Source organism: Lontra canadensis, unplaced genomic scaffold (genome assembly GCF_010015895.1).
Source record: "Lontra canadensis isolate GAN:19392208 unplaced genomic scaffold, GSC_riverotter_1.0 scaffold41, whole genome shotgun sequence".
NCBI classification, from domain to species: domain Eukaryota; kingdom Metazoa; phylum Chordata; class Mammalia; order Carnivora; family Mustelidae; genus Lontra; species Lontra canadensis.
Window position 1 is genome coordinate 4,783,702 of NW_022631035.1, and position 136,130 is coordinate 4,919,831.

The following is a 136,130-nucleotide window of genomic DNA, read 5'->3' on the forward strand; positions in this document are numbered from 1 at the left end:
TGGGGTGTCTGGGGGGCTCAGTCAGTGAAGCGTCTGCCTTCAGCACAGGTCGTGTTCCCGGGGTCCTGGACTGAGCCCCGAGTCGGCGGGCTCCCTGCTCTCCCTCTCCTTCTGCTCCTGACTCATACTCTCTCTTCCGCTCTCTCCCAAATAAATAAACAAAACCTTAAGAGAAAAGGAAAGAAAAGGAAAAAGAAAAGAAGAGAAAAGGGAAAGACCAGCTTTTGTGTTTCTCAGGACAGAGGGGGGCAGCACTGATGAAGTTCTAGAACATAGGAGAGGTTCAGTGGGGTGAGGTCCGGAGCTGATGACCAAGAAAGAATTCTTGAAACGTCTTTGGTGCAAAATGGTGGTTTATTAGAGCTCCGGGACAGGACCCGTGGGCAGGAAGAGCTGCTGCCCCGGGGATGTGAGGAGTGGTCTGTTATATACTTTTAAGTTGGGGAGGGGGTTAGGGATGGTGTAAGTCTCTATGGAATTTTGGAAGCAAGGTTTCTAGGATCTTGAGGGGCTAGCTATTGTCTGGGGAAATTCATTACCAGTAATAAAACCTTTCGTGAGACCCTTTAGATGTCTCTCAGTGGGCCATATGCTTGGGAATGACTGTCATGACACTATCTTGGAGGTTTAGAGATAGTTTCCAAAGGAATTGTTAAAGTAGACTTACAGGATTCTGGCTGGGGGTAGGGGGTCGTCAGTCTAGGATCGTCCTTTGCCCTTAGCAAAGCCTTAAGGAGGGGGTAGTTGAGTCCCTAGAGGAGAGTCAGTCTGCCTGTTTTAAGAGCTTGTCAGTAGGTAAGGAAATTTAATAATTTTTCTTCTGCCTCTGTGTCCCACATCAGCACCATGTCAGACTGGCATCAAGAGACCCGTGCTGGTTCAGATCCACACCGCCTTACTCTTCGATCCAGGACTAAGCCCAAGTTACAGGGGCCCAAGACGGGGAGTCAGGTTACTGCTGGGGCCCATGGGCTCTTGAACGGTTCCTTTTTCTGCTTAGCCCAGAATCTCCCCACCCTGGGAGCTACTTCCAGGGGCCCCAAGGGACTGAAAGCCTTGAGGTGACCCCAAGCACAAGTGCTGCAAAGGTCAGGGCTGCGAGGCACGGTGGGGGCCCGCGGAGGGCAAGGGCCAGGCTCCAGGAGGAAGAAAAACACAGACCAAGGAGTTCCCTCTTTTTCTTCCTCCGTCTTTTTTTTTCTTTTTCAATTTTGTAAGTATACATTTATATATTCTTATTCTTTTTTAAAAAAGATTTTTTATTTATTTGTCAGAGAGACAGAAAACACAAGCACAAGCAAGGGGAAATGCAAGCAGAGGGAGAAGCGGGCTCCCCGCGGAGCAGAGAGCCGGATGCGGGGCGCCATCCCAGGACATGAGCCGAAGGCAGATGCTTGACCAACTGAGCCACTCAGGCTTCCCAACATTTATATATTCTTATCATTAAAGATTCCAGAAATACCTACCTGTGAATTTAAAGTAAAATATGACAGGGGCACCTGGGCAGCTCAGTCAGTTGAAAGGCTGACTCTTGATCTCACCTCAGGTCTTGATCCCAGGGCTGTGAGCACAAACCCCACACTGGGCTCCATGGTGGGCAAGGAGCCTACTTTAAAAAGGAGGAAGAAAGGGAAAGAGAAAGAGACAGAGAGGGAGGGGAGGAAGAAAGAGAGAAAGGGAGGGTTGGAGGGAGAGAAGAAGGGAGGACAGGAAGGAGGAAAAAAGAAAGAAAGAAATGACAGTCTTTCTCTAGGATCTGTCTAGAATATATGCTGCTCCAAGAATGCATGCCCCACTCCCCAGCTGCAAGGCCATAAACAAATGACTTGAATTTACTGTGTCTCAGTTACTCATCTGTACAATGGGCTGTTGGGAGGATGAAATGAATTCAGACATATACAGAAAGCATTTGGACCATGCCTGGGGTTCGTGGGGTATCTTGTACGACGTATGCAAAGGGAGCCACAGGGAATGATGGCGGACGCGGAGGAGGCATATCTCCTCAGCTCAAGTACTCACTCCATTGTCCCATTGGTTCACTTACAAAACACAAGTTCAAAGATAAAAGTATTAGACAAATAGACAACAGAGCATTAAATCTAGTACAGAGTCCTTCTGGGGCGCCTGGTTGGCTCCATTGGTAGAACGCACGACTCTTGGTCTCAGGGTTGTAAGTTCGAGTCCCATGCTGGGTGTAGAGAGGGCTTAAAAATAAAAGATAAACAAAATAAAAAGAGCCCTCTGAGCACGGGGCTCTGTGCGACTGTCCAGGTCACGTGCCCATGAAGCACCCCCTGCCTCCGGACAACAGTCACTGGGGAACTGAACCTACCAAGGAGCTTGGAAGTGGATCGTCCCCTAGCCAGGCTTGAGATGCCCAGAGGCTCACTAACACTTCCATGATAGCCTCACAAGATACCCGGAGCCCAAGAACCCAGCTAAGCCACACATGGATTCCCGAGCCACAGAAACTATGAGGTCATAGTGTGCATTGTTTTAAGTGCCTAAGTTTGGGGGAGCTTTCTAGATATTGACCCTTCATCAATTACAACCGTTGGGACTGCTTTCTCCCATTTGCTTGGCTCCTCACTTTGTGGAGGGCATCTGTGTGGCACAGAAGTCTACAGCTTTTATGCCATCAGATCTGTCCATCTTTTTGTTTCTGGCTTCTGGGTGGAGCTTCTAGGCTGAGGTGTCTTCCTGGGGAACCCTCAGCTACTCAAGGTTAGCTGCATTGCCTAATGTAACTCATCAAAGGGCTAGTTAGCGGGTATGCTGGTGTATTCGCCCCCAAAGCCGGTGCCCCGCCCACCTCCCCCCCCTCCCCCGCCACGGTCCTCCCAGGGTGACTGCAGCCTCCATGGTGAGGCAGGGAAGATGCAGCAGTGATCAGGGGTCTGTAGGATGAGCCCAGCCAGGATCTGGGAGGTAATGTGGGCTCCGGAATAATATTCAAAGTCTGTTCCCAAAGGCCAGTCAGAATGACCGAGTCTGGGATGAGACTAGGATGCCACAGAGGAGGGCTGATAAAGGATTGAGAACAGCACGTGCAAGAAGCAGACTGCTGGGGGAGAGGCAGAGAGTTCAAGGTCACCCTGGGGGAGGAGAGAGCTCCAGGAAGAGGAGCTGAAAAGCATCTCAGGGCCCAAGAGTCTGACCGCATCAGCCTCTGGACACTGGATGCCCCAGCCTTTCACCTGGGTGGCAGGCAGTTCTTAGGGTACCTGGGGTCTTGTAGTTCATGAGCACCCAAATAGAGAGAGGTCACTGGTGCCCCTTTCTGGGCATGACCTTCTGAAAGGAGGGCAGGATGGCAAGGACGAGTTATATAGGCTTTTGCAGCTTACTAACGCCAATAAGCCCTTTACGGTGAGCCTGTAGCTTTAATGCCTGTCGTATTTAGGTGGGGCAGCCAGGTGTTCTGCTGAGAAAGAAGGTAGAGGGGACAAAGATGAATCATGGCTTCCCCGGGGTTCTCTAGACCAGGTGGGGTTCCTTGGTGCAGTACCCCATATAACCACTAGGTGGCGACTCTGCACCATCAATGCTAGCGGTCAGGGTCCACGGAGATCCTTTTCAGATAAAGGCCTCAACTTCAGCCGGCCCAAGCTCTCTTCCTTCACTTTGCCTGGCTAGAGTCCCTGAGTGGGGAGGTAAACCCAGAACGTAAATGGAGAGGACATCTGAGGTCCTGGGTCAGCCAAATTCTGGACAGAGGGGATGCCTTTCTGATCCCTCTTCTCTGCTCCATTTCCCCAGCCTCTTTCCCCAACCCTTTGACCTGGACCTTTGCAGTAGCCTCTTCACTCACCTTGCTAACTTTGCCAAACTTGTCTGTCCTAAGCACAGCCAGAATGACCCTCTTGAAATACGGGTGTGGTCCATGATGCTGGAAAGAATATGGGTCTAGGGTAGAGTACCCAGCTCTGCACCTCACCAGCCGTGTGGCCTCGGGCACAGCCCTATACCTCTCTGAACCTTGACAAGAAAGTGAGCTTCATTCAATAGAGCTTCTTTATGTGATCTAAATTTCTTTGAATCTCAGCTAATAAAAAGACTTCTAATATTTTTACTCTCTTGGACAAACACAGGGACATCCTTCAAAGGTATATTATCAGAACTTTTTAAAAAGTTTTATTTATTTATGAGAAAGAGAGAGAATGAGCACAAACAGGGGCAGTGGCAGGCAGAGGGAGAAGCAGACTCCCTGCTGAGCAGGTAGCCCGATGTGGGACTGGATCCCATGACCCTGGGATCATGACCTGAGTTGAAGACAGACTCTCAACCGACTGAGCCACCCAGTCATCCCTTATCAGAACCTTCCTGAGTTTGCTAACTTATGACTTCAGGAACCTCTTGCCCTTTCTTCTGGGGGTCACGATGTCTCACCTTCTTGATCTGAATGTCGTGAGGGGGGGTCTCGGGATTGCTCAGACATGAAACAAAGCCTTTCATTCTCGTGTGTTGGGGGGGGGGCTGGTGGTGGCTGCTCCCTTCCCCAGTCTTCCTGCAAAGCAGTGCTTACAAAGGACAAAGGGTTCTCATTTTAAAACTCCGAGTGTGTGCTCTTTATACCACAAAGCCTGTTTCCTCATCTATAAAGCCTGGCTTGCCTACCCTGCAGGACTGCTGTCAAGACGAAAAACGTAACTATGTCTATGAAAGCACTTTTTCAAAGAGTAAAATACTAGATGCAATTTTCCAGTTTAAAAACTCCCCACTGCTTACAGAAAAATAAAAATGCCTCTCCAGACCTAGCAGAACCTCCCTTACACACGTCCTGCCTCCCCATCCTTGTTGTTGTTGCCCATCAGCCTCCCCAACACGTCCTGGGATGCAGCCAGAACAGGGGCCAGAAGCTCCCTGACCATAACCAGGGATCCCGCACTCCTGTGTCTTTGTTTTTCTTCTTCCCACCAGCAACTCCTTTCTTCACCCCTCCCTGTCCAGACCCTCCTGATACCTTTAGGCTAATTTTATTTAAAGGTTTTATTTATTTATGAGAGAGAAAGAGAGAGCATGACGGGGAGCCGAGGGAGAAGCAGACTCCCCGCTGATCAGGGAGCCCGGCGCGGACGTGGGGCTCGATCCCAACACCCAGAGATCATGAACTAAGCCGAAGGCAGACACTTCACTGACTGAGCCACCCAGGCGCTTCCCCCTTTAGGCGAATTTTAGAAAAAGTTTAGACTGTGTTTTCTGTAAGTGATAAAAGTAATACACGCACACAGTATGAAATGAAAAGCGCGTGTCTGTCCTGCTCGTCTCCACTACGCTCCCACGCAGGGTCACGCCACACATGGACTTCCAGACTGTGTTTGTGGATCTACCAGCAAATCCATGGGTATGTTCTTTTAAACACAGGCAAATGGAGTTATGTCAAACATGCGCCCGGCTGTCGTCTGCTTTCCACTTCATGTGTCCTGGATGTCTTTCTCATCAGCGGCACACAGAGTTGCCTAACTGTTTTTAACGGCTGTGTAACACGACCACAAACTATACCCCTGGTCTGTTCGACGCCCTTCTGCCCTCCGGCTGCACGGGTGTCTGGGGTTGCAGCCAAGGCCACGGTCAGCATCCCTGCGCCTCCGTCGCTGGGCGCTGGGCGGTGTGCTCTGTTTCCAGGGGCCAAATCCCTGACGTCAATCACCACCATGAGTCCCTCTCCTCCTGGGGGCTCCTACTGTTTTCCTTGGCGTTCCAGGACTGCCCCCTTGGCTCCGGTATCTGGAGCATTTGCCAGACTCTTAAGTCAGATTGTGACTTGCCTCCCACCCCAGCTGCATCGCTTCATCTCCGTCTGCCTCAGTGTCTTCATCCCTAACACGGAGAGGATCATAGTGGTACCGCTTCTGAGTTGTCACAAGAGTTGGGATGACACATTACAGCCCTCCGATCAGGCCGCCCTCACCCTTCTTCTTCTAGCCCCTGTGTACTTCCACCTTCCCACTGAGCCCCAGCACTTTGCACACAGGCCCTGATCTCGTTCCTCTCTGTCTCCACAGACCCCAGGGATGTGGCGGGTATACAATAATGGGTCCTTGCATGTGCCACTGGGAAGCAACCCTCCAGCATTGGCCCCTTCTACTTCTTAACCTCCCATCCCCACCCCACTCAGGAGCTCTGTTAAGGGGTCAGGGTCTTGGCTGTCCTCTGAGACCAACAGGACGGCCTGATTTTGGTCCCACAGGTCCAGCTCCTCCCCCCAGCAGAGTCTCCCTTCAGACTCTGCTCCTCCAGGCAAACATGGAAGGGGGAGATAAGAGCCTCCAGGGCTGAGAAAGGGGCATGCTGACCTTGGAGTTCCTCCCAGTTCCCCTGGCCACAGTTTTGTCTAGGCCGAAGGGGGAGTCTAGGGCCAAGTCTTCTTGCTGCTGAGGAGGAAGAAAGTCCACCTGGGTAGCCAGACTCGGGTCAAGGGGCCAGGAGGGCAGAAGGACGGAGTGGCCCAGTGCCAGCAGGGGCCAGCTGGCACACCACACCCGGCTCCCACCCAGACCACACCCAGCCCACGCCCACCCTGGAGGGAATTGGGCGGGTCCTGCCAATGCCTTTAAGAGTAGGGAGGTTCACCAATTTTGGTCCTGGCCACAGGGCTGTTAAAGGTGGGACCCCAGGGGGCTGCTGAGCTAGGGAGAGGCAGGGACCCAGGGAGATCAGGAATCAGAGGCCAGCTTCTCTGGGCTGTGAAGGAGTAGGAATTGGTTCAGAATTGATGAGAAATGAGGTCCTAGTGTGACCACAGGAGCAGTAGTAACCATAGCAGCTGCCAGAAGCTGCTAGCACAGGCCAGGTGCCCCGCCTCCACCCTTGGGCTTCTTACATGATGTGGGGGCCTATCATGACCCCAATTTACAGAGGAGGAGTGGAGGATTGGGGAGGTGGCAGGATTTGTCCAAGGCCACAAAGATAGCAGGTGGCAGGGTCAGGATCTGAGCTTAGGTCCTCTAGCTGTGGGCACCCCCCTTATAATAATAACCCCACTAGTTAACACTTGATGGTGCAACCTTTTGCAGATTCTGTTCTCTGCATCCCCACGGCCAATCACATCAGAAAGCCAGGCAGGCTTTGCAACTTTGCAAATTAAGAACGGGCTCGAAGGGGCTAGGGCCTGGGCCGCGGCCACCCTGCCTGGAGGCTGCGCACCCCCTCCTCGGAGGCTGCGCACCCCCTCCCCGGGGGCCCCGAATCTCCAGATCCTGAGGGCTTTCCTCTCCCGTTGCAGGTGTCCCCGTGAGCCAAGGTTTTGCCCCATCAGGAAGGTTGTGTGTTGCCGGGCCAGAGACAACGTCAAGTTTTCACTGGGTGGCGCTAAAGGAGAGTGCTGGGACTCCTCCGGAGAACCAGGGCACCCACGCAGGCACCCAGCGCGGGCTTCCTCCCGGGACCCGCTCTCCGGTCCCCCGCCCCCAGCAGGATGAAGAGGACTGGGATCTGAGGCTTCGCCGAGGCGGGAGCCGCAGCGTCCAGGACTTGGAGTAAATGAGAGGCTCCAAATACGTCTCAAGGAAAGGGTGAAGGGCTCGAGGAACAGGCCCACTTGGCCTTAGAATGAGGGAGCTGGCGGGAGCGGATGGGAGGTGGTCATCCATGGAGTGACTTCTCGGGGGCGTGGGGGTGACGTGATGGCAGTGCAGACCTAGATCATGCGCTTCGTCCGGGAAGGAGAGGACGGCGCCCGGAAGGGACCAGCTCCGGCGGAAAACTGGGTTCTGCCCAGGCGGGGACGCCCCCCTCCCCGAGGGGGCGGAGCACTCAGCGACCCTCGCCAGTCCCGGGCTCCGCGGCGGCCAGCTGCAGCGTCCTCAGGTCCTCCTCAGCACCGACCTGAGCTCCGGCCACGCCTCCCGGCCACGAGGCCCCGCCCCTCGGCCCGCCCGGCCGGCCCGGCTCCGCCCCCACCGCCCGCGCCCAGGTAGGGAAGAGGCGGAGCGCCGGGGGCCCCGCCCCCAGGAGCCACCGCCCAGCCGCTGACCCGCGCCGCTCGGAGCTGCGTCCAGGGGACGTGGGGCCTCAGGGAGGTGAGCGCGGGGCGAAGGGCGGAGCCGGCACGCGGCGGCCGGGCGGCAGGCGCCGTAGGGGTCCGCGGGGTCGGGCCCGAACCTAGCTTGGGGCGACCGTGCGCGGCCAGCGAGGGTGCCCGCCCTGCCGGAGCGCTCGGGCCCCACGTGGGCCGCGCCGGAGGCCAGAGGTCGGGGCTGGACTCGGACGGAGGTGCTGGACCGGGTCTGCCGGTCCCCGGGGCTCGGCTGGGACAAGACGCCGAAGGGGGTCCCTTGGCCACGGGTCACCAGATGTGGGGAGGGCACGACGACTGGGCCGAAGTTTAAGGCCGCGGAAGGAAGGGGACCGGACCGCGCGGTCCCGCCTTCTTCCCAGAAGCGCCTGGAACTCCGATCCTTCCCTCTCTTTTAAACTCCGAGGCAGAGTTTGTGCTCTCAGCCTCGCCGGGGTGGAAACAGGTGCGGGGGAGCGGAGTCACAGCGAGGCTAGGTCGAAGCTCAGAAACTGGACCCAGAAGTCCTGACTTCTGGACCGAGGGCTTTGGGGAAGGTTGGCCCCCTCTGATATTCCTCCAGGGTCTTGGGTTAGGTTACGGTTGGGAAGGGTTATGCCTGCTAGAGGCACCTCCCATCCCAGGGTAGAGGGGAAGCCGAGGTCTCACCCGAGAGGGGCTGAAGGGTTGGAGCTCCTGAGAGGGTGTCTGGGCTGGGAAGGGCTGCCAAAGACCCCACAGGGGCACTGGCAGCTGGTTCCCAAGTGGCTAGATTTGGGACCCCGTGTGGGTGACATTGGCTGGTAAAAAGATGTGCTCCTGTTCACTCTTTATGCCGGGCGGAGGGAAGAGAGGGAGTGAAGCTTGTTCCAAGCAGGGAGAGGTGTCAAGGGGGGGCCTGATTATCGGTGCCAGGAGGTATCTGACAGTGGAGACATTGCAGTTATCACAACTCAGGAGAAGGAGGGGAGTGCTGTTGTTATGGTGTCTAGTGGGTCCAGGCTAGAGATGCTGCTCAGACATCTTAACAGCGCACAGGACAGCATCCCCCCCCCCCGCCCCCCGCAAAGAATTACTCTGCTCAAAAAGTCAGGGTGGCTCAGTGGGTTAAAGCCTCTGCCTTCGGCTCAGGTCGTGATCCCAGGGTCCTGGGATCAAGTCCTTCATCGGGCTCTCTGCTCAGTGGGGAGCCTGCTTCCTCCTCTCTCTCTCTCTCTCTCTCTCTCTCTGCCTGTCTCTCTGCCTACCTGTGATCTCTGTCTGTGAAATAAATGGGTGGAATCTTTAAAAAAAAAAAATGTCAGTGCGGTGCTGAGGTTCTGAGACCCTGGTGGTGCACCTGCTTCATCAGGTTACTTCTCATCGACTTCCCCTGCTTGCCTCAGTTTCCCCGGGGGTTAGGGGAGGAACAAAATAAACTTGAATGAGATAAGAGGTGTGAGGGCAGTTATTCCCCTAGCAGTAGGCTCCCTTTGGTGCCATAAACCTTCCTCTTCCCTGCTCAAACGACAGTCTCTGCACAAAGCAGGTCTGGGTGCTATGGGACAGGAGCTGAGTTCCAGGGGCTGGGAACAGGGCCTTCTCATAGCTCAGTCCTGGAGTGCCTCACCCCTAAGGCAGCCTTCCATGCAGGGTGAGCCAGGGCAGCCCTCGAGCTCAAATATCCCTTTCGGGGAGGGGGCAGAGGGGGAGGAGAGGAGGGGGGGCTCTGTTCTCATAGATTTTCCCAAAGCTGGATTGCTAAGACAGGCATGGACTCCTGGTGCCATGTGACCTGCTGGAATTTTCCCTTCTAAACTGACACCTAACTCTTCCAGCTATGTACACCAGGAAAATAACATCCAAGGACTAACAGGCTTCTGTGGCTCCCCCAGTCTGCTTCCCTCCTACAACAAAAAAGGGCCTCTGTGGCTGTGGGAACCCTGAGTTAGGCAAGAGGCCCCACAGTGGACCCCGTGGCTGGCAGAGCGAGGCACCCCCGTTCCTGGTGTTAGCCAAGCGCCAGGCCAGGGGGACCCCAGTAGGGACGACTCTGGTTTGAGTTGGGCTCAGGAACATTGGCCCAGGTCTTGGAGGATGGGGGTGGGGGGGCTATTCTAGAGGGGTGAGATGGAGTGAAGCAGCTGTCTGTCCCCAGGAGCCCAGGCCACCCGCTGCCTTCCCTTCCTGTTTTCTGACAGTGTCCGTTGCCCCCTTCCTGTTCATTTCTGGACCCTGGCCTCCTGGCCTCCTGGCCTCCTGGCCTGGGAGCTCCGGCAGGACAAAAGGAGCAGGTGGCAGTTTCTGGTTGGTTGTTTTTGTTTTTGTTTTTGTTTGCTTTTAACTTTAAAGGGCTGGAGGGACACTCCCGTCTTTTGGTTGAACAAGAAACTAATAGTGTCCTCTGCCTTTAATGTGTCCCTCGTGGCACAAGACAGCACTTGGGACTAGTGCAGAGCTGTTAAGGAATCGAGTGGCAGAGCCTGACACTGAACCCGGGGCCGTGTTCTCGGGCCCAGCCCCCAACCCTGTGCCTACCTGCTGCTAAGCCGCTGGCTGACTCCTGTCTGGTTCGCTCCCGTGCGAGCTACGGCTGTACGTGCTGCAAAACACACACGGGAGGCCCAGGAGGGGACATCCGTTCCTCTCGGGGGAGGGATTAGTCACATCCCAAATACATCATCATGGAGGCTGCCGGGGTCTGGGTCTGGCTCTTGCTCCCTGGTGGTGCTTTTCCTGGTGGCCAGAGCTCTTACGGTGTTCCCCTTGACTTGCCCGAAACCGTGCTAGATGGGAGAGCAGATAAGAGCAGGAAGATGTCGAGGGGGTGTGTCCCTGCGTGCACCGGCCTGTTCGGGTGTCCAGGTGACTTGAACCAAGGCACCTGGCTGGCTCAGGAGGGTATGTGACTTGATTTTGGGGTCATAACTTTGAGCCCTGTATTGGGTATACAGATTACTTAAATAAATAAGAATTAAAAAAAAAAATCCTGAAACAAAAACAGGTGACTTGAATGGGCCACTGGTACTTCTCTTTGGTTGAGAATGAGTGGTGACAGGATCAACAAGGCCTCAGCCCCCGGTCCCCCCAGGGGGACGCATCTGGGGAGAGGACCGACCTCTGGTCTGCCTCCCGCTCTCCACACATCCCCTCCGGTCTGCACCACCCACTTTGGAGCAGTCTTCAGTGTTGTCCCGGCTGCCTGTGGGGATTTCCAGAGTGAGCTCACAGCGTTGCTCCATGTTTCCTACCCAGCTGGACCTGGCTGAGGGAGCACTGGTGGGGTCATCCACGCCCGCTGCTGGTGCAGGCTAACCTGTGTGCGGTGGAGAGGTTGGGGCAGTGCCTGGGCAAGGCCAGCTCACAGGATATGGGCTGGGAGGGGTTGCCCCACCTGCCCCATCCCTGGGGCAAAACAAGGGCTTTCCCCTACAGCCCATAAAGTTACTATTGCTTCCCTATGGGAGTCAGATCTGAGTGTAAAGAAAAATTCAGCCTGTCGTCTTCAGGGAGGTACGAGGACCCAGCGCTTACATTCCGTCATTGCGTAAACTTATCCAGCGACCCAGACACAAGTCATTTGTTTGCAGTTTGAAAGCTGCCAGAGGCCTGTTGTGGGGGTGGGGTGCCAGTGGTTGGAGCTAAGTGGGCAGTGCCAGTCAGGGATGCTGGCCAGGAGGCTGGGAGGACGGTAGGAGGGTGATTCCCAGCATGGGGAGCCAAGGAGTGAGGCCCAGAAGCTGGCAGCCATGGTGGCCCACTAGGTAGTGGTCAGTAGAAGGAGGGCCACTTGTGGTCCGGGCCTCAGTCTCCGCAGCTGTACTGTGGGGCAGCAGTAGCCCACCGGGACAGCTTGCTATGGGGATTCCAGGGGTGACCCATGGGAAGTCTTGGGCCCGGGGTCTGAGGCGGGAGCCGTGAGGATAAGGGCTTTGTGCCTGCTGTTAGGGGCGTGTCTCTGTGCCCTTGGCACAGGCTTATGGTGATGACAGGGGCCTTGCCCCGTGAGCTGTCGGGAGGGGTAGCTAAGAGCATGTCGAAGAGCAGCAGCGCTATAATTACTCTGCAGAAGTGGCCCAGTCTGGGGTGGGGACCCCCGCTGCACCGAGGCCGAGGGGATTGAGGGTGTGCTTGGACGTGGGAGGGGAGCCTCGGGCCAGCATGTGCTGGCTCCTTCAGCAGGGGCTTCTCCCTGTCTGCCTGCACGTGTGTCAGGTTGAGGGGTGAGGGGCTCATGGAGGTGGTGACCCGCAGCCTCCACTCCCTCTGGCTGGGCTTGTGGGGCCAGGAACAAGGTAAGCCGTTCAGAGCCTTGCTTTTCTCGGCTGCCTCCCACGTGGGGCCCTGGGACCTGAGCCAAGAGCACCATCAGGTGGTCATGCCCCTGACGTCCAGCGAGAAGAGTGTCTTCCCTCTCCAGATGGCCCTCCGCAGGTCAGGCCTCCGGGGCAGCCTGCAGAAGCCTGTGGGATGGGCCAGGAGCAGGACTTGACACCGAAATATGGCCCGAGTCTTGGCTCTCACCTTGTCAGCCACTGGTGATCATGACAGAGGGACAGACAGCGTGGGAGAATGTTTGAGAAGGCCCTTTGATAAGCCCAGGACTACCTAAACTCCGGGTGAGGTCATTTCTGCCTGGGGCACTGGGAGGAGCTCTGGAGTCTTGCAGGCCCACACCTAAACTCACCCTCAGCACCTTGCTCACCACCCCAGGCCCGTATTTTGGCCACTTCTCCTCACCAGTTCCAGGGTGGCAGGACCCCCCCCCCCCCGCGTGCCCAACAATGGGACCCGGGACAGGGGTCGTGTCTGAGCCTCAATTTCCCCACCTGTCAAATAGAGGTCTGTTACCTCCGGGGCTCTCGGCTCAGATAGAGAGACTCAGTGAGCAGCGGTCAGCCAGGAATAAAAGAAGCCACCAATTAGTGGCCCTTGATTGTGTGCCAGGCCCCGTCCATTCATCATCTGATGTCATCTCTGCTGGATCGGCGGGTTTGGAGGGACCTCAGCCCATTTCACAGCAGAGGAAACCAAGGCTCCGAAGTGGTAACTTGCCTGAGATCTCCTGGCAGGTAAGTGGCCATGCCAGGGTTCTTGAGTCCTGTCTTTGTCCCGCCCTGCCCCACAGCCCTCCTCATTCCACAGCGAGTGAATCCGTGCTGCCCCAGAGTGAGGCAGGGGGCTGCGGTGAGGCGGGATTGACAAAGCCTTACACCCCCAGCCTTAATGGCCTTCCTGGGCCCACATCCAGGTACCCTGAAGCTTGGTCGTCACAGGGGCTGGGGCCAACCTCTTCTGGGGAAGCCGCAAGCTCCGGGGCAGGGTTCTGGGAAGTCAGGTTTATTAGCTCCTTAATGACTGTTTACAAGCTGAAAATTGTTTGCCTGGCACGCTCCCTCCCAGCTGTGGGGCCAGCCTGGGCCTCCAGAAGTGAGGGGCACCCAGAGCCCCCACCTGAGTTTATCAAGATGAGGGGACCCAGGGCAGCCCAGGGCCTGACCTCTGGCTGAATGACCCTGGGCCAGGTGCTTACCTCTCTGTGAGCTATGATAAGTCAGCCTTTGTCCCTCCGCGGCGCCCGCACCCAAGGTGAGCCCCAGCTAATGGGGACAGAGCTGCCCAGATTTCAGACTCCTGGGGGGCTGCTTAGCATCCTTTAGCATAAACAGACTGGGGTCAGACGTTAAGTGGCTTGTCTAAGAGTACCCAGTGTTGAGGGCTGGACCCGAGACCCCTTTGCCTCAGCTGGACAGTGTTTGCACTGTCCAGAGCCAGACCACAAGGAGCCAGGTGGAAATTAGGTGGACCCCACCCTTGCAAGCCCAAGACAGAGCCCTGGTCTGTGTACTGAGTGTGCTCATGTCTGGAAACAGCCTGTCACCTCTAGGTGTCGGGGAGCTCCCAGCAGGAGTGAAGCGGGCCTCCCCTGCTCCCCAACCCACGTTGCAAGCCACCCTTCCCCTAACCTCCGAGCAGGGTCTAGGCCTCTGCCAGTGCTAAGGACCAGTGAAAACCCAGTTCCTAGGGGCACTTGGCAGGCTCAGTGGGTGGAGCTTGCGGCTCTGGATCTCAGATTTGTGAGTTCTAGCCCCACGCTGGGTGCACAGATTACCAAAAAAATAAACTTCAAAACAAAACAAAAAAAACAGTTTCCAGTACCTCGAGATCCTGAGAGAGGCAAATCCTCTTCGATGTTTGGAACAAAGCCTGCTGGCGTCAAGCTCAGGTCGACACGGTGTCCCTCTCCAGGAGCCAGCCTGTGCCCTGGTATCAGACCCAGAAAGGACCAGGGTCTTCTGGACCCCCAGTGCCTACCCCGACTCCTCCCCTTCATGGCAATTCTCAGGGAGCAGCAGAACTAGGACAGGTCACCCTCCCAGCGGAGGCTGGGCCGTTGGGCAGGGCCCCCGGGGACCAGCCCCAGTGCTCTCTTCCCTCTGTTGTCCCCAGGTAGCAGTTGGCCCCCAGGCTCTGGAGCTGCTGCTTCCCAGGGCTGTGGGAGGGCACCTGCATCCCTGCTCAGCTGCCATCCCCTTGTGTGCTTCCACAGGCAGCTTGTAGAGTCCAGAAAGTTCCAGAGCGCCCTCCGGGAGGGCACCTAGGAGGACAGGGTCCGGCACTGTGTCCGGCTGGGGACACCTGGTGGCATTTAATGCTGCCTGACCTGCATCCCAGCCCGGCTGGCCTCCCGTATGCGGGGCCCCCTGCAGAGGTTGGGACATTCACGTCTCTGCCCGCCCCACTGGCTCATGGTCCCGAGAAAGCCTGGCGGGTGGGACAAAGGGGTGTTGGGGTCTGCCCCACTCTAAGAACTTGGCACCCCCTCCAACTTCCATGTACTCCTACTCTGGGCCTGGAGCCCAGCACCCACTTCCCGTGTCTGTGGTTGGCCGTGCCACCCAAGCCGCAGTAACTGGGTCACAGGGAGTCCAGAACCTGGGGTCTGATGGGGCAAAGCCAGTGGGTCACCAAGCCCCTGAGCCCCTGCCCCCTCCCCCCTTCTTTATCTTCTGAACTGAGTTTGAGCAAAGGCTTTTTTTTTTTTAAGAGTTTTTTTTTAATTTATTTGACAGACAGAGGTCACAAGTAGGCAGAGAGGCAGGCAGAGAGAGAGAGGGAAGCAGGCTTCCCGCCGAGCAGAGAGCGTGACCCTGAGATCATGACCCGAGCTGAAGACAGAGGCTTTAACCCACTGAGCCACTCAGGCGCCCCTGAGCAAAGGCTTTTAAGGTTTTAAGGGAGGGTGGAGACATCGGTGCTCTCCCTGTGGGAGGGGCGCAAACCCGCAGGTGCTTTCAGTTTTCCTCTGCACCGGCGGGAAGCCTCCCAGCCCCGCAGTGCAGTCGAGTCCATGGACTTGCACCTCTGGGGAAGTGGGTGCTCGCTGGGAGGGAAGGAGAGGGACGGGGCGACCCGCTGGTTTCTCGTGACTTAGAGTTCGTAGCCTCTGACGGGGACCCCGTGTCCCCTTCCCTTTCTGCCTCTGCCTTCTCTCTTCCTAAGTCCTGTCCCCAGACCCTCAGCGTCCACTGGGCTCTTCCCTGCCTTTTGCTCCAGCCCGCTCTTGGCAGTGCAGGGAGCTGATGGGGTGAGTCAGGGCCATCAGGACGCCTGTTGGGAGACAGGGTTAGATGACAGCCTTTACATAAGCTGTCCTTTCCGGGTCTCGAGGGGAGCTGGAGCCACTTCCCCTGAGGTCAGCAGGACTCAGGGTTTTGCTGGGGGTTGCACAGTGGGCGAGGGCCAGCTTCCTCTCCTCTCTGCAGCTTTCTAAAAACGCCCTGGTTCCCAGAAGGCTGTGGGGAGGGACCAGCCGGTTTCAGTTTCTGTGTCAGGGAAGCAGCGGAGAGAGGCCACTTCCTTGCTCCTGGCTGTCACCCTATCATTCTGTGATTCATCAGGGGACAGACAGGTTCCCAGCAGCCCCGGGCCATCTTCCTTCCTTCCACTCACCCACAGCTGCAAGCCCGGGCCGGGGGCCAGTTTCCTTCCTTGGTTCAGGGGACATGTGTGCCCCCCAACCCCCACCCCAGGAGGTCCCTTTAACTTCCTGATTGAGCCTAGTAGTTAATAGTGGTCTGCCTCTTTGCTGGAGGGGATGCTTGTTACCCCTTGTCCAAGGGCCCCTTTCTTCCCTTTGTCCCCAGTTCCAGCCACACAGGCCAAGCCCCGATGTCAGTAGCCTCCTGTTTCCATCCGGAGCTGCAGCTGCTGACTCCCTGTCCCGGTTCTGGAGGTCCTCAGAGCCTGGGGATTGCCGAGACCCCATTGCCATTAGCGAGACCAGGGGAGCCTTCAGAAGCCAGCTGGTGTGCCTGGGGGGCCGGCGGGTGGGGAGGGAGAGAAGGGACTGGAGTCAGACCCCTGGGGGCAGGTGGCGAGGGGACAGTGGGGCCACACAGGCTCGAGGAGAGGGGATGCTCATCCAGCACCCTACCTGAGCCTGCCCAGGAAGAGCTCTGTGGGGAGACCTCTCCGGCCGAGGGCTTGCTCACTGTGGCTGTGTCTGTGGGGATGCGACTTAGCCAGCAATGCCCAGCCCCACCCTTTGTGGGGAAACCAGATTGTCCAGCAGCATCAGTGAGCGCTTTCTGAGTCTGCATTTCTGTCCTGTGTGCCTGATCTGGGCTGCTCTTAGCCGGGTTACAGCACTGGTTGTAGGGGGGCGGGGGAGGGGGGTACAGAAGTACCAACCCTTGGGCACCTCGGGATGATTTGAATCTGCCCCACCCGCACCCTGTGATGGAGCCCCCCGAAGTCGCTGCCCTTACCCAGGCCCTGCTACTCTGGGCTGGGGCAGAAGGCCCCACTGAGGCCAGGATCCAGGATTGGCCTCGCTGGGTGGGGCAGGCTCTCAGACGTTTCACACAAGCCCCCCACCCCTCCCTAGTCCACAGGCTGGGTGCTGCGGCAGCCCTGGGGTCTTAGAGCAGCGGATGTGACTGGGCCAGGAGGAAGCCTTGTCCCAGGATGTCACAATTTCCTCTGCAATGAGCAAGCGTTTCTGGGGCGTGGGAGATACGTGTGGGGCGGGATCCTCCCAAAGCTCCGGTACTTTTTCCATCTGGGTTCGTCCGTCCCCAAGACTTGGGTTCCGTGGCCCCCTGTACTGCCAGCCCTACCCTCTGCCCCCCACCACCCCAAGGAAGACACTGGGCTTCTGGTACACCTGCCCACCATTTCTGCACAAGTTGGGGGAAGTCTCAGGAGTAGGCCCTCCCCTTCTTGGTGGAGAGGGGCTCTAGGAAAGTGGTGTTTTGTACTAAGCTGCTGGCTTGGTGGGTGTCAAAGCTGGGCCATCACCTCGTCCGAGTCTCTTGCCTTTTTTTTTTTTTTTAAGATTTTATTTATTTATTTGACAGACAGAGATCACAAGTAGGGAGAGAGGAGGAGGAAGGAGGCTCCCTGCTAAGAAGAGAGCCCGATGGAGGGCTCGATCCCAGGACCCTGGGATCATGACCTGAGCCGAAGGCAGAGGCTTTAACCCACTGAGCCACCCAGGCGCCCCCTGAGTCCCTTGTTTAACAGAGAAGGAAACTGAGGCCAAGGAGTAAAGCTGGCTCCAGGCTAGGACTCGGCACTGACCATGAAGACGGTGAAAATAGCTCTCTTAGATACCCCACTCCGCCCCAGGGAGGTGTACCCCCAGCACTGCCTCTGCTCTCCGGGGCACAGCCACTTCTCCCTGTGGCCCCCAGAAGTCCCCTGGGGCCAGTCCGGTCTCCCCAGCGTCAGGACATTGGCACAGATGCCAGCAGCACAGTGGAGACCAGGCCGGAGGGCCCAACCAGGGTGCTATGGCTTTGGGATGGGAGGGCAGGCCGGGGAGTCTGGGCTGTGCTGAGAGAGGGGAGCGGGAGGTCCAGTGGGGGCTCATCCTGGGACTGCATCTGCTGTCCTCATCCCACAATGGTCACAGATCCCCAGCAGAGCAGAGAGTACCTGCTGGAGCCTTCCAGAGTGGGCCACTCCCTTCCTGGGCTGAGTGTAGGATGAGGGGGAGGGATAGTTTTAGTCTGGGGTCCATGTGGACTGACAGTCTGCAACGGTGCATATGCCCCCTTCCCCCCACCTTCCATCCCATTAGCCATTAGTGGAAGCCAACTTCCAGATTTGGTGCTGCTCGGGGAGGGGGACACCTATACACAGCCAGGTGTCTGCAGTATGAGGCAGGTGAGAAAGTGGTTGATTCTGCCTGATGGTGACAGGGCAGACTTCCTGGAGGAGGTGACATTTCACCTGCCCAGGGGATGAGGTGGAGCCTGCTGTGCTAGGTGCAGTGCCTCAGGTGAGGAAGTAGGGGCCAGGGGACCTGCAGGGAATGTGTGTCTGCTGCGGGTGGAGACAGGTTCTGAAGGGCACTGGATGCTTACTCTGGGAAATTGTGATCAGCAGGGAGTTCCAGAGGGAGCCTACGTGCTTGATGACCTCACCCAAGCTCAGACTCAGCAGCTCGTCCTAACCTTTCTCCCAGCCTTCCTCCACCATCTACCTCCTTCCCTCCTTGGGGCAGAACAGCGCCTGCCTGGTGCCCTCTTGCTGCCCCCGATCCCAAAGGAGACCAAACCGGAGAACTTTCCATGCAGTGGCCCCAGGGGAGGCTGTTGTCCTGGAGCTGCCCCCAGAGTAGAGGTAAAGTGGCATCTGAGGAGCCAGCTGGCCTGGCACTGAGGCCCATCTGCCCGTCATCTCTCAGGGGCCTTGTCGCCCGCTGCCAGCCTGCCCTGAGGTGTGGAGTCAGGACTCCCGGCACTTCGGGATAGAAGTAAGGATGCCCGGTCTATTGGGCAAACCCTGAAGCAGAAAGCGTCCTGGGCCCCCAGCTCTGCCTCAGATCCCCCCTCGGGCACCCCCGCACACCCAGAGTTCCTCTGTCTTATAGCTGGAACACTTTGCCACCCCCTGAAATCAGAGGGAGGGCACAGACCTGGCCCCAGCCGGTTTGCCCACGTACCCCTTTGGGTAACCCCAGGCCGCTGAGGAACAGAGTTTGCAAAGTGCTGTTGAATAAAACTAAGTTTCCTTCCAGACTGGACTATACTGGGTCACCCTGATAGGGATCTGTCCAGCCCTCAGTGTGCCCTAACTTTGGTGGCGGGGGTGGGGGGCTCCTGTTTCCTGAAAAGACCCAGCTGTTCCCCTTCCTGGCTGTGTGAGCATGGGCAAGTTACTTAACCCCTCTGAGCCTCCCTCCATTCCCATCCATGAAATGGGAGCAATGGGAGATGTCTACCTTCAAAGGTGTTTTGAGGACAAAGTGGGATAATGGATGTGAGGGGCCAAGCCTGGCCCTCCTGAGGACTGACCTGCCCGCCCCCAGCAGCCTGCGGGGTTCTGCTAAGGGAGGGTCTGCTGCAGAGCTCCTGTGTGCAAGACCTTCTGGCGAGCTTGCTGCAGTCTCTCTGAAACTCTTAACTTTATGTTGTGTGGGTTTGATCTCAGTTAGTTAAAGAGCTAATACAATAACAAAGAAACCCTTTTCTCTCTCTCTCTCTCTCTTTTTAGATTTTATTTATTTATTTGACAGAGATCACAAGTAGGCAGAGAGGCAGGCAGAGAGAGAGGAGGAGGCAGGCTCCCTGCTGAGCTGAGAGCCTGATGCAGAGCTCGATCCCAGGACCCTGGGATCATGACCTGAGCTGAAGGCAGAGGCTTTAACCCACTGAGCCACCCAGGTGCCCCCAAAGAGACACTTGTAAGTCATTTGAACGCTGCCTTCAACATCCGTCTTACTCTGTTTGAAAGGAAATCTTAATCAGAAGAAGCCAACACGTTTCTCATGAAGTTACATTGACGCACACAAAAAATAGGGACTGTCCTGATTTGGGATTCCTGGCCCAGAGTGGAGGTCCTTACTGCAGGAGAGCAGATCTCCTAATCCCTCAGCCATGAGGCCCATGGAATTACCCCATTTTATAGATGCAGAGACTGAGGTCAGGAAGATTGAAAGATGCGTCGTTCCAGCACGCCTGCTTGAACCTGCCCTTCCCTCCCTATAGGCTGTGCGCGCCAAGTGAGCAGCCCCATTTGGCCTGGAAGCCTCTTATCTTGGCATCTGTCCACCTTTACACGGAGCTGAAGCTGGACCGACCCCAGAGCATCTGCACAGAGTGAGGGAAGGACTACAACATGCTCTGAAGACCCCTGCAGCAAGACCGGGAAGCAGTGAGCTCAGTCCAAACCCAGAAGGTAGGACACTGGGTAGCTGCGTGGGCTGGACCCAAGGCACCTGCCGCTTTGCTTGCTTTTTTGTTTTTCAACCGATACGTACGGATACTACCTGTGGGCCAGTACTCTGCTGGAGGGGGTGGTGCTGCAGGGCATACGCCAGAGAGAGGAAGGTGACCAGGGTAAAGCCATGGAGAGGCTTGAAGCAGGAGTGGGAGAGCTGCTTCGGGCAGTCAGGAAGGGCTCCTTGGAGGCGGTGGCGCCCAAGCTGGAACCAGAATGATAGGAAGGAGCCACCTGCCCTGTTGTGTGATGATCTGATATGAGGATAGAAAGCTGAACACAGGCAGAGGCCGAATATTTATGGGGTACCTGCCTGAGACTTTTTCAACAGCATCTTTGAGCTGTAATTCACATTTAGTCCATTTAATCCAAATAAACTAGATCCATTTAAAGTGTATAATTCAGGGACGCCTGGGTGGCTCAGTTGTTAAGCATCTGCCTTCGGCTCAGGTCATGACTCCAGGATCCTGGGATCGAGCCCTGCATGGGGCTGCCTGCTCAGCAGGAAGCCTGCTTCTCCCTCTCCCACTCCCCCTGCTTCCGTTCCCTCTCTCGCTCTCTCTCTCTCTCTCTCTGTCAAATAAATAAATAAAATCTTAAAAAAAAATAAAAGAAAGTGTACAATTCAGCGGTTTCTGGTATATTCACAGGTCCGTGCAACCTTCCATTGCTTGAGAATGAGACCCACCCTTTAGCTGCTGTCCCCCTACCCCCGTCCTATCTCAGACTTTCATATGAATGGACTCCCAGAGCATGTGGTCTTTGGTGTCCGGCTTCTCTCACTTCACATAACATCCTTAAGGTTCAGCCGTGCTGGACCCCATGTCGGTGTTGCTCTCCTATTTCTGGCTGACTCAATCCCATTATGTGGATGGAACAGGCTTTGTCTCTCCGTTGGTCTCTGGGTTGTTTGCACCTTTTGGCTCTGATGACCATGCTGCTGTGAACATTCTAGAACAAGTTTCTGTGTCCGCACACTGCCCAGGTGTGCGTCATGCGTTCTCTCATTTGATGCTCAGGGCGCCTCTCCCGGGGGAGGTCTTTCCCTCCTTACAAAGCGAGGATGTGGGTGACTCATGGTCAAGTGCAGGTCAAGGCCAGACCACCCAGTGAGTGGCAGGATGCTTTTTTTTTTTTTTTTTTAAGATTTTATTTATTTGACAGGGAGAGAGGGAGCACAAGCAGGGGGAGCAGCAGAGGGAGAGGGAGAAGCAGGCTCTTCGCCGAGCAGGGAACCCGATGCAGGGCCCAAACCTAGGACCCTGAGATCATGACTCAAGCCAAAGGCAGACGCTCAACCAACTGAGCCACCAAAAGGCCCCATGCTTTTGACCGTGACCCCTCGGTGCCTCCTAACAGAGCTTAGCAGGTGCCAGGTAGGGAGGGGTTCAGAGTGGCCGGTGCAGGGGCGAGGAGGACACAGAGCCACTCGGGGCCCAGAGACCCCAGTGAGAAGCATGGACTTTAGGTGAGAACGGGAAATCCTGGGACAGTGTTGAGCAGAGAGAGACGTGGTGTGATTGGTGGTTTTAAAAGGTGACTTCTGTTGCTGTGTGGAGGGTGGTCATGAGGCTGGGGACGTGAGGGGCAGCAGGTGGAGGGGTCAGGAGGCTGCTGTGACCCCTCAGTGGAAAGAAGATGGTGGCTCTGGGGGGCTGCGTAGAGATGGAGGGGACGGATGGACTCAGGCCACGTGTGGCTGCTGTGTCACCTTTCTGTCACACGTTGGTCCCACAGCCCTTACCTAGAGGGCTCCCATGTGACTCTCCCCGGGTCTCCGCATAGCCGGGGTCAGCACTGTGTCGGCAGGTGGATGTGGAGTCCCTGGCCTTGTGCTGGGAGAAGGGAAACCAGGTCAGCTCCAGCAGCTTCGGGAAGTGGGGAGAGGAGAAAGCGAAGGATTTTAGCCAGAGAAAGAGCAGAGTGAGTGAGGAAGGGAGGAGGATAGCACAGGCAGAGCGGTGATTCTGGTGGAATCAGAGGGGAAGTGGGAGTGGGGGCCACGAGTGAGTATGGACAAGCCCCAGATCTGGGCAGGGGCGGGGAAGGGGGGTAAACTGCCCCCTTCTCTTGGCAGGGCCATTTCCCAGTATCCACTGAAATTCAGGCTGAACTTACTCTCCAACCCAGCAGTTCCACTTCTAGAAGTTCGTTTTGGGATAGCACTGGGACAAGTGCACGGTCTAGGCAAGGGCGTTGGTTAACACTGGACAGGAGTCCCAAATGCCAAACACACCCCAAACAGCCATCAGTCTGGTTAAATCTTGGTGCATTCCACTCAGCGAAATCTTTGCAGTCATCAAGAAAGGTAAGGTAGGGGTGCCTGGGGGGCTCTGTCGGCTGGGCATCCCACTCTTTTTTTTTTTTTTTTTAAGATTTTATTTATTTATTTGACAGAGATCACAAATAGGCAGAGAGGCAGGCAGAGAGAAGAAGGAAAGCAGGCTCCCTGCTGAGCAGAGAGCCCGATGCGGGGCTCGATCCCAGGACCGAGATCATGACCTGAGCCGAAGGCAGAGGCTTTAACCCACTGAGCCCCCAGGCGCCCCTGGGCATCCCACTCTTGATCTTCAGGTCTCCATCTCAGGGTCGTGAGCTCAGACTCCCTGTGGGCCTCCATGCTGGGTGTGGAGCCTACATAAAAAAAAAAGAGAAAAAGGTAGATCTGTCTGTATGCATTGATGTGCGGCCTACGGAAGAAAGGATACGGTGTGAGCGTGTAAAATTTTAAAGTACGTGTATCCTTCTCCGGGTGCAAAGAGGCTCTTCGTGGAAGACGGGGTTACGGGCAGACTGTGAGTTCACTTTCTGCTTTATAATTGTCAGAATCATTTTTGTGTTTTGTTTCTTCAATGAGCATATGCCATTTTATCACTGGGATTAACATTTTTCTTCCACGAAAAGATAAAAGTACAAACAGGTGACAGTTTCAGTTACCTTTGAAAAAGGAACCAGGCAGCCCAAGGGACAGGAACCAGTGTGGTGGCTTTTCCGTCTGTCTGTTAATGAGGCTGAGCTACCACTTCCTTGCTAGAAACCCAGGGACGGCTCCTCAGAGAACCACCTGCTCCCCGCACAGCCGTGGACCTCTCGTTTGCAGGTAGGGCACCGGGTTGCCCTGGAGCCTTCTTGTCCTCCACCAAGCCCTGCCCCAAGGTCAAGGAAGCTGCCCTCTGGCCCCTGGCCTATGTTGACCAGGGTGACCAGGCGGCCAAGGTCACTGTAGCTCTGTCCTTTGCCCTCAGCTCCTTTCTGGGTGTGGTTCTTGGCCTGAAGCAGAGAGACCACCAAGGGAAGGAAGTGGAAAGGTGGGGATTCCCCAGGCCCCTCCGGGCCTGGAATGCAAACAAAGGACAGAAATAGACCTATTTATCTGACCCCACCCAGTTCAGAGTCAGTCTCTGCCCAGGTGGTTTGGACCCCAGAATTAGGCATTCTGCAGGTGGTTCTCGGCCCGGGACACCCGCCCTGGCACCGGGGCCCCCAGGTCCCTTTCTATCTTGCCACCTGTCGACACACTCATACCCCCTCTCCCTGTTTTCATTCCAGTCGCCCTGCCCCCAGCCCACCATGGCCTCCGCTGACAAGAATGGCGAGAGCGTCTCCTCTGTGTCCAGCAGCCGCCTGCAGAGCCGGAAGCCGCCCAACCTGTCCATCACCATCCCACCTCCCGAGAACCCGGCGCCGGGCGAGCAGGCCAGCATGCTTCCCCAGGTAAGGGGGCAGCCTGGAGGCTCACTGGGGAGCGACAGCTGTGCCCATGCAATACCACTGGGGCGGAGGCGGCCCCTTCTGCCTGAGCCTCAGTGACATAGGCCTGCGCTCCCTCCTCCCCCGCCCCAGTGTCATATGGAATGAGCCCTGAGCACAGGAGCTGCATCTCCTAGTGGTCAGTGGACGGGGAGACCAGGAGCACAGTCCTCGAGAAAGACTCCCCGTTCTACCAGTCCCGGCGGTTTCCATTTCCTGCCCTGGGCCCCCTCCCCGAGGGGCTGGCAGACTCGGGGGTTAGGGCGTCAGCAGCTGACCCTGCAGCGCCTGGCTCCCCTGGAGAATGGAAATGAAGACGGGCTGGACCAACGCTCCATAAAGGGCTTATTGAGAGCAGCCTTGAAGCAGTGTCCTGGGGCATAAAAGGGGTCCTGTGTTGGTGCCACCCACTCACCCCGGGGGCTGTTTTGCATACAGGGAGCCAAGGGGGAGCACTGGTTAGGGAGTTGGGAAATCACGTTAGGGTTCCTTGAAGTGTGGAGAGAAGGTGACTTTACATTTGGAAGGAAAGCAGCTCAGGCGTGTACCTTAGGAGCGAGGTGTGTTCTCAGGGTTCTGGTGTAGGGGACCGTAGAAGAGCGAGCCCAGGGTCTGGGCTCCACCAAGTCTCAGCCTGTCCTCTTGCCCTGCCTCCCACAGAGGCCCAGGAACCCAGCCTACGTGAAGAGTGTCAGCCTCCAGGAGCCACGGGGACGATGGCAGGAGGGCAGCTCAGAGAAGCGCCCTGGCTTCCGCCGCCAGGCCTCCCTGTCCCAGAGCATTCGCAAGTGAGCACCCTTCCTGCCCCTAGCAGCCTTGGGGACCTCTGCTGGGCCGGCCTCTGTGTCCCCTTCTAAGAAGGAGTAGGGCAGGGCTAGAACGTGCGTATTGGCGGGGGGGGCGGGTAATGCGCAGGGGAAGGAAGCTGAAGCCCAAGGTGTCTTGTAGAAAGTCACAGTCTGGAGGCTGGGGGTTCAAGGAGCCAGGGCTGCAGGGGAGAGTCTGGCCCTCGGAAGGGACCCCAAGGCCTGCCCAGCCTGGCTTGGCCCCGGACTCTGTTTACCCCTCTCCGTCTGGTCATCGGGTACCAACCCAGGAGCCAGAGGGGGAGCCAGTCTGCTGGCACGTGCCCTGTCCCCCGGCCCCCCTGCACACACCTCCCCCGGCCCCTCCCGTGTCACCTGCCCTGCCCACCCCTCCCGTGACCCCCACCAGCGTGCACTCCCCGTCCTGCCGTGGGCGTCATGGCGGTCCCCGTGGCCACGGCTCTGTGTGCTCCCGCAGGGGCACGGCCCAGTGGTTCGGGGTCAGTGGCGACTGGGAGGCCAAGCGACAGCACTGGCAGCGCCGGAGCCTCCACCACTGCAGCGTGCGCTACGGCCGGCTCAAGCCCTCGTGCCAGCGCGACCTGGAGCTCCCCAGCCAGGAGGTGCCCTCCTTCCAGGGCGCCGAGTCGCCGAAGCCCTGCAGGATGCCCAGGGTGGGCTCCCCTGGTGGCGGTGGGGGTGGGGTGGGGAGTGGCAGGTGCCTCGGCCCCGGGACCCCCAGCTCTGCTCACTCCTGCCCTCCCTTCCAGATTGTGGACCCCCTGGCCCGCGGACGGGCATTCCGTCACCCGGACGAGGTGGATAGGCCCCATGGCCCGCACCCACCGCTGACCCCAGGGGTCCTGTCCCTCACCTCCTCCAGCAGCTGTTCCCACCTGCCCCGCCGCAAGAGGGTGTCTGTGGCCCACATGAGCTTTCAGGCCGCCGCCGCCCTCCTCAAGGTGAGGATGCCTCTCCGCCTCCGCCCGGCGCCCCCTTCCCCCGCCCTTCCCAGAGCATCCCCCCCACAGGCTGGGCTAAGGGCAGAGGGAGGGGCCCCGCAGCCCAGGAGCCCCGCCCACGTCCTCCCAGACCCAGCTCTCCAGGGTTCTGGAAGCCGGTTTCTGCCCCCACCCGAGCTGGGAAAGCAGGAAGTGACCTGTGTAGGGACCACCCGTCCCCCCAGTTCACTCAGTGCCTGTGATGTGCTGGGCGCGGGGACTGTGGGGCGGACCGAGCCAGTATCACCACTCAGCGTGATGAGAGGGGGGCCTGCGTAGGGGAGGGGCTGATGTTGGGACAGGCATTTGGGCTGGAATCCAGAAAAATAAGGGAAAGCTCCCCAGGGAAGGAAGGAAAGGAACAGTATTCTCAGCGGAGGGAAGGGCCCATGCAAAGGCCTGGAGGTGGAGGGGGCTTGGCCCATCAGGGGAGCAGCATGTGGTTTGATGGGATTTTAGTGAGGAGGGGCTTATGGGAGGAGAAGCCACCGACTGGAGTCCAAGAGGCAGACGTGGGCTGGCGGTGCTGTGCCAGGAAGCTGCAGCTGGGGAAGATGGCCCGAGTGTGGTGGGCGAGGGTACAGAACCAGTGCGCGGGAGGTAGCCGCCCTAGCCAGAGGTAAGGAGGTCAGCAGGGTGAGAATAACCGAAAATCTTGGAGAGAGCCGTGGGTTCAGGGCTACGGAAGCTTCGCTCCATGCTCTGGGCAGGGTCCCAGGTCCCATCTGGGTGCTGGGTGCTGCCCCGGGAGGAGGGGCTTCACAGTTCCTTTGGAGGGGGCGGGGGTAGTGGCCCCCGATCTGGGCCTGATGGCCGGGCCTCTGCCCTGTCACAGGGACGCTCCGTGCTGGATGCCACGGGCCAGCGGTGCCGCGTGGTCAAACGCAGCTTCGCCTACCCCAGCTTCCTGGAGGAGGACGTGGTGGATGGCGCAGACACATTTGACTCCTCATTTTTTAGTAAGGCAAGCATGGGGTGTGGGCTTTGGGCACAGGGCATGGGGTGGCCTGGGAGTGAGGAGAGGCAACCTGGCCTTGATCATGCTCTGCCGGGAGCCCCTGAGGGATCCAGAGACCCATGGGTGGGCTGGGATGGGCCACCCTGTGGGACTCCTGGGCTGCCGTCTTCCTGTGGAGGACCTGGCAGGGCGGGGGGCCAGCCTGGAGAGCCACGGTCAGGGTGGATGGGCACGAGCCTTCCCCTTCCCTCCCAAAGAGCCTGTCTAGCTTTGTCCTGTCCTTGAACTGAGGTCCTGTCTTTTTCTGTGTCCCCCGCTCCACCCCACCGCAGGAGGAAATGAGCTCCATGCCCGATGACGTGTTTGAGTCTCCCCCACTCTCGGCCAGCTACTTCCGGGGCATCCCACGCTCAGCCTCCCCAGTCTCCCCCGATGGGGTACAGACGCCTCTGTGAGTCTGGGCATCCTTCCTTCGGGGCGCAGGGAGGAGGCGCAGCTCGGGAGGGCTCCCCAGACCCCCAGTCTTTCCCCAAGCCCCCTTCTGGAACATGGGGAGGGCGGGGGCAGCAGGCTGAGAGCCACCCCCCCACCTCCACACCCCCCAGGAAGAAGGAGCACGGCCGAGGCCCGGTGGACGGGGCCAGGCGCGGCAAGCGCATCGCCTCCAGGGTGAAGCACTTTGCCTTCGACCGCAAGAGGCGGCACTACGGGCTGGGCGTGGTGGGCAGCTGGCTGAACCGGAGCTACCGCCGCAGCATCAGCAGCACCGTGCAACGCCAGCTGGAGAGCTTCGACAGCCACCGGTGAGCGGCCGGCGGGCCGGGGCTGCCTGCTGGGGTCGGGCTGGCTGAGCGTCCCGCCCTCCGGAGTCCCTCCGCGGTAGGCGGGACGAGAAGGGCGGACAACCGCGGACAACTGCCCCATCCCCCGACGGTCCCTCTCCTGTGGCACCCCGTATTCAGCAGGCGCGGGAGAGGAGAGCGGGGACAAGCCCTCAGGGTGTCCCCACGAGCACGCGTGTCGCCTGGGAAGGCTCCTTGGGCCCTTTGCTGCCTCTCCACCCTCCTGGCTCTCTTGGCCTGTGTCGTTAGTCCTGCCCCCAACAGCCATCAAGGATTCATTGAGCCCTGGAACAGCTCCAGCAGGGGGGATGGGGGTGCAGGGTGGGCCAAGGGACAGTTAGAAGCTCTGTGAGTGAGGGGACCGTCGGGGGGCAACCAGAGGTTGGGGAGGGGCAGTTCTCACCATGTGCCACGGGTGGTGACCTGATCGACATCAAACCCAAAACCAAAAAATGAGTAACGAGTGTAGCAAGTGTCCCAGGAGGACAGAGCATGAGTGGACGGACGGGCAGGGAGGGCTACAGCCAGCATGAGCAGGAGGTAGCCTGATAGAGAGAGATGTGAAGAACATCCCTGGCAAAGCAAATGCCAGGTGCAAAGGCCCTGGGGCCGCAGGGATCCTGGTTTGTTGCAGGAGCTGTAAGAGGAGAAAGTGGGTGGGCGCAGTAAGGCCCTGCAGCCAGCAGGAGGCGGTGATGTCAGACTTTACTCCAGGGGAAGCAGGAAGCCATCTAAGGGTTTAAGCTGGGAGAGAGACCTGGGGGTGATTTTCAAAGTCACCGTGGTGAAGGATGAGTTGGAGGGGAACAGAAGGGGAAGGGAGAGACCAAGTGAGAGCTGACGGGGGCTGGGCTCCGCAGGCTGAGGTTGGGATGTGGGTTTGGCTCTGCTGACCCAGGGCCTCTGTCCCCAGGCCCTACTTCACCTACTGGCTGACCTTTGTCCACATCATCATCACACTGCTGGTGATCTGCACGTACGGCATCGCACCTGTGGGCTTTGCCCAGCACGTCACCTCCCAGCTGGTGAGTCAGGCTAAGGAAGGGGTGCTCCCCTTGGAGGGTCCTGAGACCCCTGAGAGACATCAGCATCATCAGCCCTGGAGTCCTTCCCGTGGCCACAGCCTCGCCCATGTAGGAGGGTGCTCTGGGCTCAACGCAGCTTTACCTCTCAGCCCCATGCTGGGGTCCCTACCCTGGGATGGGGAAACCCCTGACCGCCCCCCCTCGCCCCTGCACCAGGTGCTCAGGAACAAAGGTGTGTATGAGAGCGTGAAGTATATCCAGCAGGAGAACTTCTGGATTGGCCCCAGCTCGGTGAGGACCCCAGAGGGATGGGCAGCTTCTCAGCAGGGAACCCTGGGGCCCTGTCGCCTGCCCAGGAGCCCCTCTCACCGGGGGACTCCAGGGGAAACTAAAGCGAGTGGCCAGCTCTGAGCCCAGGCTCACTCTTTGCCCTCCCCCAGGTTGATTTGATCCACCTGGGAGCCAAATTCTCCCCCTGCATCCGGAAGGACCAGCAGATTGAGCAGCTGGTGCTTCGGGAGCGAGATCTAGAGCGGGACTCGGGCTGCTGTGTTCAGAACGACCACTCGGGCTGCATTCAGACCCGGCGGAAGGACTGCTCGGTGGGGCCAGGCCCTCCAGCCCCTGCCAGCCCCACTCGCCCTGCACCACCTTCCCTTGCCCCTGGCATAGCGGAGGGGCCCTCAAGGACAGTGACCACATCCCCTCTCTCCTTCTGGGCCCCATACAGCCCCGTACTTGGCCCAGCACAGGGAGAGTGCTGACCTCCCCAGCCCCGCAGAAGTGAAGGAAGTAATGTTCCCAGGTCTTAGGAACGTCAGTGGAGGGTGGAGGTCTGGGAGATAGGCCTGAGCCTTGGGGACCAGGGAAAGAGCCCCTGTCCAGAGGGTCCCTTGCTCACTAATGGATATGGTGTGATCCTAGACGTAACCAACCTTCCTTCATCCTCCAGGAGACTTTAGCCACTTTTGTCAAGTGGCAGGATGATACGGGGCCCCCCATGGATAAGTCTGATCTGGGCCAGAAGCGGACATCAGGGGCAGTGTGCCACCAAGACCCCAGGTACCATCCCAGGATGGCCCAGCTGAGCTGTGAGAAGACAGGGTTGAGTGTCCTATATGCCTCCCCTGGGGATGTTAGCGGGTGGGTGTGGCAGGCTGGGGGGACGCCCACAGCTCCTCATTTTGCCCCCTCTGACCTCTGCCTCCAGAACCTGTGAGGAACCAGCCTCGAGCGGCGCCCACATCTGGCCCGATGACATCACCAAGTGGCCAGTGAGTGTCTGGGGTAGAGAATGGTCTAGGAAGGGCGGGGGGCGGGGTGCCTGCCGCCACAGGGGCCCAACCCAGTGTGGGCGTCCCCCCTCGCCCCCTGCAGATCTGCACCGAGCAGGCCAGGAGTAACCGCACCGGCTTCCTACACATGGATTGCCAGATCAAGGGCCGCCCCTGCTGCATTGGCACCAAGGGCAGGTCAGCCAGCCCCATGCCCCTCGGTCGCCCCCCACACCCCCGGGCTAGTATCCTCCCTCCCCAACTCAGGGGTCGTCCATGGTGTGAGCAGGATGAAGGGGAGCCTGCCCCAGAGCTAGGGTCCCCGCAGAGGGGCACCTCTTCCTGCCAGTGGGCAGGGGCCCTATGACGGATCCCCTTGCCTCCCTGGCCCGCAGCTGTGAGATCACCACCCGGGAGTACTGTGAGTTCATGCATGGCTATTTCCACGAAGAGGCAACACTCTGCTCCCAGGTAAGGTGGGACCTGCTGGGGCCCCAGGCGTGAGGAGGTGAGCACGGTGGCCATGTGTCCCCCCCACCGCCTGCAGATTTGTGCCCCCCACCCCCACATCGGGGCCAGCTAGGCCACAGGCACTGACTGCCCCGTGCTTTGCTTGCCCTCAGGTGCACTGCTTGGACAAGGTGTGCGGGCTGCTGCCCTTCCTCAACCCCGAGGTCCCCGATCAGTTCTACAGGCTCTGGCTGTCTCTGTTCCTCCACGCAGGGTAAAAGGCTCCTCGCTGCCCTCCCCTCCCCCCACACCCCTGCGCTGCCCGCGTGCCCCCCTCCCCCCTCCCCCGCTCTGGCCCGTGGATGAGGACTCCTGGCTGGCAGCCGGGGGCAGATAGGGGACAGCTGACGCTTGCTTTGCCCCCCTCCCCAGCGTGGTGCACTGCCTCGTGTCTGTGGTCTTCCAAATGACCATCCTGCGGGACCTGGAGAAGCTGGCCGGCTGGCACCGCATTGCCATCATCTTTATTCTCAGTGGCATCACCGGCAACCTCGCCAGTGCCATCTTCCTCCCATACCGGGCGGAGGTAGGGACAGGGGACAGGGCGGGGAGGGCCAGCTCTGCTGCTTCCGCCCTTACCCCCGGAGCCGCCGGAGGGATGCGCGGCCCCTCCTGGGCCAGACGGCAGATGGACAGCTAAGCTGTGGGCTTATTGGCTGATCCCCTAGTCCCCGGGGGCAGCGGACAGCCATGCCTTTGCGTCATGCTCAGGCATCACCTCCAGAAGACCTTCCCAGCCCCTGTCCCCCGCTTTGCTCTCTTCCTCTGCTTCATTTCTCTTCGTGACCGTGACCCTTGCCTGCCTACCCGCATGTCATGTATCTGTGGGTTGAGTTGTGTGAAATCTAGAATGTGCAACTGTTCGTGACCCACAGAAGCAGGGACAGGTTTCCCATCGGTTCAACCCCATGCCCTCGGCTTGTTCGGTGTCTGTCCATCCCGCCGTCTGCTGCCTGGTGTAGGCCTGTCCTGCTTAGAGCACGGGCCGCGCACTGGGCACACGGTCGGTCCTCGGTGTCTGCAGAAAGAGTGGGCGCAACGAGGCCGGCTCTGGTCCAGGAGCCTCAGTTGCGGGGTCCCCAGCCCTGGGAGGAGCCCACCTGTAGGAGGAGCTGGGTCCCGGTGCTCCCACCGCCTGGCTGCGCCCCGCCTTTGCGCCGGGCCCCTGGGATTGACGCCGCCCCCCCCCCCCCGCCCTGCCCCAGGTGGGCCCGGCGGGTTCGCAGTTTGGCCTCCTCGCCTGCCTCTTCGTGGAGCTCTTCCAGAGCTGGCAGCTGCTGGAGCGGCCCTGGAAGGCCTTCCTCAACCTGTCGGCCGTCGTGTTGTTCCTGTTCATCTGTGGCCTCCTGCCCTGGATCGACAACATCGCCCACATCTTCGGCTTCCTCAGCGGCCTGCTGCTGGCCTTCGCCTTCCTACCCTACATCACCTTCGGCACCAGCGACAAGTACCGAAAACGCGCCCTTATCCTAGTGTCGCTGCTGGTCTTTGCCGGCCTCTTTGCCTCTCTCGTCATCTGGCTCTACGTCTACCCCATCCACTGGCCCTGGATCGAGTACCTCACCTGCCTGCCCTTCACCAGCCGCTTCTGCGAGAAGTACGAGCTGGACCAGGTGCTGCACTGACCCCCGAGGGACAGGCTGCCTGTCTGCAGAGCGCCCCAGCCCGCGCCCCGGACACCCGCCACCGGGGGGGCCCAGCCCTCCCTCCGCCAGCCACGCCGACTCCACGGGGACAGTCACAGAGGCCAGGTCCTCCAGGGAGGGAGGCCCCCCTTCCTCAATCTGGGGAACACCCTGATCACGTGCTCCTCTGCTGCTCCCCTGCAGGCAGGACCCTTGACCCGGCATGGGCTTCTTTCCATCCCAAGGTCCTGGGCTTTGCCCATCTCCTCCCTCAGCCTCTGCTGGTGCTGGCCCCCCCGCCACACACACGCACCATTACCGTGCATGTGCCCTCACTGGGACATGGCCAGGGTTCCCACCAGGTTCCCGCCCCTGCCTCACCCCTCCCTGCCCTATGAGCCTGTGTCCCTCATTCAGCAGTGGCCCGGCGAGCCCGCCCTTCATGCTCCTGGACCAGATATGTGGGACGGGCTCTGCCGTGGTCTGGGGCGGAGGCCAAGCACAGAGACACAGCGAGGCTGGGAAGCTGAGAGCCTCTGCTTGCTGGTGGTGAAGAGAGGCTGTCCTCCTTCTGTCCTGGGCCTCCGTTGGAGTCAGTGTTCTGCCCTGTGGGCTGGCTCTGAGAAGCCAGCCCTACCCCTCTCTGCCTCACTCCTGCCCAAGTCGGGGCAGGGGCCGGGCCGCCTCAAGGACCTGCTCCCAGGGTTGCCCAAGGCTCAGTCAGGCCCTTTTTTACTGGTTTATATTATGGTTCTAATTTTTAAAAGTAACGCTAACTTTATATGGATGAAGACTCAAATGTAGTAAATGATAGTCTCTAGAAGTATCATTTTGTGAGTTGAGGGGTTCTGGCAGAGTGAAAGCTGGGACTCTGTTGATGGGGGGTCAGCCATAAGCTCAGGGGCAGGGCTTGGGCCCAAAGGGATGGTGGAAAACCTGTGGGGGTTTTGGTTGGACAGGAAATCAGGTTTGGGGTCCCATGGAAAGCCTCAGGGGGTCCCTTGAGAGGGCCGGGTCAGATCCTTGGACCCCAGGGGCATTGAGGGGCTGGCTGCCCCGGCAGAGACGGCGGCGGAGGGGAGGCACAGCCCTCGTCCGTTCACGGTACCTCACCTGTAGCCCTCACCCCACACAGGAAGCCACCTGGGAGGTTATGCAGCACAACTCTTTTTTTTTTTTTTTTAACATTTTATTTATTTATTTGACAGACAGATCACAAGTAGGCAGAGAGGCAGGCAGAGAGAGAGAGGGAAGCAGGCTCCCAGCTGAGCAGAGAGCCGGATGCGGGGCTCGATCCCAAGACCCTGAGATCATGACCCGAGCCGAAGGCAGAGGCTTAATCCACTGAGCCACCCAGGCGTCCCAGCACAACTCTTTATTAGAGGGAAGAGGATCCGGGGTGTCTGAGGCAAGGGGTGGAGGGCTCATGAGGGGAGTTGGGAGATAACCCCCACACTGCCCTGCGCCCAGCTCCTCCCTATTCCTGGGCTGAGGATGAGAAGGGGAATCCCTGAGGCTGGGGAGAAGGGTCTTCTGAGCACCAGACACCTCCCACGAGGACGAGGAGGCTGTCTGCCCAGAGGGTCCCCCATTGGTTCCTGAGAATGAGGGAGTCACCGAGGCAGTCCGGGGACACCTGCTGTCCCCAGTTCCCAACCCAGCCCCATCTCCGGCACCGTTCGGCAGGCAGCCCCGGCTGGGGAGAGAAGGGAACCCTGGGGCCGGGCAGGAGCCCCAGCCTGCCTTCCCACAGCCCCAGCACGTGGCTGCAGGCACCGTGGGGCGGCAGACGGGAGGGCAGGGCGCCAGGTTCAGCAGCCGCTGTTCCGACGCCGGGACGCATGGCCTCGCATGGAGCACTGGAGCTCCGTGAAGGCGAGCGGGCCCAGGGTGATGGCGCAGGGGCCCACGGGGCTGAAGCCGAACCCCTGGTAGAAGGGCACCAGTCTGTCCTCGCACATGAGTGCGGCCCGGCTCACCGCCGGCTGGCCGCCCAGGTGCTGCAGGTAGCGCCGCATCAGTGTGGAGCCCTTGCCCTGGCGCCGGCAAGCATGATGCACGGCCAGCACGTGCAGGTGGGCAGTGTGGCCCCCGGGCCGGTGCAGCGTCAGCGACTCCTGGGAATGAGCAGGGATGTGAGTCCGGCTCCATCTCCGCCCATCCTTGGCTCCCCAGCTACCCCCAGCGGGCCAGGAGCAAGTGTCTCCCGAGTGCCTCCGAACGGGGCTCCCTTCCCACCCGTGGAGGGCCCCCAGTGGGTACCCTACCCTCCGCCCCTTGGAGGACCCTTCATGAAGGCCTTTGAGCCCCAAAGTCCTTTGACCCGGGAGAAGACCAGAGGAAGACATTCCAGGCCCTGGGCTCTGCCTCCTGAGCAAGAGAAGCCAGGGCCCCGGGGTGGCAGCCTCCCTTCCAGAGGTTTCCCAGCAGTCGGGCATCCCAGCCCCAGCCTGCCCTCACCTGAGTGAGTCTCTCCTGGTCCCAAAGCGAGCCGATGATGAAGGCTACGAGGCAGCCCTCCTGGAACCAGCCCAGGGACAGCTCTGGACACAGGGTCAGGAAATGCTTGACCTCATCCAGATATAAGGGGCAGGTGCCCAAGACGGAGATGAAGGCTGCAGGGGGAGGCGCGGCGGGTGACTTGGTGGTAGCAAGCATCTGCTCGGCAGCCCCGGGCGGGGTCTCCCCCCATCACACCTCCCAGCCCCCCACCCCCACCCTCTCCCACAAGAAAACGGGATCCAGGGCAGTTCCCATCCCCGCCTTCTTGAACACCCACGCACACACAGAAATGCACGGCCAATCTGCTCCTCCCGGGGCCCAGCCACCGAGGACAGGGGCTCCTCCCCAAAGGGCAGCCGTGGCAGAGTGTGTCGGCGTTCAGACCCCCGGCGGGGCCCGCTCACCTTCGCGCTCGATCTCAAACACGCCTCTGGCATCATCCGCGGTGAGGCAGCGGAACTCACTGGCGGGAAGCGTGTGGCGCCGCTGGCGGCTGGGGGCCTCTGGGGTCCCAGGCTGCAGGTCCGAGGCCTCGGGCTCCGGGTCGGGTGTGCTCTGTGTGGACATCTTGGCTGCTGGTGTCTCCTGGGGATGCCCCAACTTCAGAAGTGGCCTTCGTCACCTAAAAGGGCCCTCTGGCACCTGTTACCGGAGAGGAGTGAGGGTCACGGTGCGGTCTTCAACTCCACCAGGAGCAGGCCAGGGTGCGGGTGCACCTCACCTCTTGTCTCTTTGGTAGCCAGACCTGGGTTTGGGCGAGTCCCAGCACGGATTCTGGGAGCTGTAAATGTTGGTACCCTATCCCCATCTTTCCCTCTCAGCCAGAAGTACCCACGGAGCAGCCCTTCCAAACCTCCGGATCCTGGTCTCATTGACCTCCGGGTACATCTAAGTCTCAGGAGGCGGTGGGAGGGGTGGCCACTGACCACGTCTAACGCAATGATGAGAGGCGTGGGTTGGTCCGTCTCACCTGCCCGGAAAGGGGCTTCCCCGTCCTTCGCCTGTGAAAGATGGAGTGTGTCCAGCTTCTTAGGCTGCTTCAGCCATCGGCCCTGGAGAAAAAGACCCTTAGTCAAAGTGGGTCCTCAAGGAGCCTTCATGTTTACTCAGAGGGCCTCAGACTGGACCACGCACACATGAGGGCATCGGGAGGATGGGGGGCGTCTGGGGAGGTAGGGAGGAGCAGGCCTGGAGGGCATCTGACTGTGACCCTACGGCGCCTTGGACCTCTCTCCCATGATGGTCTTGCCCTCCCTCCTCCACTTTTTCTCCCTATGCCCTGAAGCCCCAAGCAGGGTAGCTCCTGTTCCTGAAGGCTGGGAGCCCGGGGTTGGGGGAGGAGTGGGAGATGGGGGGGCCCTTACCAGGACTCTGAGCAGGGGCCCAATGCTTCCACCGCAGAGCCACTCACCCTGAAGGTCGTCAGCAGTCGAGGGAGGCAGGGAAATCTGGGGCTTCGGCCTGGCTTGGCTGCTGAGGTGTCACTGGGGAACATGGAATATTCTCTCCGATTTATAATCCCTGCCCCGCCTCTGTGTTACACCAGCAGGATGGAGCCTGCATGGCTGTGCTGCTGCCCGCCCTGTCCCCACCTGCTGAGGGTCAAACGTCAGAGTGACACATTGCACGCGGGGGATTACAGTGACTGATTGAGGGCCCGGAATCTGGGGGACGCACGCAGGGCTAAACCTCAGGGGTCCGGCTCTAATCCCTGTTCCGGCTCTGCCTGGCGGGGCCTGGGCATTCACCCTTTGTGCTCTGGAAGCTCGGACACCCCCACCTCGGAGGTCCTTCCCCCAGATCCAGACGTGAGAGTCAAGTCCTTCTGCACGTACTAGCTGGTCACCTGTAGCAAAAACCAACCCAGACAAGCAAGAGGTCCTTCTCGACTCGCGCCCTCCTCCCATCCCCCTGGTACTCTGCCTAGTCTCCCACACCTGCCATTACCCTGGGGTACTTAAGAACCCCGAGGGGGTGCGGCCGCCACTTTGGAAGACCTTGCAGTACCTGCTACATTGGGGCTCACGCCCTGGGACCCACAATTCCCCACTCGAACACCGATAGAGCTAGAAGCTTCCCCAACTGGGAACAGCCCAAATGACCATCAGCAGTAAGGGACTCGGGAATTAGTTCCCTAGTTCCTTAGGGAACTCATCCAGCTGTGAGAGCAAAGGACCCTCAGGACACATGGCGTCACCGAGACCCTCGCCAGTGCAACAGGGAAGGAAAGAAGCCCCCAGCAAGAGGGGTTCTGAGTCCCTGGAGTCTGTTTTAATCAGTGTATGGGAGGCAGCGGCTGCCCAAGGGGGGGCTTCTGGGGTGCTGGTGACATAAGATTCAGTTCTTTTTTTTTTTTTTAAGATTTTATTTATTTATTTGAGAGACAGAGAGACCTCAAGTGGGGCGAGGGGCAGAGAGAGGGGGAGAGGCAGACTCCCCGCTGAGTGGGGAGCCCAATGTGGGGCTTGATCCCAGGACCCCGAGATCATGACCTGAGCCGAAGACAGACGCCTCACCGACTGAGTCGCCCAGGGGCCCCCAACATTGAGCTCTTCAGCTGAAGGAGGAAGGTGGTGGGAACTCAGCAGGCTGCCAATTTGTGCACTTTTGTTTCTGTAAGCTCTACTTGAAGTTTACATAAATATCCCAGACATTGTTCCACCCAAATTCCCTGATTACCAATGACCTTGGCTCTGCCCCATGGCCAAGGCTGCCCCAGGGTCGTGTCAGCAGCTGGTGTGAGTTCTCCCTTGGGAGCCTTGAGCCCCAGGCGACTGCCTCCAGCTCTTCCTTCTTACCCCCTCCAGACCCTCCGACCCGCAGGCGGCCCAGGCTTCTCTGCTTTCCCTCCCGCCCACACCCCTCCCACAGCCCTGAGCCCCTCCCTGGCCAGCACCCACCCCCTCGCTCCTGCCACAGGCTTTCCCTGCTCTGCCAGGGCCCGGCTTCTACACCGGCACAGCCGGGCCAACCCTGCTCTTGACCATGATTCTGGGGTCGCCTCCGTGGCTCTGACACTGGGGTGACCCCAGGCCAGCCCAGACGCCCACCGCACCCACACTTCTGTCTGTGGGGTCCTCCCCTCCCAGGGCCGCTCTGCTGCCTGAGGCCCAGCAAAACCCACAGAGCTTACCACACCCCCCATCCCAACTGCTACCAAGCTGCTTCCCGTCTTTCCCCTTCCCGGAACCTACGACTGAGCTCTCAGGCTTGGCTCTGGGGGCTTGGTCAGGACCTGGGCTGGGCACCCCCGCCTCCAACCTCAAGGTCTAAGGTAAAGGCCTTCTCTGTCCTTCGTAGACCTGTGGCTCCACTGCGCCCCCTCACGGCCCGCCGGAGAAGAGCAGGTTACTGATGGTCGTGCTGGCCCTACTCTTCCCGGAAAACATCCCCAGACACGTGGAACCTCAGAAAGCAAGACAAGACAGTACACACTCAACATGACTAGACCGGGGGGATCCTAACCCCCGTGGGGGGCAGGGGAGGGCGAGCGAAGGTGATCTATTTTGGTCAACTGGAATAACAGGACAAGGCGCCTGGGAGGGAAAGAGATGAGGGGCGTGTGGGGTGGACGAGCACAGAGAGAAGGACGCCCTCTACAGGGAAGTTAGGAGAACCGACCCGGGGCGCGGGGCTGACTCAGTTTGTGGAGCACGTGACTCTTCATCTTCTGGCTGCAAATTCAAATCCCGCATTGGGTGCAGAGACTGCTTAAAATTAAAAAAAAAAAATTTTTTTAAGATTTTATTTATTCATTTGACAGAGAGAGACACAGCAAAAGCGGGAACACAAGCAGGGGGAGTGGGAGAGGGAGAAGCAGGCATCGCACTGAGCAGGGAGCTCCATCCCAGGACCTTGGGATCATGACCTGAGCCCAATGCAGATGTCTAACAACTGAGCTACCCAGGCGCCCCAAAAATAAAATCTTTTTTTTTTTTTTAAGATTTTGTTTATTTATTTGACAGGTAGCAATCACAAGTAGGCAGAGAGGCAGGCAAAGACAGAGAGAGGGGGAAGCAGGCTCCCTGCTGAGTAGAGAGCCCAATGCGGGGCTCAATCCCCGGGCCCTGAGATCATGACCTGAGCTGAAGGCAGAGGCTTAACCCATTGGGCCACCCAGGTGCCCCTAAAATATTTTTTTTTAAAGATTTATTTATTTATTTTAGAGCGAGGAAAGGGCACAAGCTGGGGGAGGGGCAGAGAGAAAGGGAGACGAGCAGACTCCAGCTGAGCAGGGAGCCTGGTTTTCGCTCAGGTCAACAACCTGAACCAAAATCAAGAGTCAGATGTTTTTTTTTTGGGTTTTTTTTTAATATTTTATTTATTTATTCGACAGACAGAGATCACAAGTAGGCAGAGAGGCAGGCAGAGAGAGAGGAGGAAGCAGGCTCCCCGACGAGCAGAGAGCCCGATGCGGGGATCGATCCCAGGACCCCGGGACCACGACCTGAGCCGAAGGCAGAGGCTTTAACCCACTGAGCCACCCAGGCACCCCAAGAGTCAGATGTTTAACCAAATGAGCCACCCAGGTGCCCCAAAAATACACTCCTAGAAAAAAAAATGTCAAACACCAAGATGGAGAGTGACTTCATGTGTTTCTAGTCCCAGCCCTGCTGAGTGATAACCTGCTAAAGCATTTCAGAACGCTGACTGGGTCCTGACTCCAGAGTACCCTCCCCCAGGGGCTGTCATCAAATTCATCCGGCCAGCGGAGTAGCCTCAGGAGATGGACCTACTGAATGAGGCTGCCATATTAGCAAATAAAAATGTAGGAAGCCCCGTTGAAATTCAAATTTTAGGTAAACAACCTTTTTTAAGATTTTTTTTTAAGGGGCACTTGGGTGGCTCCGTAGGTTAAGCCTCTGCCTTCAGCTCAGGTCTTGATCCCAGTGTCCTGGGATGGAGCCCAGCATCCGGCTCCCTGCTCGGCGGGGAGCCTGCTTCACCGCCCCCGCCCCGCCTGTCTCTCTGCCTGCTTGTGATCTCTCTCTGTCAAATAAATAAATAAAATCTTAAAAAAAAAAAAAGATTTTATTTTTAAGTAATCTCTGCACCCAACGTGGGGCTCAAACTCACCACCCTGAGATCAAGAGCTGCAACGCTCCGCAGACTGAGCCAAACAAGTGCCCCACAAGTAATTTTTTAAGTATAAGTCTGTCCCATGTGATATTTGGGACATACTTTTACTAAAAAATTGTTTATCCAAAATTCTGATTTCCACCTCACACTAATGCAACATTATATGTCAACCCTATTCAAATTAGAAAAGAAGTTTTTAGGGGTGCCTGGGTGGCTCAGTGGGTTAAAGCCTCTGCTTTCGGCTCAGGTCATGATCCCAGGGTCCTGATCCTGATCCCACATCGGGCTCAGCAGGGAGCCTGCTTCCCCCTCTCTCTCTCTGCCTGCCTCTCTGCCTACTTGTGATCTCTGTCTGTCAAATAAATAAATAAATGATATATTTAAAAAAGAAAAGAAGTTTTTAGGGGCATCTGCCTGGCTCAGTCAGTAGAGCATGTGACTCTTGATCTCTGGGTCATGAGTCGAGCCCCACTTTGGTGTGGAGTTTATTTTTTTTGAAAAAGTGCGCATTCTCGGAGCTGTAATTTGTTATCTTATTGGTCTTCCTTGTGGGGAAAGCGTATGCCCAGCTAGCCATGTGCACAGAGCGGGGGTTCAAACCTTGTACCCTTTTGCAATTGCAGTCTTTGGCAGAGCACTAACACGTAAAACAGACCAAGAGCCCCAACCTCCACCCCGGGCCGGATGTCCCATGAAGATGGGACAATAGGGGTCCTACCAGGGGCCCCTGGAGAGAAATGGACTGCCCTCAGAGGCACAGACTCATCTCAGAGCGTCCTGTGCCCCTGGCCCTTGAAACACCACCCCCACTGGCAGGTTCTGAGGCTCTGTCCAGACTCAGGGGGCAAAAGAAGAGTGCCATCTATCTGAGAGGCATCACAGGGGACATCAGGGGCACTTCCACGGCAGAACCACAGATGAGCTGCGTATCTGATGTACAGTCCGTGTAATCCAATGTCCCGCGTGGGGACCATTGGTTCGGGGTGCTTCATGTGAGACCCCCTACTGATACAGTTTTGCTTTTTATGCCAGTCTTCTCCTTCCAGAACCAGCTCCTTGGAGAGGGTCCTGTCATAACCACTGCTCCCCAGCTCTGCTTCTGCCCATTGGCCTCCATACCACACTTCTTCTCCCAGCACCGCTCCCCTTAGGGGTGCTACCCTCACTTCCTCCATTCTGGCCTCCCAGTCCACCAGACAGGTCCACGCACGTCTGAATGACAGCTGTGGGCTGGGTTCCAGTTCTCTCCCACAAGGCTCTTTGGTCCCAAGCGAACCACGGGCTGTGGCTTGGCTCCTGCTTCAGGGATCCAGAACATTCTATGGGTTTGGAGCCAGGTTATGCAAGGCACAAAGAGATCTCCACCCCCCACCAGAGGCCCGTGTTACCAAACTCCCCACCTGTCCCCGCACAGCCTCACCTCTGACCCAGCTGAGTCCCTATCCCACCAATAATTTGTAGCAGCAAGGATCACAGGCACGGAGGTGGCTGTCCTCATGATCAAGTAGACAATGGAGGTCTTGGTAGAGGAAGAGTGTTGAGAGGAGCTGCATGGTGCTACTGGAAATCTAAGGGATGTCTGTTCTTCAGGGCGGGGGTGGGGGGAAGGAGACATTAGCAGGAAGAAAGGTGAGACTCAAGACATGTCCCAGAATCCAAGGGATGGGGGTCAGCAGTGTCAAACACAGACGAAAAGGAGAAAAGTTCTCAGATGCTCTTAATAAGGAGGCGCCTGGTGGCCTTTAAGTCCTTCAGGAGAGAGGGGATGGGGAGGGAGGCCCGATGCAGGGGAGCCGACTCATAGTGACAGAGCAGAGGTCACAGGGCAGAGGCTGTCTGTTAAAGATACACTGACCCATTGGCGTGTCTGGGGCCTGGAGATGACTTCCCGCATCCCCCACGGTATTCCTCCCGCCCCCACTCCCCCGCCCCCAGCACCAGGATCCAGCCTGTAACAATTCGGATAACCTGCAGAGCCTGGCCCGGTGTGGCCGTGAGCACCCACCCGGGCCCAGGACCTCTCTCCTCCCCTCAATGTGACAACTGCCGGGTTCCCACGGCAGGGCCCAGGGGAGCTGACCTGGGGGAGACTGAGAGGTGGGTGCCCTGAGAGACTGGGCCCAGAGACACTCTGATGACATTTCTGAGACCCCAACTTTCCATGCAGAGCTGCGGAAAGGCCATAACAGGCAGGGAAGGCAGCTCTCCCTAACGGTGTCTGCGCGACCAGTTTTTGGTGGGCTTTTTGTTGTTGTTGTTGTTTTAAGATTTTATTTATTCATTTGGCAGAGAGAGAGAGAAACAGTGAGAGAGGGAACACAAGCAGGGGAACTGGGAGAGGGAGAAGCAGGCTCCCCACTGACCAGGGAGCCCAATGCGGGCTGGATCCCAGCACCCCAGGATCATGACTCCAGCCAAAGGTGGAGCTTAACGACTGAGCCACCCAGGCGCCCCAGTGTTTGGTGGTTTTGAGGGTGGTTTCTTTCTATCAACTCCCTCCCCGGCCCTAAGGTCTGCCCTGCACACCTGGCACTGAGCACCTTTTGCCTAATTGTATTTACCTTTTCAACCTTCATCTGTTATAAGCAGGTTCCCCAGGAAACACAAACTGGGATGGAGGACTGCGTGCAGGAGGTTTGAGGGGAGCGCTCTCAGCAGCAGCCCCTGTCGGGGTCGGGGGGGCAGGGGAAGCAGCCCTGGGCAGAGGGAGAGGGCAGCCACGATGATGCCATGATGGGGTTGCCACATGGGCCTCAGCCCCTGACTCGGGAGCTCAGGAGCCAGGAAGCCCTGCAGAGACACTCAGCCCACGGCAGGGGGCAGACCTTCTGCCCTGCATTGACCTTGGTGGAGACAGCTTCCTGAGCGGAGCGGAGGGCAGTCCTGCCAGCCAAGGGGTGGGAGCTTGGGATCATTTTCATCAAGCTCCCAAGAACTGCCCTAGCAGAGTGCTAGCACCGACTTCCAGGGGCCTTGCCAGGGACATAAATCTTGCGGCAGGGAAAAGTGTTCCCAGAACAACACTCTTGCCTTGCCCAACTTAATGTTCTGCCTCTCCTGACCCAGTACCCTTGACTGCAGTCCCACATTCTCCCAGCTCCTGTCGGCAACATTGGCTGGGACCTGCAGCCCCTTCCAGGGACAACTTTTTTCTCCCTTTCAGTGGCCCAGCGAGCTACCAACCGAGTTGAGTTGTGATTTAGACCAAGTCATTGATCTGGGACAAAGAGGGGAGCTGGAGTAAGTCCTCTGGTCGGGGGAGGGTTAGCATCTGTCTCACACGGAGGAGTTCCATCTTCAGGCAAGGAGAAAGCACTAACCTGTGCCAGGCAGGAGGGGGTCGCATAGGAGGGGGCCAAGGCTGTGAGGGTCCAGAAGGCTCAAGGAGAACCTGGCACTTGGAGATTTTTGAGTCCAGAGACCCAGATTTCCCCAGATGTCTCAGAGTCCCCCCCTCCCCTTCCCAATGAGGGTCCTCCTTGGCATAGCTGGCTCACTAAGGCTGGGAATTCAACGTCCTCTAGGGGCCTGTTGCCCTTATTAAGTAAGTCTGGAACCTGCTTCTCTAGTTTTCTCTGTTCCCTAACTTCAGGAGGTGAGTTTCACTACATGCTGCCAAGACCACCCTCTGGCTTTTTTTTTTTTTTCCCAAGAGTTTATTTATTTATTTGACAGACAGAGATCACAAGTAGGCAGAGAGGCAGGCAGAGAGAGAGGGGGAAGCAGGCTCCCTGCTGAGCAGAGAGCCCGATGCGGGGCTCCATCCTAGGACCCTGAGATCATGACCTGATCCAAATGCAGAGGTTTAACCCACTGAGCCCCTCAGGCACCCCAAGACCCTCCGGCTTTAATACTGAGCCTTCGACTGGTGACCCATCACCCACAGCTTTTCGCTGTTTTTCTCCAAGACGACGGCCCCCAGCAATAGTCATGAGGTCCCATTGTCCTTATAAGGACTGCTCTCCCATACTGCGCGGGTGCCTGACACTGTTCACTCCCCACCGCCACAGTTCCTTCCACTGGGTCACTGTCCACCAAAGTTGTAATGATTGCACCACTTTAGTGTGCTAGGGCCCAGAATACTACATCTCCCACCACAGTGGGGATCCTCATTAATAGGCAAGTGAGCCAGCTCTAGAACCCACTTTAGAGTCTGTTCCCTCCCACCACACTCAGCACCAATGCTTATGGTTGAGACTCCCCAGGAAGTAGACTTAGAGGCTCAGATCTGCACGAAGACACCTACCAGAAGTGCCATCAGGGAGCAAGGTCAGCAGAGGTGGGCAGAGGGCATTTAACCGTGAAGACCCAGTTCGGGTGGAGACCTCAGCTGATCCCAGGAGAAGCTCTGAAGCTGGGGGGCCCCTTTCGAGGGATCCTGAATGGAGGTGAGAGGGCTGGGCTTTGCTCCTCCTTAAGGACAGTCATTGGATGGGTGAGGCACCTTCTTGCAGCCTAGGGTGATCCCTGAAAAGGTACCAAAGCCTTCAGTTTCTGCAGCCAGTGCCTGGCAGCTGGGGGAAGGGTTCCTGGGATCGGAAGGTGGACTCGGGCTGCTCACACAGTGTCCACTGATGCCCATCTCCCCGACAGTCTTTATTTATTTACTTTTCATAAGATTTTTATTGACTTACTTGACAGAGAGAGAAATCACAGGTAGGCAGAGCAGCAGGCAGAGAGAGGAGGAAGCAGGCTCCCCGCTGAGCAGAGAGCCCGAGCGGGGCTCGATCCCAGGACCCTGAGATCATGACTTGAGCCGAAGGCAGAGGCTTAACCCACTGAGCCACCCAGGCACAGCCCCCCCCCCCAACCCCATGGGCTTTATAAACCTCTGGAAAACAGAGATCAGGTTGAAAGTGGGGCCATGTGCCCCTCCCCGCCCAGATCAGGTGTCTATCAACTAGGTCTTGATTCTTCTATAGAGTAGGATGGCATTTAGCTTCTTGACTTCCTGTGGATTTATTTTGAAGCCTCATTTGCATAAATAGGTTGGCTTGGGTGCATGGTTGAGCAGAGCCCCATCCTTATTTGGGGTTTGATATCTGAAAGATGACACAGGCTGTTTCCTCAGGAACCTTCCAGACTTTTCTGGAAGGAAGTTGTCAAAGGCAGGGAGGGATCGCCACCTCCTGGAGAAAGAAGGGACCTACGGCTCCCTGAGCATCTGGAGACTGGCGGGCCAACACAGAGGTCATGTGAGCCCCATAATGTGATTTTCAGTTTTATAGTAGCCACATGAAAAAGATTCAAAAGAAAGCAGGTGAACTTGATTTTAATAATATATTTCATTTAACCTAATACATATAAAGTATTGACACTTCAACAAGTAATCATTATAAAATTAAGAAGATCATTTTAGATTCTTTTTCCCCCCCCAAATAAGTCTCCAAAATTCAGCGTATATTTTACACTTACAACACATGTCAATTCAGATGAGCCACATTTTAAGAGCTCAAGGGCTACCTGTGGTTAGGGGTTGCTGCAACAGACAGCATAGATCTAGAGGCTGAAAACTGAGGAGAGAGCAAGTGTGTGTGTGTGTGTGTGTGTGTGTGTGTGCGCGCGAGCACGCGCGCGTGTGTGTGTGCACGCGCGCGTGTTTGCGCGCGTGTGTGTGTGTGTGTGTGGCATATGTGTATGTTCCTCCCTATATCTAGCAAACATGGAGAGCAGCAGACTTGAGGAAAGACAGAGGTGTTCCGGAGACTTGCTGACACATTTCGAACCGTTGGGAAAGTTTGGCCGGCTGGTTTTGTTCACTCAACAAAAATCTCTGGAGCTCGCGCTATGGGTCAGACCTGTGCTGGATGCTGGGGTACAGAGATGAAGAAGGGAATAAATACAACCACACAGGTCTTACCAGGTAAGTGGGGATAATCATCAGGGAACGGGGTGCTTGGAGGACGTCATGGATAAGAAAGCCCGATCTGGGTTTTGTGAGATGAAAAGGAATTCTTTTGGTAAAAACAGGGGTTGAAACTTCCTGGCAGATGGTGAGCAAGGGAAAAGGCACCAGGCAGTAAAAACTGGGGTCCTGAGGGACGCAGCCGGGGCTGGAGCATGGCGCATGTGTGCAGGGCACAGAACTGGAAGACAGGGTTAGAGGTAGGTGGAAGGGACCGATTCTAGAAGGGCTACCAGTGTCATTCTCTGCTGGACCAGGAGAGCCACAGAGAGATGGCAAGCCAAGAAGCTGGAGAATCCTGTTTGCATTTTCAGTGTCCCTGGGAACAAGGTGGTGGATGGATAGGTGGCGGGAGCAGGGGAAGGAGGCTACAGTCGCGGTGCACTCGAGAGATGGGGATGAACTCATACCAGCAGGTAATGTTTATCAGTCCCCGCTCACTGAACAGGCCCTACGCAAACCACCATATACTGACCACGCCAGTTACACTGCCAACAGCCCTGAGAAGTAGGTACTATTGTAACTCCTATTTCACAGAAAGAAAGCTGAGTCTCAGAGAGTGAAATATCTTGTCCAAGGTCACAGAGTGGGTCGGTGGCATCACAGGCCTCTCAAACCCAAGTCCATGGATTCTGGAATCCTACTCCTAGCCATGACACCACGGTGCCACCCTACCTCCCCGTGGAGCAGCCCCCAGGGGAGACCCTCTGGACCTGGGGGGGCGGGGAGGCTGGAAAGAGGGTAGAGGGGCCATGACCTGGGCTTTGATCGCCTGTGGAGCTTCAGATCAAGGGTTAACCCTCGGCCACTTGGTACCCAGGTAAGTGACGCTGCAATCCACTTGGAAGAGGAGTCTGGGAGAAGGCATGGGTTGAGGGGAAATGGGTTTGGGACATCTGGCTGGTCATCCAGGAGGTACCCATGAGTTGGTGCTGGCGATCTGGGACTTGGTGGTGAAGAGGGTGGATGGTGGAGTGACCGCAGCCCCCATTGTCCTTCAAGCTGGTTCAGTGGAGGTGCTGTCCTTGGCCCCAGTAGCTGAAGAAAAGAGGGAAACAGGGTGCACCTGCCAAACCTGGGCTCTCACTTATTGCTCAACTGTCTGGTGCCCCCAACACAAAGTAGTGTGCCCCATGGACTGCAACCATTCCTGAGTTGGGAGTGAGAATGGCTCAGGGCCAGCCCCTCTGGGCCCCAATCCTGACTGTACTGCAGGGTGAACTTGGGCAAATCTCACAGACCTCCCAGGGCATCCACACAAAAAGGGGTAAGGCTCCAGGGGCAAGAAGGACCCCTTTGATTCCAAAAGCCCATGATTCTTGAGCAGTTGCCAGCTGGAGCTGCAGGCATGGGCATTTCTCCAGCTAGGCTAGCGATGGGGGTGTGGGACGGGTTGCCAGGGGAGCTCCCCTCCCACTCCACCTTCCTAGCCGAAGATCCCGGTGCTGAAGGCACCCTAGAGCCTCCAAATACACACTCCAGGGTAGAAGGAGTTCTCTGGGCCCATCTGGATTCTCTCAGAGGGGGAAGCTTAGAGAGGCCAAGCAGGCTGGGGCTCCCGCATGGGCCACTGGGAAGTGCACACTTCTTAACCCAGTGGCTGTTTGAGATAGGGATAAGACAGGGCCTGCTTCCCAGAGATCAGCTCGTGGTGCTGCCAGCCCTGTTGCCTCCTGCACCCCGCCAGCCCCTTAGCAAGGGGAGTGGCCAGACCGGCTCAGTTTCTTGCAGGCATATTTGTAAATAAGCAAAATTCCCCTGAGAAGAATCTCTATCCTCCAAAGAGGGCTGGGTGTTGGGGCCATGAGAGGAGGGGTTTCTCTGCTGGGGAATGAAGGGGTTTTCTTTGTTGTTTTCATTCAGCAATTACGAAAATAAGAACTAGGCCAATGCTCCCATCCCAGCCCACCCCACTCACCAGCTTGGCCGTGCAGACTGTGGTTGGGGGCTCGGGGACTGGGGAGGAGTCAAGCCCCCACCTTTGGGGCGCCTGGGTGGCTTAGTGGGTTAAAGTCTCTGCCTTCGGCTCAGGTCATGATCTCAGGGTCCTGGGATCGAGCCCCGCATCGGGCTCTCTGCTCAGCGGGGAGCCTGCTTCCCTTCTTCTCTCTCTGCTTACTTGTGATCTCTGTCAAATACTTTGACTGGAGCGTCTTGGACCTGAGTGAGGGGCGGAATGTAAGGAAGGAATATACTGATCTTCTTCCAGAAGGCCTCTGATGCAGCTCCAGCTGGGGCGACAAAAGGGCTGAGAGATAGTGTGCGGCAGCTCCTTGGGTGTGTAGGGGGAGGATGGGAAATGGATCAGACGGAGGGACAGGAATCTCAGGCCTTTGACAACCGCTGATACGGCACATCACTGAGCACTAGGACTGTGCCAGGCGCTGTACTAGGCACTGGGGTGACACGCATACCTAGGATATGACCCACGTGCTCAAAAGGGGGTTAGTTAGTGAGGGAGAGATCAGCATTTGAAACCAAGGGATCTTACCTACAACCTAGCAGTTTCCTGGGGGAGGGCAGGCAGCAGAGCGTGCTTCACAAAAGGGGGGCTCATGCTTGCTCTCTCATGGAGGACTCATCTATGTAAAGGTGGATAATCTATGCAAAACACTTAGTACAGTACCTGGTATTAAGTTACAGCAAAATGACTGGGAGCTATTATTAGCCATTATTACAAGAAGCCGGAGAATAAACATGGCACGTCTTCCTGGAGAGCCAATTTTACTCAATGATTAGGGAAGAAGGACGTTCTTTTTATATTAAAATGAACACAGGCATAAGCTGGAGTAGAGTGCAAAACTCACTAGATTTTTGACATCGAGGATTTGGGGACCGCATTGCCCTGCCCCTTCACCCCACTTGCTCACCCCCCTCCCCCAACCCTTGCTAGACAGAGGAACTAGAAAAGCCCCTGCACTTGGAGTCAGGAAAACTGGATTCCAACTTGGCCCTGAATGTTACTATGTTGTGACCTTAGACGCTGAATTCCCGGACCCTGTTTCCTCATTGATAAAATGGGGTTACGCACACCTATATCCAGGGGCGCCTGGCTGGCTCAGTCGGTGTAGCCTCCAACTCTTAATCTTGGGGTCATGAGTTCAAGCCCCAGGTAGGGCCTAGAGTTTACTTAAAAACAAAACAGCAAAAAACAAACCAAAAAACTCCCCCAAAACAAAAAACATACACCTGTATCGACAATTGTGGTAATAAGATAATGTATGTGTATGTGTCTGGCATAGCACCCGGTCAATTAGAGGTGTTAGGTCATGGAGCTAGGGAGACAGGGGCATGGTAAGTGGAATTGAAGCTACTACATGATTGCTGTTCAGCCTGCCAGGTCTTTATGGCGGACAGAGTGGGGAACGGAGTCCTCCCAGCGGTGATTCCAGATGGCCACTCTGCACGGTGGTCTGGGATGGAAAGGCTGTGGTTTGTGAGCCAAGCTTTGCCCCGGAATTGTATCCTCATTCCCCTTCAGCTCATTTAGCCACTGTTTTTTCTATACCTTAGTATGTGAGCTTTTTAAGATCTGGATCCATTGACAACCACCCCAACCCCAGTATTACATCAATATCCTTGAAGTGCTTGGCTCGGGACCCATCATATACTCAGGCTGCCACGCGTGCTTCATGTTTGTTCTTGACACTTTTCCAGGAGTGTCGTCTGTAGCCTTGGCAGTCCGTAAACTACTCAAAGAACGGGGATCCCGCCTTTTAAAAAGAACCCAAATATCGTAATATTGAACCATCCTACCAATGTATCTTTGATGGTCTTACAGAAAAATGTGGGAAAAATGATTTTGACTGAGAAAGATTGAGGGTCATCGCCTGAGTATTCTTAATTTCCTTCTAACAACCCATTATGAATCTGTCCTCTGAGAATGTTATCTAAATCTTTTGGAACTTACTTAAGGGACACATTAGTATAATTCCTTTTTATACTTTAAAATGGCAATATGGAGCAAACCATAAGTATAACAGTTCTGCCTGTCTAGAATTTTGGTCTAGGGAGGGTTGAAATGTTCCAGCAATGGTTAAGCTTCATGGAGGGAACTACGTCAGGCACGGTTCTGTTTCCTTCGTTTCTCCCAGTTGCCGGAAGAGACGTGTTCGGTATTATCACCCCTCTTCTACCGATGAGAAAATTCAGGTGAAAAGAAGTTTACCAGCTTCCCTACCTTTATAAGATTAGTAAGTGGCAGCCGCAAGGATGCCACCGCTCCCACTCCCACCTACCTCACTATCCCACCTCTCGCCATGTATACTAAGCCTCATGGAGCTCTGAGTCCCTCTGAAACCCAAACCAGAGAGGCCACTAATGCTTATCTTTCTGATCCTTTGGGGTCATGACCTTCCAAACTTTGTGTGTAATTTCCTAATACAATACACTCCAGATAGGCTCTCTCTCTAAATCTTTTATAGCTTTGCTTACAAGCTGCCCTGGAGTTGGTTTTAGCTATTTAATATGCATATGTGTCGTCTCTCCGGCTAGGCTGTAAACACCTAGAGGACGGGGACGGTGTCCGGCTCTTCCTCACCCCTCCCAGCGCGTAGGACTGGGCTGGAGACGCCGAGGAGGCTTATTAAAGGTTGTTGACAGTCTCGGGACCATCCTCCGCCCCACCTCGGCCACTCCCCTTTCCCTCGTGCCCACTGCGCTTCCTCCTCCCGGGTCCCCTAACTTTTACCCCCTGCGGCCCCGCCCCTCCCTCGCGGGGTCCACTCTTCCCCCGCCCCCGGCAGCATCTCCAGCGTCCCCTAGCGACGAGGCAGGAGCTCCTAGCAACCGCATCTCGGTTCCCTGACGACGGCGGCACGCAGGGCCACGTCAGCGCGCCGCGGCCACGCCCCCGCGCCTGCTGGCCCCGCCTCCCCGTGCCGCGTTCGCCGCCGCCGCCACCGCCGCCGCCGCCGCCACCGCCAGCAGCGCCGCCGCCGCCGCCCGAGACTCGCGCAGAGCAGTTATGGCGGATCCCGCAGCGCCCGCGCCCGCAGCTCCGGCTCCCGTCCAGGCCCCGGACGCGCCCCCGACCCCGGACGCGGCTCCCGCCGCGGCGCCCGCCCCGGACTCGGCCTCCGGGCCGTCCTCGGACTCCGGCCCCGAAGCCGGCTCGCAGCGGCTGCTGTTCTCTCACGACCTGGTGTCGGGCCGTTACCGCGGCTCGGTGCACTTCGGGCTGGTGCGCCTCATCCACGGCGAGGACTCGGACTCGGAGGGCGAGGAGGAGGGCCGCGGGAGCTCGGGCTGCTCCGAGGCGGGGGGCGCGGGCCACGAGGAGGGCCGGGCCAGCCCGCTGCGCCGCGGCTACGTGCGCGTCCAGTGGTACCCGGAGGGCGTCAAGCAGCACGTGAAGGAGACCAAGGTGCGGCGGGACGGGCCGGGCCCGGGCGGGGACAGGGGGTCGGGGGCCGGGGTCGGGGGCCGACGCAGGGACGGAGTTGCTGCAGGAGCCCTAGGCCGGGGAGGGGAGGCGCGCGTGGCGCTGGCCGGAATGGTGCAACTGCAGTGGGCCGAGGCGGGAGGACGAGCCTCCGCGGAGGGGACGCCCCGGTGCAAAGTCATTGCACCAGCCGCGGGCCACCGGGCCCCGGGCTTCCCCACGCGAAGGGACGCCCTAGCCTTGCGGTGCCGGGGTGTCGGCCTCGAGATCCTGTACGTGGACCCACTACGGTGGGGAACTCCTTGGGCGCTGAGGCACGCTCGGCATTACACCAGTGCGGCGTTTTGCTGACCCCGAGGAGCTACACACTGCATTGTGCATCCAGAAAGGAAGGCCGGGCCGGGTCCGTGCGGGGCAGGGCTGTGGGCGTTCCAAAACAAAGATTGAGGGGGAATCTCGGGCATTATAAAAACCCAAGAAGTTCCCTAGATGGCAGAATGCGTTATTATGGGTAAAGAAACCCACCTCCCTCCCCCCCCCCCCCCCCCCTTTTTTTTTTTTACCTTGTTGTCTCGTTTTAATTGCTGCGGGGAACTTTGTGAGTAAAATCATTAACAATCAGAGCGGTGATATTAATAGTACAGGGTGGGGGAGATGGGACAGCTGTGACTGGGACCCAGGACTCCCAAGTGCAGTGGGACTTCTTGTAGGAAAAAAAAAAAAAAAAATTACTATGGAACCATGGATGGAGAAGAGCCACCCATCTGGAAACCCAAGGTTTTTTCCTGACCTGAGGCTGTCATGCAAACATCAGACTCCCTTAAAGTATTGGGGTAAGGCTGGTGAATATTGCAGTCCTATAGACAAAGGGGTTTATCATCTTAAACCTAAAACCTTGAACCGGGGTTGGTTTGGTGGCTGCTGCTTCTGTCTTGTTTTCCTGAGTGCGAATTCCTATCAGTGATTCACACTCGCAGGCACACACCCCTGTATCTCTCACCCCTTCTTCGTCTGCTTCTCCTTCGCCCCTTGAGGAAAACATTTCTAAGCAGGAATCAGGCCTGGGCTGTTGACAGGTCTGATTTCAGGGGAGGGCACTTGAGAAGTTAATCTGGGTTTCTCACACACTGGGAGACAAAGGCCACATAGGAATAGGGCTTCTTGCCATGCTACAAAGGGGGTCTGTGATAATGGCTCTTGGCAGGGGTAAGTCCCCACTCCCGAGAAGAGCCTGTGATCTACTTCCTAGTGGCAGAAATGACTTGATACCAGCAGGGTCTTTCTTTTCTTTTTCTTTTAAGATTTTTATTTATTTGACACAGAGAAGGATCACAAGCAGGCAGAGAGGCAGGCAGAGAGAGAGGGGAAGCAGGTTCCCTGCTGAGTAGAGAGCCTGATGTGGGGCACGATCCCAGGACCCTGAGACCATGACCTGAGCCGAAGGCAGAGGCTTTAACCCACTGAGCCACCCAGGCGCCCCCAGCAGGGCCTTTCTCCTTGCCAGTGTGCAGGCATCCATAGACAGAGAAATCCGCATACAGGACCCCTGGCTTTCCCTCAGAAAAATGCAAATCAGGCATTAGCTGCTCTGACTCGGGAAAGAAGATTACAAGTTCATGTGCAAAAGTATGTGGAAAATTGTACTTTTTATAGTGGAATGCTTGTTATAAATTACCACCAGTGTCATTACATCAGAAGGAGAAGATTTTTGCTCTTTATATAGTGTTTCTGCATTGTCTGGACTAACGAATGGCTGCTGATGTCTTTCTGTGGGTTTTTGAAAAATGTTTTTCCCTAACCATCTTCTCCAAAGGTTGGTGACTTTTGGAATGCAACTCATTTCCCTGTGTCATGGCCTCCCTGCCCGGGGACTCAGCAGGCCAGCCCAGCTCCACTGCTGGGAGCTGCCATGTTTATCAGTTGTTGTTCCTGTTCATCTTGACTTTGGGGGTTAACTTTATTTACGGTTATTTTCTGTCTGCCTCCTCCCACCATGTGTACTTATACCAAGTTTGACTTAAAATACTTGTCTAGGAATTAAATAGAAAATAATCGTAAGGCACCAGTGTGAACATATTTGGAAGCTGCCCTCTTGTGATTTGCTTTGAATTTGTTGAACTCTCTTGTGGCTCCACTGCCGGTGTTTTCTTTGCCACTGGAGTGTCTAGCTTCTGAGCTTAGCAAAGGCTAAGGGGCGTAGGAACTCTAGGAAGTGGTGGCGTGTAGTGTCCATGTGTGGATGACAAGACCCAGTCCTTTTAGGAATTAAGAATAAGTTTGGGGGGCGCCTGGGTAGCTCAGTGGGTTGGGCCTCTGCCTTCTGCTCAGGTCATGATCTCAGGGTCCTGGGATTGAGCCCCGTGTCGTCGTCGTCATCATCCTTTCTGCTCAGCGGGGAGCCTGCTTCCTCCTCTGTCTCTGCCTCCCTCTCTGCCTACTTGTGCTCTCTGTCTGTCAAATAAATAAATAAATCTTAAAAAAAAAAAAAAAGAGTATGTTTGGGGTGTATACCTGATAGGTAGCTGTAGGTCACCCTGAACCCTAGGCATAGATGACCCCACCTAGTGTGCTGAGTGGGACCTTGCAGTTTAGGAAGTGGTAGGAAGATTTTTTTTCTTCCCACCTCTCACCCCTTATAAATCCGAGGAGGTGACAGTGTGCGGTAAAGGAAAAGGCCATTAGACCAAGGCTGAGCATTTAGGTTCTGATTCCTACTCCATCACTAATTTGGTTATGAGATTTGAGAACCCAGTTACTGATAGTATAATGTGGTGACAATATCGAGAAACATAATTCTTTTTAAAGCTGCCACCTCTTGGATTTTTTTTTTTTTTTAACAGTACCCTTTTAATGTGGAGTGTTTAGTAGGCTGTGGACTGTCTTTGTAGTTTTCAGGTTAATTTGTTGGGCAATGAGTAAAGGCCTAATACTAGTCTCAAGTTTTTAATGAACGAATTCATAAAGAGATGAAGAGGCTGGCTAATAAGGTCTACCCCCTCCTGGCCACTTCAGTGAAAACTATGAACAGAAGTAAAATAAGTAGGGGCGCCTGGGTGGCTCAGTTGTGAAGCGTCTGCCTTTGGCTCAGGTTATGATCGCTGGGTCCTGGGATGGAGTGTGCATCAGGCTCCCTGCTCAGTTGGGAGCCTTCTTCTCCCTCTGCCTGCTGCTCCCCCTACTTGTGCTCGTCCTCTCGCTCTCTCTCTCTGTCAAATAAATACAATCTTAGAAAGAAAGAGAGAAAAAAAGTAGCTCTTCCTTGAAACTGCAGAATTTATGGTCCAGTTCCTGAGGCTTCCAGCAGCCATAGTTAAGCTTTTTTAGGACTTAAAACAAGCACGTGCCTTGTGCTCCTTCCTTTCCTCAATCTTTTGTCCCCTTCAGTGTGGCAGCTGATGTACCCATTTGCAACTTCTCCCTTTTGGCCGCAGATCTTCTATGAGACTTGCCCCTTCCCCATCAGTGGCCATCCTTGAGTAGCATTTTGGAATAAAGCCAAATGCCGCAGTCTCTTTGCCTTCTTGAGCACTGGCTAGACGTGGTGGGTCCTTCCGGTCTCCACCTGTCATGGTTGGACAGAACGGCCCCTGTTCGGAAGAGAACAGACTGTCAGTCCAGGTTCGGGGGCTTCCTGTTTATGCTTTAGTTTTCCCATCGTGTGCACTGTCTTTTGCTTCAAATTGCCACAACATCCAGAGCCACTCCTGATTTGAGGTCTAATGTCTCTAAATCAAAGCTATGTCTGGGTCATTCTGCTTTTTTAAGGCTGTGTGTGTGTGTGTGTAGCATCCCTCATGACAGGTCCCTTAGGAATGGGCTTTTTGGTTTATTTTTGGCTTCTACTCAAGCCAGCGTTTCCTTGGGGAAAACTCTTCAGCTTCGGCATCATAGCATGTGAAGGGTGCTTGCCTGGCTTGTCCAGGTGTGGGCCCATTAAAAACAATTGTTCTTAGTGATGTAATAGGAAGGAGTTATGTAAGGTTAACCAAGATGCAGGACTGAGTGCGTCTAATTGCATTTTATTCAGATGGGATCACAGCACTTGCAGACTCACACAGCTGTTGTGTGATTTTATTCTTTGTCCTTTGGTTCCCCCTTCTAACTCTGGGGACTCAGTGCCTTGAAGGCGTCTCCATCTGACTTGCCCCTTTACTCAAGGGCACTTTCACCAGATGCGGGCCGTGTGTTTGTGTCCTGTGATTGGAAGTCAGAAGCCTTGGGTACTCTTCCCAACCGTCGCCTACTCTGAATGACCTTGGCCTAGTCACTACCTCATTTCTTTCTGTGATAAAAGACAAGGTCTGTCTTTCTAGCCCCTGGAACGAGCCTGAACCAGAAGCGAAGGTGGGTGGTACCGCCGCTGGGCTGTTGGCAGCCCCCATCCCGATGGCCATCTCAGGGAGCCAGCCCCGCCCCTTCGGGACATCACTTCTGTGCATCACAGAGTGCTGTGTCTCCAGAGGCCAAAGGTGCCCCAGAGGACTTTGTTTCAGTGCTGGAGGAGTCCTACTGATCGATCACGTTGTTGCTCATGACCTGGTAGATTATAGATACGACTTCTTATTGAGCCTCTTCTAGAAACACTCGTGAACTTCCCCCCTCTGTTAGTTATACGCGTTTAAAGAAACACCTATCTTGGGGTGCCTGGGTGGCTCAGTGGGTTAAATCCTCTGCCTTCGGCTCAGGTCATGATTTCAGGGTCCTGCTCAGCGGGGAGCCTGTTTCCCCCTCTCTCTCTGACTCTCTGCCTACTTGTGATCTCTGTCAGATGAATGAATAAAATCTTAAAAAAAAAAAAAAAAGACAAAGGAAAAGGAAAAGAAACACCTGCCAAAGTCCACTAACCTCCAGGGTAGAGGGGGATGTGGAATGAATATATATGTGTATATATTTTCCAGAATTTGGAAGACATCTTTTGAAATTTCCAAAAGAATGAATGACAAGGATGGTAGAGTATTTCTTTGTGTTTTAAAATAGTAACAGTAATAAGGACAAGCATTATGTAGTGTTACTATGTGCCAGGCACTGAGTGCTTTTCGTGTATTACTCGGTGCTCCCAGCAACCCTGTGAATTAGGTGCTACTGTTACCCGTGTATCTCAGAGGAGGAGCACTTGTCCAGTGTCTCACTGCTAATAAGTGGAGGAACCTGACTACAGATTGAAGTAGATGTAGTTTGCTCTCACCTGAGAATGTTGAAGTTCAGGATTCATAGATCATTGCTGTATCAAGCACCCTGATTAAACATGAGTCACAGACCCTGTGCCTGGCATTAATCATCCGTCTTCAAACACTTGAAAGTCTTAGTAGGAGAGGTTGTAACCACAGGTAAGGAGAGAGGAAGGAGCAGGTTGTCGGGATGGGTGGACGGAGAGAGGGAAATCACACTGGGGAGCCAGCAGGGGAGACACCAGATTGACACTGGCCGTGAGCTTCTGTTCTGCACCTTTCATTCCATGGCCACGCACTCATTCTCAAAATAATTGTCAAAAAGCGCATTTTATTTCTAGAGAACCTGTGAGTGCCCCTAGATGTTGAATGAAAGCAGTCTCTATAAGCGTGATTCATTCCAGCTCTGGTTCATCCCCCCTCTCAAACCCCCCCCGCCGCACCCCGTCCAAAAGTCCGAGGAACTGGGATCTCGGTGTTGTCTCAGAAACAGTCAGTATTAGGAAATCCCGCTTTACCTCTTGCCCCCAAAGGCCTGTCCCTTCTCTTGCTGCTGTTGTCACCCTCCCGCTCGGAATGCTGAGTCATGAGACAGGTTCTGAAGGACTCTTTGGAGAGAGGCTGAGTGCCACTCGGTTCCTTCCCCTTTAGTTGCCCCGAACTTGACTGTGCTCTCCGCCTTGGTTTTGTTGTAGGACATTAAAGGCCCTTTTGCGCCCGCCCCATCCCCACTTCATTGTTATCCCTGCTTTTCTTTCTTTCTTCCTTCCTTCCTTCCTTCCTTCCTTTCTTTCTTTCTTTCCTCATTTTCCTGTTCCATCTAGAAAAATTTTGCTTTTTTACTGTTTGATCCCTGGGCCTCATGTTGTCCAGTGCAACCTCCAGGGGGCCAGGGTTTTGCGAGAGGGGCGTGGTTGTAGTGTGTGACCTGAATCACCATCACAACAGCGCTGGGCCCAGGCGCGGTTTCAGCTGCCCCTGGTGGTCCCATCCGAGTTGGCTGTGGGGTGATCTCTTTTAAGAGTCATCCTGGAGTTCTAGCAGGGAGGACTGATCTGTGCGGCTGTGCGACTGTGACTGCCGGCAGTTTTCTGTTTCCCTGCCCAGAGCTTAGCCCGCTTCTGCGTGGGGGAGGGAGGGTGTGCTGATTCAAGTGGATGCTCGAAAGAGGGAAATGTGCCTTTTCATTTACAAGATGCTCTCACTTCCAGCTACTAGGATTTGGGTGTGTTTAGCTGCAGCTCCTTCCGGGGCCCCACCTGCCCAGCGGACAGGTGCCAGGCCACAGAGGGTCGCGCTTCCCAGTGCTCGCGGCTCCGGTGAGCAGGGCACACGGTGGGAACTGCTCCTGTGTCTGACGTTTCTGCCGGCCTCGGGGGGCTGTATTAGGAACCCCCTGACGTATTATCTGTAGTTGCAGACAGGGAGGAGCAGAACGCTTTCTGGAAATTTTTGTAGTTCAGAATAAGATCGAATCATGTTAGGGGATAGCCCTCTGCACTCACATACTCCAAGGCCGTTTGCCCTCCGTTTGCTCTTCAGCTGCGCTCCGAGGCTGAGGGGTGATGGCCTGCCTTCAGTCCGGGGCTCACCGAGTTGGATGGGTCCTTTGGTCAGTTCTGCCCACAGTTGATATACTCTGTTCTTCTGAAGCAGGATTGGGAAAAGCAAGTATTCCATTTAAACATTTTGCAGGGGCACGTGGGTGGCTCAGTTAGGCATGTGCCTTAGGTTCAGGTCACGATCCCCGGGTCCTTTGGGGCTCCCTACTCGGTGGGGAGTCTGCTTTTCCCTCCCTCCCTCCCCCTGCTTTCACGCTTATGCTCGCTTGCACACCCTCAAATAAATAAAATCTCTCTCTTTTTTTTTAAAGATTGCATTTATTTATTTGACAGAGATCCAGCGAGAGAGGGAACGCAACAGGGGCAGTGGGTGTGGGAGGAGCCGGCTTCCCTCAGAGCAGGGAGCCCAATGAGGGCTCTATCCCAGGACCGTGGGATCACAACCTGAGCCGAAGGCAGACGCTTAATGACTGAGCCACCGGAGCGCCCCTAAGTAAAATCTTTTTAAAAAATAAAATAAGCATTAAGGCAAACGATACACTCCCTGTCCAGAAGTATTCAGCTTGGCGGTATGTACTGGAATGAATGGCCTTTGGGGTCAAAGCTGGTTGACTGGTCGAGGCTTTGTATATTCCGAGACTGACACATTAGATTTTTTGTAGTTGGATCAAAGGAATAAGACTAGATCACTTTTGGCTTAAATCAGTAACAAAGCTGTATCTGGTGAAGATTTCATTCTAGCTATGGCAATTTAAAAAAATGAAAGCCTCCAGCTAGCAGGAGAGATTTCCTACAGTCTTAAAAAGAGCGTTCTTCATTTGCATCCTGCGAGAGAGAGAGCAAGAGCGAGCCTTGCCCGCTCCGCAGCTCTGATGAGGCCCGTCCCCCTTGCTTGACTTTTGATCCTTTTTTGCGGGAGCTGCTGCTGTGGTGATGGTAGGTGACGCCGTTGTGACTGGCATGTTCGCAGGACGACTTGCTGGCCCTCGTAGGTGCAGGTGGGAAGAAGCAGACACACGCTTCCGTGTCTTGCGTGGCTTCCGGAAGCGTCGGGAGCAGACGTACTCGTACTCTGCTGACATCATCCCCTTATTTGTCTGCTCTGCCTGTTTAATTACTTAAGGGAGCTTAGGGCCCTGAAGGTTGATGATATCCTCAAGCCCAGGAAGAAAGACCGACTCGCCCTACACGCAGCTTGCTTTGGGGACACTCCAGTCCTCTGCTGGTCGCCAGGGGTGTCTGCCCCATTTCCTCACGACCCACGAGCCCCTTAGCATCTCCCTGGCCACTCTCCCCACTGGTGCCAGGGGCTCTCCTGAAGGTCACAGAGGACTGGTGGATTCCCGGTTACTGCTTTACCCACCTTTCCCTTGTCCTTGTCCTTTGTTGATTGTGGTCAGTCCTGACCTCGTACCAGAGACTTCCTTCCGCTGGGTTCCTTACACAGACTCTTCTGAATTTTCCTCCTTAGCCTTTTGTCTCTTTCCTCTTCTCTCCGTGAGACTTCTTCCCGCATCATGTTCTCGCTCCCCTCACCGCCTTGCTGTCTTGTCTTCAGCGCTCTGGTTCACCCGCGTGGCTGCCGCCAGTCCGCTGGCTTCCACCCGCACCGCATCCCCGCCCATGGCCTGACGGCTCCTTCCTGTCCTCTCCCAACTGAGGACCTTCTGGCTGCGAAGTCTGATGAGTGTAACTGTCCTTCCCACCCCCAGATGTGTGGCATTTAAAAAATTCCTTTTTCCAACTTTGGATCATGAAAAATCTTCACACATACAGAGAAGTTGAAAGACTGGGCCAGTGACTGCTGATTACCAACCGTCGTGAGTCAGCGGTTAGCGTTCTGTCATCTGTGCTTTTCCCGTACGTGTGAGCGTGTGTAAATAACATCTCCCGAGCCGTTTACAAAGTTAGAAGCAGGCACGATGGCAGGCGCTTCTAAGTACTTAAGCTTGCATCTTCTGAAATTCAGAATATTTGGGATAGTTTTAAATGTACATTCTTGGGGGGTGCCTGGGTGGCTCAGTGGGTTAAGGCCTCTGCCTTCAGCTCGGGTCATGATCCCAGGGTCCTGGGATCGAGCCCCGCATCGGGCTCTCTGCTCAGTGGGGAGCCTGCTTCCTCCTCTCTCTCTCTCTCTCTCTCTCTCTGCCTACTTGTGATCTGTCAAATAAATAAATAAATCTTTAAATAAATGTACGTTCTTGGGCCCCCATGCTGATGTAAGCGTGTGGTTCAGCGGTGGTAACATACTCATGACGGGCAGCCATCCCCGTCCCCTGTCTCCAGACTGCTTGTTGTCTTGTAAAACTGAACCTTGATGCCCGCTGAACAGTAGTGCCCTGACTCCCCCCACACCAGCCGCTGGCCACCACCATTCTCCTTTCTGACGTGAGATATTACTTCATTTAATGTAACAGCCTTAGGGTTCATCCATGCGATAGTGTAGGTCAGAATGTCCCTCGTTTTAAAGGCCAAAAGCTATATGTACAGTTTCTGGCATATCCTTCCGTCTGGACGCTTGGGGAGCTCTCCCGTCTCAGCTGTCGTGTACGACCCAGCTTGTGAACATGGTGTACAAGATCTCTTCGAGATCCTACTTTCAGTTCTCTTGGGCATATCCCCAGAAGTGGAATTGCTGGATCATATGGTAAATGTATTCTTACTTTTATTTGAAAAACTGCGATTCTCTTTTCCACAGCAGCTGCACCCTGTGCCCGTCCCCGCCAGCAGTGCGCAAGGATCCCGCTTTCTCCACATTCTGGCCAACGTTTGTTATTTCCTGATTTTTTCGTGGTAGTCATCCTAATGGGTGTGAGGTCGTATCTCACCGTGGTCTTGATTTGTGTTTCCTTAATGACTAGTGACGTTGGGCACCTTTTCTTGTGCTTCTTCGTAGTTTAAATACCTGCTTTGGAGAAATATTTAAGTCCTGGGGCGCCTGGGTGGCTCAGTCATTAAGCCTCTGCCTTCGGCTCAGGTCATGAACCCGGGGTCCTGGGATGGAGCACCGCGTCGGGCTCCCTGCTTGGCGGGAAGCTTGCTTCTCCCTCTCCCACTGCCCGTGCTTGTGTTCCCTCTCTCGCTGCCTCTCTCTCTCTCTCTGTCAAATAAATAAATAAAGTCTTTAAAAAAAAAAAAGAAAGAAGAAATGTTGAAGTCCTTCGCCCATTTCTGAGTCAGGTTGTTCTGGGAGGTTGTTGCTGAGCTGTAGGCGCGGTCTCTGTGCTGGACGTCAATCCCGGATCAGACATACGCTTTGCGGGTGTTCTCTCCCGTTCTGGGGGTTTCTATGAGTCCGGTTGGTCTCTTCCTTTGTTGCCTGTGCCTTTGGCTCCCGGCTCCCGGCTCCCGTTCTGTTTTGTCATCAGATCTTTGTTCAGAAAGCCTCTCACATCCTCTGCATTTCCGTCCTGCAGCTCGGGCTCGCTCTCCGACGGCCTCGTGCCTGGGCTGACCTCTCCCGGTCTCGCTGCCTCTGGGCCCTCCTTTAGCCCAGCGCGTGGCGCCACAGGCTGACCTTCCAGAAGACCGCTTGGACTGTGTCTGGACCCAGCCTCCTGACGTGCCTTAGCTTGTCACTCCAGGCTCCTCGCCCACATTGCGTGCTCGGTCTCCTGCCCCTCGGGTAGCCTGCATCTCATGCGCTCCCCCCGCCCACGTGCGCTCTTCTCTGCCTCTCACGCCCCATGGCACTTACATGACACACACGAGTTCTCTCTCCTTGGCTTGGAAGCTTCTTGAGAAACCAAGTGTGTCCTTCCGTTCGGTGAAAGCTTATATTCTGAATGGCTCATGTGTAGTTTCATGGGAGGTGTTGGAGTTAACTCGCCTCCAAAGAGTGTTCTGCGCCTTTTCCCAGGCATTTTGTGGTGGGTGCAGAGCCATGTGGGCACCTGGCCGGCTGACACTTCCCCTTAGGGTTCTAGGTAAGTTGACCGTGTCATTTATTGTCCAAGCTGGGTTCTTCTGAGAGCACTGTGAGTAACTGCTCCAGGACTGAGACATGTGGGTGTCCAGACACTAGGAAGGCAGATTTATCAACAGTAGTTGACTGTTCCATCAACTTCCATCGTGAAGCTCTCCAGGTAGAGTAGGAGCCCAGTAGGCAAGGGTAAAGCTGGTCAGAGCCAGTGTCAGCTGTGGCCGAAATGTAGCTGTGTCTGGGGCTAAAACCTAGCAGAAATTGAGCCGCAGGCTCTCCAGGAGCCTGGGCTGGGAGGAGAGCTAAGGCTGTGTCTCATGAAGCCGGTGAAAAGGCCCCCTGGTTGGTGCCATTCTGGGTTTCCTTCCAGTCCTCAGAGCAAGCTCTGAATGATCTGGAAGAAAAACACCAGTCCGGCGTTTAGGAGCCTTCCGAGTTTGTGTCCATAGGAGCTTTAAGACCTTGGTGGAAGCACTCGGTCTCTCTGAGCCTCAGTTTCTCAGATTCTGAAATGGGGGTCATGCCCATCGCTCGAGGCTATCACAGGGAGCAGCTCTGACCACGCAGGTGGAAGCGCTGGCCAGACCCGCGTTCGTTCACACGTGTGAGCTCGGGAGTGGAGATGCCGGCGTTTTCGCGCGAGGCCCCTCTGCTGGAGACGGGGCCGCCCCAGCTGCACGGTAATGGGGCACACGCTCGTGGCTTCGTGCTCTGCTGGCCTCCGCGCTCGGGGGTGGGGGGGGGGGGGCGTCCTGCCCACCCAGCCTGGAGTTGGCGTGCATGTGCCCGGCCCGCTTCTCTGAAGGAGTCGGGCACCATTGACTCAACACTGCTCAGCAGGGGTGGCAGGAGGGTGGGGAGAGCCCGGAGACGTGGAATCCAGACCAGAACTTCGAAAGGCTGATGTGTGTGGCGCCATCTGGGGCTCTTGCCAAAAGAGCTGGGGTGGGCCCGAGGTTCTGCATGTCTTACGAGCTCCAGGGGAGGCCAGTTTGCTGGCTGGGACTGACTGTAGGTCCTTCAAAAACCCCACTGATGTCAGTAGGTTCTGTTTGTGTGTGCCCCCCCCCAGTTTTATTGGGTGTAACTGGTTTGAGGTTTTTGTCTCCCCTCTGCCTTCGTCTTCTGGTAGCAGTGTTAATGCCAGAAATGATCAAAAGAGGGGGCGACAGGAGGAAAGGGACATTAAGTGCCCCTAATAACCGGGTAGTGCTTTCAGATCATAGTGTTCCTGTTAGAAAGACCTGCTTCCCCCCGCCCCCCATGGCCTGCGGACCGGCATTAGTACGCAGTCGCTGCTGACACTTCCATGGGCTTTCATGTCTTCTAGGAGGAAAATACGGGAGTTGATATGAGTGTAGTGCAGCCGGTCCAAGAGGAAAATGATGGAAATTCGCTATTTTTTATCCATCCACCATCAGCGGATTCCTGCTGTGTGCCAGGCGGTGTAACACATGCTTTACATTATCATCTTATGTTGTCCCTAGAGTGGCCTGTGTCCCCATTGAAGAGGGGGAGAGCCTGCAACCTGGAGAATGCCTGTAACCCGCCCAGAGCCACACAGCCGGCCGGCGAGGGCCAGAGCCTGTGGTCTGTGCTGCCCAAACGCACGCTCGCTCCCCCGGCTGCACCGCTGCCCCAGGCCCCCGGCGGGGCGCTGTGGGCCTCCAGAGAGCACCCTCGATCTGGGCCAGCATTCTTTCTGGAAAGGGCCAGAAAGTGAATAGTGGAGGCTTAGCAGGCTGTACTGTCTCCTTCACAGCCAGTCAGCTCTGCCGTTGTAGTGTGGAAATACTCAGAGACAACAAGTGAACGAACGGGTGTTTCCAGTAAAATCTTACTTCAAACAGGCAGCAGGCTGGGTCTGGCCTGCAGGCCATAGTTTACCGATCTCCGCTCTAGAAGAGTCCTGCTCAGTGCTAATAGGAGGTGAGCCACATCTGTAATTTCAGACTTGACAGGAGCCACATTTGAAAAAGGAAAAACAGGGCCCCTGGGTGGCTCAGTGGGTTAGGCCTCTGCCTTCGGCTCAGGTCATGATCTCAGAGTCCTGGGATCAAGCCCCACATCAGGCTCTCTGCTCAGCGGAGAGCCTGCTTCCCTTCCTCTCTCTCTCTGCCTACATGTGATCTCTGTCAAATAAATAAATAAAATATTTTTTAAAAAGAAAAGGGAAAAGGAAAAACAGGTGAAGTTACATTTACTAAGTTGGACTTGACCCATTACATCCAAGATGTAAGATGCCATATATGCGTGTCATCACTATAAAAGTTATTGTTGTGTTTTACGGATTTTATTTATTTAGTTTTATTTATTTATTTTTAAAGTAGGCCCCATGCCCAGTGTGGGGCTTGAACTTATCACCCCGAGATCAGGAGTTGCACATTCTCCCGACTGAGGCAGCCAGGCACCCCTAAAAATTGTGAATTGAATATTTTACAGTCTTCTTTCTGTAGTGGCTCATGTGTTAGCTAACGCTGCTTCAGAAACTTCGTCTGGTGGGAGAGAAAACCCCTCCCCAGTGCCTCACTCAGCTTTGTTTTCTTCAGAGCAGCGTTATTCGAGATCTGATTGCTTCCTGTCCTTGTTTGAGGTCTCCCTGACCAGAAGGTAAGAGGGCAGGACGAACTGTTCGCTGCTCTCCATGCCTGAACAGAGCCGGGCCCAGAGCTGGTGCCCGGGGCTCCCTGTTTGATGAGCTAATGGGGTCTTCATGAGGCAGAAAGTGCTGAGTCCTGTCTGGGAAGCACAGACCACGTTTCTGAGGGGGTTAGTGGGAGAGCATTAGGAAAAGTTTCTATGCAGGTAGCTTTTGAGCTAGGCCTGGAAAGGGAGAAGAATTTGGAGCAGCGGTGGCGGGACGGAAGGGTGTCCTGAGCAGGAGGAACAGCATGATCGAAGCCAGATGCGGGAGGTTTGCATGACATTTGGGAGAAATAGTTCCCTGAGGCCTTAGAGCTCCCTTACACTTAGCACGTAATTGAAGGTCCTGGTGAGCTTTTATTATGTGTATCAGTATTTACAGGTAAGAAATTGAAACAAAACTTAAAACCCAAGAACAAGGGGCGCCTGGGTGGCTCAGTTGGTTAAGCGACTGCCTTTGGCTCACATGATCCCAGGGTCCTGGGATCGAGTCGCACATCAGGCTCCCTGCTCAGGGGGGAGTCTGCTTCTCCCGCTGACCTCTCTACTCTCACGCTCTCTCTCTTTCATTGTCTCTTTCTACCTCTCAAATAAATAAATAAAATATAAAAAAAAAAAAACCCCGAGAACAAGCAGGTGGGTGCCCTAGCTCTCAGAGCAACGACCTCATTACCCCAAGGAGCCTCTGGGAAGATCCAGGGGAGACTCTGGAGAGGATGAGAGCAGGAAAGGCAGATTCCAGCCAGTAGGACTGTGGAAAGGTTTGGCTTTGAACCTCCTGACAGGGCATGAGGAAAAGGCGGGCGAGAGAGGGGTTGGCCGGTCTGGATCTGTGCCTACGAGAAGCATTTCACCAGGGGCGCTTTTCAGCCCTCCCTGGGAGAGCCCTGTGCAGTAGGTGTTACTATTTAGTGTGTCTTACAGATGAGGCTGCCCAAGGTCACGTCCTAAGGGAAGAGTGTGGGTGAAACCCAGGCAGCCGCCCCCACGGCCGTGTGGTCTGCTGCCCCTCCGAGGGACTTCGCATCACGCTGGTTCTGTGGTGTAAAGGAGTTTGGGTTTGTGTTGTTGTTATTCCCCGTACTGAGGAGCCACTTTGAACTTGGACCTGGTAGCAGTTCATACGCTGGAGGGGGTGGGGGCGCTGGAAAGCTGGGGCCGGGTAGGAGGCTTTTTCAGGGCAGGTGAGTTGTATTTTTTTTTTTTTTTTTAAAGATTTTTTTTTTTTTTAATTTATTTATTTGACAGAGAGAGATCACAAGTAGACAGAGAGGCAGGCAGAGAGAGAGAGGGAAGCAGGCTCCCTGCTGAGCAGAGAGCCCGATGCGGGACTCGATCCCAGGACCCCGAGATCATGACCTGAGCCGAAGGCAGCGGCTTAACCCACTGAGCCACCCAGGCGCCCCGTGAGTTGTATTTTTGAGCATGTAATTTACGTGACAGCGGGTGCGCGCGCGCGCACACACACACACACACACACACACGGCGCAAGAGTGTTGAAAGTGCTCTGTTTTCATACAAAATGGCCCCTGCGTGGGGCGCCTGGGTGACTCAGTTGGTTAAGCGCCTGCCTTTGGCTCAGGTCACGATCCCAGGGTTCTGAGATCGAGTCCCGTGTCAGGCTCCCTGATCAGCGGCGAGTCTGCTTCTCCCTCTGCCTCTGTGATCTCGCTTTCGCTCGCTCTCAAATAAATAGTCTTAAATAAAAGAAAAAAGCGGCCCCTGCCTGTGAACTGACAGCTCCACCAGGATTCAGTGGACAAAGCAGCGACGAGTTCCAGTCGGGGGACGACAGCGTGTTGGACTTCGTGATGGCTTTGGGGGCCTTTTTAAGGATAATTTTGATGATGGTCCATTTGACCCTGGGACCAGACGCCCAAGTGGAGCTGGGACCGTTGAATCAGAGCAGTGCCGGCGCTTCCTCGAGTTCGAGCAGTAGGCGTGGAGGCTGGTCGTGGATGGTTTCTCAGATGGGGTGGCAGGCACAAGCCTTGAGGGCCATCTGGGGGGGTGCAGGGAAAGCAGGTGTAACATTGACGGGGCAGGAGCCGTGGGTGTCTGCAGACCCGGAGTGCTCGGACGATCGGGTGGGTGTGAGAGCCTGTATGTTTGTTTGTTTGTTGTTTTGGTTTTTTAAGATTTTATTTATTTGACAGAGATCACAAGTAGGCAGAGAGGCAGGTGGGGGGGGGGGGAGCAGGCTCCCTGCTGAGCAGAGAGCCCGATGCAGGGCTCGATCCCAGGACCCTGGGATCATGACCTGAACTGAAGGCAGAGGCTTTAACCCACTGAGCCACCCAGGCGCCCCTGGTATGTTTGTTTTTGATGGTGGTAAAATAGAACACAATTCACCATTTCGAAGTGTGCAGTTCAGTGGCACGAAGTGCTTTCACACTCTTAAACGCGACCATCCCCACCATCCGTCTCCAGAACTTTTTCATCTTTCCTAACTGACGCTCTGTCCCCATTAAACAATAACCTTTTAGGCAAGTAACCGATGTTCACTGCAGGCATGGGGTCTCCCGACGTCCCAGGAGTGGGGGCGGGAAGCTGGGCAGAGACTGAGGCTTCTGGAGTGCGCTCCCGGGTGACAGTCCGGCCCGTTGCACTGTGGACTGGGACGTGTGAGCGAGATTCAGTTTTGGAAGTTCAGAGTCTTACATGGCCGGCAGCATCCATGGGAAGAGAGAGGCCTACCTTAGAAACGTGTGTGCAGTCTGTCCCCTATCTTTCTTTTATTCTTATTGTCGTCCTATTTCATGCCCTCATCATTCCATTTTTAAAATAAACACTTCTGAGATTTACAGAAAAGTTGCAAAGATCCTAGTATACCCTTCGCCAGCTTCCTCTAATGTTTTTTATTTAATAGATGTTTTATTTGAGAGAGAGAGCGCGCACAAGCAGAGGAGAAGGGGAAGAGGGAGAAGCAGGCTCCCCGGTAAGCTGGGAGCCCGATGCGGGACTTGATCCCAGGACCCTGAGATCATGACCTGAGCCGAAGGTGGACGCTTAACTGAGTGGGCCACCCAGGTGCCCCAGCTTCCTCTAATGTTAGCATCTTATGCAACACGGTATGTTTGTCAAAAGTGAGAAATTAACATTGGTTTTACTCGATAAACTCTACTGCACACTTTCATTTAGATTAGTTTTCCTCTGAAGTCCTTTTTCTGTTTCAGTCTCCAATTCACGATGCTACATTGCATTTCGCATAATTGCCTTTCAGTGTCGGGAGAAACCCTTCTAATTGAGCTCTCACTTGATGTAATCCTCAGTTCATCCTCTGCCCTATGAGTTATCTTTCTGAAGAGTTTTATTAACAGCTTTTGATGCCAGAGAGTAGAGGTCAAGCAAGGTGCTCTCTAACATGAGGCAGTCTGGAAGTGACCCGTCACCACGGGCAGGTCCGAGTAAAGGGACGGCGGCTGGCAGCCAGAGCAGCAGGTGGACGGGTGAATGCGGGGAGTGGAGGGCATGGGAGCGTGGGCGTGTAGGTCAGGGAAGTAGGGAAAGTCTGCAGGCTCGGGGGGCCTCTTCAGTCCCAGATGATCTCACACTGAGGAGAAGGGATGGGATTATTTTTTTATTTGTCTTAGCTTTATAGTTTTGTTTTGTTTTCCTGATTGCAACTTCATCAGATCTGTTGCTGTGCGGGTGATCCTTCCTTGACAACCTTTGCAGGTGTTCTAGGAAACAACTACTTCTTTATTTTATTTTATTTTTTTAAAAGATGTTATTTATTTATTTGACAGATCACAAGTAGGCAGAGAGAGAGAGGAGGAAGTAGTCTCCCTGCTGAGCAGGGAGCCCGATGTGGGGCTTGATCCCAGGACCCTGGTATCATGACCTGAGCCGAAGGCAGAGGCTTTAACTCACTGAGCCACCCAGGCTCCCCTATGACCGGACTTGAGCTACCAGATATTTTCCCTCACTTCAATGTTATGCTGAATCTCAAACCTAAAGAATTGTTCTCAGATTATATTTTATTTTTTATTTATTTTTAAAGATTTTGTTTATTTGACAGAGAGATCACAAGTAGGCAGAGAGGCAGGCAGAGAGAGAGGAGGAAGCAGGCTCCCTGCTGAGCAGAGCCCGATGTGGGACTCGATCCCAGGACCCTGAGATCATGACCTGAGCCGAAGGCAGAGGCTTAACCCACTGAGCCACCCAGGCGCCCCTCGGGTTGTGTTTTGAGAACAGATGACACCAGGGGCGTGTGCGTGGCTCTGTCGGTGGAGCGTCCAACCCTTGGTTTCAGCCCAGGTTGTGAAATTGAGCCCCTGCGTTGGGCCCCAGGCTCAGCAGGGAGTCTGCTTCAGATTCTCTTCCTCTCTCATGCACGCTCTCTCTCTCTCTCTCTCTCAAATGAAGAAGTAAATCTTTAAGGAGAGCGAGAAAATACCAATAACCAGAACTTGTTTAGGGGGCACGTGGGAGGCTCCGTCAGTGATGCGTCTGCCTTCGGCTCAGGTCATGATCCCAGGATCCTGGGATCGAGCCCCACATCGGGCTCCCTGCTCAGTGCAGAGCCTGCTTCTCCCTCCCTCTGCTGCTCCCCCTGCTTGTTCTCTCTCTCTATCTCTGTCAAATAAATAAAATCTTAAAAAAAAAAAAAAAAAAGAATGCCTATTTTCCCAGCGTGATGGTGAGGGTTTTGGTGACAGAGGCAGGAGTCCCAAGTCATTGGCAGCATCTGGAGGGCTAGAACTCAGGTCATTCGGCTAGGCGTTTTTCTCACGGTACTCCGCTCTTGCAAAAAATAAGCCCTTCTTGTGGCCAGGGGGTGTCTGTGAGCTCCGCAGGACCTCCGGCCAGTCTCTCATCCTTTAGCTCAGGCCTGCATTTGTTCCCCGAACAGAGAGCTGGGCTGGGGCCTGGTAAGTAAGCCGGGGGGCAGGGGTGGCACAGACATGGCTGACAGTGGTAGAGGTCAGGCTCTAGAGGGCCTCTGTGTCTCTTTCATGTGGTTCCACTGAGGCATTTCTGATGACATAGCTCATAGCGGGACAATGACGTGTCCTGTACGGCGATACCTGAGGTATGTTGGGGTCTCCATCCTTTCCATCTCTCCTATAGACCCCTGCACCTCAAGCTCTCCTCTCCTGTGCTGGTGACATCAGGAGTTTCCGGTTATCAGGTGCCCAGTGAAGGCGGGGTCTCCAGGAGCCTCTGGAGATGATGGGCGTTGGCCATATACTGGGTTTGAGGGTGTGTCTGGGCCCACGGTGCTGGAACTAGGAGGGTTTGGTTTGACTCCTTTATAGACTGGGACCTGAGGCCCCAGGAGGCTGAATGGTTCGGGTTAAGGCTGGTGGAAGCCGCAGATGGACAGAGACACTCAGACTTGAGCAAAGAAAAGTTCGCAGGAGGACAACCATCTGATTTCTAGGAGTAGAAGTAGAGGGTGTTAACGGTGCTGCTTTTAGTTTTCTGGTGACTTAGTTACAGTTGAGACTGGTCCTGGTACTTGACTTAAAAAGTAAAATCTGTAACACAGAGGATCTAGAGGATTTACACACACCAGGAGTCAGGAGACATGCTCCAGAGCTTTCTGCTCAAGAGAGGAACCAGCCAGAGTCCCTTCGGCTTGCCTTTAAAAAACAACAAAAAAACAACACCAGCATTTGGGGGATATAATTTATATACCGTAAAATTCACCCTTTTAGATTAAACAGTGCAAATGCCTTTTAGCATATTCAGAGGTCTGTGCCCCACTATGCAAACTTAGAGCAGTTTCAGCATCTCCAGCCGGGAAGGACAGCCTCTAGCCCCTAGCCGTTGCGCTGAATTCCCCCCACTTTCCAGGCCCTGGAAACCACGTTCTGTGTTGGTGTATTTGGGGTTTTGTCTTTGTGGGTTTGCTGATTCTATATATGTCATAGGAAAACATGTAATATGTGACCTCTTGGGGTCTGGGCCCCCTCGCTGAGCATGTTTCCTGGTTTCCTTCGGGTTATGGCTCAGTCCCTGCTTCTCATGGCCGCTGCGGTGTGGATCGGCCCTTCCTGCTGATTGTGCATCGGCTGCTGGGCACTTGGGCTGTTTCCCCTTTGGGGCTATTTTGAATGACGTTGCCGCGAGCATTTTTGTACGGGTTTGGGGGGGTGTGTAAGTTTCCGGTTCTCCTGGGTGCGATGCCGGGGACTGGAATTGCCGGGTTGTGCGGTGTCTCGCTGTTGGACCTGGACTGCAGTGCGGGAGGCTTCCAGTGGCTCCTCTCCGGCAGCGAGGCCGAGTCTCCTGGAGCCTTCGAGATGATGGGCGTTGGCCGTATACTGGGCCTGAGGGTATGTCTGGGCCCACGGTGCTGGGACTAGGAGGGTTTGGTTTGACTCCTTTGTAGTCTGGGACCTGAGGCCCCAAGAAGGGGGGCGGGTGTGGTGTGGGTGGGACCACATTGGGGCGTGGTGGGCTTTTCCTTGATGACCCGTGACCTTGAGGGGCTTCTCACGTACCTAGTAGCCGTTTGTAAATCTGCTCTGGAGAAATGTCTTTTCCAGAAAATCATCTGCCCACTTTTTAATTGACTTACTTTTTGGCTTGTCTAGTAGGTGGTGCCTTTGGGTCTGCTCTCTGTCCGGAGTCGGGCAGGTGGGCTGCTTGCCATGGGAGGTGCGTCTGTGTCACTGGGGTCTTTGCCAGGCGTCTCGCATTACATTGGGATCTAACTTTCGTTCCTATTTAAATATACTCCAGAGGATTTGATACCCTTTTAAACTGAAAGGGCTCTTAATTCTAGGGGCGCCTGGGTGGCTCAGTGGGTTAAGCCTCTGCCTTCGGCTCGGGTCATGGTCTCAGGGTCCTGGGATCGAGCCCTGTATCGGGCTCTCTGCTCAGCGGGGAGCCTGCTTCCCCCTCTCTCTCTGCCTGCCTCTCTGCCTACTTGTGATCTCTCTCTCTGTCAAATAAATAAAATCTTAAAAAAAAAAAAGGAAGGGCTGTTAATTCTAAAACTTTCTAGAACTAAGTTTCATTGTTTTACATCTGTGGCTCCTCTACCCCTGGGAATAAGAAAGGGGCTGCTCAGCAGGGCTTCGTCGCAGTGGGGCAAGCTCTCCGGTGTTCACCGGTCTCGGGAATCCTGCACCGGCTGCCAGCCATAGCTGGTCTGCAAGCAGATCCTGGACCGTCTCGCCTCCTCCTAACCTCCGCTAGCACGGATTGCAGTCCTTTTCGTGCAGCAGCTGACGGCGTGCCCCTTGCTTGACATGAACGCACCTTGGTAACCGCGTTGTGTCTGTGGCCGTGTGGCAGGTCCGAGACAACGGCTGTGCTGAGCCGTGTGAGAGGGTGCTGTGCGGGTGACACGTGGCGCCTGGTAACAGAGGCCAGTGGCTGGCCAAGTGCATCTCCGCTCCCAGCGCTTGGTAGACCCTCCGTCCTTGAGCGGGGCGGCTGTCTGCCGAGGGGCACACATGCTATTTATGTTCGGTGACTTTCTCAGTGATTGTTTCTAGTTTGGCATTTAAGAATCTAATTTTGTAAGCGTGTGAAGTGTCGATTCCCCAGGCCTGTCGTATGACACTGACAGTCTCCTCCACCCAGATCCCAGCAGTCTATGCAGTTGAAAGTTTCTTTGACGTTTGCCATAGAAAGCCACATGTCTGCCCGGATGGGAGGCCCCTGCAGGCGACTGGGGGGTTTCTGACGGAGTTGAGCTTTCTTTTCCCTCCCCATCATTTTGCATTTTAGAGCAGCGGGACCAGGAGAGCCCCTCCGAAATGAACTGGTCTCTGAGTTAAATAGGTGAATGTCAGAACTAAGGATTTCTAATTGTTTAAGTTACTTTTTATTTATTTATTTATTTATTTATTTAATTTTTTTTTTTTTGAGAGAGAGACAGTGTGCCAGAGCGGGACAGTGGGGGGCCGGGAGGAGGGGAACAGGGAGAGGGAGAGAGGATCTCAAGCAGACTCTGCGTTGAGCAAGGAGCCCATCATGGGACTTGCTCTCTCGCCCCGGAGATCATGACCGGAGCCGAAATCAAGAGTCAGGTGCTCAACCGACTGAGCCCCCCAGACACCCTGGATTTCTAATTTTTGAATTTGTGATTTCTTGTTTTTGTAACCTTACCATTTTTCCATCTTCAAATATGTCCCATGGTTGTAGGTAAGTATTTTGCAGAATTAAGGTTAAAGATCTATGGTTGGCATCCTTCAGGTGAAAATGGTAGATTGAACACATTCATTTATTTCCACTTCCTCCAGAAATCCTTCTAAAATGATGTAAATGAATTTTTAAATTTCTTTACTTAAGTAATCTCCATACCCATCGTGGGCCTCGAACTCACAACTCAACTGAGCCAGCCAGGCAGCCCAGTAAATGAATTTTTTTAATGTGTAAACCTGTGAGGATGGAGAATGGGAGGGAAAACGGTAGACAAAGATTTCGAGTTTTAGAAGATGGAAGGGGGGACAAAGAGTGCACAGAGCAGAGGAAGCTAAGAAGTTGGTGTTCTTTGTAGTGACAAAGGAGCAGCCCTGCAGAAGGTCTTAGGGACGGAGGAACCTGGTGGTGGCCCAGGCACAAGTGAGATGCGGGCCCAAAGACAGAGGGAGGAGTTGGAAGGTCAGCCTCTGTGCCTGTGCGAGCCCTGCCCCAGGGAGCAGAGGTGTGTGCTCTGGGGACGGTGAGCCGGAGACGGCGCTGGAGTGAGAGCTCAGACAGAGCAAAGGGCAGTGTCACGCTGAGATGAAACGGCGACTCAGGAAAGTCTGTGCACTGGAAGGGGAAGTCTCAGCTGAGTTCCCTGCCTGCTCCCTGAGTGCTGCAACCAGGCATGAGGCGTGGGATTGGAGGATTCCTTTCTGGAAAAAAATGAACAGTGTGGGAGACAGAACTGCCGTTGGTAGGGTTTGGCAGTCCCTTAGAACAGAAGCTAGGTAACGTGATCCGTACCAATCCAAAGCCTTGTTTGTATTTGCAAAGCTTCCGTCATCTTATTATTGATACAACTTTTTTTATTTTCACTTTTTATCTTGAGATAATTAGAGATTCATAGGAAGTCGCAAAGAGAGATCCCCTGCACCTCGCATCCAGTTTGCCCCGTGGTTACAGCTTACACAACCACGGCATCGGAGTCAGGAAATTGACTTTGGTGCACACACGATGCGTGTGCAGTTCTCTGCCATTCTGTCACCTGCCACAGCAGTCAGGATACAGGACAGTTGGGGGGAGCTGGGGGGCCCAGTCGGCTAAGCGTCTGCCTTCAGCTCAGGTCTTGATCCCGGGGTCCTGGAATCGGGCCTTCCCTCGGGCACCCTGCTCAGCGGGGGAGCCTAGTTCTCCATCTCCTCCCTGCTCATTCTCTCTCTCTCTCTCTCATAAATAAATACTATATTTTTTTAAAAAGATACAGAACTGTTCCCTCACCATAAAGATCTGTTGACTCATTTCAAATAGGAGTGGACAGCCAGGGGTCACTGAGTGGATTAAAAACCCTCCCAACATGAAGGGTAGAGGATAGACCAAGCAGAGAGAAAGGTAGACCAGAAGAAACCCTCAGAACACCATGAACATCTTCCCAGAAATAAGGGCTGGCATTTTGTTAATGAAATAAAACAGAATGCTATAAAACTCAGAACAAGGAAGAGTTCTTGGTATTAAAACACAATGTTAGGAGAGAGAAAAGCATTGACCAAAGACTCACAGGAAATAGAATGGAAGTTATCTGCCGTCTACAAGGTCTGTAAACAAAGGAAAAATGAAGGACAGAAATGTAGCAAAGAAATCAGGAATGTTTCCAGAATTGATGATCACAAGGTTCCAGGATGGTGAATGGAAAAAGTTCCAGTTGGCACATTGTGTTATTCCAGAATACTGGGGATGAAGCTTCCACAGAGAGAAAACAGGTCACATACAAAAGATTGGCAATGAAGAAACATCCCGATTTTTCAACATCATGGGAAGCTGGAAGGCGGTGGAGAGGATTTCTAATCTCACATGGTAGCTGGAGCTCATGTAGAACTGCTCCCGCTGGCTCACTCAGTAACGCCATAGCAAATACAATAAAGACTGCAGATCTGGAACTAAGCTTAGAAGAAAGAAAAGTGGTAGCAAGAAACCAGAATCAACAAGGAAATTTAAAACCAGAGCGGTTGGGGCATCTCTGGGGGCCGTTCATTGGCCCTTAAAACAGACCGTCACAATCATCGAGGTTTGGATTTTAATGATCGTGTATAGAATTGAAATAGAAATCCCCTCAAAGGGCTGTTCCCTGGTAGGAGGAATAAAAGGAATTCAAGATCTCCCCTGTGGGACTGAGAAGTTCATTCGTTCATTCATTCATTCATTTTTAATTTTTCAAAGTTTTATTTCTTTAATTGCTATATGCATTGTGGGGCTCGAATTCATGACCCCCGACTTCAAGAGTCACATGCTCTTCAACCAAGCCAGCCGGGAGCCCAGCAAGAAGGTTTAGCATCGCCTCACACTCTGAGGTGTTGGGGGAGGTCTCCCATGAGGAGTTGAAACATCCAGGTTTGAATTCTGTGTGTATAATTCCCGTGTCTGAGGAGCCCCCGTGCTCGCACGGGCCTGTCACTAGACTGTTGATGCTGTTGGAGCTCCTTGCAGAAGGAGGAGGAAAACTTGAGCTGAGTGACCGTTCATCCTGCCACCTCCGCAGGTGATGAGCTCATGCCAGGAACCTACTAAATATACAGAAATTATAAGCAGGGGTCAGCTGCCACAACAACAGGATTTCCAACATTTTAAAACTCCAGGTAACAGGAGACGTTACGATACAGATGTTTAAAGTGCGTGAAGGGCTGAAGGAAAGCATAAGAGAATACATTTAAAAGGGCTTTTTTTTTTTAAAGAACCCCCAAAACCTCCAGAATGAAAAATCGTAATTGAGTTTAAAACCCAGTGGAAGTAGACACACCCCGAGAGAGATTCACGTGAACTGGGAAAGCGATCTGAAGAAATGAAGTGAATTTCAGCTGAGAGACAGGAAGAGGGCAGCGCACAAGGAAGAGAAGTAACCAGTGGGAGCACAGGAAGAGACCTGTGTCTAATGGGAGTTCCTCTGGGGAAAAAGAGCATCTGAAAAGCAGTTTGGAGGGAAAAATACAGATTACTCCCAGGGCTCAACAGTGAGGTCCAGCAGAGGTCTAAAAGTAGCAGCTTAGAGGCCAGACCGGAATGAAATAACCTCTTTAGCTTGCTAAGGAAAATACGTTGTTAACTTAGTTTTCAGTAACCCCCTTTTATTCAATAGTGCAAACCAAATAAAGGCGTTTTCACAGAAAGAAAAAAATGGAGTTTATTCCCTAGCAGACCTTTGCTGTGCTTCAGGAAGAGGGAAACTAAACCCAGGAGAGCGGAGGGGGACAAAAAAGAAAGGTGTGGGGCACCTGGGTGGCTCAGTGGGTTAAAGCCTCTGCCTTGAGCTCAGGTCATGATCTCAGGGTCCTGGGATCAAGCCCCGTATGGGGCTCCCTGCTTAGCAGGGAGCCTGCTTCCTCTTCTCTCCTGCCTGCCTTTCTGCTTACTTGTGATCTGTCAAATAAATAAAATCTTTAAAAAAAAAAAAAAAAAAGGTGTACCAGGACATCATCGGGGGAATGCGTGGGTGGATCTAAATAAGCGTGAACTTGGGAAACAGCATTAATGAACACATCCTGAAATCTTTGACCTGTTCGGAAAGAGTAGGAGGGGTGCTCTGAGTCAAGTAGAGGTATTAAGATATTAAGGGTAACCATTAAAAAAGTAGAAATAGGCCTGCAAGCTTTCAAACCAATAGAGGCAAAATACTCAGAATTATAAAAACTAGGTCATTCCTCTAGAAAAAAGTCAGCAAAGAAAAAATACGGTAGGTAGAAGGCCCTAAAGGTAATAGAAATAAATCCACATGGTCACCGTGAGTATAAACAGAGTAAACATGTCAGTTAGGACAGGTGGGAGGACAGTAGAGCGAAGCCCTCAACTTTCTGAGGGCATTCTGAGTCGAGGCAGGTTACCCAGCAAGGAGTTTTTTTTTTCAGTCAAAAGAGGACTGGGGGGGAAAAAGTGCTTCCCGTGGACCCTTTCTCCAGAAGCTGGTGGGAGGTGTGCTTCCCCCAAACAAGGGGTTTTTCTGCGATCTGGGAAACGAGATCCCTTGTTTCCTTGCTGCAAAGGGAAGTCCGTGTTGGCGAGGCAGGGTGGAACTCCGCAGGAGGACGGTTTCCAAGAGAGGCGAAAGCCAGAAAACACCTGACAGATTCCTTGAGCGTGTTTGGAGAAGTTAGGGATAGGTTTTTGGCAGAATCACCCACAGACGCGCGGGTTGTGTGTGTTGGCAGAGTGCGCCTTGGGTCCGCTCTGCTCTGTGCCCTCTGCTGGCGTGTCTGTGTGGTTTCTGTCAGAGCAGCGGAACCGTCCACGGACAGGGCTCGGGGTCTGGGGCTGTCGGAGGGGGTGGGGAACGGTCTGTAGGTAAGGTCTGCCGTTAACGAGGTAGGAGTTAGAGACGCAGGCGTACTGTTCATAGATGTGGCCAAATATTCTTCCCGTTGAAGTAGAAAGTGGTTGCCTCGGGCACACTGTTGGAACAGTAAAAACTGCTCTTCTGTGTTACGCCTTTGGTACGCTGCTGTTGTTGCTTTTAGGAATTTACTGGTTTAAACCAACACTGTTCAGTAGCAATACAGTACAAGCCAGGGCGCCTGGGGGGCGCTTGATTTCCGCTCCCAGGGCTCAACAGTGAGGTCCAGCACTTGATTTCCGCTCAGGTCATGATCTCAGCGTCGTGAGATCGAGTCCCACATCCGGCTCTGTGTTGGGCGTGGAGCCTGCTTGGGACTCTCTCCCCCTCCCTCTGCTCCTTCCCCCTTCTCTAAAAAAAAGGAGGACGAGAAATACAGTATAAGCCTACATTTGTCATTTGAGATTGTTTTCAGTGGCCACATCAGAAAAAGCAGAAAAGGAGCAAGTGTAATTAATCTCGATGTTTTGTTGAAGCTCGTGTAGATCCAGGATGTCATCTCCGCACGAACAGGATGGAACCTACTCCCCAGGGGGTTTGCGTTCCTCGTACTCTGTCTCTGACTCCGGTCTGTGCCCTAGCACACCTTCTCCCATGCTGTGTCCCGTGTCAGGTGCTCCGTCGCCAGAGGTGGCCAGTGGCTTGCCCGTGGGACAGTGCAGGTCTGACCCAGGAACGGTGCGGGACCCCATCCGGGGGGTAGCTCCTGAGCCCGGGGTCCGTCTTCGGCACGACCATCCCCTCCTTCAGTTTCTCCACAGACATTTGGAGTCGTCATGCGTCGTGGAAGCTCTAGACTCGAAGACAGAAACAGTCCTGGGCTTCTCTTGCCTGTCCTAGAATGTATTTCCCTCTTTCCTCATAGATCCTGTTTCTAGGGCCGCTCTGAATCTTAAAATTCTGTACGTTCCGTGAGCATAATACTCAAAACTGGGCTTAAAATGTTGTTGACGGGCTGCAGGCCTCCGTGCGGCGAGGCCGTCTCGCCCTTCCAGGGGCTCCTCTTTTCCTGTGGCTCCGGCCTGTTGAGCGCGAGTGCTGCTTCTCAGGTCGTGGCCACCTGTGTCGTGGTTCTTCCAGTGCAGACACCCGTCAGGCCAGTCGCGGTAGACCAGAAGGCCGCTGGTGTTGGGGGTGGGGAGCTGAGCCACTGGGCCAGGCTCATGAGTACGGGGAGGGAGCCCTTCAGCACTGCCCACCACCAAGAGAAGGCGGCGGGGGTCCCAGGAAATGGACTCAGGCTTGCTGTTTGGGAAGCCCAACCTTCCAGAACTAGCGGGGTTTCCGAGCAGAGCCTCCGTTGTGCGGGGCTCTGGGCTCTCGTCCCTTCGCACAGGCTGTGCTGCGGGCGGGCTGCCCCAGTGGCTCCCCTCTCGGGCCTGAATCTTGAGATTCTCCCTCCACCACTGCTCCTTGGGTGGACCCTGTCATCCCCGTGGGCGTTCCTGGCGCCGTGCTGGGGGTGCGGTGGGGAGCCCCGCCTGCCCTCGTGGGGTTCCCGTTCTGCCGAGGCGGACGTATGGTGGCAGATGCAGGGACTGGCGAGTGCCGTGGAGAGCGGGGCCGGGGGTGTGGACAGCGTAGGGAGCGAGCAGGAGCCCGTCCGGACGGCGGCCAGAGGAGGCCGTTCTGAGTAGGTGGCGTCCGAGCAGAGACGAGTGCAGCCGTCTGGGTTAACATGAACGCCGCGATCGTTGCCCGTGGCAGCTTCGAGGGCCCCCAGCCTGGCACTTGTCACGGTGTAACTGCTTGTGGCGCTACCTGTGCTCCCCGCGCTTCTCCTGGCTCTGCCCGTGCCGAGTCTCTCCTGCTTCCCGGTGTTCCACCGGCACCAGACCCCGCGTCCAGCAGCCCCGTAGCGGCTCGGTTGTCTGCATAAGTGGCTGAGGGGACAGGTGATCCTGTCGGTCATCGGGAGCCGGACTTCTCCACAGCGCAGGCTCTGGCCCTCCCCGCCCCCCCCACCCCTGCGAGAGGAGAGACAGGACTGGAGCTTCGGCCCGAGGAAAGTGGGTCAACATGAGACGCCCCCATCGCACCTCTCCCTGTGTAGCTCGCCAACAGCTTCTGTACGCTGTCTGCTGTTTGGGGACAACTCAGACTCCTAACCACTGAAATAAACTAAGGAATGGCTGGGAAAGCCCGGGCAGGGGGCGCGAGAGGGAAATCGTTTTTGATTACTTACTACCTGCCACCCGTGTCCTGTGCCTCCCGTGGCTTACTCCACATGGGACCTTAGAGCCACTGCCACAGGCCTGCCTCTGCCCTCACGTGGCTTCGTTGGCCGGTGCAGGGCCGTAGCCGGGCCCTTCGATGCCTTCGTCTACCTGTTCCTGTCTTCCTCCACTTAGAACTGGTGGTCCTTGAGAAGGTCTGGGTACAGCCTGCTAGAGAGCAAAGGATTCTTCTGAGGCCAGCCTGGCCTTGCCTTCTGGTTCTTCTTCAGACTCCCCGTCCCTCAAGCAGCCTGTTGGCCAGCTGCCAGGACCCGGGGACTGAGGGAAACAGGCAGCCCAGGTAGGGGAGTAGGAGAGATGAGATGTTTGTTCCATAGAAGCTGTAACGCATACCCGGGAAGGTCTCTAGCCCATGCAGACCCTTGGGCATGGCAGCGGGGCACTTGTAGCTGTGACTCTTCCTGTTTCCCGGTAGAGGGTCGAAGGGCGTGTTAGAAAGACGTCTACAGTTCCAGCAGGTGTTTCCCCCTGGCGCCTTCTTCCAGTGCGGGCTGGTGAGTCCTTCCCCCTCTCCCAGCCATGCCAATTGACGATGAATTCTGCCCAGAACCCAGCTGCTAAGTATTTGTGCTCAGAGGCAGGCTACCTGCTTCTCTCCTAATTCTGCTAACATGGGGAGCTGAGGAAAGGAAGGCTCAGTTGTCGTGGTTGGCACTGCCTTGACGAGGCCATGTCTGCTGACTCCCAGCAGCGGGGTCTGCCTGTCTGTGGGGCCGTCTGTGGCCGTGGCATCGACGGTGTGCATCAGTTCGGACGGCGGTCCATAGTTCAGGACCATCGCTACCGATGCAAGAGCCAGCTTGCTTTCCCGCCCAGGGTCCTGTGTGTCTTCCTCCTTGGCTCGCTGTGCCTTTACGAAGCTCCTGCTTTCCTGGGTGCATGGGGATGTTTGTAACACCCCACCCCAGTGTGTCTCAGAAAGTTGTCGTTTTAGAATTGAGGAAAGCGGAGAGCCATCAGTGTTTGGCGCAGTCCTTCTGGGAAGGACTGAGAAGCCTGCCTGCCCCTCCTGCCAGCTTACCTGCTGTGGGGTGGTTCGGCTGTGTGTCTGGGGAGAGAGACGGGTGGGGAAGGGGGAGTCCGTGTGGTCTTCTGGGCTCTGCACTCACAGGGACGATAAAAAACAAAACTCCGTGGGAAGATCGGCCACCCTGAGCCCCACCCGCTCCACCCCTACTTCGTGAGAACCTGGCCCCTCAGCGAAAAAGCAGCCTTGGATCAGGGCCCTGATGTGTTATTTTTACCGCCTCTCCTACTGTATTTGCATTTTTTAAAATAGCAGTGCTGAGTGGATCCCTTTCAGTCGGAGTCTGCTTCAGAAGGTGGGATGCATTTTGCAGAGTGTGGCTGTTCTCGGTGTTCGGGAGCGTGGCCCGAAGGGGATGCAGGTGTCGTGGGTGGAGGTAAAGGTGGATGTCACAGGCCGCTGTGGAAGTGAGGTGTCGGCTCTTTGCTGACTGCAGATTACATCATCTTGAGGATGACGTCATGTTCCTGTGGGCTCGCAGAAGGGAAGGCGAAGCAAGGGAGCAGGGGCACCTGTAAGCTGAGGTCCTGGTGGCCGTCTTGGAGGATTTGCACGGGACAGTGACACGCCCTTCACGCCAGGGCCGTTCTTTCTCAGATTTGGGGCTCTTACATGTGGACAGAGCCACGTTTTCTGTACCAGCTCGTGCCATCCGGAAGTGTGGCCTAAAAATCTGGTTATCTTGGCTGCCTTCCTGCCTGAAAGTCTTTTAAGGAGGCAAAACTGTGTCCCCCAGGTGTCCGAGGGCGCGTTGGCAGAATCTGCTTTCACCGCCGTCATAGCCGCTGGCCTGGGTCAGGTCCCTTGTGTCTGGTCCATGGGGATCTCATGCTAATCGCTGTCACAGAGCCTAGGGCTTTGTTCTTGGCATCTGTCTGGTAACCGGCCTGGACCACCTGAGCAGAGGTCGCTCACGCTTTCATGACCTGGTAACTGAGTCTGTTCAAGGCCTGAACCACGGGTGTGTAGGGGAAAGCCAGGGGGAGGAGCCGCCCCCAGGCAGAACTCGCTTTGTTAATTGTTTTAATCTCCTCGTTCTTGCATCCTCAGATTTATATGTTTCAAATACTGTTTTAATTAAAAACAAACGTCCTAAGTCGTTGGGGTTCTGTTTTGTCGTAGGAGAAAGGGAAACTTACTGGTTGGAGCAGATCTGTTTCAACCACTGATTATCAGACTTACCAAGGGAATGTTAAGTACATTTCTGGCTTCACTCAGAGATTTATCCAGTAGGTTTTGGGTTTAAAAAAAAGAAAAATTTAAGTTGTGTGTGTGTGTGTGTGTGTGTGTGTGTGTGTGTGTTTATTTGGATGAGGGGAGAGGCAGAGGGAAAGGACAGAATCCCAAGCAGTCTCCATGCCCAGCACGGCCCAGCTCAGTGCTCCAGCTCACATCCCCAAGATCGTGACCTGAGCCAAAATCAAGAATTGGACGCTTAACCGACTAAGCCCCCCAGGGCGCCCTAGAGTCTGTTTTACAGAGCACTGAGGAGTTACCTCCCTTAGAACTTAGTCCTCCTCCCACAAGACCTGCTGAGGCCACCTCTGTCTTTGCTCATAATCTTTTGCTATTTCAACACAGCTAAATTAAAAAATCTAGACTTCTTCCACTATTTTTATGGGGCCATTTGTTGGTTTCCACCAGTGGCCCTTCAAAGACCAGCACGGTGGAGTGCAGTCAACCAGAACACCACCTTGCACCTGCTGATGGTAAGGCCCGGCATCTATAAGTGGGTGTCCTGTAGTGCAAATAAATTGTGATCTCTTGCTCTCAGGGACCACATCCTCCTTCCAGTCTGTGATGATATGAATTCTAGCTGAGAGGTCCTTCCTCCATGAAACCTAGAGGGGTCCAGAGGAGGGAAGGAAGTTTCATGCCTAGTTGTACAGAAAAGATCACTGGGAGGCCTAGGTTCTGTGTGCTGGTGTCTGCCCGCTAGTTACCCTTCCCTGACCCCCCAGGGACACCCTGGAACAGCGTGGGGTGGGGAGGCTCTTCTGTCCGGGGGGTGGGACAGCTCTGTGACTGTCCCTGCACATTTCCTGAAGTGGGGTGAGGCCCTTCCCCCTGAGGCGGCAGTGGGCAGTGAGTGAGATCTGTGAAGCACCTAGACACGCCTCCCCTCCCCCCACCCCCCACCCCCGCCGTGCCCTGTCCCCGCCCCCCCCAACACCCGGTCCCCAGGCCTGAGATGACCTGCCTGCTGGACCCGTGTGCTCGGTCCCAGCTGTTTTCCTGCTGCGCGCTGTAGCCTGCGAGGCACAACGTGGCGGTGTTAGCGCGGTGCCTGCGGACCCAGCTGAGAGCACGCCGTCCCACACTCTGATTCACGCTCGGTGGGATCTCTTCATCGCCGTGGGTGGGTGTGTCCACACGCATTAAAAGGCGGGGAGAATTTTGACCATGGGAACAGGAACATGGTTATTCGCATACTGTAAGATTTCCTGTCGGTTTTCTTGAAATAGCTCCCCTGGCGTACCTAAGATCCCTTCGATTTATAAAAGATTTTTTAGTAATGGCATCTAAATCAAGATGCACCCTTATGGTAATTTTTGTCTCGTTTCAGTCTTGGTAAACACCATGTGATTGCTTTTTCCAGCTGAGCCATAAGTTTCTCAGAGGAGAAACTGTCAGGAGCCTGATTCTGGCTGTGCCCTGGTGCGCCCGGCACGGGCTTCCTCAGACACCGGGTGGACTGGGGACATCTTTCCGTTCAGCCTGCCTCCTCGGGGATCCGGGGGGATGCACACTCCAGACAGGCCACCCGTGTGGCCCCTCGGTGGTGGTGGCCGGGCCCCTGGAGATGGCGCCGGGGACGCTGTCACCAGACCTTGTCCAGCCCAGGGCTGCCTTCCCGGTGAGGCGTCTCAGGCCCAGGGAGACAAGAGCGTGTCCTCAGGGCATGGGCTGGGGCACGCTCCCTCGCTGTGACAGTAAGGTGGCTCTGCAATTCTCCTGTCCGTTCACGCGCATTTGCAGTCCCAGCCCGGTGAACCATCGCATCCCGACCCGAGTTGCTGTGGGTGAGCTCTGGGTAATTGGTATCAGAGGGGTGGGCAGTCAGTGTTCTTCCGATTAACGACCAAACCCCAGGAGCCCTTCCGTCTGTGCCACAGTTGCCAGGCCATTGGTGCCCAGGGGATGTGCAGTAAGTAGCCCAGGATGTGTTTTCGTGTCATCTGCCTTGAGATGGTGACCTTGAGCAGGTGTTGGAGAAACAAGCGGGGCTGCTCTGAACTCAGGGAGGTTGTGTTTCTCCCGCGTGGGGTTCCTTGTAGTTGAGGGTGGGCCTGGCCTGCAGCTAAAGGACTCAGAGACCGTCCCTTTGAGCTACTTCTCCCTTGTTGCGTTTTCAGAGGACACTTAGAATAGCCAGGGTTGGAGTCTTTTCGGAATGACCTCCTAGGGACTGGACGGGGACAGAGCCCTCCCTTCCTCTATCCTGATAACCTCTCTGTTAAGACCCTCTGTTACGTACCAGGGACCGTGCAGATGGGCAACCCGAGACCGGAGACTTTGTTTCCGTATGGATTCCCAGGCTGCAGGGCTGGGGTGGGGCCTGAGAGTCTGCATTGCAGGGAGCTCTGGGAAGATGGTGGGGCTGCCGTCAGGCCACCCTGTGAGCGTGGGCACGGCTCTCATCGCTCCAGGGCTGTGCCCACGGGCCATGCCGTGGGCTGTGTGTGCCCAGTGAGGAAGGACAAGCTAGCAGAACCAGACCTGTGGAGTGATAGGGCCAGGGTGGCCTTGGGCAGCTCCGCCACCTCTGAGAGCCCCCGGTCCCCTGTGTGGAGTGAGAGCACAGGTAGTGGGGCCCCGGCGGAGGCTGCGAGGTGTGGAGGGGGCAGAGCACGGCGGCTCCTCCCCGTCCCGTGCGAGCACCGTGAAGGTCTGTCATGGCTCCCTGAGCTCGCCTGACGCCAGGGCATGGAAGGGAAGGTTGAAGGTCTAGAAGGCGGTGAGGCCCTGCGTCCTCTCTGCGCCTGGACAGTTGGCGGGCTGCCTGCTTCCTCCCAGGCATGCCTGGCAGCCCCAGGACGGTGGCCTGGCCCCGAGAACAGAGCGCAAGTCATGTTTACTGTTTACTTTTCTACCTTCTAGTCATACTTCTTGAGGAGGGAGCTTTCCTCCTACAGCTTCCCATTTGTACCCTCCCTTTCAATCCAGGAGGCGCCAGGCTGTTTTGTCTTTTTGAGTCAGGTCGAAAAGCCTGGGGCCAAGACGAGGGGGACAGTGCCCTTCTCCAGGCCGCTCTGGCCGCTGAATGCACAAACCACCTCTCGAACATCGCGGCATCTGCAGAGACCCAGTTCTGCTGCCCGGGAGCCAGCTGACCTGCCGCCAGCCGCAGCACCCCGGGCCTGCCCCCTCACTTAGCCTCAGTGGGACTCCGGCCCCTTGTTCTGTTCCCTGGGGCAGGCTGTGCCCCCAGGATGTCCCAGCAAGGGGCAGGCTGCGCCCCCAGGATGTCCCAGCAAGGGGCAGGCTGCAGCTGCGTTTTCCAGGCACTGATGCGGTCATGCTGTGTTGCCCAGCCCCACCGCAGCTTCTGGCCTAGGATGTATGATCAGAGAGGGGGGTCGCTGGGGACCGTGCTGCCCCTGGGCCGGAGAGTACAGAGGCCTGGCCAGTGTTCACTGAAGCCGAGGAGGTGGTGGACATCGCTTGCCCTTAGTTCCTGTGCAGCCTGGCCCTTCCCACCCTCCCCCATCGACCATCCAGAAGCAGGAACTTTTGTCTCCCCACCCAGCTAAGCAGTACACATACTTGTGTATAAATGTTTTCACGTATTTTCATTTTGTCCCCCCACTTAAATGTATATTCCTTAAATACAAGGCACATTCCTACAGATTTTTTATTCTTGTTTTCATTTGAATCTATAGGAAACACTAAAAAATTATGGAATTAATTGAGACCTGAGTCTGTGGTTTTAGCAGAACTTCTGGTGAATGGTTTCTGTAGCACATGATTGACAGAATTTTCTAGTTCAGGGCATTGACCTTTGTCTTTCTTCCATACTGCCCAGACATTTCCAGCTGTCCTCTCTCCTCCCCAGGCATGTGAGGCTCTCTGGTCATTTGTGTTTTGCTGGTAAAACCTTCTATGCTCAGGTGGGCAGCTCGCTGATTGTTGTCAGGCGTTGTCAGGGGCTGGCCACATGACAGTCAACTGCTCTGAGAAAGTCCTTACCCGGGCATACACAATGAATCCCCGACCAGTCATACCCCCTGACCCAGTGTGAACTGGGAACTCAGGCTTAAGAAGGAGCCAGAAGAGGAGCCTGGCTTTACCTACAGTGCCACTTCCTGCCCCCTCCAGCTTTCCTGTTCTGGAAGCCCCCACACTGACATCTGGAAATGATGTGGAAAGAGTCCAAGGTGGCCCACCCCCACGGTGTCTATGTGTGAACATATAGATCCTGGGATTTTTGTCTGTTTGCTAATATTTGGCTCCAGACCTACTTTTGATGGGAAGAGGAGTTTCTCTCCCCTTGATGTAGCTGGCCAAAACCCTAGCCTGAGAACTGGCCGAGCTGGTCACGGGGACTGGGCAGAGAGGAAGGTGGGGTGGGACTCTCAGACTTCTCGAAAGTGAGCGGCCGTAGAATGTACGTTTTACATCATGACCGAGGACACGCGCGTCAGCTGGATGCAGCTGGAAAGGTTTTCTCTGAACGGTACCATGCCACTTTGTCAAGTCATAGATACTTCCCTTTCTCCCCCTCCCCGGTAGTGGCCATGAACCCCTAAATTGATTTCATAACCCACTAATGAGTCACAGTCACAGTTTGAAAGACACTGCTCGAGGGAGCGTTCCATTCTAGGACTTCCAAAGCTTCTCCAGAATTCCTCACTGCCGGCATATTTCAGGCGGACCTGAGTAGCCTCTCTGCCCACCCGGTTGCATTGGCACTGGAGGGGAAAGGGTTAAGGTCTCTGTACCAGGTCCGTGTAAATTCTTTAAAGGCAGTGTGTGCTCCTTGTTTTGTATTTGCATGTTCCTCGCTAGCCCTCAACCTGCAGGAAGCGCTAGAGAAATTAATTGACCTCAATTCTAGGTTTCATCGAAGTTCGTATGCAGTGGTTTCCTCTCTCCTCATCCCCACGCACGGAGCCGGGCTGCGGGGCTTCTCAGCCGAAGGAGCTCCTGTATATGCAGCCAGACCCCCGCCTTCTTCTTCTTCTTTTTTTTTTTTTTTTTAAGATTTTATTTATTTATTTAACAGATCACAAGTAAGCAGGGAGGCAGGCAGAGATGGGGGGCGAAGCAGGCTCCCCGCTGAGCAGAGATCCCGATGCAGGGTTTGATCCCAGGACCCTGAGATCATGACCAGAGCTAAAGGCAGAGGCTTAACCCACTGAGCCCCCCAGGTGCCCCAGACCCCCACCTTCTACTGCAGGGCTGCCGGGCTGCCCCTCCCAGTGCGGCGCTCACCACGGACCCACGGGCAGCACAGAAGAGTCTGTGACCTCCGCTGAAGGGACGTGGGTCTGGTTAGGAGGCCCCGGGGTCCCCAATACAAGTGGAAGCACCATTGACCTGTTTCACCGTTCTCCGGCTTGCCCTGGACTCAGAGCCCACTCAGGCTGTCCAGTGGGCGGGAGGGACGGTCTCGTGCAGCTTGCTCCTACCCCGTGGACATAGTCAGCCCTCGGAAATTTCCAGTGCTGGTCTGATCTCATACTCCTTTCAGGACTCTGTTCTCGGGGTCCTGGCCTAGGTAAACAGCCTCCTTCCTCCGTGTGTCTGTGGGGCCACTTTCCCCCTCCCCAGGCCAAGCAGCAGGGCGGCTGGTTTTTCTTCTCCCGAGAAAGATCTGGTCTCCTCTCCTCGCTGAGCACTGTGAGGCTTCGGAGAGGTCTCCCCGAGGCCTCTCAGGCCTGGCTCAGTCCGGCCAAGTTTAGTAAAGCCTCACTCTGAATACAAAGCCAAACCGGGGCCGCTCTAGGCTGTCCCCAGTTTTCCACTCACTCACCAGGGGTGCAGGGTAGGGCCAGCCCTCAGCTGGCCTTACGACAGCGGAGACTTCATGACGTCCCCCTGGGTGCTCGGCACGATGAGCCTTTTGAGGTTTTGAGTTTGAAGCTGTTCCCGGTTGTAAGTTGAGGGTGTGGCGTTGAGAACATCACTAACTCTCAGGAACGACCTGCTTGGTTTTTCGCCAGTGGGACGGAAGGAGAACACGGACATCTCCCGTCTGGCCTTCCCCGGAGTCCCCCGGGCGATGGCAGTGGTCGGGGCGTGCATTCTAGCCTTGACACAAAGGCTTAGGCACCATTAGCCCCCTCTTTGCCTTTTGTTGGGGACTTCTGCCCCTTCCCCTCTCACACGGAGCCCAGTGCTGGTGCCACTGACCAGGAATGAAGTCAGCTTTTCTCCGCAGAGGGGGTGCTTGGCCTCCGCTGAGGAGGCCAACCCGTAGGGCCTCCCCAGGCCTATGAACGTGATGTTCAGATCCATTTGAAAAGTGCTTCTTGTATCCGCTTCCTCTCATTTTCAACCTATCGATCAGCCTCAGCTGCATTTTTCTATTCATGGAATGTCTCTGCACAGCGAATTTGGGTTCCTCTAGGTCAGCGAGCAGCGGTGTTACGAGGGGCGGCCTGGACCAAGGGTTGCAGGACCTGCTCTTGTTCCTGCTGTGTTGTCAGTGCTGGGCCTTGAGATGGTGGCTGAGGGGAGCAGCGTGCACCTGGGGTGAGGGCAGGGAGAGGGGAGTGGCCCTCCTGGTCCTCCTGGAGCTGGCCTGGGGGTGCAGTGGAACCGCCCGGCCCCGCTGCCAGGTCGCCTTTTCCCTGTGCCTTTATTGCTTCCCAACGGTGTGAGGCGCCTCATGAGCTCTGCCTTCCGAACACGTCTAGGGTGATCCTTTTCCCCGCCACTCTGGTCCTCGCACCACCATTCTGGGGGCAGCCTCAGGGCTTTTGGCCTCAAGGCTGCTGATGTTTTGGGCTGGATGGTTCTTTGTCGTGGCACCAGGGGCAGGGTGGGGGGCCGTCCTGTGCCCTGTTGGAGGCTTAGCGGCATCCATACCTGCCACCTCCCAGAAACCCCCTTCCCCAGTGGCTGACAGCCACAAACGTGTCCAGACATTCCAAATGCTGTCTGGGAGGCAAGGTTGCCCGCCCCAAGAACCGCCGGGCTCATTGGTCTCCCTACCCCTCCCTACAGCGTGTTCACCCAACAGCCAGAGGATCTTTTTAATACCCTTGTCCTGCGTGCTCTCTACTCTGAGCCTGCCAGGGGCTTCCATCTCCATGAGGATGGAACCTCAAGTCCTTCCTGCCCTCCGTTCCAGCCTCACCTCTGCTGCCCTCCTCGCTGGCACCAGCCTCACCTCTGCTGCCCTCCTCTCCGGTCGTCCAGCACGCCAGGCACACGGGTCTTTAAGACAGCCCTCTCTCTGCTTGGAAAGCTCACTCCCCTCTTGTACCCAGATCTCTGGTCAGATGTCACCTTGGAGTGGCCTTTCCTCACCAGCTGTGTAAAATAGCTCACCCTTGCTTCCTCCCGTTCTGTCTCTCACCCCGGCCCTCACGTTGCCTTGTTTTTCTCAATGGCACTTACCACCACCTGACCTGTGCGTGTGTGTGTCCCGCACGTGTGTGTGTGTGTGTGTGTGTGTGTGTGCATACGTGCGTCGTGTGCGTCCCCTCTGCCGCACTAGAACGCAAGCTTTATGAGGGCAGGCACACAGGAGGTGCCAGTCATCATTGTTCAGAGGAGTCACCTCCTCCAGAGCTGTGCCAGCGCCCCTGTCCCTGGGGGCAGAGGTGTTGTCTGACACTTGCTTCCAGAACAGGCAGGAGCAGCAAAGGATGTCCTGCAGTTTTATCCCCAAATTGTCTGAGGTAACCCATGCCCCCATTGAAGATTTTATTTATTTGTTTGACAGAGAGAGACACGGCGAGAGAGGGGACGCATGCGAGGGGAGTGGAGGAGGGAGAAGCAGGCTCCCCGCTGAGCAGGGAGCCCGATGCGGGACTCGATCCCAGGACGCTGAGATCATGACCTGAGCCGAAGACAGGAGCTTAGGGACTAAGCCCCCCAGGCACCCCCACGCATGCCCCCTTTAAAAGCCAGCCATGGTTTCTTCGCACTGAGAGACACGGGAACGCTTTGTTTTGGTATCTTGTTTGTTTCTATTCAGAATCCTTGGACAGCTACACTCTGCCTCCAGAAATGTTGATGGTCACCGCCTCAGAGGTGGTTCATTGTTGTAGAGCCAGTAATGACCCCTGAAACCTACCCATCCGCCACCTCAGATCCCACCCTGGTAACCGTTTTTTTTGTTTTCGTTTGTTTTGTTTTGTTTTTTAACTGCCATCGGGGTGCACGTAACAGAAACACATGGCTTTGAAGTCATTCACTTCGTTTATTTTATTTATTTTTTAATTATTTTTATTAACATGTAATGTATTATTAGCCCCAGGGGTACAGGTCTGTGGATCGTCAGGTTTACACACTTCACAGCACTCACCATAGCATATACCCTCCGCCAGTGTCCATCACCCAGCCATCCCATCCCTACCCCACCTCCCCCCAGCAACCCTCAGTTTGTTTTGTGAGATTTAGAGTCTCTTATGGTTTGTCTCCCTCCCGATCCCATCTTGTTTCATTTTTTCCTTCCCTATCCCCCCATCCCCCTCCCTGCCCTGCCTCTCAAATTCCTCATATCAGAGAGATATGATAATTGTCTTTCTCTGATTGACTTATTTCGCTCAGCATAATACCCTCTAGTTCCATTCACTTCATTATAAATGGCAGGATTTGGGGGTTTTGATGGCTGCATAGTATTCCATTGTATATATATTCCACATCTTCCTTATCCATTCATCTGTTGATGGACATCTGGGCTCTTTCCATAGGTTGGCTATTGTGCACATTGCTGCTGTAAACATTCGGGTGCACATGTCCCTTCGGATCACTATGTTTGTATCTTTAGGGTAAATACTCAGTAGTGTGATTGCTGGGTTGTAGGGTAGCTCTATTTTCAACATTTTTTTTTTTTGAAGATTTTATATATTTATTTATTTGACAGAGAGAAGGAGAGAGATCACAAGTAGGCACAGAGGCAGGTAGAGAGAGAGGGAAGCAGGCTCCCCGCTGAGCAGAGAGCCCGATGTGGGGCTTGATCCCAGGACCCTGAGATCATGACCTGAGCTGAAGGCAGAGGCTTAACCTCCTGAGCCACCCAGGTGCCCCTGTTTTCAACTTTTAAAGGAACCTCCACACTGCTTTCCAGAGTGGTTGCACCAGCTTGCATTCCCACCAACAGTGCAGGAGGGTTCCCCTTTCTCCGCATCCTCGCCAGCATCTGTCGTTTCCTGACGTGTTAATTTTAGCCATTCTGACTGGTGTGAGGTGGGATCTCATTGTGGTTTTCATTTGTATTTCCCTGATGCCCAGTGACGTGGAGCACTTTTTCATGTGTCTGTTGGCCATCTGGATGTCTTCTTTGCAGAAATGTCTGTTCATGTCTTCTGCCCATTTCTTGATTGCACTATCTGTTCGTTGGGTGTTGAGTTAGATAAGTTCTTTAAAGATTTTGGATACCAGCCCTCCATCTGATATATCATTTGCGAATACCTTCTTCCATTCTGTCAGTTGTCTTTTGGTTTTGTTGACTGTTTCCTTTGCTGTGCGAAAGCTTCCGAACTTGATGAAGTCCTAATAGTTCATGTTTGCCCTTGCTTCCCTTGCCTTTGGTGATGGGACGCACATGGCTTTGTATGCGGACTAGGCGAGCTCCAGAGTATGGCGTGCTCCGCAAGCAGGCACAGCGCCCTCTAGGGGTAGCCTCCAGCCTCTGACACCTGCCGTCTGGGTGCCTGATGTCTTCCTCTTCAGCCCCAGAAAGGAATAGGGCGTTGAATGGCTTTATAATCAGGAGAAGAGTCACTGTTTGTTACAGGAATTCCCGCCAGGAATAGGTTTTACTCTGCTCTTATCTCTGCAGCTTGGAGATGGATGAGCTTGTCGTGTGGTTAAGAGAATGGCTTCTGCAGCCAGTCAGAGTTAAGTCAAGGTCCACATGTGGAGCTATGTGACCAAAGTTCCTCATTTTCTCTCCATGTCAGTTCACTCATCTGTAAAATGGGGATGACAGTAATAGTATGTACTTCACAGCACTATGGATAAAACACACCAAGTGCAAGTAGACTGCTTGAGACATAGTAAGCACCAGATGCTGTAGGCAGAGGACACCGAGCTCCCAAGCCCCCAGGAGCACAGCGGTGCCCTCCGAGTGGGGACATGGGGAGCCTTTGTGATATGGTAGCACATGGTGGGAGCAAGGAGAGGAAGGGGGCGTTTGGAAGGAACTGTGCAGTGGAGAGGCACACAGATGGGAGAGGACTGGCTTGTTTGAATGAAGGTAGTGCCCTGTGTGGGTGGGACATAGGGAGTTGGGAAGGAAAGTGTTGAAAGAGAAGGGAGAGCCTTGCACGTTGTCCAGAGCCCTTCTAGACGCTCTTGTCATTTTCTGGAATTCCCAGGGGAATTCGTCAGAAGAATGGCCACCGCGCACGCCCCTCTTTCCTCCTTGTTGCTTCACTCTGCTCCTCTCTCATCACTGTCAGGGCTTTGGAGAAATGTCCCTCCTTGTCACAGAAGGTTGTTAGAAGAGCCTGGAGACCAGGCCTCACCCTGGAGTGGACTTTGGCAAAAGGCCAGGTACAGGTGCAGAGGGCCACGTCCGGAGGACGGTGTTTGCTAACCAGGCCCCCTCACCCTGCCTCTGGCCTTGTGGTGATGCCAGCCTTCACTCCTGCCTTGTTCCTGCACCAGCCTCCAAGCGGGAGGGAGCCTCAGTTTCCCCTGTGCACTCAGGAGCAGTGTCCCATGGCCAGGGTGCCGTGAGGCTGGGCAGTGTGCTGTCTGTTCAGGATCCGTGCCTGTGCCGCTCCCTTCCCTGCAGCTCTGCCAGGGACCCACGCAGACCCCCAGGTGGGGACACGATCTACAGGCTCAACTTGGGGGCTTTTCTCAGGGATGCCTGAGCAGACGAGGCAGCCTGTGCCTGAGGCCACAGCTCCCAGCGAGGATGGCACCCCCATGCCCTGCACAGCAGTCCTTCTCCCACTGGATTTCCTGGCACTGCAACTTTGGTTTCTATGACAACTTGGAAAGACTTGCAATTGTGGCTTTTTAAAGTCTAAACTGGGAGCAGAGGTTTGAGGTAGGTTGGGATAATACCATGAAAATACCAGGTCCCAGACCAGAGCTATGGGCACAGAGGGTCACGGGACAGGAAGTTCTTTGAGTCAGAAAGGTGGCACCATCACCCCAGCAGAGCCTTAGCAGAGTTCCGTGTGCCCCCGCCCCCGACTCCTGGGAGCTTTGCGCAGAATGCAGACGAGCCTGAACTCAGAGGGTCTCCCCGCCTGTGGCTTGGGGGCCAGTGGCGTCAGGAGGAGTGGTCACATGTGGCATTTGCTGAGCGCTTACTGTGTGCCCGGTGCCCCGGGCCCATCTGTGCTTTCGTTGCCTTGTTAAGCCCTGACCCGCCGTGAGATGGCTGCCCCCACCCCACTCTGCACAGGTGGGTGCAAGTGATCTGCCTGAGGTTTTGGAGTGGGCGCATCTCCGTGTCTGGCTCAGGGACCCTGGAGTTTAACACCTGGGCTTGCTCTTGTCTGGCTCGTGGGCTGTATTCCCACGTAGGAAAAACCTCTATCACCTGTTGATGGTGGAGCCCATTGCTTCCCCCGTTACTTTTTGTTTTGTTTTTTTTTTGTTTTTTAAGTTTTATTTAAGTCGCCTCTACACCCAGCATGGGGCTTGAGCTCATGACCCCGAGACCCCGAGACCAAGAGTCCCACACTCTTCTGACTGAGCCCACCAGGCGCCCCTCCCTTTTAGTTTTTGAAAGTTCTATCCTGATAGCAGGGTTGTCTTAGCCATCATCCCCACAGTTTTGGGGACCTTGAGCCAGGGTCTTCTTTTTAATGTCTCCATTCTCGTTCCATGGCGGTCACCTTTCCATACCCCAGGCCTTGGAGTGGGGGCCGTGATCTTAGAGGTCTTGGGTTGGGCGTTGTTTGAGAGAACAGCTCTTGCTTCCCTGTGGTTTGGGGTGTTGGAGGTGCCAGTCCCGAGAAGATGGGCAGTCGCAGAGCCTCACCCACGGCTCCATGGAGAACTCTGGAGCAGCGCCCGGGTTAGTGGAGCCAGTAAGGGAGACACGCTGGCCTGGGAGGGCCGTCTTCCGCCTGCGCCGTTGGAGGGTGCCCCTGGGCCTGGCAGAGGGAGGGGAGGGCTCTTGAGGCCCAGCTGTCCTCGGAGGCCGCTGCTACGGGGTGTTTGCAGCTGGAGGGGGTCAGGTGCTCGCCATGCACGTGGCCGGGCTTCGGAGCCTGCCGTCCTGAGTTAGCCCAGGCCCGCGGGCCTCCGCAGCGCACGAGATACGGATGGGGCTGTGGCTGGCCAGAGGATAGCCCAGATTAGAAGGTCGTGTCGGGTGATAGCACGCCTCGGGGTGACCTGCTCAGCCCCGTGTCACACTTGCCCTCCGCCCCCTCTGCTCAGCGCTCAGCAGCAGGGGCCGGGCAGGCGCTTGGAGAAAGGAGAAAAAGGATTTCACTCCTAGCAGAGTGCTTTGCCTTTTGAGGGGCTGCTGAACCCTTCATGAGAGCGAGGCCCTTCTGCCACCTGCCGCTTCGCACCGCTTCTCCGTACGGTCGCAGTGACCGTCCGTCACCATCGTGCTTGCCTCTGCGGTAGGCGGGGGGAGGTGGCGTCTGAGGGTCGGCCTCTGGGGCTGGGTACGATCAGAGCGGGCTGTGGCACGTGCCAAAGCCGCCCCCGGGATCTGTGTGGCCAGCTGGACGCATGTGAACATGTGGGTGAGAAGTTGGGAGAAGGATGCAGCTTCTGCGGACGTCAGAGGCCATTGTGTCACACTGTGCTCTCCTCCTCAGCTGAAGCTCGAGGACCGCTCCGTGGTGCCCCGGGACGTGGTCCGGCATATGCGATCCACCGTGAGTCTTGGTGCGGGGGTGGCCTGGGAATGGTCTGGGCTGGGTCTGCCCTGGTGGCGGGGACCGTGCACTTCCTCGTGCCTAGATGCCTTCTCCTCCCCAGGACAGTCAGTGCGGCACCGTGATCGACGTCAGTATCGACTGTGCAGTCAAGCTGATTGGCACCAACTGCATCATCTACCCTGTCAACAGCAAGGACCTCCAGCACATCTGGGTGAGAGTCCCCCCCTGACAGCCCCCCTCCCGCGGCCCCCGCAACCCTGCCGCACCCACCCGGCACTCAGGCAGGGGGCAGCCCGCTTGTGTGTGCCTGGTGCAGTGCCTCGGGCTGCTGGGGCGTGAGGTCAGGCACATCCCTGTGCCTCCAGCGTGGCCGGCTGCTGTTGGTCTCATTACCTCGCTTCCTCTCCTCTCTGTTGCTTCCTTTTTGAAAAACAAATTTCTTCATTCATTTCTTTTTTAAGTGATTTCAGACTCAGGAGAAGCTGTGAGTTCCTGTGCTCCCTGAGTCCTCGGGCTCCTTGGCTGTGAGCCTTTCCCTCCATTTGCCCCATCATGACCTTCCTTCTCCCGTCCCCACGTTTCCTTCTCGCTGCCTGCTCTTCTCTCTGAAGCCTTGGGAAGCCGGCTACGGATAGAATGCCCCGTGGCCCCGGCCCCCAGTTTAGGAAGTCAGCACTGGGGCGCGGCTATCCCGTCCCCAGACTCCGTGCAGCTGTCCCCCGCCCCCCGTACCCTTTCTCCCCCTCTGACCCAGGATTCCATTCAGGAGCACATGCTGCTTGTAGCTGTCAGCTCTTGATTCCTCATCTGGAACCACTCCCCAGTCTCGCTTTGTCCACCTTCTGGCACCTTACGCTGGCCAACCCTGAGCGCGGAGCTCTGTGCCGTCGCCTCCTGACCAGTATCAGGCACCTGTATCCTCGGCAGGGCCGCCCAGTGACCCCTGAGCTCTGCCTGGCCCCACGTGTCCAGTGGCCACAGCCGGGGAGGGGGTTTTGACTCTGATCCTAGCCGTGTCTGCCGCACCTCCCCACGAAGTCCCCTCTCACGCCTTTGGGAGTGATTCTGCTTTGTGGCGAGGTGCTCTGAGATGGCGGCAATAACCTGTCGCTTGTGAAACCCCAGTCTGCTGGCCCTGGCCTCTGTGAGCCTCCCCTGCCCCCGCCTCTGACGGCCTCTGACAGTCTCTGGAGGGGCTGTATGAAGCCCGTGTTCTTCCTCATGTGGAGAAGTCGGCATTCTGTGCAGAACGGCTGTGCCTTCAGCCTCATTTGTGGATTTATTCATTTGTTTTTACATCTGGGTGGACTCAGATTCCTGTTTTGTCCAATCGGTTGTAATTCGTGACTACCACTGTTTGTTTTGTTGCTTAAATTATCCCAGATTGGGCCAGTAAGAGCCCCTTCGAGCTGACATTGGTGTCCTTTATACCCTATCTCTCTTTTTTTTTCTTTCCTTTTTAAGCACTTTCTGACTTTCTACCTTTCCTGATCCACCTCTGGATCACTTGTCCAAAGAGCCTTGGTTCCTTTCAGAGGAGAATGGTATTCTGGTATTGTCTCATTGCCACGAGTCAGCTGCCCACCGAGGCCTCCTCCACCCTGGGAAGGGGAGCTGGGCTGTGGCCCAGAACTCCAGGTGGGGAGCCAGCCCCTTAGGCCATGGCCGACTGGCCCAGGTGGGAAGCCCTCTGGATCCCTCCTCCCGTGTCTCAGGGTACAGAGAGGGACAGGTGTGCTGCACACCAGTGCCACCTGCCACCTCTCACGCCCTGTTCCCTCCATCTGCAGCCTTTCATGTATGGGGACTACATCGCCTATGACTGCTGGTTGGGGAAGGTCTATGACTTAAAGAACCAGATCATTCTGAAGCTATCCAACGGTGCCAGGTACGCAGCTCACCACATGGGGCCGCGCTGGGCAGGGGCCGCCCGGGGACAAGGAGCCAAGTGTGTTTTCTCTCGGGGCCCATGAGGACATGTGCTGCAAGCGCTTGGGGAGCGCTTGGGGCCTGACCATGGACTGGTCTCCTGTTGCCCTGGCCTCATTTAGAGTGTCTGCTAGGGGCTGATGCTTTATTTTAGACACTCTTTAATGGTAGCGAGCTCTCCCTTATGGGTTAGGGTCTGGTTTGTTTTGAGGGAGTTACGTGTACAAGTGTGGGGGCCGAGCTGTGGATAGGGGTAAATCACGCCATCGCAGGGCCTGCCAGCATATCAGTGCCTCCGGGTAACTCCTTGTGATGCTGGTCAGCACCGCTGTGTGTCCTGCGGCCATGCCTCCCCTGGGGCTCTGTCATTGTGCCCCATGAACCGAACCCCTGTTCGCCATTTCAGGTGCTCCATGAACACAGAAGATGGTGCCAAGCTCTACGATGTCTGCCCCCACGTCAGCGACTCTGTACGTGTGCCCCGCCCATGCAGGCTTCTTGGGGGGCAGGCTTAGGGGGACGGGCTTGGGGGGCAGCCCCCTGGGCTGCACGGGAAGGAGGACTGCTTAGCAGCCAGCTTGGAGGTAGCCCAGGCTAAGCAGGTGCTGCCTCTGGGCCGAGTGGTTTCCGACAAAAGGGGTGTGTGCACACCAGAATGTCCAGAAGTCTGGGTGTGGGCAGGAGGCGTTGGAACTTTTCTTTGCGTTTTGTTAACTCGAGCTCATTCTTTAAAAAAACATCTACGGTAGTAGAGTCTGTACACTTGTTACACTGGGATATTCTAGAACAGTCATGTGTGACCTTGCTTTATAATTAAGTATGGTAGTGTGGGGGTTACAAGAGCAAACAGGTTTGGGGACTGCTGCCTTCGAGAGTCCTCGAAGTGTCACCCGACCGACAACGTGGACATGGCCTTGAGAGTGTGTTACAATGAGTCAGATGTGCCTTCTCATAAGCTTGCCGGCTGACTTATGTGCACTTTGGTTTGAGAGCTGCTGCTCTGGAGCCCAAGGGTCTGTTCCAGCTTGGGGAGGGGGAGAGCGTGCAGGGGTGAGGCAAGGGAAGGGGTGGATGTGGAGAGCTCCGGCCCTCGAGGAGGTCCCACTTACAAGGACTTTTCCTCTGGCCCCAAACCCTGCAGGGTCTCTTCTTTGATGACTCCTACGGCTTCTACCCGGGCCAGGTGCTCATTGGCCCTGCCAAGATCTTCTCCAGCGTCCAGTGGCTGTCGGGGGTCAAGCCTGTGCTCAGCACCAAGAGCAAATTCCGAGTGGTGGTGGAAGAGGTAGGGGCTGGGGTGGGGCCACCTTCTCAGCCTCCGTGCCCCAGAGCTGAGCTGCAGCCCGCTCCCTCCTTGTCTGCTCCGAGGGCTGAGCCCTACTCCTTAGCCCTTTGATCGGAAGGGCTCTAAGTAGAGGGAAGCCAGGGTGTGCCCATGGGGTGACTGCTGGGCACGTGACCCCCAGCTGGCGGACCTCTCCAGAGCAAGGTGGCGAGTGGCAGATCTGCTGGGCCCTGACGTGGTGGAGGTCCCTGGGGTGAGGCTGTGGTGGTTACCAGTGGAGCCTGCTCTGGGGGTGTCCTGCTTGGGGCGCTGTACTCTGAAGACCCGCTTCCTGCTCTGGAGGTCAGGTGGGCTCTGGGCAGCTGCTTGACTGAGAGCTGTTCAGCTGCTGGCTAAGGCCCTTTCCCACCCACCGTCCCCAGGTGCAGGTTGTAGAGCTGAAAGTCACATGGATTACCAAGAGTTTCTGTCCAGGGGGCACGGACAGCGTCAGCCCCCCGCCCTCTGTCATTACTCAGGAAAACCTAGGCAGGTGAGTGGCCCCAGCGTGCCCACTCCAGCAACCCCAGTGGCATGCCCGAGCAGGTCTCTGGGCCAGAGTCGTAGGGGAGTCGAGGTTGAGGGTGGTGTGTGGGGCGCTGACCTCAGCCGTGGCCCAGTCCCCACTTCTCTCTCTCCCAGGGTGAAGCGTCTCGGATGCTTTGACCATGCTCAGCGGCAGCTGGGGGAGCGCTGTCTGTATGTCTTCCCAGCCAAGGTAGAGCCGGCCAAGATTGCCTGTGAATGTCCAGAAAAACACTGCGCCCAGGGGGAGGGCTCTATGGCCAAGAAGGTATGTCCTTGGGGTTGGGCTCGGTGGGCATTTGAGGAACTGGCCTTGAGCTATTTCCACAGCCAGGAAGGACAGTCTGTGCTTTAGGCCTTGGGGGGCAGCCCTGATCACCCTTGCAGGCCACCTAGGTGTGTATAGCTGCCCCCCCCCGCCCCGAGCCGCCTGGGTGTCCCCCATGCCCGGGGTGGGGCCGTGCCGGCCCTGCGGCTCCACAGCGCTCGTCCTCCCTGCTCTGCCCTCCCAGGTGAAGCGCCTGTTGAAGAAGCAGGTCGTGAGGATCATGTCCTGCCCCCCGGACGCGCAGTGCCCCAGAGACCATTCCATGGAGGACCCAGGAAAGAAAGGAGGGGCCAGAGCCAAGAGCGAAGCAGGGTCCATCAGCCCCGAGGAGACGCCCGATGGGTCCGCCAGCCCGGTGGAGGTGCAGGACGACGGCTCGGAGGAGGCGCCGGATGCCGGTGAGCCGCTGGCCCCCTTCCTGCTGAAGGGGGGCGGGGACGACAGGCTGCACTCGGCAGAGCAGGACGCGGATGATGAGGCTGCTGACGACACGGACGACACCAGCTCGGTGACCTCCTCGGCCAGCTCCACCACCTCCTCCCAGAGCGGCAGCGGCACGAGCAGGAAGAAGAGCATCCCCTTGTCGATCAAGAACTTAAAGCGAAAACACAAGCGGAAGAAGAATAAAATCACTCGTGACTTCAAGCCAGGGGACAGGTAAACCCGGAGGGCACCCTCTCCTGGCCGAGGGTCCAGCCTGAGGCCGTCCCTTTGGCACCTCTACGCACACACGTGCACGCGCGCGCGCGCACACACACACACACACACACACACACGGGCTGCGAGCCCTCAGCAGGCCTGGGTGGAAAGGAGACATCTGGGAGTGGGGGTGGCAGGTAGCGTAGTGGCCCTGGCCCGGAGTCTGGCCTCTGGGACCACGTTGGCTGAGCTCTCCCAAGAGAGACCTTTCTCAGAGGAGGGGGCGGGCACGGGAGGTGTAGGTGAGCACCTAGGGACCTGTTCGTCTTCCTCCCTGCCTGTTGCGTGTGGCCCGGCTGGCTGGTGCGCCGCGCCCGCAGGGTGGCCGTGGAGGTGGTGACCACCATGACCTCGGCAGACGTCATGTGGCAGGACGGCTCCGTCGAGTGCAACATCCGCTCCAACGACCTCTTTCCTGTGCACCACCTGGACAACAACGAGTTCTGCCCCGGAGACTTCGTGGTGGATAAACGAGGTAGTGCCGGCTCTAGAGGGCCACCTGGCCAAGGGCCTGGGCCGGGCTTAGGAAGGAAGGGCTGGAGGTCTCAGGGGCAGGGAGGAGACTCTCTCAGAAGGTGACTCACCTTTTCAAGGACAGGGACAGCCTTTTCCGGCCTCCCCCAGCCTAGCCAGGGAGCAACGGGGCTCTGTGCCCTGCCGTGGTTGGGAGCTCAGGGGTGGTAGGTGGCACCACTGCAGCTCCTGAGACGTTCTCTGTTCGGGTTCCCCAGTCCAGAGCTGTCCGGACCCCGCCGTCTACGGTGTGGTGCAGTCTGGGGACCACGTGGGCCGTACCTGCATGGTGAAGTGGTTCAAGCTGCGGCCAAGTGGGGATGACGTGGAGGTGAGTGTGTGCAGCTCCCCTGCTGCTTCGGGGTGCGCTGGGTGTGCGGCCCCTGCGCTCGTGACAACCCATCCTGTCCTCCAGCTGATCGGAGAAGAGGAGGACGTGAGCGTCTACGACATTGCCGACCACCCTGACTTCCGGTTCCGCACCACCGACATCGTCATCCGCATTGGCAATACCGAGGACGGAGCTCCTCACAAGGAGGATGAGGTAGGGCTTCCCGCCAGTTCGGGGTGGGAAGTTTGGAGTTGGGGGGGGCTGTCTCTCTACATCCCGTCCAGCATCTGCAGTCCCTGGAGGTGCCACCAGGTGGCCCCAGGAGACCAGATCTGGAAGTCCTCTGGGCTCCCGGTCTGCCTCCAGTGTCTTGCCCAGAAGGGCCACTACCTGACGGCCTCCCCAGGGTTTCTCCTGCCAGTCAGGGTCAGGGTCAGATTTCATGTAGCTGCTCCCTGAGCCCCGGTGGCTCCAGCTTCCGGTCCTGAGTGCTGTAGGGGCGCGGGAGCGGCTGGAGGAGGGGGCGTCCATGGCCTCACCATGGGCCTTGGTGAGGGGGTAGGAACATTGCCTGGGGCCAAGCAGAGGAAGAGTAGAAACGAAAGTCCCATGGCAGGAACCCCATCCTGAGAGTATCAGGAAGTCTGGTGAGAGCAGATGCTACGGGTAGGAAAGGCGTTAACAGGGCTCTGTGCCCGTGACTGCCCACGTTGGAACCAGTGGGTCCCACGCTTGAGCTGCTCAGCACGTGTGGCCTCTGGCTGGCACCCACGTCCCTTCCCTTCTCATTGCCTCACCCTTGTCGCCCATTGCCAGAGCTCCCGTTTGGAGGTGCTCTGGCCCTCCCTGCCCCCTCAGAGAGCTCCTCCCTTGACCCTGTCCCATTTGCTCTGCAGCCGTCGGTTGGCCAAGTGGCCCGTGTGGACGTCAGCAGCAAGGTGGAGGTGGTGTGGGCCGACAACTCAAAGACTATCATCCTGCCCCAGGTGAGCCCCGGCCCGGACCCACATCAGTTGGCTCGCAGCTGTGGCAGCTGTGCTGGAAGCCCTGGCCTGTCCCCTGTCCCTTCTCAAGGAACAGGAGGACAGGCTCACAGATCTTCCTGGTGAGGGTCTCTTCTTTTGGGTGTGTGGGTCTCAGGGAGAGCCTGAGAGGAAGGGGGCATCACATGCCGCGTGCTGGGGTGGGGGCGGGAGGCAGGAGAGCAGGGGGGCCGCCCACAGCTGGCCCAAGTCTTGCCCCACCTGGAAGGCTCCCCAGGTTGCCGGGTGCGCAGATTGTCAAGCCTTCTGGGTTTGCTGTATTCCCTCTCCCCATGCTAAGAAGTATAGCTAGCTTGCTCTAGGACAGAGCCTTTCCTACCAACATTTCTAGGAAAACTTCCCCAGATCAGGACGAGAAAGGAACAGAGGTAGCGTCCCAGTCCCAGCTCAGCTGTTCTCTGTACTGTTTCTTTGCCCCTTTGAACTGATCCTCCCTTCCCAGCCCCCCTTTCTTGGCCCCTTTATGGGGTGTGGGAGGGAGTGGCTCACCCCTTGGTCTGGGCGGCTGTTCCAGGAACACGAGAACAGGATGTGACACAGTCCAGCTCTGCTGAACCTCCCACTGCTAGTGCATGTTAGTAGCCACAGAGGGGGCTGCCCCGAATCCTCTGGGGGCGGGGTTGGATTTGCCACCGAGGGCTAATGGTGGCCAGTATACACAGGGGCAGAGGAGCCCAGAACAGCCCTTGGCTGTGGGCTGGGGCTTCAAGCCCTGCAGGCGGGTGTGGGGCAGGCAGAGGCCCCTCCCAGAGACCCAGGGACACGGAGAGGCCCAACAGCAAGAGTCCAGAGCAGGAAGTGGGGAAAGGCTGGAGGAGGCCCACTGAGGCCTCAGTGTACCCCGGCACTGCCAGCTCTGAGGGTCGGGGTCTGCCCCGGAGCCCGGCAGAGCCTCTCTGAGCTGCCTGTGCCCCTCTGCCCCCAGCACTTGTACAACATCGAGTCTGAGATCGAGGAGTCAGACTATGACTCAGTGGAAGGCAGCAGCAGCGGGGCGTCGTCGGATGAGTGGGAAGACGACAGCGACAGCTGGGAGACTGACAACGGGCTGGTGGAGGACGAGCACCCCAAGATCGAGGAGCCCCCCATCCCACCCGCTGAGCAGCCGGCAGCCCCCGAGGAGGACAAGGGGGTGGTGATCAGCGAAGAGGCTGCTACAGCCGCCATTCAGGGGGCTGTGGCCATGGCTGCCCCCGTGGCGGGGCTGATGGAGAAGGCTGGCAAGGACGGGCCCCCAAAGAGCTTCCGGGAGTTGAAAGAGGCCATCAAGATCCTGGAGAGCCTCAAGAACATGACCGTGGAGCAGCTTCTGACAGGCTCCCCCACCTCCCCCACAGTGGAGCCTGAGAAACCCACTCGGGAGAAGAAGTTTCTAGATGACATCAAGAAACTGCAGGAAAATCTCAAGAAGACGCTGGACAATGTGGCCATTGCAGAGGAGGAGAAGATGGAGGCAATGCCGGACACAGAGCGCAAGGAGGACAAACCTGAAGGGCAGTCACCTGTGAAGGCCGAGTGGCCCAGCGAGACTCCGGTGCTCTGTCAGCAGTGCGGCGGCAAGCCGGGTGTCACATTCACCAGTGCTAAGGGCGAGGTCTTCTCAGTGCTGGAGTTCGCGCCCTGTGAGTTCACCTTCTCTGTGCCAGTCCCCTCCCTGCTCCCACCTGCCTCCTGAGGGGAGAAAACCATTTCCCTGGTGTGGTCAGTGGTGCGGATGCCAGGCTAGTGGGTGCGAAGCCTGTGGGCTTATATTCGCCTGTCTGGGGAGCATACCCAGCAGCTGCTCCCTCCGGGCCCATGCGTCCCAGGGGCGGCAGCCAGGTAGAGCGCTCAGGGCTTGCCATTACGGACTGACCCCTCTTTGTTCCCCTTCTAGCAAATCACTCTTTTAAGAAAATTGAGTTCCAGCCTCCAGAAGCCAAGAAGTTCTTCAGCACGGTACGGAAGGAGATGGCCCTGCTGGCTACCTCGCTGCCTGACGGCATCATGGTCAAGACCTTTGAGGATAGAATGGCAAGTAGCCTGGAGTGGGCTCGGTGCAGGCAGGTGTGGGCCTGCTTGCGTGGGCGCTTGGTGCTGCGGAGGCAGCCTGCTCTGGGCACCTGGAGCCCCGGGACTGAGCAGCCCGAGAGGCCGCCCACACCCCTTACAGGGCTGGGAGCCTGGCTCAGTTGGGGCGGGGGCAGGGGGGAGGACTCCCAGGCCCGTGTCTAGACCACATGGTGTGTTCTTTTCTCCCTCCTTTTAAAAGTTAGTTTTAAAGTACACAGTTATTACCTGAGTGCTGTTCTTTTGAAATACTAGAACATCACAGAAAAAGCTAACATTGCCTTTGACCAGTCCTCACCCAGCCCCTAGGTGTCATGACTTCAGGAGTTTTGTGGGTCTCCCTGCAGAAGACCTTCTTTTATATGTTCAGGTTGTCCTGTGTCACCAGAAACATCGTTTTGTGATTTATCTCACATGAACGGTCCGGCACCGTATGCGTCGTCTGCAGTTTGCTTTTCTTGCTCAGTGGGCTCGTTTTTGAGACCTACTGATGTCGGTGCCTCGTGACCTGGTTCCTTCTCTTTTGGCTACAGGCTAGTACTCCCCGACGTGGCCATGTCCCACTGCCTTCTCCGCTCCTCTCTCTGTGGCCCAGGCACAGGCAAGCCCGGCCCGTCACCTCATTCAGTCAACACCTCCACCGGGCCCCTGCTGGGCGCTGCGCGTTGTGCAAGACACTGAACTTGAGTCTGACCCCAGCTGCAGCCCAGCCGTGGTCAGAGGGGCCACAGAATGGAAGACAGGCGCTGCTTGGCCCTGCCTGCAGCAGGCTGGAGGCCCCAGGGTGGGACTGCTCAGGGTTCTTTTTTCTTTTTTCCCTTCATTTTAGGGTTTTTTTGTTGTTGTTGTTTTGTTTTTTTAGTATTTTATTTGACAGAGAGGGAACACAAGCAGGGTGAGTGGGAGAGGAAGAAGCAGGTTTCTCGCCAAGCAGGGAGCCCAACGTGGGGCTCTATCCCAGGACTCTGGGATCATGACCTGAGCTGAAGGCAGACGCTTAATGACTGAGCCACCCAGGCGCCCCTCTTGATTTTATTTAAATTCACCTAACGGCGCCTGGGTGGCTCAGTGGGGTAAAACCTCTGCCTTTGGCTTAGGTCATGATCCCGGGGTCCTGGGATTGAGCCCCACATTGGGCTCTCTGCTCAGAGGGGAGCCTGCTTCCTCCTCTCTCTGCCTGCCTCTCTGCATACTTGTGATCTCTCTCTGTCAAATAAATAAATAAAATCTTTTAAAAATAAAGTAAATGAATGAATGAGTAAATTCAGTTAACATAAGCTACACTATGAGTTTCAGAGGTGGAGGTCAGTAACTCATCAGTTGCATGTAAGCCAGTGCTCATCCATCACGGGCCCTCCTGAATGCCGGGCACCCAGGCCCCCTATTCCCCCACACCCCCACCCTGGCTGCTCAGGGTTCTTAATGACACTTTCGCTTTTTCTTGAGTTTTAGTAAAACTTTTGAAAATGCCAGCCAAAATTCCAAACTGGAATTTTGAAAATTCCAGTCTCAGCTCTGCTGAGAGAAGGGAATGGCATTTTTTCCAAGTCTCACTCGGAGGGACAGGGAAGTAGTGCGTTATCTTGAGGCCCGCAGGGTGACACCGATAAAAACATACATGAGAGGATTCTGTCCTTCCAGTCGGTCCTCCGCCTTCACTGTCTGTACGTCCTGCAGTGTCACATGCCTTGCTACTTGCAGTTGGTACCACCCCCCACACCTGACACAGATATCAAACATCTGTGGGGAATCTCCCCGATTACTTAATGACCTGAGTTTCTTTGGTGGTCTGCCAGCATTGCCACAGGAGTTCCAGATCCCCTTGTCCCTCTGGTTCCCTAAAAGCAAGTGAAGCCTTGCCACCCTGGAATGTTCTTTCATCTTCTAACTAGTTGTAATTGTTGCTGGCCTGCGTGGGGGCGGGGCTCAGGGCAGGTGTTTGAAGGAGTCAGATTTAAAGTAATGACTTATGATGAAAAACACCTGGCGAAGTAAAAACAAGTTGGGATAATTCCATTAATACCACAGAGTGGAAAGATGCTGTGTAGGCCCACACAGGAATGTTTCCCTTTAGCTTCTCCGTAGCTGGTGGTGTCTGGAGTCCCTGGGTGCTGTTCCCTCCCCCCCCACGCACACACCCCTGCCCCCTGATCCAAGCAGGCACCATGTGCAGAAGCGCCCCCCAACCTCAGCCTTCCCTCCCTATAGGACCTCTTCTCGGCCCTAATTAAGGGCCCCACTCGCACCCCCTACGAGGATGGCCTCTACTTGTTCGACATCCAGCTCCCCAACATCTACCCAGCCGTGCCCCCCCACTTCTGCTACCTCTCCCAGTGCAGTGGCCGCCTGAACCCCAACCTGTATGACAACGGGAAGGTGTGCGTCAGCCTCCTGGGCACCTGGATCGGAAAGGTGAGTCTGGCGCCAGCCAGCCAGGGCGGAAGGACAGCGGGTCGGGGGTGGGTGTCTGGGGCAGAGGTGATCGTGCTTGTGTGTGTTTCAGGGGACAGAGAGGTGGACGAGCAAGTCCAGCCTTCTCCAGGTGCTCATCTCCATCCAAGGTACAGTGCGCAGGATGGGGGTGGTGGTGGGGAAACTGCTGGAGGGTCCAATGACTCTGGCCTTTATGTCCCCCACATCCCGCCTGTAGCTCTGGCCGCCCTCAGGGGATCGTCAGGCCAGCTCTCATGGGCTCCCCACTCCCACAGGTCTGATCCTGGTGAATGAACCGTACTACAATGAAGCGGGCTTCGACAGTGACCGGGGCCTGCAGGAGGGGTACGAGAACAGTCGTTGCTACAACGAAATGGCGCTCATCCGCGTGGTGCAGTCCATGACCCAGCTGGTGCGGCGGCCCCCGGAGGTGTTCGAGCAGGAGATCCGGCAGCACTTCCGCGCTGGCGGCTGGAGGCTGGTGAGCCGCATCGAGTCCTGGCTGGAGACCCACGCCCTGCTGGAGAGCGCCCAGGCGCTGCCCAACGGCATCCCCAAGGACAGCCGCTCCCCGGAGCCGCCGGCCGTGGCCGAGCTCTCCGACTATGGCCGAGAAGAACCTGAGGACGGAGGGCTGGGCCCCGGAGAGGCCTCCCAGGGCTCAGACTCGGAGGGCGGCGCCCAGGGCCTGGCCTCAGCTAGCAGGGACCGCACAGACCAGACTTCGGAGGCAGCTCCTGACGCCCCGGTGCCACCCAGCGTCAAACCAAAGAAGCGGAGGAAGAGCTACCGGAGCTTCTTGCCCGAGAAGAGCGGCTACCCCGACATCGGCTTCCCGCTATTCCCGCTTTCCAAGGGTTTCATCAAGAGCATCCGGGGTGTCCTGACGCAGTTCCGGGCCGCTCTGCTGGAGGCGGGCATGCCTGAGAGCACAGAGGACAAGTAGCCGCCCGCCTCGAGCAAGGAACGTCTCGTGGGGAGAGGTCAGCTGCTGCCGCTCACTCCCTCCCCTGGAATCGCCCGTCTTCCCAACTTTTCCTTTGTCCCCAGTGCAGAAGCCCCTCGTTGCCCTCTCCCCAAGGTGAGTTTGATGCTGAAGTGCAAGAAGTTTCTTGAGATGCTGCCGTTTCTTTCCCGAAGCAATCTTTCAACAGGCCGGCCCCCAGTGGCAAAGAGGATCTGAAACCTGTTGCTGATTTTCCACTCGCCACCCAGGCAGAGGGTCCCGGCACTAGCTCCCTTGCCGTCCCCTTCTCAGGTCTGAGGTGGGGTCTTCCTAGGGCCTGACACAAGGGCTCCGTGGGGGTCCACGTGTCGGGCAGCGCAGCAGCAGGACGAGTGGCTGTGCCTTGCATGAAGTGTGGGTTGCGCCAGAAGTGCCCCGCCCCCGCCCCTGTCAACCCCCCCGTGCCCCTGTAGCTTCCCTGTTCCCAGGCCCCCCTGCTGCCACCGCCACCAGCCCTTCCTTGTCCCCCTAGCTGGGGAGCTGTAGCTGCTGTCACCGACTCCTGGCTCTGCTCTGGACCATTTAGACCCCAGGATAACTCTCAGGCCTGTTGAACTTGCTCTCTAAGAGAGGTTGGGACCAGGCTGGGTTCAGGGGGATACCCAGGAAAAGCGGCGCCCCTCACATGTGACACGGAATGAGGACCGGGGAGCTGCTGGAAAAACAGCGGTAGGTGCCTTGCTCTGGCATTCTGGCCTCCGCCGCACCCTAGGGCCCCAGGAGGCGGAGCAGCAGCGCAGACGAGGGCGGGGCGGGGCGGGGCCTCTCCCGCACACTCTGCCCCCCCACTGTCAAATGCTAACCCTGGGAGGCGGCCTGTAGTTCACTGAACACAGAAGGAAGGAGCCAGCCGCTTCCAAACTGCAGGCTCATCCGAGGGGAGGGGGGCGGCCAGCGGGGGTTCTCCTCCCTTGCAGACAGGCCCAGAGGTTTACAGGTTTTCTAAGCTTTTGATAATGTGAAGCTCCAGGTTAAGAGGTTGCTGTTGAGCACATCACAGCTGTGTAATTTTTGGTGTATGTATGTAATATTTAAGGTTGGAAGAAAGTCTCAAAAGCAAAGATATTAACTCTTATTAGAAAAAAAAGACAAAAAAAAAAAAAAAAAAAGAAGCCAAAGCATGATGCGTCTTGTCCGCCTTAAGCTGGCTCCGCGCCCGCGCTGTGCCCTAACCGCCCGGCGCGTGAGGACGGAGCCGCGCCACGGGCCGCGGCATTTGGAGCCCCAAGTCGGTATCTTGTTTGAGAAACATCCAGAGTAACTGGTGGGGCTGTGCTTCCCAGTGCGTTGTTCATGTGGAGATGTGAATGCCTACTGCTTAAGATGTCTGTATAAAGTGCTGTGTGATTAAACTTTTTTTTTACTTGCATTTTTTTTTTTTGTTTGGCTCATTACAATGTACAAAAAAAGACTAGGTGGCGCCATTAAACCTGCCTCTGCCATTCATCTGGGCTCTGTCGCCTTTCTTCCCCTCTGGGGCACCCCATACATCCCTCCCCAGGGGTTGGCAAGACCCGTGACCAGGAAGGTTCACGCCACCAACACCTTCTACCTTGCCCGGTCTGCGCGTGCGCCTTCCGCCTTGGCAGTCGTGGGTGTCCCGGGGCCTGGGAGACCGGGGTCTCGTTCACTGGGTCAGTGCTCTTGTCTGTGGGGACGGCCTGTGTTCCATCTTTCCAGCGCTGGTTTCCAGCATTATCTGCCAGCAGCGGCTGGGGTCCCTGGGGACTTGCGGGCGCTGGGGGAGCCCACATCGAAGCACCTGGCCTGGCCTTTAAGCCAAAATGGTTTCCAGTTTGGGGACCTGGTATCGGCCCCTCCCTCCTTTCTCCTTTTAACTTCCACCCTCCCCCCACCCAGCCCCGCCAAGGACCTGGCAGGGTCAGGTAGAGGAGGCTGGGGGAGCCCTAGAGCCCTCACTGGAGGGCCAACAGACTCCTTTCAGGAGGGAACAGCTGTCTCTATTGTGGTTTTGTTGCTCATTTCCCTAATGCCCCTGAAATCAGACCTTTTCCCCCTTCACTGAGGCCAGCTGGCTGTGCGGCCCCAGGTAAGTCATCCTGGCTCTGAGTTTGTCTTCCACATGGGGTAGGCCGTTGGTTGAGCTCCCCGGCTTCTTCCAGGCCACAGATGGCTTAATCATTGGGGCAGGACCCCAACCCCTGCTAAAACAGATGACAATGACAACAACAACAAACGGAGGCAGCCCTGGTCCCATGCCCACCGCCAGAAATGACACCAGGAGTTAGTGCCACGCATTGGCCGATCCACTGCCCACCACTGGGCATTGCTAATGGAAAGTTGTAGAGCGAGACCCCACTCCCTCCCCAACGCCTAGGATAAGACCAGTACGCTGGGAATGTCACTTTATTTGGATCTGATTCATGGGGTTGGGCTCCCAGAAACAAAATGGGAGTGGCCTCCACAGGCAGGGAGGGCCAGCCAGCCAGGCTTCTGGCCCAGAGCCTCATTCTGGCCCTTGGTAGGCAGAGCCTTTCCTTCCAAAGCACAGCCTCCACCTTCCCACCGTCTTCAGGGGTCCTCCTTCCCACCACACGAGCTGTGGACAGGTCCTCCAGGCCTGGGAGAAGGTGCAGCGCTCTGAGCTCCGAGTTGACCAGGAGGCTAAGGCACAGCGAGGCCCACAGTCAGAAATGCTCTCTTTGAAGGGCTCCCTGCTGTGGCTTCTGGCTGGGTGGGGCCTTCACGCAGCCACTGACCATCCAGATATAGTCTGGGTGCACCTGGCCCTGCACCGCCTCACTGACCATCAACTCGCCATCCACGGCAAACATACCCTTCCCGTCCTTGGGCTCCAGGCGGAAGGCAACCACAGGCGCGTACACCAAGTAGGGGCAGTCATAGTCCATGTGCCTCCCCTTCTCCATGGCCAGGAAGAGGCGCAGCAGCATGGCCCGAGACACACCCGCCCGCACGTAGAACAGGTGCATGGTGCCGGCTGGACACCGGCCCATGGGGGCCGCGAACATCTCACTGCTCAGGTGGGTGTGCAGCAGCACCAGCACCAGCACGAAGTCCTGCTCCGGGACCACAGTCCAGTGCGGGGGCACTGGCTCCTGCAGGGGTACAAGGTGGGCATCCGTGGGACCCTGCTGGTTCTGCTGCTCCACAGCAGCGGGGGCGGGCCCCTGGGAGACCACCCGTTCCGCGGGGAGGTAGGCTAGCGTGCCCTTGTAGACACGCAGGGCCGCCAGGCGCAGGAAGGTGCCCAGGGTGAAGCGCATCTCCCCTAGACGCCGAAACCTCTCGCTCTCCAGATCCACGTCAGCAATGAAGCCCCACGCCAGGCTCAGCACAGAGAAAAGCCGAAGCCCCGAGGCCGTCTGCAGCGACAGCAGGTTCATGGGTGCCAGCAGCCGGCGGCACAGCAGCAGCGTGCAGTTGGTCAAGAGGTCCTCATTTGTCACCTGTTCATAGCTGCAGGGGAGAGAGGTCAGAGGGAGCCGGGCAGGAGGCCTCACCTGCCCTCCCCTTCCTCTGCCTGGGGACTTGAGGCATGCAGAGGAACACTGGGTCCCTAGATGAAGAAGGTGGAGGCAGCCAGCTGGAGTCACCCGGAGAGGACCCCAGAACCGACGGTGAAGGGTACGCCAGTACCTGGTGACTTAGAAAACCTGGCAGGAGAGTGGCGCTGAGGGGAAACAGAGGCCCACTCTGACCCTGGGCTCTCACCCGGCATAATGGTTCAGAGAAGCCGCCAGGGCATTGCCGGAGCCAGCAGGGAGGCTACACAGGGGCTTGTGGATGGCGGTCTCCCAGTCCGGCCGCTCCATGAGCCCGTTCACCACCTGTTGGAACATGGGGAGGGGGTGTGAGGGGCGGGGGGCCAGCCTGGGTAGTGCGGCCCCCCACCACCCACACCCAGCCCCAACGGGGGGGGGGGGGGGGCTCACCTCATGCATCAGCCCATCCCCAGACATGACCACCAGCGCGTCCCAGCGCCCCAGCTCCTCAACCCGCACCAGCTCCCGGGCGTGGTTCCGATGCTCTGCGGAGAGACAGGGTGGCCACGGGGCATCTGAGGGGCCCTGGCAGGGGATGCTCCCCGCAACCCCTCGGGGAGGCACTCACCAGTGAGCATCAGCGTGAAGGAGACATCGGCCTGAGCCAGCAGGGGCTGCACGTGGCTGCGGAAGAGCTGCAGCGCCTTGCCCTTGCCCCCGCGCGGGTTTAACAGGACCAGCACGCGGCAGGGCCGGGGCAGGCTCCAGGCGCCGCACGCTGGAAAAACAAGCCCCAAAAAGGCCACGTCCCCAAACGGCCGCTAGGGGGCCGCGGATCACAACGGGGGTACCCGGGGGGAAACGTGGGGCCTGAAATCCCCGGGTAAGCGAGCCAACCGAGCCGGGCAGGAGGCTGCGGCCTCCAGTGGGGAGCTCTGGGAGGGAGCACCGTGCCCTTGACGTCCCAGTCCCTGGCTGGGGCCGGGCCCGCTTCTGGCCTCCTAGGGAAAAGTGTTTCTACTGTCCCAGCCCCTCTTTTGCCCAGCTGACTCCGGCCATTCTTCCTGGCAAGGGAGGAAGGGGACCCCCCCTCACCACCCAGACCTTCCCCACCCGGACCCCACAAACCTGGATTCATAACCTCGACCCGCGGCTCCCGCTGCCAGGGCGGCCCCGGCGCTGTCGGGGAGCTGCCCGTGGCGGCGGCTCCTGCCTTCAGCTCCTTATCGGTGCTGCCCAGGAGGGCGTCACGGTGCCGGCTCAGGGGCTCGCCCTCCCCGCCCGGAGCCGGGGCCGTGGAAGCATCCGCGTCATCCCCTGCGGCTGCGGGATCTGAGGGAGAGGAGACGGCGCTGGCGGAGTCCGGAGCAGCCCCCTGAGCTGGGGAGCGCCCAGCTAGATCCTCGGACCACGCTCGGGGAGCCGCGCGCTCCCGCATCGCCTAGTCCTCCGAGGGGTCCCGAGAGCCGAGGTCTGGTGCCACCAAGGGCGCTCCCGTCCTAGAACTGAGCCCCCACCCTCAGGGCCGAGAGGTCTCTTCCTGGGGGCTCTCCTCTCAGGAGCGTCGGGTTCCGGCCCGACGATGAGTCAGAGCCCCGTGGCTCTCTCGGTCGCACTAGCTCCTCACCCGGCCCGGGACTGCCAGGGGGAAGGGGGGTGCAGTGGCGTAAAAATGCCAGAAGTGGAGCGGACATCGCGGGGCACAAAGTTCGGCGCAAAGCGATCGCCGCCCCGAGCCGGCCGGGTGGCTGGGGCCACCACCCCGAGCTCCAGAGCGGCGGGGGTCCCAAAGCCTGGCAGCGCCGCCGGGACGCGCCCTTCGCTCGTGGGAGCAGCGCCGGGGTCGCGCGGGGCCTGAGCCCGAGCCCCGCCGCCGGTCGCCGCCTCCCTCAGCGGAGCGCCGAGTGGGCGCCCAGGAGCCACGAGCGGCGAGAAGGCAGGGCGGGCGGCCCTACCCAGTCGGTCCGGTTTGCCGGGGAGGCGGCACCTCCGTTCCTACAGCGGCCTAGGGCGGAACTCGGCTCGCCCCGGGCTCGGCCCCACGTCTGAGCGACAGCCGGGGCGCCGGACGGATGCTGGCTGCGCGGCCTCTCCGCCTCTGGCCTCAAACTTTCAGCTCAACTTCGCCGCCAGGCGCCGCGGTGCGGGGAGGGCGCTGTGCCTCGGCCCCGGCCTGGCCACACCCCGCGCTCCCCGCGCTCGCGAGGGTGGAACCCGCGCCTGGCGCGGCCTGGGCCCGCCCGCCCCCGGCATCACCGCGCCGCCTCCCGCACGCTCAGCGCCCGCGGCTCGGCCACGCGCAGACGCTCGGCGGGGTCCCGGGACGCGGCCACGCGCGCCCGCCGCTCGGACTGGGCGACCCGCGAGGAGGAGGCGGCGCCGCCGCGGGGCGGGAGTCGGCGAGGCGCGGGGCCCTGGGTCCGGCCGCGAGCGGCGCGCCGCGAGCTCAGAGGCCGGGGCGCCCAGAGTCGGAGCAGCACGCTCGGGGCGGACCCCAGGCTGCAGCCCGGCGCCGCGACCTCCCGCCTCGGGGCCTTCCCCCTTGGCGCGCCCCAGCCCCAGTCCGCCGGAACCGGAGGCCGGGACCCGCCTGGGTACCCCTCCTCTGCGCCGCGGCGTCTCTCCTGCCGCGCCCGTTCTCCCCTGGAGGGTTATTTTTGGCTTCGTGGAGCCGCAGCTTGGCCGCGCAGCCACCGAGCCCGAGGCAGCCAGGCGCCCCCTCCCCGCCCTACTCCGGGAAGGCAGGTGACCCGCCGGGGGACTGCGGTCCGGAGGAGGGGGCCTTGTCAAGAACCTTAAAAGTTGGGTCTTTTCCCCAGAGGAAACCACTGAGGCTCACCTGGGCGAGAGAAGCTGCCCCGCAGCGGGCGACCCAGGCCCACGCCCCTCACCCGCCAGAGGGGAGCCTGGCGGTGTAAACAAGGTGTAGAGGGTCCCTGGCGGGTTCGAGAGCCACACCACCCGGGAGCGGCCCCCGCCGCTTCCACTGGCTCAGCGGGAGGAGGCAGGCGCCCCGGAGTCTTCACCCCGACGCAGACAAACGGGGACGCGTGTGTGTGTGTGTATGTGTGTGTGTGTGTGTGTGATATATGTGTCATGGGCAAGTGTCTGACCTGAACGTGTCCGCGACCAACTCGAGTTAAGGCCCTGGGGGGTTGTTCGCGGAGACCGGGAGGAGGGAGTTGCCCAAGCCGACTGGGTGACCTGACCAGGTGCGGCCCAAGCGAGAAAAGGCCGAACCGCCTGCAGGGGCGGGGGTGGTCCGGGCCCAGACCGCCGCGTGCTCGTGCGCGCACACCTGCCGCCACCAGCCCCCACACACCTCGCCCTTCCCAACGCCCCTGAAAATCCACAAGAGGCAGGCCCCGCGGCGCGGGGACTCGGGCACGCCTCCGCGGGGTCTATTCCGGGGGGCGCGGGCAGTGCGGCGCGGTTACCCAGCACCTGGGGGGCGGAGTCCGAGGTCCCCCGACAGCGGGGGTGGCGGCGCGGGCTGGGACGCGCGGGCGCGGGACCCGGGGCTCGGCGCGCGTCACAGTGGTGCGCGCTTCCTTCTGGCGCGGCCCCGGGGCGGCCCAGGCTGGGTCCTGAGCGTCCCGAGCGCGTTCCGGAAAGGTGACTCAGCGACGCGCTCCAGGGTCGAGAAACTCCGCAAAACTAAGAACGAGGTGGGAAGGAGCTGGGGCGTCATCACCCTCTCGCAGCGCCGCGGCCGCGGTCTCGAACCTCCGGGCCCCCAGCCCCCACTCCCCAGGAATCCGGCACGGGGAGGGGATTTGCAGTGCGGCAGCCGCAGTGCCGTGGTCACGCGATGCGGGGACTCGAGCGGCTGCGGGCGGAGGAGGCTCCGTGCGGGAGCGGGAGGGCGGGATCCAGCCCACCCTCCCCTCCTCCTCCCCTCCCCTTTTCCTCTCCAGTGAAGGCTGCGGTCGAAGCCTGGATTAGGCGCCTGGAAAACGCGGGACGCGGGTGGTGCTCCCCGAGAGCTCAGCCTTGGAGGGAGGTAGCTGCGGAGGAGGCCAGGGCAGCCTCCCCTGTCCCCCACTCGGGAGAGCACTTCAATCAGGCCCGAAGAGCCGCCGCTTTAAACCTTGGAGTCTGGTGGGAAACTGAGGCACAGGGAAAGGAAGACCTGGCCGTGCAGGAGTGCGTGGTGAGAAATCTCGCCTGCTCCAGGGTCCCTCTCTTTCTTCCAGCGCCCCAGGCTGGAGCCGCTGGAGGCGCAGGGCCCGGCGGGGGCGGGATTGACCAGAAAGCCTGGGGGCGAGGGGAGGGGGGGCAGCCTGCTGGCTTCTTTATCCCGCCTCCGGGGGCCCAGTGGGAGGGAGGTGAAGGGCAAAGCCCTCTGGCCCCGGTTCCAGTGAGCACAATGGTTCCTCTGTGCTCCTTGCCGCCTCTTCCCCTGCCCCCCTCACCTCCACGGTCACTGCTCTGCCCCCCCTCCTCATTCTTGTCATTGGCCTCCTGGTCCCCAGGCTCTGTCTCTCCAGGCACGCACTGACCTCCAGCCTCTCTCTCTAAAGAACCGTATCTGTCTCCAGCAAGTCACCCATCAGTATGGGAGGCCCAAGAGAGGGGATTGGGCAAGAACAGGACGTTTGTGGCCCTTTGACAGTTGGGGGAACCGAAACCCTGGGGAGGTGAAGGGTCTTGCCCAATCTGCCAACCAGTTCCCGGCGGACCCGGGAGGCCTGCCCCTCTGCCTGGGAGATTGAGCCCACCCCAGCTTCTCACTGATGTTTCAGTAGCCCTTGACCCGGTAGGTGGCTTGCCACAGAGCTGCCCCAATGGTCGGGCTGTGCAGGGTCTCCCAGTGAAAGAGGAAACATCTTGAAGCCCTCTCCAGGCTTCCTCCCCCAAGTCCTGCTTAAGCATCAGCCCCCATGCCTAGCAGGTCCTTCACCCGCTGGTCTGGCCTTAGGCCTGAACCGGACCTGATTGCCACTGGGTAGATCCGCCTGAAGGTAATACCTGTCTCACAGGTCGAAAAGCCCACCTTTCCGTCTCTCCCAGCCACCCCCTTCCTCCCCATGGACAGCCCCCTCCCCAGGGAGACACGCCTGAGAGCCCCTTTTCTTCTTCAGAGCTAAAAGCAATAATTGACTGTGCCTGGCACCAGCTCTCTGGAAATGTGGAGCCAAGGCCGCCAGATGGCAAGTGACTGGCTTTTATTAGGATAGGATTCCCACCATCCCACCGGTCCCCGAAGCAGTCTCCACCCCCCCCCCCCCCCGCCGGAGGTTTCAGCTCCCAAGCTGAATTCTAGAGCCTCCAGGCCTCTCTTGACCTTGACTCCTTTCTCCCTGGGAGGCTGTAAGAGCAGGGAAGGAAGGTGACCGGCCTGCCAACTGCTCTGCAGACTCGTGTTCTCCGACAGCCCCGGGTGAGGCTTTCCATTCTGAGAGTTTCCTAGATGCTGGTGACCCTACCAGGCATCTGGGGGGGGGGGTGTGCCGCAGGTGGCGATCCGGGAGGGCAGACTGGTCACGCAGGATTCTTGGCTGCTCGCAGGGAGTGTTCGGAGTTTCTGTTTCTGCTGTGGCTCATTGATTCTGGGCGTGTGGTGTGGTCCGCTTTGCTCTGCCTTCAGGGTTCCTCCTGGGTTTCCTTGTCCTCCTGGGTTTCCTTGCTGCAGCTTATCTGGGCTCTGCCTTCCTCCCTCACCTGCAGGCCTGCCCATTCTAGCTGCTGATTCTAGCTTAGCCTCCGGAGCCCCCTCCAGGGGGCACCCCTCAGGCCACCAGCAGTCCACTCCTTTCCGATGCCTGCCCAGCCGCTGAAGGCCATTCTGTTAGTTTCTCGGCGTCGTTTTAACAAAGTGCCACAAACTCAGTGGCTTCCCAGAAACCTACGGTCTCACCGACCTGGAGGCCCAAGTCTAGGACCAGTATGGTGGCAGGGTCTGGGGCTGTGGGGGAGGATGTGGCCCAGGCGTCTGTCCCCGCCCTGATGGTTGGCCGGCAAACTTTGCTGTTCCTTGGCTAGACCCTGCACCACCCCATCTCTGCCTTCATCCTTCATCAGCCCGTGGCCTTCTCCCTGTGGAAGATCTGGCTGAATCTGTCCCTTAGGGTCTGCATGATCTTCTGTGGGACTGGTATTTTGCAAATGCAAATTGCTCTAGGAGGAAAAACCAAGGAGTCATTAGGACTCTAGTGTGAATTAATGTATTACATTTTTTTTTAATGTTTCACGTTTTCAATTTAAAAGAATGAGCTGATATGAGGTGTCCTGAAAAAGGGGACATGCTCATGCGGGTGTTGGAGGAGAGGGGTGTCTAGAAGGCACACCTACCCTCCTCCCTGCGTTGTCAGGGTGCAGTCTGTTGGGGGGGGGCTGTTTATGTCTGCACCCGCTGCCACACTTCCTTGCACGCCCAGGCTTGCACACTGCTCCCTCGACTTTCAGATCTCGCCTTGCACCTTGACTTATGGTGTCTTTGGCTCTCTGAGAAGATGGGTTTGTTCCCCAGCTCTTGGAAGAACAAAACTGAGTTGTGTGTTAGGGTATTAGGTTCCCATTGATGCCCAGAGTTATTATCTTACCACTCCAGAGGTCACAAGTTTCAGATGGACCAGCGGGGCTGCACTGCCTCAACTTGCTCAGCCTCTGGAGACCACCTGGGTTGTTTGGCTCAGGACCCTTCCTTCGTTCCAAAGCCAGCAGCACGGGACTTCAGATCTGACTTTTACTTCCGCCGTTGTCTCTCTGATTTTCTTACCTCTCTCTTCCTCTTAGGAACCCTTGATTGCACGGCCCCACCCAGATAATCCAGGATAATCTCACCCTTCTAGAGCTTTAATGTAGGGCTTCCTAAACCTCCTCAAAGTCCCCTTTGCCATATAAGGTCACCTATTCACTGGGGCCAGGGGTTATGACCTGGACATTTGAGGGGCTGTTACTCTGCCAGCCACGGATGGGGAGATGAAGGCTGGAAACTGTGTCCTTTCTTGGCTACAGAACTTTATTATATTTTATTTAAGATTTTATTTATTTGAGACAGAGAGCATACAATCGGGGGCAGGGCAGAGGGAGAGGGAGAAGCAGTCTCCCCGCTGAGCAGGGCCTCCATCCACCCAGGCACCTGGGCCACAGAACTTTCTGACCTTCCCCACCTCCCAAGTGGTAAAAGGCCAAGTGAACACAAACCAGGAGCTTGCTTTCCCCCAAATTAGCACCTGTCATGTGGAGGTGAAAATATTTTTGCTGGCATCAACACGTGATTCTGTCGACTTTGTGGGTAGCGGTCCCTACGGAAAAAAAAAAACAACAACAAAAAAAACTGGTTTCCATTTTTGAAAATTACCCAAGAGAGAGAAATTGGCATCTTGGCTAAACATAGTAATCCAGGATTCCAAAACCCCAACTTTTCACCTGAGGAAGGGTTGGGAGGCGGACCAATCCATCCTCTTTGGGCCTGGCAGAATTCCCCACTCGGCTTTGCAGGAAGGGTTTGCCCCAGGGCGCGGGCCCCCTGGGTGCCCAAAGGAAATGTGTGGCCCTCTCAGCTCGCATCATGTGATCTGGCAGTCCCAGACCAGCCAGCCGCATGGAAAATCATGGCTAGGAACATTCCACAGGCTGTCGCTGACATCAGCTCCGGTCTGGGCCTAAAGCAGCCTCTGGCCTGATGTCCAGTGCCCAACCCCACATCCTGGATACTTGCAAGGGGGAGAGTGTCCCTTTCTGAGGCTGCAGCCAGCCCTCCACCCCACCCAGCTATGCCCCCTTGCTCATTTGTCCTGGTTTAGAGACTGGGGGCATCCGAGGGAAGAGGAACCATGTCGAACCACCTTAGGCAAGTCGCCCAAAGGAAAACTTATGGGAGTCAGGATGAGGGCCCTGGCACTTCGGTGTGGGGGAGCAGGCACGTGGAGCAGGCAGCTTCCAGGCCAAGGGGATGGGTGTGCCCACAGTTTTCCGGGGGCTTTTTGTTGTGCAATGTTTTCCACTTTCACATCTCTCAACCAGCGAGATGTGTCCTTGGGTTGTTCCCAAAGCAAACAGGCAGTGGGCTGGACACACTCCCAAGCTGGACATCTCGTTTGCGCTGGGGGTCCGGGGCTGTTTCTCCTACCTGGGGGTGGACCGCGTCTGCCAGGGGAAGGTGAAGTGCCTTCTTACCCAGACCCTAGAGAAAGCACACACGGCCTCTGGGAACGGCCACCGGAGGCGCCCCACTGACCCCTGGTGGCCACCTGGGGGATGCGTCCCTGTCCTCTTTCATCGAAACCTGAAGCCGCTCAGGCTTCCTCCTCCCTAGATGGATGCCCTTTGCGTTGGGTGGGAGGGTGGGAAAGTAGCTTAGGGGGCAAAAGAAGGGCACAGATGCCCTACTTCGTCCAGCTGCACAAAGACGCGGGTGCTGGAGGGGGCCTTGCTCACCCCTGCTGCTCATTATCCACATCCTAAAAATAGAAATTCCCCTTTCCTGGAGGCTTGCCTGTTGAAGGTCAAACCCTTCGATTTTTTACCAGACACAACCCTGGTTATCTAAGCAACGGACAGCTGGGGCGGAGGAGGGGAGCTGGGGGCGAGGGGACAGGGACACTGTAACCTAATTGCGCACGTGTACCCCTAAGTCTCCGGGCATCAAGGGGAGTGATTCGCGCATCCGACAGGAGAGCCCATAACCAAAGCAGAGTTCCTGGTTGTCTCTGCTCACCGCCCTGAGGTCCTGGCCACGGCCACATGACCAGCATCTTGAAAATGAGTTAAGATGTCATTTCTCCTTCAAGGCATCCTCAGATAGTCCCAGCAGCCTTCGCCAGAACTCACTTTCGAAATGGAATGGGGAACCACGTGATCACCTGTCAAAGCTCACAGACTAATTAATTAAGTGACATTGTTTACTGGAAGCCAACCAAAAAATGGGCCGGGCCGGGCGAGTGCCTCTGAGCTGTGGGGAGCTTGTAAGAGGCTGCAGAACACCTCTTTTCTTTTGTCTTCTTGTCTCCGTCCCCGAACTGCAGTCATCACGGGTCTGTGCACGGAAGTCCTCAAGAAGGGCTTGCGGGCTGACCTCTCCCGACCGCAGGCCCCTGGCGCATGCAGCAGGATGGCCTGGAGGAGGAGCCGCACCTGGGTGCCAGGTGGCTGCTGTGCTGATGCTGAGAGCCCGGAAGGGCACGGCCCGACACTCCACCTCCTCCTGGCCAGGCCGGGCAGGCCGGCGGATCCCGGGAGCGAGGGACAGATGGTCCCACGAGGAGTCAAAATGGTGCATCAGTCTTCCTAACTCGGATGGCCTGGGAGAATCCAGAGCATCGGAACTTGGCATTTGCAAAGAAGCACAAAGAGCCTCTCATTTTGGGCTGAGTTCCAGGTGCCATGGACACGGATCTGGGACTACTCAGTTCTCAGACTGAGAACACCGAGCACTTGAGGGAGAACTCGATAGCTGCAGAGTGAGGTTGGCCGGGGGTGGGTCGGCCGCCTCCTGCTCTTGGCAGGCACGAGTGAAATTCACAAGGGGAGAGGCGGTTGTGTCCTGGGTAGATCTCTTCCTCCGATGTGCAGCCTTCAGCGTCGCGGGAGCCATACGGGCTCGGGCAAGACTGAGTGGGAGCGGGGATCCACAGCAAACCCCAGGACACGGAGGGCCATGTCCCTGCAGTCTCGGGCCTTTCAGAAACGCCGGAGACCCTGAGTGAAGGGCAGTGGTGGGGGGAGGGGCTACTTTTAATTCTAGACCAAGACCTGAGTGTTGCAGGCGCTCAATAAAGACCTGCCCGTGAACCATGAAAAAAATGGACCTAACAGAGATGGAAAATAAAGCTAGGATTACCCACCGGCCCTTGAGAAAAGTATCTTTTATTTTATTTATTTTTAAAGATTTTATTTATTTGACAGACCGAGATCACAAGCAGGCAGAGAGGCAGGCAGAGAGAGAGGAGGAAGCAGGCTCCCCGCTGAACAGAGAGCCAAACATGGGGCTCGATCCTAGGACCCTGGGATCATGACCTGAGCCAAAGGCAGAGGCTTTAACCCACTGAGCCACCCAGGTGCCCCGAGAAAAGTATCTTTTAAAATGAGGCTCCTGCCCTTGCTTCCTTCTAAAAAAAAAAAAAAAAATGAGGTTCCTTAGGGCACCTGGGTGGCTCAGGCGGTTAAGTATCGGGCTCTTGGTTTCAGCTCAGGTCATAATGTCATGATCCCAGGGTCCTGAGATCGAGTCCCGCATGGGAGTCTGTACTCAGCGTGGAGTCGGCTTGTCCCTCTGCCACCCCCTCTGCTCCTCCCCCCTACTTGTGCTCACATGCAAGCTCTCTCTCTCTCTCTCAAATAATAAATACATAAATCAAATCTTTTTAAAAAAGAATATGACATGAAAAAAGCCAGGTGCAAAGGCCGTCTATCGTGTGATTTCATTTATTTGAAATATCTAGAATGGGCAAATCTGAACCTTCGTTTAAGTGGGGTTCACACCCAATGCAGGGCTCGAATTCATGACCATGAGATCAACAGTCAACTCCAAATACAAGGAAAAGTGGGGATTCGTAGCCAAGGAGCTGGCGGGGGAGCCAGAGTGATCAGATACCACCCCGGGGGGTGGAGGAGGGCGAGGGACCCCAGCAGACATGGAAGGTGATCAGACATGGAGGGTGGGTTATTCTGGTGAAACCGACCTAGCAGGATTCTTGCTGGAACCGGACCATGTGAGGGGAGGCACAGGGAGCCCAGGGTGGGAGGCTTGAGCAAAAGGAGAACTCAGGTGAGCCTGATCAGATCAGGGAGAGAGAGTCTTGGCTGGCGAGAAAGTATGGCAACCCCGCTGTCTTCTCCAACCAGTCCCCCTGGGCATGGAGTTACTGAAGCCCGGTCCTTAAGCTTCATGTAACTCCCAGGGGCAGCTTCCCGCTTCTTACAAGGATGAAGGGTACAGTCAGCATCGAGGTGGTATTAGTGGGAGGGATTTTGCCTCATGTAAAAAGCAGTGTCACCAGCAAAAAGGCCCTCAGTGCCGATCTCTGGCAGTCCCACACTCCTATATCCTTTTTACTTCTCTGTGTTTCTCTCAGCAGGTCTGCAGTGAGTGTGCTGGGTCCCTTACTGAAGTATAAATACCTTCAGAAAAGCACACAGATCATAAACACTGAATTTATGAGCCAATGCATCCATAATGGTAAAAACAAATACATCCTAGAAACTCCTCGTGCGCCCTTCCAGCCCTGCTCCCCAACCCTCCAGGGATAACCACGTCCACGATATATTTTTATATTTGGAAAAAAAAATACTTAAAATTTAACCAAAGTAAAAATACGTTGGACACAGGGGGAAAATTTTTTAAGTAAGCTCCACACCCAACTCGGGGCTTGCATTCACGACCCCAAGGTCAAGGGTCGCATGCTCTACTGACTGAGCCAGCCAGGCACCCCTAGAGAAGGAAGAATCTTAAATCCAGAATTTTTATTACTCCGTGAAGGCTCTACCAGCTGGCACAGACCTAAGTGCTTAGAGGTTTCTAACTGGGTTTGGTCTTGGGATATTTCTAATGGAAAGCAGAGAGGAGGCAAGAGACAATAGCCCTCAGGTCTGCTGATGGCCCGAGCTAATTTCCTGGGTCACCAGCACTCAGGCTCTCCAATGAGGCACACATTGGAACCCCCCGGGGGATCTCCTAAAGTGCAGAGAAATTTGGGAACCGCTGACTTAGCATGAAAGGGAGATCTGTAGCCTGTTTTCCAGGCAGGTGGGCAAGCTCAAAGAACTCACAGACGTCTGCAAATGCCACAGAAAAATTCTTGAAGGGCATCCTCAACTGTCACAGTCCCAGTGACGACTTCATGTTTGGGGATGAATCAGGCGGAGTGCAGAAATGATGCGTACTATCACAGTCTCTCCCCACATCCTCCCAGACACTGGCGTGGGAATGTGGGATGGTGAGGAAGCTGGCTGCCCAAGGGACTGGGCAGAGGAGGGAGGGGGAAGGGGAGGGGGCAGTGCCTGGGTGGCTCAGTCGTTAAGCCTCTGCCTTTGCCTCAGGGCATGATCCCAAGGTCCTGGGATGGAGCCCAGCCTCCCTGCTCAGCAGGAAAGCCTGCTTCTCCCTCTCCCACTCCCTGCTTGTGGTCCCTCTCTCGCTGTCTCTCTGTCAAATATATAAATAAAAAAATCTTTAAAAAAAAAAAAAAAGAAAGAAAAGGACAGGGTTCTCTGGAGCTATTACAGTCGCCCTCACCAGGTGGTGTCACCAGGAGCGCTCGTGAATTAAAAAGCTCAATTAAAATTATTTCCCTGTTGAATGGTGATACAATTTTACAAACGCTTTTTCTTAATGTCTAATTGGTATTTAATTACCAGGGGATTCTATTCTCCCTTGTGTGTCCGTGAGCTATAAAGTTGCCTTTCCATTAGGAGGACTTAAAGACTTCACCCTGTGGCTAAGCCTCGGATGCCAGCCTTGAATTTCCCGGCTCCCTGCACCTGGCCGTACAGTCAGATCTCGAACAACCTGACCATGTTTCTGTAGTGACTGTTTTGGAACAGCAGTTTGAAATCTATGGAGGAATGGAAAGGAGGAAGACACTGTCAGGTGGGGAAGGGAAGGGAGGTGCTGAAATGCTGTCCCATCAAAGGTGACCCGGCTTATGAGCTGGGAAGCGTGTGCTGGTGTCTTTTGTCTTTGCACCAGCCCTGAGAGCCCGCTTGTGTGAACCTTCCCGGGCAATCACTGGAAAGATTAATTTTTCATCCAAGAAAAGAGCATATGTGTCTGAAAGCACTGATTCCCTAGGGAAGTGTTCCACTTATCTGTGTCTGAGTAATACATCGCCCAAAATCATGGTGGCTTGAAGCAGTGACTTACTGGGTTCACCGTGGGTTGACAAGGCTCAGATGGGTGATTTGCACTTGGGGACTCCTGTGCTTACAGCGGCAGTGGGGCTCACTGTCTAAGATGGCCCTCCCGTGTGGTGACAGCTGTGGCTGGCGCTCAGGGAAGAGTCCAGCTGGAGCTGTGGGCCAGAGCAGCTCCCTGTGGTCTCTCTGTGTGACACGGCCACTGGGTTACAAGGGGGAGTGTCTGAGGAGCAAACATTCCGGGAGACCCAGGCAGAAGCTGGGGGGGCTTCCCGTGCCCCAGCCTTGGAAGTCCCAGAACCTCACCTGTGCCACACGCTAGGGCTCAAGCAAATCACTGAGTCCTGCTCAGATTCCAGGGGAGGGGATCAGGGCCCCCACCCCATGGCGTGAGGAGCCGCATCAGCTTCTAGATAAAGAAGGAATTGAGGGCGGCCATCTTGGAGAGTCTTGGTTACTTACCTCAGGAACTAAAAATTGGTGCAACTTTATTTTAAGATTTTATTTATTTATTTGAGAGACAGAGGGAGGGGAGCACAAGTACGGGTGGGCAGAGGCAGAGGGAGGAGCAGACTCCCCGCTGAGCAGGGAGCCCCAACGTGGGGCTTGATCCCAGGACCCTGGGAATCATGACCTGAGCCCAAGGCAGACGCTCAACCGACTGAGCCACCCAGTTGCCCCAGAGTTGATGCAACTTTAGAGAACTGCTTAGCCCTTAAGGAAACTGGTTTGTGGCTTAAAAGTGGACTCCTTCCGCCCCCCGCCGCCTCCCCCAGCCAGCTCAGTCAGTGGAGCACGGGACTCTTGATCTCGGGGGTCATAAATTCGAGCCCCAAATTGGGTGTTGAGATTACTTAAAAATAAAAATCTTAAAAAAAAAAAAAAAAAAGGAACAGACTTTTTCCAGAATGTTTTCAGGAACTCGGGTGCCTTGTTAATCAAGGCCCCGGCTTCCTTGATATTTGTGCTTGAGCTGAAACCAGCGGTCTCTGCATGACAACCACTTATCCTTCACGCGCTCTCTCTGCTGGGGGCTGCCGACTTTCCACTTTCCTCTTAACACAAGTGGTTCGCTTTTATTCAGCTCGGAATCAGTGCCAAGCAGTGTGTGCTAACTTTCACTAAGGAGCCACTTTCACTAAGGAAACTCGTCTTGTTGACCTGCACATGAGCAAAAGGTTTTATTTTTTTCTAATAGCTGCCACCAGCTGTGTTGTGTCAAAATCCCCGTTCTCACCAGGCAGAAAGCTCCCGGTTAAGGCACCTCAGTCTGCCTTCCCGCCATCTTTGGATGCTAACAGCAGACTCCCTCTGGTGTTTGACACTTGTTCTTTTAAAAAGTCAAAGTTTTCTCAGATTGCTCCCCATCCTTCCCCTCCCCAGGCCAGGCCTGAGGCCCCAGTGGGAAGAAGCAGGGACACATATGTCTCTGCTATCTCTGTGCCCCCCTCTTCTGTGCTTGCTTCTAGGAGGCTGAGGCCGAGAAGAGAGAAGGAAACCAGATATGTTCCCTGTGGTGCCTGGCCGGTGGCCGTGATGTGGTTGTCCCAGGCTCTGGGGACACTCACTCCCTGCTGATCTAGCTCAGTCTCTAGAGCGGATTTCCCCGTCCTCAGCGTTATTAACGTTTGGGGTGCTGGATCATTCTTTGTCCTGGGGTCCTGGCCTGGGCATAATTTAGCAATATCCCTGGCATCTGGCCACTGGATGCCTGTAGCTCCTCCCCAGCTGCAGGCATTGCCAAATGTCCCTCGGGGGTCAAGCGACCTGGTTCAGAGCTAGTGCCTTGTAGACGTGATGTGGACAAGCAGGGGCCCCACAGGCCTGCCCACGAGACACTCTTTCCCAAAGGGCTCCCCTGAGTTATATGTTCTTGCCCATCACTATGTGACAATACGCAGAGTGCTGGCACCCAGCAAGGCTCACCCGAGCTTTGGGATCTAAGAGTTTTATTGGGGTTTCACTGCGTAGGCTCCTTGATTAAATCACCGGCCACCAGTTGAATGCAATCTCCAGCCTGCTCTGTTCCCTGCAGATCGAGCTCAAATCACATGGTTTATCATCAGTGATCTGGCGGGGGAGGGCTGGGGGAGCCCACCATGAATAGCAGACATTCCTGTCACTTGGGAAACTCCAAGGATTTAGAGGTGACCTCTCAGGCCCCGGGGACAAAAAGCCAGCCAAGTTCTTGATTACACGAAGGCTTTGCAGCGTCAGTGCTGAGTGACACCTTCCTGCCAGCCCATCAGCTGGTAGTCCTCTGAACTTAAAATGTGGCATACGGGGTGCCTGGGTGGCTCAGTGGATTAAAGCCTCTGCCTTCGGCTCAGATCATGATCCTAGGGTCCTGGGATCGAGCCCCACATCGGGATCTCTGCTCAGCGGGGAGCCTGCTTCTCCTTCTCTCTCTGCCTGCCTCTCTGCCTACTTGTGACCTCTGTCTGTCGAATAAATAAATAAAATCTTAAAAAAAAAGATGCATTTTATTCTTGGTAGTGGGGTCTGGTAAGTCATTCTTGGAAGACAGGAAAGACCTCACTGGGCACCTCCCTCCAGCTTGTCACACACGCACCACCTCATAACCCTGAGCAGGTGTTGTCATGGTCACTGTTTTATGGATGAAGAAACACAGGGGATGCCCCAGGTGATCCAGCAGAACCCCGATGGACTGCAGGTGCATCAGACCCCAGAGCTGCCCTCTCATGGACCGGGGAGCCCTGACTCCTGTCCCGACAGGCACAGTGTCCTCATTCCACCAGCTCCCCACACAGCCTCCCAAAACACCTGTCTTCCTCCTGCAAAGCCCTCCCAGTTCTGAGGCCGTCCTGTGGGCGGGAGAGGCTCCCCTCTTCTCATCTGGGACAACTCTGCTCTCTAATTCCAATCTTCTCGCCTCCCACTCTTTCTGAGAACAGGGAGGACCTTGGGATCTGAGAACTGGACCCCTGCCACCATCTCTCCCTGGCCCAGAACATTCTGCTTCCTCAGCTGACCTCAGCCCCCACTCTCAGGGCTGGGGCTAGACTACACCGTTTCTCCCATCTGTCCTGTCTCCTCCCTCCTATGGCCACACTTTCATTCAGCCCTACCTTTATTTTTTATTTTAGTTTTAAAGAGTTTCTTTCTTTTAAATAGTCCCTACACCCAACGTAGGGCTCAAACTCACAACCTTGAGATCAAGAGGCACAGGCTCTACTGACTGAGCCAGCCAGGCACCCCTTGGCCTTTTTTTTTTTTTTTTTAAGATTGTATTTATTTGAGAGAAGAGAGCGCGCATGCGCGCACAAAGGGGGGGCGTGGCAGAGGGAGAGGGAGAAGCAAACTTCCCGCTGAGCAGGGAACCCCATGAGGGACTCGATCCCAGGACCTGGAGATGACAACCTGAGCCCGAGGCAGATGCTTCACTGACTGAGCCACCCAGGCGCTGCCCCCGACCTTGGCCTATCTTCAAACCATCTGCTAAAGGTCCCACTCCTCTGGCTTCAGGCAGCGCCCCCACCCCCCAACCAGCCAATCCACCGTCACCAGGCAGAGGCCCGTTTCCTGGCTTTCTTCTCTCTCCCTTCACCCCCTCAGGGTCTGTTTTCTCCCATTTTTGTCGTGTGATATGCATTTCACCGATTCTCTGTACTCAGTTTTTTGTTAAAGTAACGAATGTTGGGGCACCTGGGGGGAGCTCAGTGGGTTAAGTGTCTGACTCAGTTTTGGCTCAGGTCTCCATCTCAGGGTCATGAGATCAAAACCCAAGTCAGGCTCTGTGCTCAGAGAAGTCCGCACTGAAGTCTTCTCTCTCTCCCTCTGCCCCTCCCCATGTCTCAAAAAATAAATAAATAAATCTAAAGCAATGGATGTGGGGGGCGCCTGGGTGGCTCAATGGGTTAAAGCCTCTGCCTTTGGCTGAGGCGATGATCTCAGGGTCCTAGAATCGAGTCCCGCATCGGGCTCCCTGCTCAGGGGGGCGTCTGCTTCTCCCTCTGCCTCTGTCACTACCCCCCCTGCTTGTGCTCTCTTGCTCTCACTCTCTCAAAAAAATAAATAAAATCTTTAAAAATAAATAAATAAATGTAATGAATGTGGTTCCTTTTACCGATGGCCTCCTGATGAATAAATACATATAAACATTTCCCACCTCCCTTCACTTAATAGTTCGTATGTGCCAGACCCTGTTCTAACTGCCTGACATGTATTAACAAGCTTACCCATTGCAAACCCTTCTAGTAGGAATTACTACTACCGCGGCCATATAGGAGAAAAAAGGAGGCAAAGGAAGACATAATTATTTGCTCAAGGTCGTACAGCTGATAAGAGTTGGCTCCCAGAATCTGGGTCCCAAGACCACGCCCATTCTATGCGACCTGCCGCCTCTAGGACAGTCCCTGGGGCCACAAGAGACTCCACTCCCCATAATGTCCCAGTCTGGGAATGGACCGTGGCTATCGCTGGGTGTTTGTACTGTTTGGGGGTTTTTGCTGTTAAAGAGCCTAGACCTTCTCGGACCTGAAATGTGGCACACTTGAGTCAGGCACCTCGTGACTTTCTCAGTGATTTGGTTCATGACTTGTTATAACCTGTGCCCTTAATGTTCATCTCCTACCTTCTCAGGCTCTTCCGCCTCTGGCTTTTTTCCTCCTTCCATGTCTTTCTCTTTCATCCCCTCTAGCCAGTGCTGCTAGAAATGTGGTGATATGGGCAAGGAATCATCTGTTTGGAAGGCGCTTCCTCAGAAGTTCTAGAAGGCACTAGAAAGCACCAGAGGGTTTCTCCTCGAACCGAAGTCTTCAACGACATATGGATATTTGTGAGACCTTGTCATGCCTCCAAAGGCCTCCAGCAAGAGCTACTGAAAACCGCGAGAGGTGGGTTCGGTCCTACTGAGGACTCTTCACGGTGATTCCATTTCAGGTTTTCCAGCGGCCTCCCCGCAGCTGCTCCCTACCACTGTCCTTGCTGAAGTTGGGAAGGGTCACTCCCTCCGTGCTTGGCTCTGTCTGCTCAGTATTTCACTCTTGCCCCCAGCATGGTTTCTGGTGTCCTATAGAGAGAATCAGCTCCGAGATCCAAGTTGGTATTATTTTTAGAAACAAAGATCATTCCGTCTCAGCTTGCTGAGGCCTGTTCGGAGAAAGAAAACAGAGAGCGGCTTCATATTTTTCCAAAGTTCAAGTTGGAGTGGTGCATCGTGGACGCAAAATTCCTGAATCATTGCCTGAACTGTTCTCTTTTGTTCCAAAGATGACCTTGTCTTCCAAATCATTCATCCATCGGGGGACGAGGCTGAGCGATCCTGAACACCCCTCCCTTACGTCTCACTCGGACCCTTCTTGGACACTTCTTCCCGCCCGACCTGAACCTAGCCAGCACCCGCCTCGTCTTCACGTTTTTAGAACAGAGGAGATCCCGTTTCTACTGTTCGTGCCGAATGGCAGTGCGTTAACAGCACGGTCGTTGTTTTACGCTTGAGGACTGAAATTAGGTTGAATATGGAAAATGTCACCTTGTGGTGAGCAGAGCAGTTTGGTTCTTGCGGGAACACATCTGTGGCTCTGGCGCCTCAAGGATCAAAGGCTCCTAACAGAGAAACAGAAAGACTGAACCTGGTCAAGGGAAGAAGCCTCACTTCAAACTTCAGAAGACCTTCCTTACAAAATGAGCAGAGGGGGGCGCCTGGGTGGCTCAGTCAGTCAAGCATTGGACTCTTCAGCTCAGGTCATGACCTCAGGGTTCTGAGATCGAGCCCCATGGTGGGCTCCATGCTCGGTCTGGAGCCTGCTTAAGATTTTCTGTCCCTTTCCCGCTGCCTGTGCCCACCCCCACTACGGCTCACTCTCTCTCTCTCTAAAAAAAAAAAGAGAGAGAGAGACACCTTTCTCCTCATTTCCGATCCTGTACCAGTCAGAGTTTTCCAGAGAAATAGAGCCAACATTATATATAACATAAACATTGTATGTATATCATTGTATATAGATGGACATCCAAAATCTGATGGGGTAAGGTGGCTGACTGGAGACTCAGGGAGGAGACGCAGTCTGAGTCCACAGATAGTCTGCTGGCAGAATTCCCTCTTGTTCTGGGAGGTAATCTCTGTTCTATTCCAGGCCTTCAGCTGATTAGACGTGGTCCACCCACATTACGGAAGGTAATCTCCTCAAAAATCCACCAGTTTAATTGTCAGTCTGAGGGGCACCTGGGTGGCTTAGCCGGTTAAGCATCTGCCTTCAGCTAAGGTCATGATTCCGGGGTCCTGGGATGGAGCCCCACATTGGGCTCCCTGCTCAGCGGGAAGTCTGCTTCTCCCTCTCCCACCCCCCCTGCTGGTGTTCCCTCTCTCACTGTCTCTCTCTGTCAAATAAATAAATAAAATCTTCTGAAAAAATTAAATAAATAAATAAATAAATGTCTGATCCAAAAATACCTTCATCTGGGGCACCTGGCTGGCTCAGTTGGTAGAATGGGTGACTCTTGATCTCAGGGTTGTGAGTTTGAGACCCACGCTGGGTGTAAAGATTAACCAAAAATAAAATATTTAAAAAAAAAAAAAAGGTTGCCTGGGTAGCTTAGTTGGTTAAGCGTCTGCCTTCGGCTCAGGTCATGATCCCATGGTCCCGGGATGGAGCCCCACACTGGGCTCCCAGCTCCATGGGGAGTTTGCTTCTCCCTCTGACCTTCTCCCTTCTCATGCTCTCTCTCTCTCTCTCTCAAATAAACAAATAAAATCTTTAAAGAAAAAAAAAACCTTCACAGAACTATCTAGAAAGATGTTTAACCAAATGCCTGGGCACAGAGGCCCAGCCAAGTGGACACATCAGATGAACCAATGTAGACCCCCAGGAATTCACACAAGGAAAAGAAATGAGCATAAGCTTTGTAGGTACAGCCCTGTCTCCGTTTGAGGTCCCCCAGCAGCAGGCACCATGACAAGAATGTGTGGAGTTTATGTGGGGAGTGAAACCAGGGAGCAGTGAGAGGTGAGACAGGAAGGGAAGGAAGATGGCACAGGGCGGGGGGCTGTGTGACTGAGCAGGTTGTAGCTCAGGACAGGGGGGAGCCCTCAGAGTTGTCCCCAGGGAGTGGCGAGGGGCTGGGCTTTCACTCCCTGGCTCTCTCTGGGCTGCCCTGTGACTTGCTGGACCCAGGCCTGTGGGGACTGGAGTCTGAAGCCTCCTTCGTGAGCGGTGAGAGAGCCTGGGAGGGGACAGCCCTGGACACCGGCCACTTTGAAACACGGGGGAGATCTGTCAGCGCTCACTCCGTCTCCACAAAAATACACACAGGTCATTTTTCTCTCTCTCTCTCTCTCTCTCTTTTTTTTTTTTTTAAAGTAGGCTCCTTGCCCAGTGTGGAGCCCAAAGGGGGCCTTGAACTCATGACTCAAGATCGAGACCTGAGCCAAGATTAAGAGTCAGATGCTTAACTGACTGAACCACCCAGTCGCACCCCCGCCACCGATCCTTCCTTTTCTTCTTCTTCTTCTTTTTTTAAGATTTATTTATTTTATTTGAGGGGAGGAGGGGCAGAGGGAGAAGGAGAGAGAAATCTCAAGCAGGCTCCCTGCCGAGCGCTGAGCTCGATCTGGCGACCGTGAGACCCCGAGTCGCGTCGGGAGCTCAGCACTCAACCAGCTGCGCCTCCCGGGTGCCCCCTCCCCGACGTCCTCTGTGAATCGGTTTCTTGCCGCATCGTTCAAGCCGCAGATCATCAGGGGTTCCTTAAGAAGACGACTTTTCGAGGGCTGCCCAACAGCCCACCGCGTGGAGGGGCCATCGCTCAGTCAGCTGTCGCGGCCTTCGGGTCGCTTCGCACCTTCCTGCGGCTAAAGGGAGTGGCTGCTCTCAGTTCTGGGTTCTTTCTCTGGGCCCTGAGAAGCGGGCCATGCTGTCTGTCACTTCCCTCCTCTCCTCGGGGAAGCCCCTGAGATGGGACACCGGCCTGGGAGCCGCGCGACGAGTAGCGCGAGGCCATGTGAGCATCCCCTCCCGACCAAGGCCAAGACGGCGCCCCCCCCCCCCCCCCCGCCCCCATGATGCTGAGGCGCGACCACCGACCGAGGGCCGGACCACCAGCTGCCCCGAGGCATCCCGGAATTGCTGCAAAGCCCAGGCGGGGCTGGGAGATGGGTCCCCAGGAGTGCTGGGCTCTCCCTTCTCCGACAAAGCCTTTATCAAACACTGACTGTGCACCAGGGGCTGTGCTAACCCGGCGGGACCCAGTAATGGGACCACGTGGCAGCAACCGCTCCAGGAGCTCAAGGACAGTAGGGGGCACTATGGAGGCAGTAACTGGTTAACCGGAGACCTTGTCTCCCCTTTTCCAGAGCACACGGCTGCCCAGCTAGAAGTGACCGACTCCCGCCTCCTTTGCAGCTGGGGTCACCCCAGGACTGAGTTTTGCTAATGGAATGTGAAGAAGGGGCGCCGGGGTGGCTCAGTGGGTTAAAGCCTCTGCCTTCAGCTCAGGTCATGATCTCGGGGTCATAGGATCGAGCCCCGCATAGGGCTCTCTGCTCAGCAGGGAGCCTGCTTCCCTTCCTCTCTCTCTGCCTGCCTCTCTGCCTAATTGTGATCTCTGTCTGTGAGATAAATAAATAAAATCTTTTAAAAAAAAAGTGGACTGTGAAGATTTACATGTGGAACTTTCCTAACAGCTGTCTAAAAGAAATTGCCTCGGCCTGGACTTTCCCCCACTCCTCCTGAGGGATGGGAGAGCGGCTGCCCAGAGCACCTGGCAAGCTGGGTGATGAGACTGGCAGGGCCACCGGCTCACCGGGGTCCCTGGATGACTTTGTGGAGCAGAGGCTGCCTGACCCTGGTGCACCATTACCCGAGAGACGAGAAACGTGAGTGTTCTTTAACTCCCTCACCGTCTTCTGGGGTCCTTCCATCCCTGCAGCTCACCCTCTGCCTTAACAAAGACTCAGGCAGGCAAAGTGTTCCAATGCAAGGGCCACACGGGAGCGTGAGGAGGGTGAGGGTGAGGGTTAGGGTCCAACTGGGAAAAGAGAAACCATTCTGAAGGTTCAAAACGGAGGGAGGGAGGGAGCTGCACACAGCTGACAGGTGACAGAGATGCAGGAAGAGGCTGAGAAGCCAACCAGGGGGCCGTGAGGCAACCTGGTGCAGAGTGACAGTTGGGGGGGGCGGGGGGATGACAGGCAGAGCCCTGGGTGGGAGTCAAGGTCAAGGCCAAAAGCATGGAGTTCAAGTCTAATGGGCCCTGGAGCCTTGGAGAAGGAGCAGCTGATGGTAAGGACCCCGGTGGAGCAGTGAGCAAGGAAAGACAGACCCCGGCTCCTTCCTTCCTTCTACCTTCAACCTCCTGCCAGCACCCCCCACTGGCCAAAGCTGGTGCAGGTTAGCTGCCCTGGGAGCCGGGAGGGTCCTCCCTGAAGACCTACAGAGTCTAGGGACACGAGCCAGGACCAGCCAAGGAAAGGAAAAGCCGAAGCAGAGTGTTCAAGCATAAGAAGGAGCTTTCCAGCTGGATGACCCCAAGAACAGGCCTTCTGAGCTCAGACATCACATCCAAAGACAGTCAGGACTTCCGGGTCCACCGAGATAGAGAAGCTGATAGAAGCTGCCGCCCCCACTGGAGAAAATTGGGATGAATCTGTATATGCAAAACTGTTAAATATTTGGCCCTGGAGAGCAAGCTTGAGAGCTGTGACGATCCATCAAGGGAGCAAAGTAACCGAAATTTCCAGTTACCCAGTCTCTTCCCTGAGGGCGTCTTCACGTCCACGGATGGGGGGGGGGGTGGGGGGGGTGGTAATGTCCAAGCAGAAAGCAGCAGTTTTAACTAAAACGACAGCTGTCAGAATCTGGGCCGCCAAAGTGTCTGGGACTTTAGGGGTCAAAGTCCTTGGAGAGGTCACAACTGCCCAAATCCATGAACAAATTATTTTCCAGTTGCCGACTGACTCTTAAACGGTGCCTATCCCGGGCAGGATTCCGAGTAACCGGGCAAAGACTATCATGAGACACATGGGACAGGGTGAAAAGGGAGTCCCGGAAGGAGAAGAGAGCATGAGACAGAAGCAATCTTTGAAGAAACTTGGCCAAGAATTTTCAAATCTGTTGAAAGACATCAAATCACAGGCTCCAGAAAGTCCATGCACCTCAGCAGAGGAAACATTCGAAGCTCTCTCACCAAATGGGATTATGTGAGAAGTCAGCAATAGATCACTAGAAATTTTCCCAAGTTTGGAAATCACGTGACACGCTTCTACAAACAGAACAAAGAAGAAATCATAGCGGCAATGACGAAGATGTTCACCCTCAAGAAACCACGAAACTGTGTTATTTTCAACAAACGGCAAACTGTTCAGAAAGCCACACACCCAACGTGTGGCCCAGGGTGGGAAAGCAGATGGGCCGGGAGACTTGGGCCAGATCAGGCTGATGCGTTTGGGCTCGTAGGCAAGTGGAAAGCCCTGGAGGCCTTTAACCGGGGGATCTGGGGCGCAGATGTGGCGGGTGGATGCGAATTACCGGAGTAGGAGAAGGATGGAAGGTGGAAGCAAGGAGGCCGCTGGCCAAAATGAGAGACCAACAGCTATCAGCCAGTATCACTCACCGAGTCTACAAATACATGTTGAGCACCTACTATGTGCCAGGCCTTGGGATAGGCACTGGGGATAACTTCTCCCAAACAGATTTTGGGAGACATCTGGATGCCACATTAATTATTTATATAGAAAATAAATTGTGGGGGTGCCTGGGTGGCTCAGTGGGTTAAGCTTCTGCCTTCGGCTCAGGTCATGATCTCAGGGTCCTGGGATTGAGCCCCACATCGGGCTCTCTGCTCAGCAGGGAGCCTGCTTCCCTTCCTCTCTCTCTGCCTGATGCTCTGCCTACTTGTGATCTCTGTCTGTCAAATAAATAAATAAAATCTTTTTAAAAAAAAAAGATAAAGAAAAAAAAAGAAAAGAAAGTTGGGGGGTGCACCTGGCTGGCTCAGTTGGTGAAGCGTGAAACTCTTGATTCCTGGGTTGTGAGTTCGAGCCTCATATCGGGCACAGGGATTGCCTTTTTTGGTTTAAATTTAATTTAATTTTTATTTTTATTTTTTTTTAAAGAGAGAGAACACACACACGGTGGCGGGGAGGGGCAGAGGCAGAGGGATAATCTCCAGCAGGCTCCCCGCTCAGCACGAAGTCCAATGCAGGGCTTGATTTCATGAACTTAAGATCACAGCCCAAGGTGAAATCAACACCCAGATGCTCAACCAACTGAGCCGCCCAGGCGCCCCCAAATGTTCATTTTTCATGAAGTATCATGTTAAAACAGCTCTGCTCTTCATTTTTTTTTGTTAGATTTTATTTATTTGACAGAGAGAGATCACAAGTAGGCAGAGAGGCAAGCAGAGAGAGAGAGAGGAGGAAGCAGGCTCCCTGCCGAGCAGAGAGCCCGATGCGGGACTCGATCCCAGAACCCTGAGATCATGACCTGAGTGGAAGGCAGAGGCTCAACCCACTGAGCCACTCAGGCGCCCCGGCTCTGCTCTTCTTGATCCCAGGCTGAGATTAACCACCTCGCCTGAGGGTGCTTCTGGTGACAGCAGGTGCCCAAATCCCAGCATCATCCTGGGACAGTCTGGGAGCGCGGCTGTTTCTGGGGACTGTGAGATGGCTCCCAAATGGCTATCCCAAATTCATCTTTAGTGGCCTTTCCTCCCCATCTCATCAGTGGAGGACAAGGGGTGTCTGTAGGAACTTTGGCACTGGGCTTGGGAAGGTGAGTACTTCGCAATCTTACATTCTGTGATTTCTTATCAGAGACGCCTACAACCAAGAAGGGCTGGCCACACCTGCTGGATTCAGACGGATCCAGTCCACAGATAGGGACTCAAGGATGAACAGAGCTGTCCCTGCCATTTGGAGTTAAATCGAGTAGGGAGATAAACAGTCACCCAACCAGTGGGGACCAGTCGGGGACAGGCTGAGCTGTTCTCCCAGCCATCCTGTCCTTACCTGCGTGTGTAACAGAGCAGAGGTGGGTGGTCTAAGGCTGGCCAGGTCAGCCAGTGACGTCTTCTGTCTCAGGATGCACAGTGGATGTCCCTGGGGTTGTCATTTCCTGACAGTGGAAGACCAGGGGAGGAGAGGCCAGGGCATAGCACACATCACTTCTGTTCTCCTTTGACTGGCCCAACGTGGTCAAGGGGCTTGTATCAGGAAGGCTGGGCCAGGACCCCAGCTGAGCTGGTAAAAGGAAGAAGGGAGAAAGGATACAGGGTCACAACTGGTGGTCTTTACAAAATATAAATTTGCCAGTGTGACCAGCTTCTAAGAGAGAAGCACATATTGCTGGGAGAGCCAATACCAGGGGACTTTGATCTGGTCAGAGAGGTCTGAGAAGGCTCTCTAGGGCCGAGGACGAATAAGAGCAGAGCAGGTGGTAAGGAGGGGAGAGAACAGCACGTGCAAAAGTCCTGTGGCAGCAGGGGATGAGGCCAATGCCGAGCTAGATGAGACCAGTCAGGATGATGCTGACTGGAAGAATAAGAGGATAAAACTGAAGACACAGAAATGTGCATGATCACAAGGAGGCGTGTCTTTATCCTAAAAGCGCCAGGCAGCCACGGATAGGTTTTGAGGGAAGTCGCTAGCACACCTGTATATGCAAAGCTCGCTCCAGTTTATGTGCAGAATCCATTACTTCGTCTTTTCCAAACTTGTTGAATCAGAAGCAGCAGAAGGAAGCATAGACTGCCATCCATCGGGTGATTCTCAGGACAGGTTAAGTGGAGGAGGTCCCGGATGAGAAAGAGGTCACTGCGAAGGAACCCGCAGGGTTGCTTTTTGCCTTCTGCGGTAGGCAGAATAAGAGCCCCCGAAAGACACTGACATCCTCTCCCCAGGACCTGTAAAGAGGTTACTTTGTATGGTGATAGGGACTTCACAGATGTGACGTGAAGGTCCTCCACAGGGGAGATGATGCAGCATATCCTGTTGGGTCCAGTGAAATCACAAGGGTCCTTAGCGGAGGCAGGAGTGTGATTGGGAAGCACATGACCATGGGAGCACAGAACAGAGACACAGAGAGGTTTGAAGATGCTGGTTTTCAAGACAGGGGCCACAAGCCACGAATGCACGTGGCCGCTGGAGAGCAGAAAAGGCAAGGAAACAGATTCTCCTCCCGAACCTCCAGAAAGAATGCGGCCCTGCCAACACCTTGATTTTAGGGTTTATGGCCTCCAGGACCGGAAGGTCCTACATTTGTGTTGTTTTAGGCCACTCTATTTGTGGCAGTTTGTTAATGCAGCAAGAGGGGGAAAATGCACCTGCTATCAGATTACCTAAGTTATTCATTTATTATGTTTGTTCATTTTTTAAAAAATTATCTCTTCTGATAGATTGTACCCCCCAGGGTAGGAGTTTTTGTCTTTTTTTTTTTTCCCCCTTTCCTAAAGTATCCCAAACACCTAAAATGGGCCTGGCAAATAGCAGGTGTTGAGTAAATGTTAACACATGGGTAAGTGGATAGATGTAGAAAGTGAGGGAAAGAAAAGAGGAAAAGATGATAAATCGTGGGATTTATTGGCTGGGAACCTCATGGTCATGTTCATGCACAGAGGAAATAGAGCAGGAGCTACAGTTTAAGGAGGCTTGAGGACATGAACATGGTACAGAGGTTCTAGGGGACACAGATAAGGAAATGTGAAGAGAAGTGGTTTCCTTTTGTTTTAGAAGGGACTGAGGCTTGGGGGCCCTGGCGAGCTCAGTCAGTAGAGTTTGTGACTCTTGGTCTCAGGGTTGTGAGTTTGAGCCCCATGTTTGGTGTAGAGATTACTTAAAAAAAAAAAAAAAAGAAG

General features: G+C 55.9%; 4 protein-coding genes across 10 annotated transcripts; 2 read left to right on the forward strand and 2 right to left on the reverse strand.

The window, feature by feature from the left end:
* Positions 1-7,937: 7,937 nt before the first annotated feature.
* RHBDF2 (rhomboid 5 homolog 2) lies at positions 7,938-32,085 on the forward strand. Of its 5 annotated transcripts, XM_032870535.1 has the most exons (20): positions 7,938-8,021; positions 12,923-13,047; positions 19,975-20,164; positions 23,756-23,920; positions 24,617-24,744; positions 25,241-25,436; positions 25,533-25,724; positions 26,599-26,727; positions 27,054-27,172; positions 27,327-27,524; positions 28,477-28,588; positions 28,805-28,879; positions 29,029-29,190; positions 29,541-29,650; positions 29,799-29,862; positions 29,966-30,060; positions 30,258-30,333; positions 30,486-30,586; positions 30,745-30,898; positions 31,578-32,084. In XM_032870535.1, exons 4-20 carry the CDS (start codon positions 23,777-23,779, stop codon positions 31,995-31,997), a joined length of 2,475 nt encoding a protein of 824 aa, XP_032726426.1. In that variant the 5' UTR covers positions 7,938-8,021; positions 12,923-13,047; positions 19,975-20,164; positions 23,756-23,776; the 3' UTR covers positions 31,998-32,084. The 5 variants fall into 5 exon arrangements, with proteins under 5 accessions (XP_032726426.1, XP_032726431.1, XP_032726428.1 ...); XM_032870540.1 differs by lacking the exon at positions 28,805-28,879 and having other exon boundaries at positions 31,578-32,085; XM_032870537.1 differs by lacking the exon at positions 12,923-13,047 and having other exon boundaries at positions 7,998-8,021.
* A 1,723-nt stretch (positions 32,086-33,808) lies between these two features.
* Positions 33,809-35,516, reverse strand: AANAT (aralkylamine N-acetyltransferase). Its single transcript, XM_032871046.1, has 4 exons — positions 35,470-35,516; positions 34,904-35,141; positions 34,458-34,612; positions 33,809-34,114 (listed from the first exon to the last, which is right to left on the reverse strand). The coding sequence occupies exons 2-4, from the start codon at positions 35,064-35,066 to the stop codon at positions 33,809-33,811; spliced, it is 624 nt and encodes a 207-aa protein (XP_032726937.1). The 5' UTR covers positions 35,067-35,141; positions 35,470-35,516.
* Positions 35,517-50,393: 14,877 nt separating this feature from the next.
* On the forward strand, positions 50,394-106,427 carry UBE2O (ubiquitin conjugating enzyme E2 O). 2 transcript variants are annotated; one of them, XM_032870542.1, is made up of 18 exons: positions 50,394-50,848; positions 93,814-93,873; positions 93,977-94,087; positions 95,667-95,764; positions 96,212-96,275; positions 96,947-97,090; positions 97,513-97,622; positions 97,772-97,847; positions 98,167-98,639; positions 99,002-99,156; positions 99,413-99,525; positions 99,610-99,738; positions 100,422-100,511; positions 101,494-102,190; positions 102,445-102,581; positions 104,826-105,029; positions 105,121-105,178; positions 105,326-106,427. In XM_032870542.1, exons 1-18 carry the CDS (start codon positions 50,450-50,452, stop codon positions 105,994-105,996), a joined length of 3,789 nt encoding a protein of 1,262 aa, XP_032726433.1. In that variant the 5' UTR covers positions 50,394-50,449; the 3' UTR covers positions 105,997-106,427. The 2 variants fall into 2 exon arrangements, with proteins under 2 accessions (XP_032726433.1, XP_032726432.1); XM_032870541.1 differs by having other exon boundaries at positions 50,395-50,848; positions 97,772-97,922.
* A 1,978-nt stretch (positions 106,428-108,405) lies between these two features.
* SPHK1 (sphingosine kinase 1) lies at positions 108,406-111,754 on the reverse strand. 2 transcript variants are annotated; one of them, XM_032870544.1, is made up of 6 exons: positions 111,476-111,754; positions 110,649-110,852; positions 110,149-110,298; positions 109,971-110,065; positions 109,750-109,865; positions 108,406-109,494 (listed from the first exon to the last, which is right to left on the reverse strand). In XM_032870544.1, exons 2-6 carry the CDS (start codon positions 110,656-110,658, stop codon positions 108,705-108,707), a joined length of 1,161 nt encoding a protein of 386 aa, XP_032726435.1. In that variant the 5' UTR covers positions 110,659-110,852; positions 111,476-111,754; the 3' UTR covers positions 108,406-108,704. The 2 variants fall into 2 exon arrangements, with proteins under 2 accessions (XP_032726435.1, XP_032726434.1); XM_032870543.1 differs by lacking the exon at positions 111,476-111,754 and having other exon boundaries at positions 110,649-111,453.
* Between the last annotated feature and the right edge of the window lie 24,376 nt (positions 111,755-136,130).

Bases quoted from the DNA above. Each gene is read 5' to 3' on its own strand.
- RHBDF2 (XM_032870535.1), top strand. From the start codon at position 23,777: ATGGCCTCCGCTGACAAGAATGGCGAGAGCGTCTCCTCTGTGTCCAGC. The intron at 28,589-28,804 runs GTGAGTCAGGCT...CCCCTGCACCAG, and splicing joins AGCACGTCACCTCCCAGCTG to GTGCTCAGGAACAAAGGTGT. The intron at 29,651-29,798 runs GTACCATCCCAG...CTCTGCCTCCAG, and splicing joins GTGTGCCACCAAGACCCCAG to AACCTGTGAGGAACCAGCCT.
- AANAT (XM_032871046.1), bottom strand. From the start codon at position 35,066: ATGTCCACACAGAGCACACCCGACCCGGAGCCCGAGGCCTCGGACCTG. The intron at 34,613-34,903 runs GTGAGCGGGCCC...CTCCCCCTGCAG, and splicing joins GTTTGAGATCGAGCGCGAAG to CCTTCATCTCCGTCTTGGGC. The intron at 34,115-34,457 runs GTGAGGGCAGGC...GCTCATTCCCAG, and splicing joins ACCAGGAGAGACTCACTCAG to GAGTCGCTGACGCTGCACCG.
- UBE2O (XM_032870541.1), top strand. From the start codon at position 50,450: ATGGCGGATCCCGCAGCGCCCGCGCCCGCAGCTCCGGCTCCCGTCCAG. The intron at 99,157-99,412 runs GTAGTGCCGGCT...CGGGTTCCCCAG, and splicing joins CTTCGTGGTGGATAAACGAG to TCCAGAGCTGTCCGGACCCC. The intron at 99,739-100,421 runs GTAGGGCTTCCC...TTTGCTCTGCAG, and splicing joins CTCCTCACAAGGAGGATGAG to CCGTCGGTTGGCCAAGTGGC.
- SPHK1 (XM_032870543.1), bottom strand. From the start codon at position 110,958: ATGCGGGAGCGCGCGGCTCCCCGAGCGTGGTCCGAGGATCTAGCTGGG. The intron at 110,299-110,648 runs GTTTGTGGGGTC...TTGTTTTTCCAG, and splicing joins GGTCGAGGTTATGAATCCAG to CGTGCGGCGCCTGGAGCCTG. The intron at 109,866-109,970 runs GTGAGCCCCCCC...ATGTTCCAACAG, and splicing joins GGGATGGGCTGATGCATGAG to GTGGTGAACGGGCTCATGGA.